The 144,179-nt window shown below is 38.6% G+C and overlaps 6 protein-coding genes across 7 annotated transcripts in view; 2 read left to right on the top strand and 4 right to left on the bottom strand.

The window, feature by feature from the left end:
• hsd17b12b (hydroxysteroid (17-beta) dehydrogenase 12b) overlaps nucleotides 1-13,130 on the bottom strand; it is a 21,581-nt gene extending 8,451 nt beyond the window's left edge. Inside the window, exons 1-6 of the mRNA XM_053342851.1 lie at nucleotides 12,862-13,130; nucleotides 2,374-2,420; nucleotides 2,113-2,188; nucleotides 1,280-1,387; nucleotides 889-953; nucleotides 253-297 (exon numbers count right to left, since the gene is read on the bottom strand). Coding sequence (XP_053198826.1) covers nucleotides 253-297; nucleotides 889-953; nucleotides 1,280-1,387; nucleotides 2,113-2,188; nucleotides 2,374-2,420; nucleotides 12,862-13,039 — 519 coding nt within the window. The 5' untranslated portion in view covers nucleotides 13,040-13,130. The remainder of the gene's footprint in view (nucleotides 1-252; nucleotides 298-888; nucleotides 954-1,279; nucleotides 1,388-2,112; nucleotides 2,189-2,373; nucleotides 2,421-12,861) is intronic.
• A 15,771-nt stretch (nucleotides 13,131-28,901) lies between these two features.
• Nucleotides 28,902-46,481, bottom strand: ttc17 (tetratricopeptide repeat domain 17). 2 transcript variants are annotated; one of them, XM_053318503.1, is made up of 25 exons: nucleotides 46,311-46,481; nucleotides 45,610-45,699; nucleotides 44,940-45,109; nucleotides 44,504-44,615; nucleotides 43,139-43,270; nucleotides 41,860-41,969; nucleotides 41,574-41,721; nucleotides 40,668-40,807; nucleotides 40,018-40,178; nucleotides 39,442-39,554; nucleotides 39,113-39,265; nucleotides 38,836-38,951; nucleotides 38,498-38,654; nucleotides 38,274-38,345; nucleotides 37,723-37,947; nucleotides 35,110-35,329; nucleotides 33,493-33,612; nucleotides 32,439-32,734; nucleotides 32,172-32,325; nucleotides 31,928-32,048; nucleotides 31,417-31,576; nucleotides 31,050-31,133; nucleotides 30,496-30,615; nucleotides 30,197-30,340; nucleotides 28,902-30,108 (listed from the first exon to the last, which is right to left on the bottom strand). In XM_053318503.1, exons 1-25 carry the CDS (start codon nucleotides 46,479-46,481, stop codon nucleotides 29,977-29,979), a joined length of 3,621 nt encoding a protein of 1,206 aa, XP_053174478.1. In that variant the 3' UTR covers nucleotides 28,902-29,976. The 2 variants fall into 2 exon arrangements, with proteins under 2 accessions (XP_053174478.1, XP_053174479.1); XM_053318504.1 differs by having other exon boundaries at nucleotides 44,940-45,103; nucleotides 45,606-45,699; nucleotides 46,311-46,343.
• Nucleotides 46,482-46,706: 225 nt separating this feature from the next.
• Nucleotides 46,707-52,199, top strand: traf6 (TNF receptor-associated factor 6). The gene is made up of 8 exons (XM_053342440.1): nucleotides 46,707-46,826; nucleotides 48,152-48,474; nucleotides 48,710-48,860; nucleotides 49,360-49,518; nucleotides 49,651-49,722; nucleotides 50,216-50,293; nucleotides 50,439-50,762; nucleotides 51,234-52,199. The coding sequence occupies exons 2-8, from the start codon at nucleotides 48,152-48,154 to the stop codon at nucleotides 51,837-51,839; spliced, it is 1,713 nt and encodes a 570-aa protein (XP_053198415.1). The 5' UTR covers nucleotides 46,707-46,826; the 3' UTR covers nucleotides 51,840-52,199.
• Nucleotides 52,200-54,098: 1,899 nt separating this feature from the next.
• On the bottom strand, nucleotides 54,099-72,044 carry trpm5 (transient receptor potential cation channel, subfamily M, member 5). The gene is made up of 26 exons (XM_053342242.1): nucleotides 72,018-72,044; nucleotides 70,241-70,308; nucleotides 68,981-69,137; nucleotides 68,712-68,892; nucleotides 68,253-68,419; nucleotides 67,930-68,107; nucleotides 66,565-66,629; nucleotides 65,957-66,142; nucleotides 65,541-65,640; nucleotides 65,252-65,370; nucleotides 64,560-64,907; nucleotides 63,103-63,246; nucleotides 60,932-61,055; nucleotides 60,562-60,707; nucleotides 59,644-59,756; nucleotides 59,448-59,549; nucleotides 58,571-58,829; nucleotides 56,501-56,619; nucleotides 56,228-56,360; nucleotides 55,930-56,104; nucleotides 55,605-55,773; nucleotides 55,327-55,505; nucleotides 55,026-55,158; nucleotides 54,616-54,688; nucleotides 54,389-54,479; nucleotides 54,099-54,261 (listed from the first exon to the last, which is right to left on the bottom strand). The coding sequence occupies exons 1-26, from the start codon at nucleotides 72,042-72,044 to the stop codon at nucleotides 54,104-54,106; spliced, it is 3,714 nt and encodes a 1,237-aa protein (XP_053198217.1). The 3' UTR covers nucleotides 54,099-54,103.
• A 2,455-nt stretch (nucleotides 72,045-74,499) lies between these two features.
• On the top strand, nucleotides 74,500-75,129 carry cdkn1ca (cyclin-dependent kinase inhibitor 1Ca). Its single transcript, XM_053322322.1, has 2 exons — nucleotides 74,500-74,914; nucleotides 75,029-75,129. Exons 1-2 carry the CDS (start codon nucleotides 74,500-74,502, stop codon nucleotides 75,127-75,129), a joined length of 516 nt encoding a protein of 171 aa, XP_053178297.1.
• A 3,978-nt stretch (nucleotides 75,130-79,107) lies between these two features.
• On the bottom strand, nucleotides 79,108-122,877 carry kcnq1.1 (potassium voltage-gated channel, KQT-like subfamily, member 1.1). Its single transcript, XM_053342345.1, has 17 exons — nucleotides 122,257-122,877; nucleotides 113,758-113,848; nucleotides 107,099-107,225; nucleotides 106,533-106,611; nucleotides 105,988-106,084; nucleotides 101,992-102,132; nucleotides 98,201-98,311; nucleotides 96,089-96,184; nucleotides 95,787-95,900; nucleotides 93,762-93,900; nucleotides 88,433-88,489; nucleotides 86,274-86,403; nucleotides 81,045-81,120; nucleotides 80,578-80,672; nucleotides 80,357-80,403; nucleotides 80,186-80,247; nucleotides 79,108-79,366 (listed from the first exon to the last, which is right to left on the bottom strand). The coding sequence occupies exons 1-17, from the start codon at nucleotides 122,616-122,618 to the stop codon at nucleotides 79,172-79,174; spliced, it is 2,019 nt and encodes a 672-aa protein (XP_053198320.1). The 5' UTR covers nucleotides 122,619-122,877; the 3' UTR covers nucleotides 79,108-79,171.
• Between the last annotated feature and the right edge of the window lie 21,302 nt (nucleotides 122,878-144,179).

The following is a 144,179-nucleotide window of genomic DNA, read 5'->3' as shown; positions in this document are numbered from 1 at the left end:
TTTTCATTCTATTGAATTCTATTCTATTTTTTTTTTTTACAGAAGAGTAAGATATAACATTGCCAGCAGGAACAAAGCAGATCTATCTATCCACATAGCAGAAGGCTGTAATCACTAACAAGAATGTCTCTACTAAATATCAACTTTGGGCAGAAATAACTGAATCTTTTAACACTTGATTTGTTTCCTGTCTTTAACATTTAAGCTTTTGCTGTTGAACAGTTATCATCACATCTTTATTGTAACACTCACCTGACACACTGATGTTATGTTAATGTTGACCATGGTGTCAATGAACTGAAACAAAAAGAACAGGAGAGTTATAATCACTTATCTTGTGTGTTTGTGCATTTACTTATAAATATAATAGTTCATATCATCCATATCTGATATTAAGAGATCTTTTCTTGTAATATTAAGGCGCAGTATTGTCTGAAATGGTCTTAAAAATGTATTTTCTGAAATGGTCTTAAAAATGTATTTTCTAGTTAAAAAGTAAAATATTTGGATATAGTCTGATTCTGTAGGCCATTTTTGTGCAGTTTCATTTTGTCTGAACTTCTGCTCCGTCTGCACATCCAACTTAATGTTTGCCTGACATTTATCATGACTTTTTGTTGTTGTTTATGTCATGCTCGAAAAGCAGAAACTGCTTTCTAGCATGAGTGCACTAAGCTAAAATGATGAAAGTTTGAACGGATAGAAAAAGTACAAACCAATTTTTTTTTTTTTTTTGTGAGAAAATGTAATGCATATTTAGTGGAATATGCCATTATTGCTACTTCCTTGTGATATAACCTTGTGAAATGCCTAAAAATATCTGAAAATATAGCTGTATGATATAATTACTCATATATTCATTAAAATACTAATAAATCTTCTACTTACAGAGTTAAGGTTGGGGACGTTGAGGAAGAATTCAGGATAAGAATAGGATATTCCAACATTGTTCACTGTTGAAAAGAGAAAAATAACAGCAACATGTATTAAACACTATTTAAAACACTACATAATGTTAAACTGCTGGATGAGAGGAAGATAACATGTCTGTAAATGTGGAATTCAGAGTGTTATTCCTCTCTTCAATCTTAGGAGGGCAGCAAAGGGCTGAAGAAGCCAGTATAAATTAACCTTAGATTACATGACAAAAGTACATTTATCATAGAGGATTACATAGCACTCCTGACGTCTGCAGACCTTGATTCAAATTGAATTGGCTATTGCATAAAATTACATTTTATGAAAAGTGAGGTGGCCTGAGTTCCTGATGCAGTCTTACCCAAAACTCCAATCTCCAGTCCTGCAAGTCCGTCTTCAATCTTGGAGTAGATATCGACAGAACTAAAGTCTGCTGAGATCGTTTTTGTCTCCACACCACATTTGCTCTCTGAAGGCACAAAAGATGCATACATATTTTAATATGATAAACAGTGCAAAAATATAAATCGTTACTCTATGAAGAACCACACTGCTAAAAAATAGCCACTTGGAAAGAGAAGAACAGAGAAAAAAAAAAGACTAAACCCTTAAATAATCTTTCATCATCAATGAGAATATGTGTCCCTTAAGAGCAAGCTTTCATTTAATGGGACAGAATCACTTTCAGCTCCAGCAGGAGGTTTTACAACCTCATAACCAAAAGCACAAGAGTCCTGCTGAATCTCCACTGAGTAAAGGATCACCTGTGAAAAAACATGCATTTCAGTGTAATATTATTTAGCCATCAGTCATTCACTTACTGGACTATCACACAGTGCAATACAAACGCAACATTTGAGATAAATGATGCAGTATTGCTCCATGGATCACAAAGACTGAACTCCAGTCCAGGCAGCTGTCATACGTAACACATGAACTATATTAGTCTTGTGCCTTTGGAGCACAGGTACTGTTGATTTCCCTTGACTATAAAATGTAGCATTAGTTAGGCTGATGGATTAAACAGAGTTATATGGAGATACATCCTGTATTTATTGGTAATTTATATGGAGCTTCACTTTCTATTCATTTTCTATTTCAGGTGACATGTATCTGCGTTTAAACTGTTATATATTTGGCTTCTAATTTTTTTTTTTTAAACCTATAAACAACTTAAACTTATGTGCCACTTACCGATCGCCTTGGATACGTCATCCAGCTTCTCCTGAGAGCGGCTGATCAGCACGATGGCAAAGCCTCTGCGGGCAAGCTACAAATACAACACATATGTCAATTAAAAAGGAGTGATATGTGTATTTCAACACAGATGCTTACAATCGGTTTACAGAGAAAGTGTAAGTAGCATTAAAGAAAGGTGTGTGTGTTTGTGAGAGAAGGAGAGAAATCACACCAAACTCTCTCTTTCACTGATTTTTAGATTTGAAGAGTCTTTACCTCCTCTGCATAGGCTTTCCCAATCCCATCTGTGGCTCCCGTCACAACTTAAGGGATAAAAAAAAAAGAGAGAGAGATCAAATGAGCAGGATAATAGTGCAAACTCTTCTGGTTCAAATTCAATAACAAATGTTAAAACTTATAAAACACACTTCTCCATGTTCACTGGAAAATGTTCACAGGATTTTGGATCTTGGTGTAAATTATTGAGAAAAACAATCACTATAATGTTTCAATGCAAGTGGATGAAATACTGAATGTAGATATAAAACTTAATAATGTGACATTATAATATTCTTAAACCCTACAACACTAAATATTAAAAAGTCTGTGGTAATCCAAACATTACACACATATGTGAAAATCTCATTCCGGGACTGAACTGTAGGTATTAATCTGCTTTAACAGCCTCCAATCTTCTAGGAAGGCTTTCTAAAAGATTTTAGGAACCTGGCTGCAGGGATTTTCTCACATTCATTCATTGATGTTTGTCGATAAGGCCTGGCTAACAGTTGGGATTTCAGTTCATTGCAAAAAAAGATGTTCTGCGGGGTTCAGGTCAACCCTCTGTGCAGGTCAGTCAAATTCCAGCAAACTGGTAAAAACACATCTGCTGTATGAACCTGGCGTTGGGCACAGAGGCATTGCAATGTTGAAACAGTAAAGGGTATTTTTGCTATAAACTTAGAGGTGCATTAATGTCTAAAATATAAATGTGTGCTGCAGCATAACGATTTCCATTAATGTGAAGCAAAGTCCAAAACCACCACTAACAGCCCCACAGATCAAAAGCAAACAAATCTATGAGGACAGGTGTGTCTGGATACAGAATCACTTGGACATGTTTGCTATGAGATAAAGAAACAGTAGCTGGACATAATATGAGACTAGTGGATGTGAACATAGCTCAACATAGCTGCTTTCTGTCAGCTTGGTAGTCTGATGTACTGATCTCAAACCAGCATTCACAACTGAGGTTTAATGCAGTCTGAACTGTGCTATTAGCATGACCTGCTAGCAATGTTTAGAAGAAATACATTTCACTGAAGAAAGGATTTGTTTCAAAGTGTAGCGTACTGTAGGATGTACATCTAAATATCCCGCTGTAGACACATGAGGAGCCTCTCAGACATTTAAATCCACTTAACCTTCCTGTCGTCCTCCCGGGACAAATTGACCCCGCCTGTTTTGACTGTTCCTTCTTTCCTCCCTTACTTCCTTCCTCTGTCCTTCCTTCCTCTTTTCCTTTCTCCCTCTCTCCTTCTTTTCTTCCTCCCTCCTACCTTCCTTATTTCCTCTGTCCTTCCTCCCTCCTTCTCTTTCTTTCCTCCCTCCATCCCCTTTTCTTCCTTCCTTCTGTCCTTATCTCCTCCCTCCCTCCTTCCTCCCTTCCTTCTTTCCTCCCCTTCCTTCTTTCCTCTGTCCTTCCTCCCTCCCTCCCTCCCTCCTTTCCTCCCTTGACTCGAGGACAGCAGGAGGGTTAAACAGCTTTGGGAGCCACAGCAGACCTCAGATCAGCAAATACTCAGCCTCTTTGACGTTTGAAAGGCAAATTGAGCATACACTGAGATACGAATGATAATATATAATATGAATGAAAAATGCAGAATCTAGATCATTAGTTCTTCTACACAAGGTCAGTTTTGGGATAGTTATTATAATTATTGTTTAAATGTTTAAATTGAATGCATTGGGCTAAAGCAGTGTGAAGTTAAGGGCCCTGCACACACACACACTGCATTATATGTGCACAGGAAGGGGCAGAACTTATCATATTATGAGGTACATAAATATTTTGGGAGTCTACCTGTAATACTTTACATCAGCTGCAATGTTTAAAGAAACATCTTAACATTGACAAAGTCCATTAAAAGGAAAACTATTCAATTCTTTTCTTTGTCTTCCTTGTGGTGAAATTAAAAAGGACAACGGTATACTAAGAGAAAGAATCTGACAGTGGAAGAACCGCAGTCGACATGAGCAGTGACAACCACCGCGTCTCAATGCTTAAACAGCGCCACCTACAGAAGCATCCATCGCCACTACAGAAAACCCAAGGACAGACTGAAAAAAACATCCCTGAAAAGTTCAGTTGAAAAAACATCAATGAGCGCCGAGTGCATTAAACTTTAGAAAAATTCACTTTCGGTGGCAGAGGGCTGAATGCCAGGCTGAGGGGACATGGGGAGCAGCTGAGGTGAAGAAGGAGGACAAAGAGAGAGAAAGAAAGAGGTGAAGCGCGGCCCTCTCTGTCATCGGTGGCAGTCAAGCGAACGGATGCCCTGGAACTGCCTGGCGCAAACAGCAGCAACGGGCTATTTTTAGCTATTCCCATCTTTCAGAACAAACTATTCATCACACCTCTGGCTAAATATAACAAAAAGTGGATGGGGAGTGAGATGAGAGTAGGAGCGTTACAATATGTCCCTGCGTAACCTGTGACTTCAGTTTAAAGAGCAACATTCATCCTTAATTCAACTTATGTGTTATTATTTCCTGTTGTGTTTTAATTGTCAAGTGTGTATTATTCATTGTGTTTCTGCCTTTTCGAAAAAATGAATGAATGACTGAGGTTTTAAGGCCACATCAGTCAGCCAGGGTGCACTGAGCAGGACTGCCTCTAGGCTGTACTAGTGGAGCTTTTAGCTTCTTAAACTCAGACTAAGAGCAAATTTGCCTGAGGATGATGAAATGACACTGCAGACAAAAAACACAAGCACAATGGTAGTTTGGTGTTTTTAAAAATGGGTGTTTATGGTTTGAGCCAAAAGTGACTTATGTTAAATATAGCAAAGACTGATCCCAAAGAAGATCCTTGCTGACAAGTGTTGAACATGTTTTTTTGAGGAATTGATAATCGGTCGTCACTGTACAGTCAAATTTAACCTTCCTGTCGTCCTCCCGGGTCAAATTGATCCCGTCTGTTTTGACTGTTCCTTCTTTCCTCCCTTCCTTCTGTCCTTCTTTCCTTCCCTCCTTCCTTCTTCTGTCCTTCTTTCCTTCCCTCCTTCCTTCCCTTCCTTCTGTCCTTCTTTCCTTCCTTCTTCTGTCCTTCTTTCCTTCCTTCTTCTGTCCTTCTTTCCTTCCCTTCCTTCTGTCCTTCTTTCCTTCCCTCCTTCCTTCCTTCCTTTTGTCCTTCTTTCCCTCCCTCCTTCCTTCCTTTTGTCCTTCTTTCCCTCCCTCCTTCCTTCCTTTCCTTCCGTCCTTCTTTCCTCCCCTCCTACCTTCTTTCCCTCCCTCCTTCCTTCCTTCTGTCCTTCTTTCTTTCCTTCCTTCCTCCCTTCCTCCCTCCCTTCCTTCCTTCCTTCCTTCCTTCCTTCCTCCCTCCCTTCCTTCCTTCCTCCCTCCTTTCCTTCCCTCCCTCCTTCCTTCCTTCCATCCTCCCTTCACTCGAGGACAACAGGAGGGTTAAAAAAGAATAATGTCTGAAGTTTTAATCAATTGATAATCTTATAACATATGGTTTTAACATTTAGGCCAAACACGGCTCTATCTTAGAAAAAAGCAAAGGGTTGATATGGATATAAGAATATGTAAGGAGAGTTTAGGTGGGGCTGCTTCACACAGACATTAGCACATAAGTAGAATTAACTTAAGAAGTAGCATTTAAGAAGAAAAGCACAGATCTCCAATGAGGGTTTCCAATGCAAAGAGTTGTGCAACCAAATACAGGTTTGCATGTCAAAACAAGTTGATCCTGGCTCAACCTTTGCTGCAGAATACATCACTGTCTCCCAGGAAAGCTCTGCATTGTGAAAGCACGTAGACTACATGCAAGTGCACATCTATGGTAGATTACTTTGAAAGATGAACAAAAGCTTTCAGGATTCTACTGTTTCTCTTTCAATTTGGCAAGTAAGAAGAAAACAATACCTTTCCACAGCTGTACAATCCTTACACAAAGTCTTTTTTTAATAGTATGATTCAAATTCAAAAATCTATTCTCAAAACTGACCTTTTACTGATCAACAGTATCAAAAACAACACATCCCCACCAATGTTATCTCTTGCATTTTTTTCTATCTGTTTTTTTTCAGCCTGAACACCTGGTGACAGACACATGAGTTTAAATGCATCAAAAGACTGCACAGTAGTCTCTAACACTGTATGCTATAATGTATAGCTATAATTTTACAACTCTGGAGTGAAGCGGCAGTGATTTAATCTCTACCTTGTGATTGCCACAATCACAAGGTAAATAAAGCAATTACAGCAGCTGCAAAGTTATCTACCACAAGTGTGATTGGACACAATTGTGTTGCAAGTACACAGCATAAAGTATGATAGATACTGTCATGATGTGGACATTTTTTACAATAGCAGCACATTCAGCCACAATGATCAGCACCACACGACTGATTCTTCAAGCTTCTCTTGGTTTTTTGTTGCAGTTTTCATATGCTGATACGCTCTTTGTGATGCTGACACACACGTATGCCTGCAGAGGTGATCAAGTTTTATTTTAAGCCAAAACATGTTGCTATTTTGACAATACTATTCGTTCCTCCTCTTACTCATCTGCCCATCTACCCTTTGTGTGATCTTTCTGAGTACAGATGATGCTGAGGTGCCAAGCATCCTCTAGGGCTGCGGCAGAGCCAAACAGAAGAGGAGTGGGAGAGGAAAAAGGAGAGAAAGTGACAAACACGAACATGGGGGATCCTGGGGGCAACTAAAAATAGCACAGAGAAGAAGAGAGGGGGGGGGGGGCGCAAGTGAGAGAGAGAGAGTCTGCAGGCGCAATGATGAGGGAAACATAGGCCGGGTTATTTTTAGTTGTTTTAAGAATGAACTGTTTTGCAGTCGGAAAAGAGGGAGAAAAAAAAAAAAGAAAAAGAAGCTTTTACAGCTGAGTGCATGTTCCCTTCACTCAAATAAAACAAGGTCTATTTTAAGAACTGCTGTCTTCTGCAAATGTAGGTTAGACTGGCTTGGCGCTCTGATGATAGTGCTACTACATGCTGCCATTTGGGTATTGAATTTGATAGCCGGCATTGTTTTTATTGTTGACCATAATTTAAAGCCTGGAAGAAAAAAAAAATCATCTACCACTAAAAGACAAGATGATGAGGATTTATCCGATATATCCCGAGTTTCAGACATAGATGGACAAGACGTACATTAGGTTGAGATTTACCATCAAACAGCTGCTGGTCTGGACAAGCAGGAATTTAATACTCCTAGTCTGCTTTAATAAACTGGTAAACAGCCTGCAATCCAGGAGAGAATTGAAGACACGACTCAGTAGACTGTCTAGACAAATATAAGCAAAGTCCTGCCCTACTTTTACACTCGCTTTCTTTCCAGTGGGAGAGTAACAGCACGTTTTTTAACAGCAACTATTTCCAAACACTGAATTTATTTTTAGAAGGATATGTTTCATGCACTCTACCAACAATTGCAATCCACGTGAAAGGATCTGAAACTTAACCACTGCATATTGAAATGACTTCACTGTGACTTTATTAGGGTCGAACAACGTGTATGAATACATGTGATAGATAGACACATATGGGCCCTGTATTTATCATATGGGTTAGTCATCACACATGGACCTGAAGAAGCTACAGGTGAAATGCATTGTTCTGTCCTAATATAGTCATAATGAAGTCTATAAGGGGGCATGTGGTCAATCTTGATCTTCACCTTAGATGTTCCTGCGATCGCCCCAACACCTGATTGAAAATGCTGGTGGCGCATGTGGAGTTTGGTTCACTATGTGTAAGCGTGTGTGGAATATACATTTGACAGTTTTGATCTATTGTAAAGTTGGGCTGGCAAGATTGGCTAATATACGTTAGCTCGACCCATGTCATCATCGAAACGGCAAACACAAACGAGAATGCCAGTTCACATTTTAGTTTCTCCCTTTTCCAATACGGGACCTTAAAATATAACCTTTGTCACAGTTAGGGTTGCAAAATTACGTGAATTTTCAAACTCGGAAACTTTCCATGGGAATTAACGGGAATGAACTAAACTGAAACTGAAGGTATGTTCTTATTAGGGAACTTATTAAATATAGTTCAGTTGTATAGGAAACTTATTAAATAAGGTTGTGTAAAATAATATTTTAGCATAATCCTGACTAAAACAACCAGATATCATGCAGTACAGTTGAATATCTATGCTATCACATGCTCACATAGCACACTGTTCACTATGCGTAAATGTGAAACCAAAGCTTAGAGACCTTCATGTTATGCAGATCCACACTATAGTTTCTCCCTTGTCTAACACAGGACCTTGAAATATAACCTTTGTCATATATTCTGCTTTTGTTTCCACTGTTCTGTGTTTCAATAACCAGATTTCAGTTTCGTCTTGAAAGTTATCTAAAGCCAAGGTCCTGATACTTTGAGGCAGGGCCAACGGTGATTGAGCAAGCAAATATCATGTATGACTGAAACGATTAATCAATGAATCAATGAGTTAATCAATAGAGAATTAACTAGCAATCAATTGTATAGAAGAAACTAACAGGTTTTTATTGATGAAACACTCTGTTTCATATGATACAATGTACTGTAAACAAGTATTTAACTGACTAATATCAATTTGCATCTACATATGGTTTCATCATACTATTTATTGAGCAACTTAAAAGTTCATTTCCTCCTCCAAATAAGGACATTTCTCAACATATATTAGATGCCATCTCAACAAGGCCACTGCTCTGTGTCATAATTATTACAGCAGCTAAATAGTATCTGCCATTCAAACTGACATTATGACCTATTGTGTAGTTTTTCTTGGGATGACAGTCTCAAATTGTAGCGAGCAATTCATAATCAGACTGCATGTGGACAGAGTGTGACATTATAAGAGCAACAAAATGATTATGAGGAATGAACAATTTGGTATAACCTTGAACTTGACTCATTATAAACCAGCTGCCTTATTATTAGTTTGAAATCAATAAAGCTGCTATATTATTAATAATGGAGGCATTGTCTCAGAAAGAAAGACGCCATTTTACTACAATGGCTTTCTGTAACGCTGTCACAGAGGCTCTTTCTCTATCTCAATAACACACACACACACACAGACACAGACACACACAGACACACACAGACACACACAGACACACACAGACACACACAGACACACACACGCATTAGACACGGGCACAAGTAAACCAGAATCCCGTGGATCCAGCGTCTCGTGTATCTCATTTATGAATGGCTCTGGTTCCCTTACATAATCAGGCCATCCTCTCAATCAAGTCCACTTCAGTTAGACAAAGTTTTGTGAATGAAAAAGAGCAGCCGAGCCTAACGGGCTCCTTTGCCTCATTGCATATTCTGAATCGTTTTGCATGCGTTAGCCAAAAATAAAAAACCGTCTGACGCGTTTCCATTTTTAGCTGCACACAAAGAGATCAAAGGCAACCTCGGCTCGTGTCCTCAAAACATCTGGGTTTCTCTCGCATGCTGATGTGATGGAGGCTGAAAAATAGCGCTCAGATTTTACAGTTAAATGAAAAATCACTTCATTTTTAGCTGGGAATCTACACTCTGATAAAAGTGATAAAAGTCCAAAAAGCCAAATGTTCATGTACAAAGATAAATAAACACATAAAAGATTCAACATTTGAGATGAATGAGAAACTAGTCCTTTTTCTTTCCAAACTATGAAAGATTTTGAGCTCTACTGTTGTGATTAAATGTATCCTTATTCAGAAAATGTTGAAATGATCGACAAAAAACTAATCAACAACTATTCTGATAATCAAATATCATTCATATATATCATTATATTAGTTATTTTTGAAGTAAAATGATACATAATTGTAAAATGAGGACTTTAATACATCATACATGACAGTGAACTAATTATATTTGGATGTTGGAGGCAAAATATTACAGCTAATTTTTTCACTATTTTCTGATATTTTATAGATAAAATGATTAATAGTGAAAATAACAGAGAAGGAAAATATGTAATATGCTATAATCTTTTAGTCTTTACTTGTGTGCATATCATCGGTTTACTTTTTGTGTTATGATGTGAACCTTGAACAGCAGACGTGCCAACGTTAAAGCAATCCCAGCAGTCTGCTCAAACTTCAAGGTTCAATCAGTGAGCAGGCTGGACAGATGGGCAGATGGGCAGTGTTCAGTCTGATGTGATAATCCCCCTCCAGCCATAATCCAATCACCAGATTTACTACAGTTTACACCCGATGACAAAAGGCTGACGGTGATCATTCTCTGCCCCGTTCTTTACTTTCTTGCTTTCTTTTTTTTTTCTCCCCACTGTGTTAAAGTGAGAACACGTGAAGCAACCGCAGTGTGTGCCACTTAAGCAAGATTAAGCAACATGAGAAGACTGGTGGCTCCATAATCACCTGTTTGAACCATGAAACAGAGCAAACTTATTATGCAAGAGAGGTGTGACACACAGTGCTTTACAGGTTGGTTCATGACATGTTCAAAAGGATGACAGCTGATACTTTTGATTACTTTCTTTATCAATCAATCGTTTTTTTTTTTTTTATTAATTGATTTTCTTGTTTATTAAATGTAAATAAAGAGTGACAAAAATGCCCATCACAACCCAAAGATATTATCTACTTTTACATAATGACAAATAAAGCAGCAAATCAAGCCATTTGAGATGAGAATGTGTCGCGAAGAATTAAGGAAATTATCAGTTATCAAAATAGTGAAGTTAGAAAGTTGCTTTCAGTTACACAGCACATTATTTGAATTCAAAAAATAAAGTTTGCTTGTTGTACAATGTGAAATAATTAGGGTTAAAATGATTTTGCATCTGCATCCAGTAGTAACATCATGTTTAGTGAATGACCTTATTTGCTGTTTTAGAATAAATACCTACATTGAGATATTGTGAAACTTTATAATTATGAACCTAACTATTTTCACAGAGGGTTGGTCCATGGCTCACCTTCATTTCTCAACAGCCTGTTATCTATTACTGATTAAACAGAAACTGATGAAATACAAAAGATCTGTTGGCAAATCAAAGGGCCATGAAAAGTAAAAAGTATAATTAAAAACATAAGTTTAAAAGTTATTTCATACAAAGATGCAAACTGCTTGCTGTTGCTACAAATAATTAAAACACTAACTTGGAGTATTATTGTTAAATGTCAAGTGGAGACCAGTGTAAAGTTGAGCTGAGCTGCTGACAACAGATTATAACTTTCAGCCAGAAGAGGTCAGTGAACAGTCCTTTTTAAAGCTCAGTAAGAGCTCAGTGTGACTATGAACAAGCAAGAGATGTGCTGAATGGTGATACATTTTTAATAATAATGAAGCTGAATGAATTCAAAGATGTGCTGGAGATTTTAAGACTTGATACTAAACATTATTCTAAACTTTAGTGCAATAGAGACAGAAACTATTGACTATTTTTTCCTCATTTTTGCCATTTCCTGTATAAAATGTAGAGGAAAAAAGGACTGACTGATAGAACTGCACAGCAACAACATGTTCCTTAATGTCACAAAGAGTAAAGAGAGTTTTCTTCAAGCTCAGGCTCAAGTGGCTGCTCATCTGCATTAATAATAACAATACTGAGGTACACTATAACATACACAAAGAAGGGTCATTAACATTTAATATTTTAATTTTATGTTTTACAACGCTGAAGATGGTTTCTGATTTGAGTTTAAAAAGGGAACAGTTAAAGAAAAAGTTATAATGATATTCAGTGGCTGAACCTGTTTTTGCACTACGTATGAAAAAGTGTTAGACATCATAGCAAGAAAGTCTTCATACCTTTTAAACATACTTTTAAATTTGATAAGCCTTTCTTTTACCTATGAAAACAGAAAAAAGGGGTTATTCCACTGATATTTCTCCACCAAGACTACATTAGATCAGGTACTGATCGAGAACTACTATACTTAGACTATTCATAACTCAGGAATATTAATCTAGTCGAGGTTTGACAAGTCTAAGTATAGTGGTTTGTTATCTGGATAAGGGAAAAAGCAGTGAAATTGCTCTTTTTTCTGTGTTAATGGGCAAAATAAGGGTTTCACAAATCTAAAAGTGTGTCTTAATGACTTTCTTGAGTCTCCTTGGTAATCTAGTCCAAATTTGACAAGTCTAAATATAATAGTTCCTGATTCGGATCTGGTGTAATGTGGTGTAGATGAGGAAAAAGCAGTGAAATCGTCCTTTTTTTCTGTGTTAATGAGCAAAATAAAGGGTTTCACAAATCTAAAAGTGTGTTTTAATGACTTTCTTGAGTCTTCTTGGTAATCTAGTCCAAATTTGATAAGTCTAAGTATAATTGTTCCTGATTTGGATCTGGAATGATGAGGAAAAAGCAGTGAAATCACCCTTTTTTCTGTGTTAATACGTAAAATACAGGTTTCACACATCTAAAAGTGGGTTTAAACATCCTGAAAGTTGTTTGCAACTATATTTAACACTCTTTCACACACTTTAAATTAAAAAAACCTAAAGCAGCATAAGGTAGGACAGTAACATCAGTGCTCCTACAGACTCTCACCTGCCCACTTCCCAAGTTTAGCGGGTGACACGAGCCGTCCATTGCCCAGCACCCACACCCTGATCCCGGACAGCAGCCTGCACACGGAGCACACGGATATCCAGGCCGCCGTCAGAGCACCGAGGCACATCAGCGGCGTCTCCACGGCCCGAAACACTGCTTCTCCACCGGACGACATACCTGCCAGAGCACACCTGCTGTGTCTGTTAATATAGATGGTGACAAAGCTAGCACACACACACACACGTTAAACTGTCACTGCACAAAGAGGATCCGGGTTGTTGCCGCTTCTTCATCTCACACTTCTTCGTTTTCCTTATTTTAAACGCACATTTTTTTCAACACTGCCCCCTAATGGTACACCACAGCTACTGCTCTTATCTGTCACGTATTTTTTTTTATAAACATTTTAAATGTGCCCTAATATTCCTGACTTGTTATGTTTTTACACATTTTCTATCCAATCTCCTTATATCATTTGTAATTTTTTTATAAGTTATATAATATTGTGATAGATACAACAAACGAGAGTCTCATTTTTCACAGTCATCCTGTTCCCACTTGGAGGTGTTTTAGCTTTAAAGATTCATTTATTTTTGTACAATACTAATAATTTAGTTATTAATTTTTTATTTATCAATTTAATTTTATCAATTTATTCTTACCTTCCCCTCCTTGCCTTTTGCCTCATACATCTTTTTCAATCTGATGTATCTCACACTCCATCCTTCAACCTTTTGAATTTAAAAATAAATTAATAAAATTGAATGTAGAAGTACAAATCTGTTTGTTTCCTTTCACCTTCATTGTTGAGATATATATATGAATATGTATTTTCACATTTTCTTATTTCTACACCTGCATGAGTCCACTCTGCATCATTCCCAAGGTATTTCATTTTACATTTGACTTTTCTCCATTTTTGTGCTGATTCCCTTTACCTTGTCCACAGGTGAGACTCTTTCTGTGTCACAACAGATATTCCTCTAAGTATTTCACTCTGATTTCAAATTGTTTTAATTTTTTAACCAGACAGGCAGAGTTTATAGTTTTCTGGGGAAAACACTCAACTCCACTGCAGTGTATATAAGGTACTCATGTATATTATTTATTTCCTCATATTTCAACAACTTGAAACTAAAATACCTTTGCCGGCTGTGGAAAATTGTGTTTCCACAAATTGCTCATTTGTGGTGTATTGACTGATAAAGACTTGATTACAGTGATCTGTGCGCTTTGCAAATGTTATGAAAAATTAACCTTTGAGTAGGTTAAACACTGTGTTTGAAACTACAACAACTGCAGAAATTCAATATGACATGACAGCTGTTCATAATAATGAACTGTGTGTTATTGAGTTCGATTTTCTAGTACTTTACATCCAAAAAGTCACTCCCCTGTTTAATTGTACATGCCTAGTGTGTTTCAGTGGATTTTGTATTTGTTTTATTGCAAACTGGTGGATTATATTATAACATAAAGCTGCTTTTGCTTCATGCTTTATTGATTTTATGGAAACAATGGATAGGACATATTTTTTAGAAATGTTAGTGGTAAAGTTTTTGGCTCAACAAGCATAAATGTGATTGTGAAATATACTGACAGTATTGTGAGGAATCTACAAACACAACCAATTGTCGATGTGTACACCATATTCAACAAGAGAAATTGTAAGATATCTTAATATATATTTTACCAAATGTGGATCTAAATTTTTAATAATTTGAGACTTTGCTTTACTTGTAAAATGTATATTTCACAGATCATTTAGTTTGAACACATCTGCTTGTTTTTTTTTAACTTTTAATTCTTTTTTACTTAGAAGTGACTTCTTACAAGACACAATGTAATTAAATGTAAGTTATTATACAGACACACACACACACACACACACTCGGAGTACACAATTCAGCCAAGTGGAGCAGACAGCAGTGGTCCATAATGTGAGAGTGAGCGTTACATAAGAGCATTGCATCTAAAAATAGAAATGCAGCAATGGTAAACAGGAGTCTAAACTGTTGGCTCTAAGCTTTCAAAGGAACCTGAATGAAATTTAGATTAAAGCGCCATCTCGGACATAAATGGAGCAGCTGCTGATCATGACCATGAGAGCCTGCAAGCGAGTACAGTACAGTAAGGCCTGATGTCCACGTGTGGTTGAGTGTGAATGAGGTGCATCAAGACTCTGAAACTGTTGTAGATCAAGAGAAAAAGTTGTCTGTTGACTTTGAGAAAATACGCAGTGCAAAAATGATGTCTATATATTTGTATCACTGGAATGACATGAATATCTGTTAGTCAAATAAAACCTTACAGAGTGTTTAATTCAACAACAAGTGTGGAGTGACAGCTACTTATTATGATTTCATTGAGGGGTGGGTTGAGAGGGGGGTTATATAGAGACGTAACATTTGAGAGAGTTACAACTTTAATGTAAAAAATATCTGGCTGCATGTGATTGAACAAAACACTCACACATGCACAGGCACACACACACACACACACACACACACAGGTAATTCAAGTTGACACCACTCTGTAGATTTTTTTATTACATTACACTTTATTTTGCATCTTCTTTACATTTGTCAAGAGAGTGTACACCCAAAAAAAAAAAAAAAGATACAGCACAACATCTCCAAAGGGTTTTTATTGATGATTTATTTTAATGTTACAGAAAAACACATTACAAATACACAAGCTGACCATAAGCTGAAACATGACATGCTTTGTTACTCTCATTTGAACCACAGTTATTTATATTATTGATGATCAGAGTTCTCACTATAGCACCTGGAGGTTGTGAACCCAATATGGACATTGTTGATGAATTCAGATAATATTCAATAAGGTAGAAAAAATAGAAAGATAAGGTGCAATAAAGTAGCAATTACAAACATAAAAAAGAATAAATGCTGTGGTCTTGTTTCTAAAACTCCACAGACAAAAATCAATTAGGGGACACACTACAGTATTTCATTTCACTTTTATTATAAATGTGAGATTTTGTGTAAGTGAATCCATTGAAAGATGCAGAATGTTATGATAGATAACAATACACAGGTTAAGTGGAGGAATGAGAATGAATGATGAATTTACCATCAGTGCAGACAAACTTGTGGATATGAGACATACATTTATTTTCTTATTCTAGTAATTAAAGGATTTTGTGCAGTCAGCTTAAGTTATGACACATGCAGTAATGAAAGGGATGTCACAGAAAAGAAGCAGTGAAATAAAGTGAAGCAGGAGAGCAAACATGAAGAGGAAACAAAGGTGTAAATTCAAAGTGTAGTTTGTAAGCTGTTGTTAAATTGAGACTGACTATCATTCAGTTATTTTGGGGGACAAATGAGAAGTTAGGGTTTAATATTGTGTTCAAGTGATGTTAAATTTGTTTGTTGAGTATAAATATGTATCTTATTTTTTCCAGTTTAAGATAGTTGTAATATTTCCTGGACCAAACGTGTGTGAGAACAAATGGTTGCAGATATCCTTTTGATTTCTAGTCTGTGCTGCTACGTATGTCTGAAAACTACAAAAAGTGGGGTTAACTAGTTCCCATATAATCCCTGACAATTCTATCTAATATGTAGTTTTAGTGAAAGAGTGAATCCATATCAAAAGTTCAGTTTGGATTGCAATTAATACAAATGCAGGAATAGAGCAAGTGTGAGTGTGTGTGGGTCTCACAAGTGTGTGTGGTGACATTTGTCACACATCATCGTCTCTCTCAAACTGAGCAGGCATGTGTACTATGGACTACTATAAATGTTTGTTTATTTATATATTTTATCAGAAAAACATTCATTGAAATTTAAAAAATATACATATATATATCTTGCAAGTGTTTCGGCTGAGACTGTCAGCAACATGAAGTTTCAGACAAGCAACATAAAAACAAGTAATACAATATGTTAGTCACTATAATATGATGTACAAATAAATGTTTTACATGTTCAGCATTTCAGACTGTTTTACAAATAATTGTAAAGATTTGGTCTCTCTATTTTCCCTTCACAACACACACACACACACACACACACACACACACACTTATCTTTGCATAATAAAGAGCAAAAAGCACTTTAACTCGATACACACAACTCACTCTCTGTGTCTTTTCAGCTATATAAAGATTAAATAACGTCCACTGTCTTAAAAAATATCAGTGATACGTTTGTCCAAGCAGAAAACAATTCAAACAAAGAAGAGGAAGGAAACTGTGTATCCTAAAACCTTTACAAACAATATTTTCACATGATATCTATTTTTTGAGTCAGTACGCATAAAACACCTACATCAGGACGCCACCCGTTGCCAAATAGTTGGGACACATACCATATGGCCACGGTTCTGGTTCTGGTTGAGGACCTTTGTTGCATGCTGTTACCCCCCCTTCTCTATATCCTCCTGTTTCCTGTCTATCTCCTTGTTGTCAACTGTCCAATAAAAGCATAAATCCTCCCTAAAAAAGGCACCTACAGCAAATAATAACATACATGCTACTTTTTTCATGCTCAAAAATTCCTAATCGATGGCAACAAAATGACACATGAGAAGTGATCCTGTGAAAACTAAAAAATACACACACACACACACACACACACAAGCTAAACTCTACTAAACTCCCTACATTTTCAAATTAACATCAGTATTTACTTTCATTTGAATAAATCAGGAATCATGTTGAGAATAATTCTTTTTTACTGAAGGCAAATGAATCATATCCTTCTTTCTGGACATCAAATGATCATTTTTACTCTTTCTCTCATGTTTTCATCCTCTCACCTCACAGGACAGGGACCTAAATGTCTTATGCCCAGTGTATGTGTATGTATGTGTGTGTGTGTGTGTATGTGTGTGTGTGTGTGTGTGTGTGTGTGTGTGTGTGTGTGTGTGTGTGTGTGTGTGTGTGTATTCTGACTTTGTGTAATTGTTATTACTTCTCCTTTAAGCAGGTAAGCTGATTAAAAAAGATGGCCTGGAGGGGAAATTGCAGGGAGAAGGAGGCTTACACACATTCTGTCTCTCCTAAATCAGGAGTTCTCTACTTTAACTGCTGTCAGCTGCTGCGATGCTTCATTGGAGATGGAGGAGGTTCACTTCTTGGGTATGGATGACGACCCTCTATACCCAAGGAGTAAAGGGGGGCTTGAATCTGTTTGTGACGTTATTAAAAAATATTTGGTGTTTCACTCAAAAGACATCACCGAGATGGACAACTGTGAAACTAAAGGAGTAGCTAAAACTAAAACTTTGAAGATATTACACATAACAAGCTGTCATTTATCACCTCAGGTTTTCTAAATAGTGTTAAGGTCAAATCTGCAATTAAATCATATAGACTCAGATCTTTAGATGACAGTGTGGCCAGGAATGTGTGCTGAGGTTGTGGTGTGTTTAAGTGTTTGCACATTTAAAAAAAGAGGCATGTTTTGTAAGACACTTGCTCATTTGTTTAGTACTGAGCTTGAACTGGAACAAATAAAACACCTTTCAACAGTTTTAACTATAATAATTTGGCCTCACTTTTTTTTTTTTAAATGAAGGGATATCCTTTTGTACTGCAAACCTAAAATCATCATTTAAAAAATCAATGCTTGTAATGTGTAATGAGGCATACTGTTTAATAATGGACACATAAAGCATGCACGTGAAATGTGATTTCAAATATAAAACTATTGGGATGGCAACACACACAATATAGAATGAATGCAGTGTAGGAGGGAGGTCACATCCATGCTTATGAACATGTCAATAGTGGCTGTTGCTGAGTTTGATGAAAAACTACTATTTACTTCCCTTTTCACAGACTTTCCCACTCACACTGTGGACTGCAGCCACTGCCCTTGCTGTGGTTTGGTCACTGTTGTCATCTCTCTTTGTGTGTGTGATGTGGAGAACCTGTAAGTGTTACAAACACAAAAGAGTAAAACCAATATGATTTAGAAGACATCATCATAGTAAAGAGAACTGTTTCACTTGTCTTGCTTTAGAGACAATCCTTAATTTGGGACTTTTAGTGACGATGATTGTAAAATGCACAAAGTATAAAACAGAAGAAAGTTAAAAAATTCTATACATACTGTATATTCATAAAACTAAAGATCTTGATTTTTCCAGCTTGTATTTTGTTTTCCATTCATAAGACATGAGCAAGAAAAAGGGATAAGTGTGTGTTGGAAGTTGGAGTGCGTACTGAAAGTGTATTGGAACAGCAAGAAAACTGACGTAAGCACACCTCAGGGGTTGAAATGATTTCCATTTGACGTCTACGCAGAAGATTCAAAACCCTTCACATCCTGATTTAAAGAAACTTCATGTTTATTGAATCTGTGACATTGCTGAGCATCTGCTTCTTAAAAAAAAAAAGCGTTCATAACTATTTCCACATACATTACTAAAACCCTGATTCACTTCCTTCTCTCTTACAGCTGTGTCCAACATTCAGTCTCCATCCCAGATGTTTAGTCAGCAAAAAGACAAGAATCAAAATGATGCTCTAATAAAATTACAACTTCTAAAAAAATATGTTTGCATTTCCACTTACTTGCTTAAACAAAAAAACAATCCTGCTTTCTGAAGATTTCCTAAAAACATATAAAACATATGACGATGCTGATGTAATTTGGATTCGGAGTAACTGATCAATTAAAAAAGACACATTTTGGAAGATAATGATTTGTATTTCTGGTGTGTTGTATCAAGAATCCTCCACATCGGTTCCTCTTTCAAACATATTTATTTATAGCATGATAGAAACAAACATTATGCATTATTAGGCACATCACAGGTGTAACACCAAACCACCCAAGGATGGCTGAATATGTGTGTGAGGTTGGGCATAGTGTGTGTGTGTGTGTGTGTGTGTGTGTGTGTGTGTGTGTGTGTGTGTGCAAAATAACATTTTATTAAAATATATAATATCCTTATTCTTGTGTTTTTTTTCTTCTTTTTGACCTGTGGCCTCTCTCTGTTGATGGTTCACCACAGTTGGAGATATAAGTGATTAACACCCATCTTCATCTATTAATGCTATTACACCTGAGCCCTTTGTCACCTGTGCGTATTGAAGGCATGGGTCACACTTGTGCACTTTGTGAGTCTATAGACCTCGGTGCTACAATAAAACCACTGAACCTATCGTGACAGCAGCAAACGACGTTCATATCCTCCACAAATGCTTTTTGGGGTAAGGGCTTCCCAGATTCACGTATGCACAGCAAGCCCAGACCGCAAAAAGATTCGTGACGGACAACTGCTACAGCTCCCAAATCCAAGATCCACTCCAGTCCACGACTCTTCGGGAGTCTTCATCATCATCAAAGTGCTTTCAGGTAAAACACTCTTGCACATGCAGGAAGGCTCGGCTTTTTTTGGGGGGGTTATCATCCGCACTGAGAAGCCAGTGGATTTGGCATTGCTTTGCAGCAACACGCAGCCTTGTTATTAAAAAGAGCGGCGATGAGGAGAGGCGGCATCTCATTGCCGTTATAGACTTTAACACGCAGCAGAGGGTTGGACGCGATTTCATTGGACAGTGGGACTCGACATCTACCAATAGAGACGCAAAGGAAAAGAGCACCTAACCAGGAGGCCAAAGCACCTGACAGTTCCATTGCCCCCCGCCCCCCACCACCCCCTTACATACACCGTGTGTGACTTAATAGCAAACAATAAGTCTTCTCAGATGAGGATATAGGAGACTACATCGTTATCTGGTGCGTGGTTTCCTATTTGTGGTGATGGTGGTGGTGTGGTGGTGTGGTGGGGGGAACACTAGTTGAAAATGAGCCTTGCCTCCAGTTGTATAGGCTATTAATAGCGTGGCCAAAGTTTTCTTTATTTGCAAAGGGTTAATTTGGCTCCGAACCTCCAGCTGCTGGAGCGAGGGCCCCACCCTCGCTCCGTTTTCATTGGGCCGGCCCGTCCAGCCTTTCATTCGTGGACGCGTCTCCCAGCCGGTCACGATTCCCCCCATCTGTCTCGAGCGCACCGGAGCCAGACGCCACTGACGCAGCACGCGCCTTACTCACTTTTAGCAGTCACGACTCGAGACTGGCCGTGCACAAAGGCGTAAAAAAAAAAAAAAATCTGCAAACAAGGATCAAATTGTAAAATGTGGCGGCTCTGCTCTGACTGCTCGCCCTTCAGCTTGCATTAGAAAGAAAGGAAATCAGAGGCGATGGCAGAGGTTGAAACAGTAGGGGGGGTGAGGAGGGGGGTGGGGGGGGAGTGGATCAGCAAGCCTCGAGGAGAAAATATCCTAAAAGCTGAAAGCCTTTGATGCAAAAAATCTGGTGCATCGAACTTATCAGAAATGCCCACAGTGGTTATTGGAAGGACGCTCCGTAAAGCCAGTCTTAAAACAGTTCAGCACCACAACAAGAGGACAGCTCCCCACTCATCACAGAATCATCCTCAACTCCGACAAAAAAAAAGATCCCAACATCTCTCTTTAAAAAAAAAAAAAATCTATCTATCAATACATGATGAACTGACAGCAAAATAAGCGCAACAGTGGTCATATTAACTACAGTAAACCGACAGCACACATCCACCCTTTTTTTTAATCAGAACTGGGGGGGTGATTCCCTTTTAGCTGCAAAGACAGACTCCTTTGAAAAACACTCATGACATCGCGTTTCTTTCCGCAGACATCTCTCGCCTTAATCAAACAGCCAACATTTAGTACCCAGTAAAAAAAAACACATAGCAAAAAGAAACAGGTGCAGCAAAGAGAGAGAGAGAGAGAGAGAGAGAGAGAGAGGTTTCCACAACTCACCCATTTGTAGCACCGGAGCCTCCTTTTTTCAAAAACACCAAAAGTACCACACACAGAGAGAGAAAAAAAAGGGACAAGAAAAAGCCTCTTTCTCCACAAAATAAGCGCTGGCTTCCCGGTTCTTCAAACTGTGCACACACTGTACTCTTGAATGGTGTGCCTTTTATAGGAGTGATGCCCCCTATCTATTTCTGGATCACGATCCAACCCCGTTTCTATTTTTAGCCCGCGCGTGATGAAAAAAGAAAAGCTCGCAGAGGTTCCTTGGAGGAATTTCGAGCGTGCAGCGTTTGAGAACTGGCGCGAGCTCCCGTTTCAAACCCCCCCCCCCCCCCTCCCCTTCCTCCTCTCTCCTCTCTCCTCCTCCTCCCCAGCTCTGTAAATGCGCGTGCACGGCAGCATCTCCCCGATAGTGATGCTGTGGCAAAACTGCACGCCCGTTTCTCCACCGATTTAAACGGAATGATGAAAGTGTGCAGAACTGGGCTTTTATTAATTCATGGTTTGCTTCTGAAAGCACGGTATAGCACACCCCCCCCCCCCCCCCCTCTCCTCCCCATTCCCAATCAAATTAGAAGATTGTGACACACGCGCACACAAAGCTTTAATTCTGAAGCTTATTTGGCACACGACATTATATATACATTTTTTTTTTTACCCCGGCCTGTTTTATATTTAACGCCAAAGCAATGGGAAAAATAAAATAGACTTCCTTCTCCTGGGGGCTGCGTCAGTCACTAGGCATTGACGTCAGGTGGAGAATCTCCCACTTTGAAGGTGGAAGCAGAAGCATCCGTTGCCTATACTGTGGCTAAAAAATCACTGTGTCCAATGAAAGATCGTCTGAAAATGTGAAAAAAGAGAGAGAAGAGGATAGGCTAAAGAAGGCGCAACCCCCTCCTCCTCTTCCTCCTCCTCCTCCAAACTGGAAAGGCCATCATTGTGTGCTGGCTCTAGTCAAACCTCTCTTTCATGTCAGTCAGTGATGCAGTGGTAAATACATTTGTTAATAAAGCTCCAGCTTGTCATCATGAGACAAACCAACACCAAATAGCAGATAAAAAAGCATTTCATTGCACATGAATCGGCTCTTCTTCTTTTTTTTTCTCTTCTTCTTCTTCTTTCTCCAAAATCCAAAATCATTGTGCTTAAAAATGACTCCAGGTTGGGTTTACCCTCCAGGAGCCTCTCGGACTCCAGAGGTGGCCCTCGGTGTGCTGATGCAGAGCCACATTAAAAAAAAAAAAAAAAGGTGGAAGGCTCATTACAGGCTGCCGCGGTCTCAGTCCTGCAGACTCCCCCCTGCACAGGGCAGAATGCTGAAACGCGTAGTAACGGAGCGGCGCTTGGCCGACCGATGATGCTATTTTTAACTCCCATACTCAACATGCCTGGCGCTGCGGGTTTCTCTGCTCAAGGTAGCCTACTACTGTACGAGGCAAAACATAAACACAGGACAGCTTCCAGGGCTGCATTTTCTTTCCCAGAAACACAAATAAGAAGAATGATCATCATCATCATCATTATCATCAGATTGTGAGATGGGGTTTTTTTTTTCTTATCAATGTATCTCTTTAAGAATGAGACACTCATTCATTAAAGCTGCAACCTGTAGGATTTTCATGTCAATGGCATTACATTGATAAAGGATTAAATCTAACCATTGCATTATTTGCTACTGTTTTTGAGCTTTTGTGATGAAAATGGATGCATGATGAGTATTATGAATGTGTAAAAATGCATGTATTATACATCTTATTTAGGAATATATCCAACACTTGTAATCTGCTTTTTCAATTTGTATTCTGTTTATTTTCTATTCAAACAAATGTGATAAGTCATTTAAATAATTGAGAACTATTTAAAATAAAGACACATCACACACATCATGCACACTGTGACACTTGGTGTGCTGTGTATGATAAGTTGGGTGATGTCTCCTGGATAAAAAGTGGTCATATAGGACAAGCTGAGGATTTTTTTTAGGTGTCTAAGTAGTGATACTAGTAGTAGTAGTAGTAGTAGTAGTAGTAGTAGGAGTAGTAGTGAGTCATCCTGTCCTGTTTTTCGGACACATGACCGACAGGGTGGATAACTGGCTGAAATTGGGATTATAAAAGAAGATGTGTAGCTCAAACACAGAGTGATTAAGATACTGACTTTAACCAACTCCTAACAACTTTGCTTTCTTGAATGTCTTCATATTATTTTTGACAGTGTTGTCATGGTTATTGGTGACAGGGCCTTATGTCCCACACATGTCTTGTGTTTATAAGTCTGGATCCACTCAGAGCTTGACAAGCTGATGTTCAGTTTGACCAGTAGTACCAGGACTTTTGCATAAGGAACAGCTAGACATGATTACAAACATTAAAATCAGCTGGTTGATGCATAGTGTCCAAAAGAAAGTGTCTATCTTTGCACTTACTGCCAAAAGTGAATGAAATTGTCCTTGGTGTAAGCTGATCGATGGTAGTGTAGGCACAAAAACTGTTGTTAAACTAAATGTATAGCCTGGAATAGGTTCTTTAAAGTAACTCTGAGACAGAACAGTGGTAGAAAAGAGAGAAGACACAGAGACTCGATATGTGGACTCCAATCTCACAACTTGAATTAAATGCAAGTCACAAATTTCATAGTTTGAGTCGTCCTCATAAAAAGAAAAAGGACTTGGAACTTGACTGCAACTTCACCAATAACTCCTCATTTCACTTTGTCTCAAGCTTTATGAATAGACAGAACTGCAGTATGATCTTACCTGTATTTGGGGCACAGGGGAAAAAAACAAAGGAAAGGGTTATAGTGGTATGAAAGCCCTGAAAATACAGTGTGTTTTATTTAATGAGAAAGAAAATATCTATTTAGTGTGTTTTATTTCAAAAAGAGATTGGATGCCACATCATGTGTAATTACACTACTCTTTTCTTGAATACAAAAGCGTCGAGTGTAAGCACAAGCTTAACAGCACATTTATGAATTAAATGAATTTAACATACTACTTTCTTATTGTATGGAACACTTTTCATAAAGACTTTCCTGGAGCTGCCTGTCTTGATTTTTGACTTGACTTTGGACATGTTATTTTTTCAGCTGTCTCGTGCAAACCTTCTGTCATACTTGTGAGCTGCAGAAATAACTTTGGAGAAGGATAGACCCATAACCAATGCATATTTAGAAAAAAGAGCTGCAGACATCCAGAATATCAACTAACATTAAGTTCACACAAGATACAATACTAACTTTACTTAGAGGAAAAGGTGCCTCAGCAATCCAGCAGCCTGTTGGAAAGAGTTTAACAGCATTACTGTGGAGCTGTCCATGGTACCAAAGCACAAATTAAGCAGTTTTAACAACTAAGAGTGAATGCTGTACAGCCAAATAGTATTGTCTGTAAATATAAACACTGAAGGCTTTTTTCAGAGTAGACTTAAGTTAAGAAGGAAATGCTGAAGATAGAGGCAACAGAAAGTTTGAGGGACCATTTGTTGAGTGATACTGCCCTGGTTTTTCCAGTACAAAATAAACAGCAATGAACATATAGGCTATGCAACACACTGAAAGAAAGAAAGACAAACAGAAAGAAAAAGAAGAAATTCAGGCTGCAGGAAAAGTGAGAGAGTAAAAGGGGTCATGAAGACAAGAAGAAGGGATTGTGGTGCTAATGGCAGTGAAAACTATTGTCCTCTCAGGACCAATACATTTTTATTACACTGAACTGGAAAGAAAAGCCTAGAAAAGCCCTCGAGGATACAGCCGAGCACAACATAACGCATGCTCTATAAATGTCTATTGAACTGGTGCAGTATTTAGATTGACTCCAGCCAAAAAGTAAAGGGGTAACAGAGAGTCGTAAGTATTTTCTACTTAAGCATGGACAACAAGATCTGCAGGTGTATGTCTTTGATCCCTAATACAAGAACCAGACTCTCCATTTAAACTGTTATATTATATACTGATAATTAATGTTTATACACTTATGTCACTCAAATGTTTACACATCATTTAAATATTATTGCACACAAAGTGTTGCAGAGCTGCGACTTTTATTGATTTATTCCACACAATATCAAATTGTGGTAATTTCTATTTCTATTTCTACTTTTATTTGTTGGTGCAATAAACTAAAAAATCACCATATTTTACAAGTACCATCTCAAATCAGGTCCAGTGTTATTTTGCTGCAGCAGCTGAAAAAGTCACCGTCTAACACTCACTTATGTAATATCTTGCAGCAGCATCCATTCAGTGTTACTATATTCAGCTGTGGTGAGCCAAATATATCTACATATTGTGAGGTGAAATAACACATTTCAACACAGACATCGGCATCACAACAAGAAGCTCAGAACATTCTCCCTTGAGCCGACTGGTCTTCAACCCAAACCGCCTTTTTTTTGCTTATATTTAAAAAGCAAGTTTGGTAGACACTTATTGAATTTGCAGTCTTGAATACATCTTTTAATACTGACAGGAAACTGCCTTACCTGTCTTGGAAAATAAGAGAGGATCATCTGCTAAATGGAGGTTTTTTACACACATGGCAACTGAGCAAAAGAAACACAAATCAGTTCAAATGACACAAAGAAAAAAACCTTAGCGTTCCCAAAATTGACTTTTTTGAAATAAATCAGCCAGTTACTAACATGAAACCGTTATTATTATGTATGTAGTATAAACAGTACGTAGCTATATCCATATAAACTGTAGTAGTGGAATACATGGATACTATAAGTTCAAATCTTTTCAAGCTGTTACTTAGTCAATATTTAAGATGATGAACACACTCTAGTGCTTTCTACATGCAGTGAATAAAGCCAACAAAGCAAATGTTTTGAGTGTATAAAAGGTGTAAGTAAGTTCATGTTTAGCCAGTACAGTGACAGAATTAGCTGCCTCAGCTGCAGCAGACTTAACAAAGGACTCCCAGTGAGTATACTATCACTCTGAAAACACTCAATGGGTACAGAGCCTCACACACACTCATTCAATGCAGTGTCTCTGTGGTGTGCCAACTCACATGCCTATTACATAACAAGGCTCCTACTCCCAGGCCTAACGCCCCTGACAAATCCATGCACGCTTTGCTGCACATGAGCTATTTATATACCGCACCCAAGACTGGGCTGGTCAAAAATACCACTCCAGTCAATTATTCATTGAGAAACATTCCAAAACAGAGCGGGGAGTGGGTTCGGCTGCACAGGAATAGACTGAGGGGCTAACGGTAAATAATGTCCATTAGCAATGCAGCAGTCCATCTGTCCTCAGTGGTACCGAACCTGAAGGGGAAGGGGCGGGAAACAAGTGGCAGCAAATTTGCCCTCTCATGTGTTGTGCTTGCATTTATAGGATTGTGTGCATACACTTCAGCTTCTCAGCAACCATCTTGTTCCTTTACAAGAGTCTAAAAATAGCAGGCTGCACTGTGCTTGTGCCATTTTTAGGACTTGTGATTTAACGGCGGGGGGGGAGAAAAAAAGACAGCAGAGAGAGAGAGAGAGAGAGAGAGAGAAAAAAAAGTGCTGTTTCACACTTATACTATGTGGACGCAATGTTTAGTGAGAATGAACACACTGTTCCATCTTTGTTCTGAGATGCTCCACGACGTTGCGTCAGCAGGCAGCATCACATTCAAAGAGCTTTGAACTGCTAGGTTTTAATTCATGTCTCCTTATTGTCTTTTTTTAGTTACTGTATTTGACTGGCTGGGAAGCATTTAGTTTTGTGCTATGAAAATATCCATTATGATCTCTTTTAAGGTTTTTGACTACCGCACCACAAAGCCAATACAGGTTTCAATTATTCATCATTTGCTACAGAATATAAATCCAAATATACAGCTGCTATTATAGAAGGTATAAAATTACAAACTTTTAAATAAACACTAAATACAGTATGTCACACTGTATATGCATGTTTATGTACACTACAGCTGACTGTTGGTAGTTAGAAATTTGAATTGGAAGTGACCAAGTTGGAAAAAGCAGATATTAATTTGTCTAATTGCCTAAAGGTCTGCATATGATATGACAAAAATGATGAAAACGTCACCCTATGACCGCAGTTTTGCCATTCAAGAAATAGTGTCGCCTACCACAGATGTGTTTATGTGGTGACTAGGTTTTGGGCTTTATCATTCAATAATTAAGATATCTGACAATATCTTTATTATCCTTTCTGGACTGTGGAGTCATTCATGAAGTGTATGACAATCCTTTTATTAATTAATTTTTTAATCCCAGGTTCACACAGTGCTGCAGACAGGTCATTGTTTTAGTGATGTGCACCAGGCTCAGCACAGTAATCGCCAAAATATTTTACGGTTTATACAAATGTAATATGGATTTTAATCTGAAATGAATGTTGTTTAAAAGTGTATTAATCTTTGTTTACTCATGGATCTAAAGATTTTAACTGATTTACAGCACTATATAGCAAATAGTTGGTGACTGGTGGAAAATGAACTCAATTGATAAGTTGTTAATTATTTTGGTTTCAGTATCTGTATAAATAGCATTAGTGATGCTGAAGATGCATATCAGTCTTGGATTTGATGCACTGAAGGCTTTACTTGATTGTAACTTGAAGAGCACTAATATTGTGTGACAGAAAGCCTTCACTAAACCTGCCTGCTAAGATTTCAAAGCATTAATCTGATCAGTTAAATTTAAGATTAAGTAAACCGAAATTCAAGACCCAGAATGTAACTGACGTGTCATTTTCATTCTTCAATTAGAAAAAAAAAACTCTCCTGTCAGATTTCAGTACCTTGACAGTATATCCAGTTTTTCAAATCATATGTTTTCAGGGTAAGTAAACCAACTATACAGGTCTATTTTGGCTTATTGTGGAATCTATCATACATATTGTTTAAATACTTCAAAAAGGTGTAAACTCTACTGTGTGTGTGTTACTGCTGATGTTTGAATCATGAGTTACTCATTACAGAAGTGGCCACACATGGCTGCTCGTTGGCCTGTTAATGAGATACTGAAACCTTTTTCTGTTTCTGGTGACAAAAAAAATCTTCTTTTAACCACATACACTCAGCGCTATTATAAGAGTTGACAAAAGGAGTTTGCCTAAAAAGGTCGGATAGTGCCACCATTAGGCTGGATTTAAAATGTTTACAAGAAGGGGTGCAGTGTCAATAGTAAAAGTTGTATGGTTAAATCTGGGATTAAAAGGAGTACAAATGCTCTGTTTTTATTTCTAAGAGAAAAAAGAACTGACACAGAACAATTGATGAAATCCACACACTGCCTTTAATACTGTACATTTAATACAGATTCCACTTTTTTTTTTTTTTAATAGATGCTCAATGACAAAACCTTTTTTCTGCCTGATGATTTCCATAAGTTAAGAAGCAAATGTAATAGCATATTTCAGTTCCTCTCTTTTTTGTAGTTAAATTAGCTTGTAGCAAAAATCAAACAGTTTGTAGGTCCCATATAAATAGGAATGATATGGAGAAAAAAAGTGCAAAAACTGAGAATTCCCATCCATTTTATGAAGCAGAAATAGTAGGGCATATATTGATCAATTCAAACTCATTTAGCCTCTGAGTTGAGAAGCACATTCCTTACCATCTCAGTAAAAGACTTAATAAAATACTGTGTTGCAACCTTTTCAATTAAAACTTCCAATTAAGATAAATTAAAACGCAGCCCCATCACCGGGTGTCACATGTCAGTACGGAGACTGTAGTAGTATCCAAGTGAACAATGGTATAATATACTGGAATTACCTTTGTATTAGATGACACCTCTTCTTACTTAAATGCTGAAATGTCTTTTTCAGAAGAGTGTGAGCTTTTTTCCAATTATAAAAATATATATTTTAAATATTGCTAATGAATGAACTATAACTTGAGAGCCTTATGCGATTTTATCCCCTTTCCATTTCTGCTAGTCAAGCAAACCTAGAAAAAACTGACTTAGACAGTTTTTACTTCTTGATAGTAAGAGAAATGAGAGATCTTTGCATTTGACAGATATGTTGTGGGGGGGCAAAATTATCTACAGTCGTACCCTGTGACGTTTCAAACATAATTCTTTGGGCAGCTAGAACTTAAAGAAAAAACAAACCCAGATCCTACTGGGTATGAATTTTGATACCTCACCTTAAACAAAAATTAAGTTTCTTATACTTTTTTTTTTTTTTGCGCAAGTTATCTGTGGTCTACAGATGAGTGTGTGTACAAGTGTATATATGTATATGTGTATGTGTGTGTGTGTATGTGTGCGTGCGTGTGTACATGTTTGTGTTCATTATTTGCTGTGTGCATGATTGCGGGCTACTTCCTGGGCTCAAAATGGTTTCGAGGTTTAGGGCTGACGGCGCTCCCTCTTGGTAAGCAGGTAACACTGAATGGTTCTTAGCCGGTCTTTGGCGGGGGCGAACTCCGGCTGCAGCTTCAGAGTAGACTCGTACCAGCGCATGGCTTTCTCAAACTCCTCCTGCCGTCAAGAAACAGAACCGCGTCAGCATGAAATCACACACGGGTAATCGAGTGATGATGATGATCAAACTGACTGTGGCCGTTACCATTGCTATATAGACGTTGGCGAGGGTGAAGTGGTTCACGACAAAGTGCGGGGCGATTTCTACCGCCATGCGAGCGACTGTGAGAGCGTCCTCCCATAGTCGAGCATTTTGGAAGATGTTGGCCAGGCTTATAAGGGGCACATCCTGGGTTACAGGCAAAGAATAAAAACAGTGATGTAATTGCTGCAAACAACCTTTAAACCTCATACAATGCTACAACTGCACAAGTGTAGCTACAGGATAAAACTCATGATGTCCTGGAGTGGTTATAAATTGAAAGAAGAGCAGGGGTAACTTGCCTTCATGTGATGGGGGGCGTAGTTGAGGGCCTGTCGCAGGCAGTCGATGGCTCTCTTGCCTTGACCTTTGACCCTCCAGTACAGTGCAGCCATACTAGACAACACCCATGAAGTTTGATTCTGCAGTTTCAGGAAAGAAAGAGAAACATACATATGACCTAAATGGGAGATGGGAGCGTTACTCTTAAGTGTTGCTAGTAATATATTATGCACAGTTATAACATCTTATTCAAATGATTTCTGTTTTTCTCAAATACAAGCAATTTAATGCATCTTAATATTTCAGAAAAACAGTTGCCAATTCATTTTTGGGATTTATGGCGACACTAATAAAAAAAAAATCTGAGATCAGGGCTGAACGCGTTACAAGTGTCTGATGCCTTACTGAGGTGTACACCTGTTATGTCACTGGTGGGCAGTTTGAATGAGAAAAAACCCCTCTTTTTCACTGTGATTATCAGCTTAGAAAATAAATATTAGAAAATACTTTGATGAAGAACTAAATGAGCTTACATACAGTGAACCAATCAAGTGTGTATATTAAGAGCTCTTACCTTCTCCAGTACTTTAGCGATGCGTGTGCCCACCTGCTCAAAGGACTGAGGGGAGAACTTATCTTTACCGAGGTTCTGCAGGACCTGAGGGTTGAGACGAGAGGAGACATGTTTGAAACAATTTACTAATAAAGTGGAGCTGTGCTGTAAGAATCCCAGGGTTTTCTCCACATGAGTATGACATACTTTATGAATGCATTATCTACACCTGCTGCGTTAATCAACCCCTGATGTCTTGGCTGTTAGACCAGGGTCATTGGTAAGTGGAGTTTCAAACTACTAGTGGCACTTTTTTTGTGTAAAAAAGCAGATTTCTGTAGAAAGCTGTGCAAATGTCTTGTAGTGTTTGACCTCTGCCTCAGCCTACCTCACGCAGCTGGCTCTCTCCTGTGTAGTGTATCGCGGCTCGATTGGCCACCCCTGCCAGGTGGTCCAGGGTGTGCATACTGGCAGCTAGGTTGGCGTTGCATAAAGGCTCAGCAGCTGGCTCCTGGAGTGGAGTGGCAAAGTCTATGTGCTCTGTGATGCTGAGGAAGATAGAAGGGGGAAACATAATAATTTTAACATAAAAAGGCTAAAAAAAAAAATGCTGTGATGCAAGAATGTCATTGAGTCACTTTGGTTTCTATGTATTAAACACTACACATGTATTTTAAAAACATGCCATACATTTCTAAGGTGTCTTAAAAGCTTTGTGGATATCATTTTTGTATATGTGACTTGTTCCAGTTGTTCCATGAGTAACAAGAGAGAACACAGTGGACCAACTAACTTAACAAAATACAAAAAAAAACATGTTTACGACTCTTTGTAACTGAATGGTTATGATCTAACATAAACTGAAAATGTGACGATGATCAGGACAGTGTGAAGCTTACTCTATGTTCTTGGCAGAAACAGCCAACCAGGTGCTAGCTACAGTGGTGAGGTCTACCCTTCGTGTCCGCTGGCACTCCTCTGGCCCTGGCCAGCCAAGACTTGTGTAGTCCTTCCAGCGACCTGCCCAAAGCAATAGGAGGAAAAAAAACACCCATCTTTCTCAGCTGAATGGAGTCCAGCGCCTCACTGCTTTTCCTTTGTTCATGCTGATGTAAGCAAATAAAATGCAGGTGTGTATGGTACCTGAAGGGCCAGGTGATGGGATAGTTGGTCCACTGATCTCCAAGACAGAGTGTCCTCCGGGCAGCGTCCCCTCGTTCTGGCCGTCATCAGAGCTGGCAATACTCTCTGTACCGTCCACCTTCGCCTTCCTGACCCGCTTCACCTGGAAGGTGATCTGAAGACCAACGACAAAAACAACTCACATTCAGTTCAGCTGTGTATGTTTCAGTCAGAGTTTTTTTTTAACCGTCTTTCTGTGTTATGAAATGAGTAAGAATGAACACTTGCCCATTCTGCTCCCTCGTCGTCCTCGCAGTTTCCAAAGCAGGGCCCTCCGCCGGCCCGAGACCCCATGACACGGTCGTTCTTTAGCACTCGGATACCACGCAGGTCCCCTCGTTTGCCTCCGACATCCAGGGCCCCTTCAAAAGCTCCCATCAGGTCTTCCTTCAGCTGCCACTCCTCCTCCCCATCCGCTGCTCCACTTCCAAACGGGGTGGCCATTTTAGCGGTTCCTGGGACGGAGGGAGAGGCCCGATGTTGTCCAGCTGCCTCACCGGAGCCGTTACTGTCCAGGACGACCTCTGTGTCAAAACAAGAATAAATAAGGAAGGGAAATTAGAAGAGTGTTAAGCTGAAGGAGCATTTCACTGATTTAGTAGGAGATAAATACTATTCAGAGAATTTTAGTACATTCAACAAGTACATTAAACTCCCAGGTGACCACATATGCAAGAGTATTCATACCTGCAGTGATTTAATAGTGCAACCACCAGGGGTCACTGTATAGCTAAAACCACCAACAGATAAAATGTACACACATTTCTAATATTTAAATACTCTTTTACTATATGAAGGCATTGTCTTCATAAAGGAATGTCTATGTATGTGTCCCTCAAACACACTTTGAGCAGACATTCAGCAGCTTGACTGTCCATTTTCCACACCTAGCTTTCCTGCACTTCAGATACTTGGCAAAGGTTTTTTTTTTTTTTTTTTTTACAGGTCATTGATCTCTGCTCTTTTATGACACGTCGTAGTTGTCAGATCCAACAATCCAACGAATGCTATTGCCTAGAAACTTAAAAAGTTGGAAATAAAAGCATTTCTTATATGGGTCAATCTTACCTGGTGGCTGTTATAGGTATAAATGCCTGTGTTGTTAATCTTTGCTATTTTTAACAGTAAGGGGCATGGCAGTTCATGTTATTATACATCAAACTGTATTCAATAGACAGTATGGCACGAATTAACTGATTTCTTTTGACTAAACACTGTTTGCTGCAGTTTAATGTTAGGACTTCACTTTGCCTCTGAAAGTGTCACTAAATCGTATTCTTACTCTCAAAGAGCAAAGAGTCTTCCATGGCAGAGATGGCTGGTGCGTCCTGCTTCTCTTCACTGCCCTCCCACTCCTCCAGCTGTATACCAAGGTCATCCTCAGCCAAGCAGGCGGCACCCTCTGAATAAACACAAGTTATGTACACTTATTACTCAAAACATTACCACACTAGTAGAGCTACAGAATCAAAATTTCAGGTGGCAGTGAGACAAATGTATTAATAATCAAATTTACAGTATTAATAAAGATATTGATTTTTTTAAAAGCACATCATGTGACAAACATAAATGTTAAACATTGTTTTTGTATTTTGATAATGTATTTGTGCCTTGGTACATTTAGAATAAAATTAATCTTCTGTGATTTAACATCAAAATAAGATTAAAATCAATTTTCTTTTTCCTGATAAGGTTATATTTTACAATTTAACTGTAATTTTATTATGAGACAATTAAGTTAGGGTCTTTACTTTGGAGATGCAGTAGTGGTTAATCCTCTACCTATTCCCTGAGAACAATTCACTTTCTACATGGCATTCTTTGTAGGTGTGACTTTTTATTTGTTTATAAAAGTTAATTCAAAAACTCCAGTTGTCTTCAAAGGGTTAAATCACAATAACTCAGTAATAGAACTCAGGCATGGTTGCTGCTCACCACAACTTTTAATCAAAATGTTTTCCAAAACCATTAAAAAAAATAGAGTGGCCAGATTATTAGCATATGTTTGAAAGGCAGCAATACGCCTAACAGGATCAAACGTGGGAGGAAATGTAGCCGTGACAACATTTTATATGAAAAACAAACTATTTTCTGTGTATATTACAACCTTTGGCCTAACATAAGGTGGGTGTGTGTTTAATAAGTTCGTGTGTGACCAAATGTACTCGGCGTGCTTCATGAGAGCAATATTTAGCTTTGGATAGTAAAATATAGACCCTTCTAAATTCGGCATCAGCTATTTTCTGCAGCTTAAATTATTGAGTGGCAAAATTTCTCCACTTCAAAGCACTTTTCTCTTCACTCCCACTGATATGAATAACGAAAAAGGTGCACAGTCGCTGTTCACATCAGAAGCACAACATACTACTTGTTTCTCACAGCCAGTCTTACAGCTTTAAGGGACAACATTGGGGTGGGTGGGGGGGTTCTCAATATAAGATTAGAAAACAAGCATAAAACCTGTCCTGGCCAATGGTGCACAAGTGCATTTAAGTCTATGCTTCATTTCCAGCTACGTTTCTTTTTTAAATTAGGACAATAATTCATCCCCATCAACCTTAAATGCTGTTAAAATTGCACAAAGAAGCACAAATATTTTACCATTAAACATTGGCAAGACTTTTAGTAATGTTTTTAATAAATAAACACTAATTTAGAGACAAAAAGTCCAGGTTCTGGGAGCAGCTGTATAGTAGTTTGGTACGTTATGACCTTTAAAATCCATAAATATTGTTTTAAGTAGAAAGCTCTACTGCTTGATTTTAAAGCAGCTACCAAACAGTTCCTCCAAATCCCAAATCTCCAGGTCACTGCTGATGTTTTGTCGATGCTCTATAGGTAGCAAACTTGAAGAAAAACATGATTTATATGTGTGTGCGTGTGTGCATTAGTTACTCACGTGAGCAGGGCTGTCGGTGTGAAAGGTTGTAAAGGAAGGGATAGAACTGCAGACAACGCAGCAAAGGTAAGCTGGAGCGACACTGTTCGCAGCCAGCAAAGGATGAGTAGGAAGTGGAGGAGGAAACGGCCGTCACCAGGATGTGGCGGAACAAGGCCAGAGCACCTGTCACGTTGCCCTGGGCCAACTGCACGCTCACCAGGCTGAGCAGGGTGTGGGGCTGATGCAGGAAAAACAAAACAGGGAGACATTAGCTTTAGAAAATATGTGTACATCCTACAGTGCAAGTATTTAATACATCTAAATAACAATGATTTTATAACTTCCCCTACACATGTTGGCTAGTTTACTTTTTCATATGTGCTGCAAGATTATTTAAAAAAATTATAAAACAACATACACAGCTTTATTCTTTAACAAACATCTTTGCTGTTTGTGGCAAAAAAGTGAGGTCACCTTGGTAACCACCTCCAGTTCTTGTATATCACCAGTGGTTTCAGGATCAGAATATCATCAATATGCATTATATACACAAATCGTGGTCATTTTATTGGGTACACCTCTACATACCCTGTTTTCTTCCAGGATTGATTTAATAAAATGGTGGAAATGTTAACCACAGATTTCTTGTCAATGCTGACTTTCTTGACCACACACTTTTGAAATGTGGCCAGTCTGCAGGATGATGAGTGCTTTCTGACATTGCAACATACTGCTGGAAGCCTCCACTGGCCAAAGGGTGTGGTGTTCAGCCATTAAAAGGTGCCCTTAGTCAGCAGTCTTTGGGCATGACGTGGTATTAATCAAAAGTTGTTTAACTGGTATAAAGGTCATGGTATCATGTGTGTCAACTGGTTGGCTGGTAATGACACTGGAAAAGATCACCTTGATCTGGGCACGTCACAGAAATGCTAGAGTATACTTCAGGTTTGGGCGGTATTACAGTATTAAAGGTGTACCAGGGTTTTTAGAAATCCCAAAGGTGTGACTTTCAATACCATAAAAAAAATGGAGGCTCCATAGAGAAACTGGATTTTACAGGGAGTACTTGAAGGCAGCATGTAATGATCAAAATGTGGGTTGCAACTGCACAGAGGTAGGCTTTACACAATCAGGATTTTTGGGGCCGATCACCGATTAGTGAGTTTAAATAAACCAATCACGTCTTCTTTGTCCACGCTCCGTTTCTTAAACTCGGCATGCTCCTCCTCGTGTTCCCTATCCAGGTACATTTGTGGTGTTGAAACATTTTGCAGATGCTTCCCCATGAGGTACTTTAGTGTTGCACAGATTGCAAATAGGTTGTGTTTTAACTGTCTGCCCACAACACCCACATGTTTGTTTGAATCCGACAGCTAATGATTCAAGATTCAAAAAAACATTATTGTCCGTCACATTGTGACAGGGCTCAAAACTAGCTGTCGGATTCAAACAAACATGTTGATGGTGTGGAACTTCTTTGGAGTAATTGAGACAGATAAAACACAAGCCATCTGCAATCTATGCAACGGGAGCATCTGCAAAAAGTTTCAACTTGACAATGACGACATTGATCAGATTGGCAAATTAAGACATTACAGCCAATCTCACAAATTGCATAAAATGCAATATATCGGCCGATCCGATATAGCTGATCAGATCGGCGTAAAGCCTACACAGAGGTGCTGACCATATTTCTGCTGGTTGACTCAGCAGGAAGTAAATGCAGAGGAAGTGACTAAAACTTCTCTGAAAACTTTAGCCAAAATCTGAGTTTTTTGTGTCTTGTTATGTTTGCGGTGAATGAAACTCACTAGGCTTTTCTTTGTTTGAGATGATATTCATTTTGTGGCCTTCAGTAACTTTATTCCTGACATTTTACCAGCTGTTTCTCCCCTGTGTTGCGAGATGAATAGGTGAAGACACAGTGTTGTTTTCACTCTGAAGTTTCACCTTGTACCTCTACCTAATCGGTCACATTTTTTTTTAGCATAGCTGGTGGTTTGTGGGTCAGGTTAGATTGGGCTCAGGCGGTTGACTGACACTCTTTTGCAGGTTGCATGACGTGGATTGGCTTTCATAAGGGGTTGAGTGGGTGTGGGTGTTTGTTTTTTTAAAATGCAAATACCACCCGGTTACCACATACCCCAGTAAAATGTCAGGAAGGTATGAAAAAAATTACTACTGCCCAAACCTAGTATACTTACATAGCCTTGTACAAAACTAAACAAATGCAGCAATTCAACAGTTTTATCAAGATCTGAACCAATTATTTCCTCATGGCCCCATACCGCACTATCAGCTTTATCCTCATATTCCTGTCTGGCTGTCTGGCAGACTGAAACCTACATATGTTAATTTCTGCTAGAATTTGAGCTTTCTTATTTTGGCTTACCTGGTAGATTAGAGTAAATTTACACTGACACAGACCATGAGCATGACAGGAACATGATGACTAAACGTGAGCTGTTAAGATTTTATCGATTATAACACCTAAAGAAGCTGCCTATTTGTGCTAACAGACAACCGTACCTAATAAAGTGGGTAGCAGTGCAACATAAATAGAATAAATTGTATAAGAGTGCAACTCTATGATGGGAAATCCCCACAGTAGATGCACCAATGTGCCTTTACCTCTGATGCATTGAGAGCCAATGCCTGTTCCAGCAGTGTTTGTGCGTGGGTGGTCAAGCCGTGGTGTAGCAGCAGGTTAGCAGCATTGGTGAGGGGCAAGTGGCGGTGAGAGGGCGGGACTGAGCTCAACACTTGGCGCAGGCACTGCAGGGCACGGCTGCCATTGCCTTTGGCCCGCCAGAATAGAGCTGCCTCATTGTAGACCTGCCAGCGGGGTATAGTGGCCTATATATACAAATAAACTTCTGTTAGCTCTGAAAATGATGTGTTCAGACAATGAAAGTTTGGAGCAATTTAGAGGGGTTAGAGTGATTGATGACAATTTGATTTTATGAGCACTGTCTCACTTAGTGGTAAATCCATATTCTATCATTTAAGACGGAAAACATGTACCACTCTCTATGGATTTAAACTCTCGAGCAGGTCACGATTCAATTGAGTGGACTGCAGAGAGGAGTGCAGCAGTAGCTTTCTGCCCTTGGTGATATGGATGGATGTACAGTATTGTAACTGTGAGGGGAATCATTTTGCAACAGACTTGTTTCACTGACTTGTTTCATAGCTTGAACTATTCTGGAGCCAATCTGCTCCAATGTCCATCCTCCACTGCGTAACTGCAGTATCTGTAATCAAATACATCATGTTAATGTTTGAATATTCTTTTCCACTTACCATAGAAACACTAACACACACAACTATGCTACAACTTGTAGCTTTTCCCATCGTTTTGTTATTCAAAACGCACACATACATAAATAAACAGGCAGACAGATACCTGGGAGGCAAAGGAATCTGGCAGCTCCTTTTCTTCCAGGGGCCAGTCTAGGGAAGCCGGCAGGAGGGCTGGATGTGGTTGGGGGACAGGACCACATTCTGGCAGAGAAACCGTTTGAGGAGGACTGCTGCTCCCGTAGAGGAGAGTTGTCACTGGGCTGAATATACACACAAGAGATATATTTCACTGATGACATTTTTATGCAGTCTGTGTTTCCTTTGCTTGGTTTCGTAAAGCGGTTTGAAGATCATTCTGAAGAACTTTAAACTCAAGCGGAAAGTAGCTATGTTGTTATTACATACGCACAAAATACGTCAAATCCATAAATAGGTCCTGACCTGAGGCCCTGTGTTTCAGGTGGAAGGTAGTATGTTGGCAGCAGGTGAGCAGGGGGAACACTTGGGTACTCATTGGCACAGTCAGTTCTCTGAGGCCACAACATCCTCTGCATGTCCTACAGCAAAATCACACTTTAGAGTTAAATCTTATTTTCAAAAACAATAAGACAGTCTAAGAGTATACTGGGAAGCCAAATGACAGCGCACCTTGCAGTCATCCAGCTGCCTGACAAATTAAATAAATAAATAAACAATATGCAATTAAATGTAGTCTTGCCTGTGTGTAATCCTGATGGCTGCCCCAAATGACAGCAACAGGATCCTGGTCTCCGGACACAGAGGGATGGAGCTGAGGGCTGGATGCTGACTGATTCGAGTTACGCTCTGACACAAGCGCTACGCTGGACGCCACAGACACCTCCTCCCCGAACTATGAACCAAATAGAAAAACAAAAAGGTGTTGCCCATTTGTGATTTTACCTTTTCAGTTTCTCCCACTGAAGCTTAAACCCAGCAAAGCAGAGAAGAGAGAAACAGAATTTGCGTATTGTGGCTGCCTCTAATAAAAACCATGATTTGTATGGACATAATATTTCATAGACTTACTTGTACGTAGTGGACATGTTCAAATAGATCGCCACGGTGATAGCGTACAGGCAGGTCAAAGGGACAGTACAGGCTGCGCTGCTGCTGGCCCAAACGACACATCTGATGATTCCCTGGAGTTCACATGACACACAATACTCAGGATCACAGATGTGCATGCAGCAATATCAAATCAATGCATCAATATCAAAGCCAGCTTGCTTTCTAATGCCATTTTCTAGTTCTAATAATAATCATATACATCTTGGCCTCAACTGCTTTGATACTTCTGCTCTTTCAAGCTGAACTCAATTTATAACACCTCCCCTGAAGCACTTTCTGAAACCCTGGATGCACAGCACTTGTCTGATTAACTCAGCTGATTTCTTTTATTTGCAATCAATATCTGGTTCTGCCTTTCTGGACCAACTAAAACAATTAGCTTTATAATTATAAGCAATAGCAAATATATACTAAAATAAAAATAAAAATGAATTGACAGAATTGTGAGATTATAAAACTTTCAAACTTCATGATTGTTTCATGTGCTCTCAATGCTATAATGTCCTGCACTAGTAACTGTGTATGGCATCGTACCAAGTTGTGCTTCCTTTGCCATCTGGGTCTCATGGATAATGTTGCGCAGGATCTGCTCTTCCTGCAGCAGCTTGTGTTTGTCCAGTGCCTCCTGCTGGCGAAGGTAGTGGTCATGCTGCTTCTGGTACTCCTTCAGCTCATTCAGGGTCCGCTGCAATGATCTACAAATGTAGAAAGGCGAAACTTAAACATACAGGACAGTTGTCAGAAATGTATAGCAGGGTAACAAAGTACATGTCACCATCATCCTACAACCACTACACTTAAGTGGTAGCCTTGCATTTTCCTTGCAGGCCACTGATGGTTTTAAGAACAGTTGAAACAGCCTGGCACTATCCAAACAGAAATATGTGACAGTCCCATGTACTGTCTTTCTTATCAGCTTATAAATGAATTTGTAAAGAATAATTATCATCAGAAATAGACAGAAAAACAGAAAGGGAAAGCAGGAAAACTATCTGAATGCGTCCTCTGACAATCAAAAACCAGGATCCAACATGCAGTGTAGCAGTAATTTGATAGTTATCTCTGATGCCTTGCCATCTTGGTGAATACCTTACCTCTGTAATTTCTGATTGTGTGTACATATATGGAAATGCTGTGAAAACAACCACAGTACTTGGAGCGTGAGTGTATGAGAGCTTGTCTACCTGTGCTGGGCTTCTAGGCGCTGCTCCAGCTTTTGCTGACATAGCACAGCATGCTTCCTCCTCAGGGCCTGCTCAAAGCCTGGCTGGGCCTGCAGTGCCTGCTCATAACACAGCACTGAGTGGTTGTATTCCCCGAGCATCTGGTCAGACAGTGAAGAAAGAGGAGACATACATATGATGGATACAGCACAGGACAAAGCACTTATTTGTTTCATGTAGAAATCAGTTCTTTTTAAACTACTGCTTCGGCTACTTAAATAAATATGAAAATGCTTATGTTTGGGTTGACATGCTATTTATATTCTGAAAAGATTATCGTCTATAAATATACTGACTAAAAAAAATATTGCTAACAGACTGATTTTGTCTCATTAGTGTTATGGGAGCCCTGAAACTCAGCTGCAGGTGGTGAGAGAGAGGAAGTCATTATCAATAAAAAAGAGCCAGCACATAGCCGGTGAGCTACTATATCAACACAAGGAAAGATAAGAACAGGAGCATGCTGTTCAGATTAATTGACATTGCAGGTGAATTATTCATGTCTAAAGTTTTGTAGTTGAATAATACATTTTCTGAGAGTAAAACTAAACATACTATTAATTAATCTGATCATTTAAAGAATAGCATTGGTAGGTTACAGCAAGTGGGAAGTAAAAAAAAAGTGAAGCTGATATCATGTATCTAACTAGCCTCAGAATGACCTTGATAAATTGTTTTCCGTGGCAACCAGTAAACCGTCCTGTTGCGTAAGCTTTTATTTAACATAAGCACACACATAATGACATAAAGTACCTTAACTGGAAAAAAAGTTTCAAGCTTACACAAATAGATTTTTACAGCATACTGTCATAGTGAAAACAACACTATTGCAACATGCTGCTGAGGACTGATTGCTTCTCAACTTACAGCATAAATGTTGCCCAATGTGTAGTGGCTGGTGAAGAGATCTGAGGTAAGGTCCAGGGCAGCGTGGGCTAGAATAGCAGCATCTGCTGAGAAATGGGCACGGTGCAGGACGTTGGCCATATTAACCAGGGCCACATCCTTGTGCTGCCTACAAATATAACACACACACACACACACACACACACACACACACATGCAAACAGAGTGTGAGGATGTGGACAAAAGAGCAGTCTGGAACAATAAACAGTATACTAGAGCAGTTGCCTTCTGACTAGCCTGACAGTACCTTGGGGAGAAATGCAGAGCGCGCACTACACAGTCCACTGCTTTCTGTGGCTCGTTCTTCATACGCCAATAAAATGACGCCATGTTGTACAGCACCCAGGATGATGAGTTCTGAAACACACAACCACACAGACAGTTTTTTGATTTATTGAAATGACTGACTGCCAGCTGTTAGGTCTCTATGGAGTCTTAGTTTTTCCCAAACATAGTTTTAATTCTTATTTCTATTATGCTGACTTTCTGATGAGTGCTAGACAGAATGACCAAAAATAAGAATCATGGTATAATTTTTTTTAAAGATTTAAGCAATTTCATGGTGTTTTTTGTGTTGTTGTTTTTTTGCATGACTGAGGCTTTATCTAGGTTTATAGTGACTTATTCTACTGTTAACCGGACATACAGTTTACATTAATCACCTGTAATCATCACATGTACCAGCATAATGGCTAACTGCAAAGAGATAACAATAATAATAATGATAATAATAATTTTATTTAAAGGCGCCTTTCTTGGCACATCAAGGACACCGTACAGAATTACTGAAATTAAAAACACATTAAAAAGAAGCAACAATACAAATAAAATATAAAAATAAAGACAATATAAAAGTGACAGAGCAATTGACAACAGATGGAATGGGCAGTTTTAAACAGATGTGTTTTGAGTTGTGATTTGAAATGAGGGAATGAATCGATGTTTCTGAGTTGGGGTGATATTGAATTCCAGAGATGGGTAGCAGAGCGGCTGAATGCTCTGCTCCCCATAGTGGTGAGACAGGCGGAGGGAGTGATATATCTGGGGCAGTTTGGCGGCTATCTGACACACTCATATATTGATCCATGCATTGACACCACACAAAGATTGTAAGGAATGTTGCTTGTCCATTTTTTACTGTCCAAGCAAGAGCCTCAGACATAAACAAACTGTTGACAATGATGTGCAAACTCCAGACGAAGTACCCTATAGTACAGTAGGTAACTATAATGGCTCCTGAAAGAGACCAGTTCCTGTGTTTACTTTCATTCAGACTCAAAAACAAACTTTTGAAGTGATCTGTGTAAAAATCCTGTTTATTTCTAAAGCAGTGGCACCGATAACCATCATTATATGTGAGGCCTCGCTCACTACTGCTTGTCATCAATACATCTACAAAACCACACCAAGTTTCTGATGCGGTTTGTTTCTGATGCCATTTTCAACACATGTCATGCTCATGTGCTAAATGTGCAAAAGGCTAAACTTGCATATTTGTGAGACAAAGTTGTGCAGGTAGAACTTACCCTCAGCAACCCTTGATGGATGCGATGGCCCACCTCATCAATACTACGGCCCAGCTTCTGAGACAATGAACTAAAAATAGGGTCCTCCTTAGAAAGCAATGGGGAGGTAAGGTTTGCCCTCTCTTGAACACCCTGGAACACACCAAAGTCAAAATGATCTTTCAAATTCAATATACAAATATTTCTGCTTGCAGCTGACGGCAGCATATGGCCGCAAAACAACTTCTGAAGCACAGATTTAAAATGTCTGTGAAATTACATAAAAACAAATCTGATGTTCTGGCCAACCTGTGATCCTCAAACTGATAACGTCAGTACAGATAATAAAAAGATGACCTACTGAAATAAAGCAGAGACAAGTGGCCTTTAATCTGTACCCAAGGGTCTTTTTTTTCTAAAATAGTTTCTGGACTTAAATGCAACCACAAGATCAAATCATGTTGTTCTCGAGATCAAGAAACACAGATTACAGTCATTTGCATATTATGTCCTCAGAGACTGTTTTTAATACTTAAAGGGTCACACACTATAAATGTCTTAGCATCTGTTCCGAATTGAAATCTACATTTAAATATCATACAGACAAACTTGTTAATAAACTGCAACACCAGCTTGTCTTTTTGTACAGACACAAAGCTAGTTTTCCTTTCAGATACAAGAAGATGACTTTTAAAGCAGATTCTTTTCTACATTTCTGGCCCACTCTGGTCCTTTAGATTGCATTTTTCATTAGACTGTCTGGGTCATTACTGAGGATAATTACAAGACTCCACTACATTACATTTGATGAGGTTCATCATTGAGCTTCCCTGACTGCAAATCTTGAGTACTGTTGGTATTCAGATATCTGCAAATGTCCAGGTTATATCTCATCTTTGGTGCTTTTGAACTCTGGTCCACGCTTAATTCACATTGATGTCTGACCGACTCCATCATTCTTACATTTTATCCTGGCCCCGTCTATGACTGCTTTAAGTGTGAACCATTATTGGAGTATTTATTATTTTCTACTGTGTCTGTTCATGTTACAATATAAATATCATTTGCCAGTGAAACTGTAAGTTATTGCAGGAAGGCATGTAAGCTCATCCAAATGAAAGGCTGTGTGTGTGTGTAATTCAACAGGATGCTAATATTTGATCAATGTAGGCTGATGAAATATTACTTAAACAATAACAGTTGTGTTAAGTAACTGTGAATATTAAATATGAACACAGGTAAAGAGTGGAGAGTAGCATCTCAAAAACAGATGAGTAAGTTTGTATTTTATTCCTAACAAAATGTTTATTCAGTGATGAAGAATAAAGCAATTTAGATGATACTCATTAACATCCTTTTCAGCTCTAAACTTTGGTTTCTACTCACCCTGAGATGTTGAAAAGCATGGATACTATAAGGTAGTTCAAAAATTTTGGTGCAGTCAGGCTTTTCTAGATCTGGAGGCAGAGCTGACCGAGAATCCACATAGTCTTCAGGGCTACAGGAACGAGGGAAGTAGATAATTACAACATACTCAAAAAAGCTGAAACAAAGCATTATTTGATAAACTGATCTGGCACTAAAAGAAAATATACTATGATAAATTACCTTAATGACAAGAAATAACAGTGACAGTAACAATGACAAAGGTTAGGCATTTAATTTGAGGCAATGACAATAAAATTACTTGAAAATACTACGTGCAGAATTGTGTGCAACCTCACCTCTATCATTAGGCTATACAAAAAACATCATGGAGAAAATATAAATAGCATAGCATAAACATGATTTCTTCATATCATTTATCTTTTCTGGAACTTACCTGATGTCTTTGCTTTCCAAGGAGATATAAGTGCCATCATATAGGTCCAGGTCTCCCAGGGGTACCTTAGCCATGACGCAGTCTGCATCCTCTTTGTAATGTCGCTGCTCAAGCCCTGTGTCCCTGTCCTCGTTCTCCTCAATGTGTATCTTCTGTGCCACGAGCTGCTTCTGCTCGACAACAACCAAGGACAATGAAATCAGTGAAGAAATTGGACAAATTAAGAAACCCAAACTAAAGAAGAAGCTAGTGATTAGAAGGTATTTTAATGATATGCAGTATAATGATTGCAGAGGTTGAAAGTATTTGTTGATTGCTTGTCACTGTGCCCCTTTCTCACTCTTCTCTCTCTCAATTTCCCTTTCTCTCTCTCTCAACCCCAACCTATCAAGACAGATGGCCGCCCACCTCAAACCCGGTTTTTCCTTTCCTTTTCGCTAGGTGCTTGCTCATGTACGAATGTTGGGTCTCTTTAAATTTGGCACTATATTATTAAAGATTGATTGACTAATTATGTTAAAGCAAAAGAGCATATCTGTTCCAATAAATCTAAATGACAGTCGTCTTAGAGAGATTAGCACTTTTACAACCAGGATGAAAACCAGAAGTGAAACCTGCTTGGACAAACACACCATGACATGACATCAGTCCAAATTAAACACTCACACACCTCTAATTTCTTGAGGTAGTTAACCCGTGTCTCTTGTCTCATGAAGATCACTACATCATGTGGATGCTTCAGATTCAAAGGGGAGTCAACCTGAAACGAAAAAGCAATGCGATGAGGACTCAGTAACAGTCAGCAAGTTTGAAGGGGAGAAACACACTCAGCCTAAAAGATAAATCTGATAACATGACAGCATACATACATTTTATAATCATGTAAGAAATGCTCTATAATTAGCCACACAGCTTGTGACGTAAACATAAACACTATTTGTCCTCTTTCAATGAAGGTATAGCAGCTGGCTGGCAAATAAGCACCGACTTACAACACAGTCATCTCGAGCATGTATTAATTATTGATTATAACATATTGATTAGCAGATTTCCAACGAGGACGCTGGACATGGGCCTGAAATATTTTGGTCATCTTGACCTCAAACACCTTACTAGTTTTAAGGTAGGTGGTGGAAGCTAATAGACATAGCCTCACTAAACCACTAAACATATTGTGGGGGGGAAAATGTTAGTGTTTTTGTTATTTGTTATTTTAACATTACCGACATGGTTAAATGAGTAAAACAAGCTACTAACATTACATTATAACAGAACAATATAAACCAAAATGTTCACTGTTGATTGATGCTAGCAGAGGTAGCCTTTTTACGAGCTAGCCAAGCCTAAACGTAAGCGTTAGCAGGGTCATACTTGTTGTTGAATCTTTCCATCCTCCGTGACAACCCAGTGGGTCGTAGCTCCACCAGAGTCCACCACCAGTATGCAGAGGAGGATAAAAAGCTTCCCCTGAAATGAAGGTTTTCGCGAATAGTTAACACGACAGGGCAAAGACTCAGGATAGATTTTCCTGAGGTCCGCCATTTTTCTGTCTCTTTTTTTTTTTTTTTTTTTTTTGGCTCTGTGGCAACAAGGCAAAGGAAAGGAGGCGCAATAGCAGCCTCCGACCACCAGGGGAGCGCTCAAGGGGATGCGCAGTAGCAGCCTCCGACCACCGGTGGCGCTCAAGGTGAAACACTATTAAAAAAAAACCCAACAGGTTTTCAGCGATGACGTTTGGGAAGAAAAAAACAGGAAACACAGTAGAAACGAAAACTTCTAGACGTTTTTCAAGGCAAAGGGTGAGCCCCCATGTAACGTTATATAAATGCCCTTACACACACCAGGGAGTATTTTAAGCCTGTTGTCGCCGTTGAGAAAGACGTGCTGGTCAGTATGTTCCCTTTTATTTTTCGCTTTTTTTAATTAAAGAAATCGTGTTCAGGTTTGAAAGTTGTAGTTCCGCATCCACGGACACGAGTGGCAACGTTGTCAACACGGTTTTCATTGTAATGCAATATATGTTTTTTTTGTTTCATTATTTTATATGTACCGACAGAATTTAGGGACTTTCTGCGGTAGTTACACCGTAATAGCTGTTTAACCAGAGTAGTTAGGGCCTTGTTGAGTTGTGCTAATTATGAAAACTAATGACTGTATAACGCTGTTTCCCACTCAGGTGTAGCTTTACCTTATTTTTGGGAGATTATAGTGCCAGTGAGCATTGATATAACTAACTGTAAGCTATAGTTTCGACACGTGTTCAATCTATTCTTCTCTAACAGTATTATTAACAGGTGTGGTGCTTACACATCTGCAGCTGTGCATTTACTAAATAAACTGTAATTGTGTTGATATTATTTATTTTTCTCCACAATACAGAGAAGTACCCTGACCCAAAAAATAGTAATCTACTTCAGGGTTTAAATACTTTTTTATATTACCTTTAAAAAATATTAAAATATAAAATAAGAAAAATTCAGTACTTTACTTTAAAGATTCATTAGTACTACTGTGGGTATTGTAGACAAACGATTTGTTTTGGTGAGCTCACTCAAAACAAAAACAAAACTGGAACCTCAAGGCATGACATAAGCAGATTGAGACATTTAAGAAGTGTTAAAATCATAATTGAGCTTCAGCAATCTATAAAACCTTTATGTAAAGACAAATTATAAATAAACTAAATAATTAGTCAGGTTAGTTGATTTACAGAAAGCCAACATCGTTTTTATGTCATTTTTCAAGTAAAAAGCATGAATTACCTTGTGCCTCCTTTGTAATATTTATTTGTATTTCTGAATATATTTGGATTTTGGACCGTTGGTCAGACAAACATTAGGTGTCAGCAGCCGGTTCCTGGTTTAATAGGGAACACATGTATTTTATTTCCAACTGCACATCATTAAAAAAGAGATGTGCACTAATCTGTGGGTGCTGATAACGTGTTGCAGTACTTCAGGTACTGTGAAGGTTAGGATACTAAATTGCATCATAACATCCTGCGATAGGGGGAAATGTTCTAGCTGCCCTAAAAGGACAAGTCTTTCCTGAGCTTTCTTCAGTACAGTTGCAGTGGTGACCGACCTCTCACTTTAAAGAAAAATGGAATAGTTGCTGATGCCAGCTTAAAAAATAACGGATATATACTCGTCATGCTTTATTTCCTCACACGTTCACCCTTTGATTTCTCCTTTTTGTCCTGTTGTCCACAGATGGCTTGCTTTGATAGTAGTAAGGGGAGTTTGGAGGAGGACAGTTATGAAGGTGGAGAGCTGTCCAACTGTGCCATGGCAATGATGAATGCTGAAAAGGAACAAGAATCAATGCTCAGCCCCTCAGAGAGCCCTGGCACCTTCATCAGCAGCAACTCCAGCAGTCTTCAGGCTGCCGTCCCCCTTCAGGGCTACGATGTGGAGTTCGACCCACCTCTAGAGAGTAAATATGAGTGCCCTATCTGCCTCATGGCTTTGAGGAATGCCATCCAAACACCCTGTGGTCACCGTTTCTGCAAGAACTGCATTGAGAAGTCCATTCGGTATGCTACTGTGTAACTGTCTTGAGAATATTGAGCACTAATTTAGGTTTGTAATGCATTTATTAACAACTGTGTCACAGCTCATTCTTGAAGATGTATGAATTATTGGTTAGCAATAGCAGCAGAACTGTTTGACTTATGTGCTTTCTACTGTAAGTGATGCAACATAAAGGGCACCTACTGATAATCTTAAGGCTAAATCTAAAGGATTCCTTTTCTTCCTCCTGCCATACAGTGACACAGGACAGAAGTGCCCTGTGGACAATGAAATGCTGTCAGAAGACCAGCTGTTTCCTGATAACTTTGCCAAACGGGAGATTCTTTCATTAACTGTTCGCTGTCCAAATGCTGGCTGTGCTGATAGAATGGAACTCCGACATTTAGAGGTGAGAATTTTAAAGGATACGATTACAAGTATACAAGTTTTCAAGTTTGTCTTAAAACAATAGTCACATTTGCATGACGTTGCAAATTATTGCACAGGTCAGATGTTGCAACAGGTTGTATGTGCTTCAGCAGTCTGGGTAGTTTACCAAAGTCCTTAGCTTACCATCTCAGCCACACAAAGTTGTTATTTTAATACATATGAAGCACTGTGCAGCAACTGTAGAGTGATGCAGGTTTCCACATTTTAAGAGTCAGTTAGTACAGAGGATTTCAAATTGTGCTAAATTCATAATATACACTTTCACAACATTTCGTATCTTTCCCTGATGTATGACCACAATAATGGAGTAAAGGGGGACTTCAGGGGCTATGATACTATTTCTTGTTATGGAATGTAATTCTCTGATTTAGACAATTCATATATATTAGAACCAGTGCCATAATACTGTTGCTGAATAAAATTAACTGCATTTTTTCAATATTTTGTGTTCCTTTCAGAAACATGTGGTGCAGTGTCAGTTTGCAACTGTGCCTTGCCCACTGTGCCAAAAGTCTGTGAGAAAAATCTACCTAGAGGAGCACACAACGGATGAGTGCCTAAGGAGACCTGTGTCGTGTTCAGACTGTGTGGCATGCTTTGTATTTGAGGAGAGAGAGGTACCGTTGACTCACTCACGGCATTGTTCCTCTTGCCTTTTTCTAAAATAGTTCTTCTAGCAAAATCACTTACCTTCACCATGTATCAGTCAAAATTAGTCTCCTTACAGTCTGGTTTCGGTTTTCTTTCAGCTTCATGAGCTGCAGTGTCCCTTTGCCAATGTCAAGTGCCAGTACTGTGAGATGGACCTCATCAGAGACCAGGTGAGTCAGTGCTGCATGACCAGTGGTTCTGTTCCATTTATGTGTGCTTGTTCCCCTGGTGTTGTGAATGTAAATTCACTGGCATGGCTTACTGGAACATTACATTTATCAAAATGTCTGTTGTCAAAAAATGCAAAATCAAAAATCTTTTTTACACTTCTGAATTGTTAATCATTTAGCCAACTTCTGCCAAAAAAAAAGACACTTCTCTTTTGTTTGAACAATGGGGAACCTTTCCACACCCACTCACTGCGCATGTCACAGCTGATGTGGATACACCCTGTTTCCACAATAGTAACTGTGAGTGATGGTGATTGAATGATTTTCTGTAGGAGACAGGAATAAGGAGTTTTTCCTAAAATGTTTCTCCCATTGAATTTGTTCACGATTATGCAGTAAAAGCTTGCTGAAATGCTTTTTGAAACCTGATTTGAATAAGTATAAGTGAAGCTGAGCTGATTATTGTTTTGTGTTTTTTGTTTGTTTTTTTCAGATTGGGCCTCATTGTGATACAGATTGCCCAAAAGCACCAATTGCCTGTAACTTTAGCACCTTTGGATGTAAGGAAAGGGTAGGTTATCAAATTTAAAGCTTCTTGTTTTATAAAGTATATCATTGACACACTGATGACACACTGATGCTTATTACAAAACTATTAGTCATTTTAGTTGACCAGACCAAATTTTAAAAAAAGGAAAAAATGTGTTCCTCTGTAGATGCAGCGCCACAACTTGGCTCAGCACATGCAGGAGTTCACACAGATGCATATGCGCTACATGGCGGAGTTCCTGCGTGGCCTTAGCCTTAATGGCACCACCCCAAAATCACTCTGGGCACTTGCACCATCTGTTTCCTCTGAGGATCCAGGAGCTGCAGCATCAGTATCCGCCTCTGGTGGTTCCAGAGGAACTGTAAGCTGCAACAGCAACTTTGCCCCTTCTCAGCCTAGTGAAGAGATGCAAAGGCTCCGGGAGATGGATGGACGACTGGTGAAACAGGATCACCAGCTACGTGAGCTCATCATCTTAAAAGATACACGGGTATGAGAAGTCCTTCAGCATATGTGGGTGCTGTTTGTCTATGTGATCACAGAATCTATCTTCATATCTGACACATCCCCGTAATGTCTTGATGTCACATCTCTGCTGTATGTATCAAACAATGCAGAAATGGAATTGGAAGTTAGGCAGATCAGTCAGTTGATTGAATGCAGGGCCAGATGTTTTTTAAAGGACATGAAAGAAAGAATGAAAGAATCAAGTTTCATACCTATGTGGTACTTTGAGTTAATAATAATAGTTATATTTTGGAGGAAAGTAAATAAGCTGGAATGTAAAACATGCTTTTATAGAAAATATTTTTATTATTCTTCAAGGCAAGAGTTGTCTTCTTTTCTTTTCTCAATGTTAAAATTGTTTTGCCAGCACATTTTCTCTACCTGTTAAAGATATTTTATCATCATTTTAATCCACTGTTTGTAATTTAAAACTATTGTCCCATCTCTTCCTTAGTCGGGCCAGCTTGCAGAGCTCCAGCGTAGGGTGTCTATGCTGGAGGACACGGTGAAGGAGCTGGAGGCTCAGCAGTGCCACGGTATCTTCATCTGGCGCCTCAAAAATTTCTCTTCCCACCTGCGGAACCAAGAAGCAGGACAGCCAGTAGTTGAGCACAGCCCAGGCTTCTACACTGGTCGCCCAGGCTATAAACTGTGCCTGCGCTTACACCTGCAGACCCCCAACGCCCCACGCTGCTCCAACTTCATCTCCTTATTTGTCCACACCATGCAAGGATCTTATGATGGGCTGCTAACCTGGCCGTTCCAGGGCACCATCCGACTCGCCATCCTAGACCAGGGCCCTGATGGTCAGCACCACATGGAGCTGATGGAGACTAAGCCAGACCTGCAAGCCTTCCAGAAGCCCACCATCCAGCGCAACCCTAAAGGATTTGGCTACGTGACCTTTCTGCACCTGACACAGCTGAATCAGAGATCCTTTGTTAAAGACGACACTCTTCTTATCCGCTGTGAAGTCTCGCCACGCTTCGACAATGTGTTTCATCGTGAGGGACCAACAGTGCAGCCTAGAGGGCCCGAGGCCTCAGTTTCAAGGGACTAAAATCAAAATGATATCTATGGGATCATTTACTGTGTCTATGCCAGTCATGCTGTGATTTCAGTACAGTGTTTCAATACTGCTAGATTGATTTAAATTGTTAGGCATCGGGAGGAAAAAGTTGGTGCTCACACTCATTTAACATTTTGACAGTGCAAGCATTGTTGTATGCTAGTATTTATTTGTTCATCAACTTTTGTCAATGTGATTTTTGTTTTTATAGATAAATGCAAACATTTCTGATTTTGAAATGAAATGTGTCTTCACACCTGCATGGTACAAACTTTCAGCAAGCCCCATACGTTCAAATGATTTAAATAGTCAATAATGTATAATCAGCTGAAAATACCAGTTTAAGATGTCCATTTGCAGTCTTCAGACTGAAAATGTTTTTGTTTATTGTTGATTTCCTGATTTTTGGAGAAAGCACTGAATGTTACAGATACCCTATAGAATCTTTGGCCACTAGTGGTACTGTAGAGCAATACATGAATGAGCTACTAACTGTGCATGCAGATCCACATGTGCACACACAAGCAAGTACACATTCATGCTGACTGCATAGGTCAGCAATGCAAAAATAAGTAGTTGTGTGTGTATATATAAGAAAACCAAGCTCTCACAAATTGCACTGGGCTGTGGAACAGTTTCTGTGTCGTGATTTGAATCACAGGTCAATTGAGTGGCTTGTTCTCAAAAACATCTTTGCACTCCTCCACAAGTTTTACAAAATAAATGTTATACAAGGAATTTTTGACTGTGTGTGGAAGGAACCTTCAAGGACTCTAATGTGCATACACTGTGGACCTGAAAACATGGATGCCTGGACAACCTTTGCTTTGTCAGCGCCAGGTGAAAAACTAATTTGGAATTAACGCCTCGGGGTCCCCCTGGAAGAGCTGCACGAAGTGGCTGGGGAGAGGGAAGTCTGGGCTTCCCTGCTTAGGCTGCTGCCCCCGCGACCCGACCCCGGATAAGCGGAAGAAGATGGATGGATGGATGGAATTAATGAGTGAACTCTTGGAACACAGTCTCCATTTCTCTGATTGAACCATGACGCATAGGACGCATGTGAACTGGAGAGGTTGAAGCTGCATTTAAAGCATGTATGTGTGTGTTTGTGTGTGTATATGTTATGTATACATATATGTGTGTGTGTATGTATATATGTATATGTACATGTGTATATATACATATATATACACATGTTCCTTCACTTTTATCATATCCCACTGGTTGACATTTGGTGCTGGTGGTAAAATGGCAAGCAATGTATAGAAGTTGATGCTGGAATTCATGAAGATAGAAATTCAATCAACTGAGGTTACACGCAATACATTTGAATGAGAAACACTGTCTGTAAACATGACTGCTTGATTACAAGAAACTCCAGAGGGTACCTTTTATTTTAAGTTAATTTATTGTAAGAAAAATGAACTCAGACACATATTCATGTACTTTTGAAGTTCAGCTTGCCATGCTTCATCAGTTCCGACTGTACCTGTGACTGACTTGTGTCGTTATCTGCAAATTAATGACAGCATTCTCGCTGTGTTTTCTGTTTACCAACTTTCATCATTGCTGTATATTTTTGATGAATATGTCACAGCTTTGCATATCAGTAAGTAGGTTGCTATCAGTAAATATTAACATAATTCATGGTGCCTTCATCACACATTCCTGCCTAATGTGATCTCTGCTGAAAAATGCATGGAGTTGACATAGCACTGTATCTAACAGTAGTCATCCAACTTCATTGATTAATACTTTAAAACAATATGCTGCCTGTTTAGCATAGGCTGAATTGTATTTTTGTCTTAATGTTGTTTTTCTGCCTTTAGTATTGCATTGCTATGGCATTCAATGCGATTTCACTGTGTAAACATTGATCACTGTTTTACCTTGACCTTATGTACCTTGACAACTAAATAGTTGTTTGCTCTTCATGAATTAAATATATACTCGAAAACTAATACATTATTTACTAATTGCAGCCAAGCCTTCTTCAATACACACCCACTGTAGTACTTATCATTTAATGTCTTCTATTGAATTGGGCTATATATTAATGAAAATGATGATGAATCATTATTAAAAACCAGAGAGACATCAATCATTACTACATTATTTTATTAAACCAAATGCAAAACCAAATAAGTGCCAATTTCCTCCAATTACATCATAATCCTCATACCTCAAAATATTAAAGATAATTATAGTAGTATTATAACTGTCTGTCTGTATGCTACCAGCAACCTTTATTGCTTTTATTCATCAATGTAAGGGAATTTTTTGTTAGCACCGTATCCTGGGTGACCTGGTCTGGCTTCTGCTCCTTCTTGTTTGGCTTCTCTCTCTGGTTGACTTGGAGGTGAGTCATTGCTGGGGCTGCTGGGGCTGCTTGGGTTGTAGCCTGTCAAAGACACTGTACATTTTGTGCACATGAAATAATATTGAACTATACAAAAATACAAAGGACATAATCACACAAGAGTACAATCACATTATGTTTCTTGTCTTGCAGTTGTCTTTCTGATTGACACTTGACTCACTTGGTGCTCTTGGAGCCTCTTTCCCACACTTCAGTGTGCTCTGAGCAAAGCACTCCGCCATCCAGGACAACACCTCTCCACAGTATCTGATCTAAAGACAAATACACAGATGACTGAGAGTTATGTTAACTGTCATTGTCTGTCACATTACTTACAGGCTACATTTTTATGTGAAATAGGAAGTTAGCCCGGTGTTGAGATGGTGTTAAGCACTTCATAAGTCTTACCTGAGCTTCCATGACTGCCAGTCGTTTCTCTTGGTCCCTGAACCCACCAACAATCCTCAGCAAGCTCTGGACCCTTGGTAACAAGCAAGCCGTGATTAAAACCATACCATAATACAAATGTTCCACACAAGTATTGAAGTAGACTGACTGGCTTTACTTATCCCTATTTAAGACTGCATTAATCATTTTGGCCACCAGGGGTCAGAAAAGCTTAAAATCAATCTATAGTTTGATGCCAGACAGGCAGTGTACAGCTCATTTATCAGAGCTTGTTTTATTTACTAATTAATGCAGTTTTAAAGAAACAAAAATATCCATAATCATCTAGTCAGCCACAAGGTTATATCTTCAGCTCTATGATTATACTCTGACTGTGCCACAGCTAACCCATAGCAAAACAATAGAGTTACTTTGAGGAGGTACTCTTGAGTCTCTCCTCACTGCTCTCCCAGTGCTGCCGCTCCAGTTTGGCCAGGTAGTTCTCCTTCTGTACTGTCTCCCATGTTATCAGCCTCTGGTCTAGTCCTGCTGGCAGCTCTCTCTCTGGTAAAAAAAAAAAACCCACACATACATGGAAGCAATCCAACAACCAGTTAACCGTTAATCAGGCAATTTCCATGGCTAGAGCAGGGAAAGGACAGAGATAAGCGCACTGTGTCTTTGCCAATGTCCCTTTATAGAAATATGCTGAACTTTATGGAACTATCATACCAAGATGCTCCTGTTTGGGCTCAGGCCGTTTGATAAGGCTGAGGAGGAGCTGAGAGAGGTGGCTGATGATAATGAAGGGTGGAGCCAGTGCTGGGCGACTGTGGTACTCTACGATCAAGTTGTATCTCTGGAACTTCCAGAAAATGTCTGTGTTGCCCTGCACTACCTGGAAGGTGTAGCTAAATATGGGACAAGAGGAACAAAAAGCAGATCATTAGCTCTAATAAAATCAGAATGTGTGATTCTATTGATATACAGTATTTTTCTCAATGCCTGACCTGAACATGGCAATGAGCAGGTTGAGCAGAAGGACATTGGTGACAAGAAGGAAGATCACAAGAAGCAGGATGACAAGCCAGTTGGCATAGACGTTGGGACATGGCGGCCGTAGGCCCATGATAATCTCATCTGAGTCATTGGTGCAGTTAATTTCGGGCATACGAGCAGCTGTACATTTAATAGAAGGACAAGGAAATTTGATCAAAAGACATTAAATTCTGGCCAACAGAACAATCAAAACATAACATTACACATGACAATACACTAATGGTTTCTTCATATCTACAGATATATTTACAGAATTTGAAATCTACTGTAATTTACCATCTATTTCCTCCAGTGGGATCTGGCCAAAAATGTGCAGGTAGGGACGATACAAGGCTCTGCGAAACACCCAGTCAATCCTTGGGTCGTTAGGGTGAAGAAGAGCCTGGGTAGCTACGCCGTATGCAATGAGCCATACACTCAGGAAGAAGAGGAAGAAGAAGACATCCTTCATCTAAAAGGGAAAAAGTCATTTTTATGTGCGCAACAGAAGCTCTTCACTGTCTCAATCTATGAACATCACTGTTTATTGTATGTGTAGTTAAATGCTTTGATAGTAGCACTTTGTTTTACTCACCATTCTCTCCACGATGATGATCTTGGGGCCCAGCTGCTTATGAATGGCAAAGATGTGGATCAAACGTAGAGTGAATACCATGAAGTCAATTGCTAGAACTGTCCTTCCTGCCTCATAGGTGTTGTCAACCATCCTGCAAAACCAAAGAAAACAGACATTTCTCACTCACTTCTCTTTTTCCTGTACCCAAAGTATTTTGTTGACTTGTTTATTTTTCTAGTAATTTACTATTGACTTGATAAAGTGTCACTCATGTCACTTAATGTTATATACCTGCACGATACTCCAACAACAAAGAGTGAGATGGCAACCATGTCGCACTTGTTCCAGTTGTCTTCCACATAAAGTTTGAACTTCTTCAAGATGTTCATCTCTTCATCCGTGAAGAAGCTCTGTCATGAGAGATAGTTTATGGGTTACTATAAAATCAATCATTTGTACATTTTTGAAAAATCAAAAAAAAAAAGTAGTGTAGTGTATTTCTGTTAAACAAATCTTGTATCTCTTTCTGCCCACAAATGTACACTTGTGAAAAACTGATTTGTTTTGTTATGACAGAAGCAAAAACATACTGGATACAAGGTATAAGCATCAAAATGAATGGACATTATTATTATCATATTGTTTCTTTTATGCTGTTGGTTCAATAAAATTGGCCTAAAACATACATTTTATTTGGTGCATAATAAATTCATTTACACCTTAAAGAGTTCTGGCAATGGAAAAATGTTGCTTTGGTTTCCAACATTTTTTAACCACCATTTGTTTCTGAACTGGGTTTTTTATTCTATTTTAGAGCTGGACAAGACATTTTTTTTATGTTTGCATGCCCTCTGCCAGGTCATACCTGCAGGGCCAAAAGGGAGTTAGTGGATACACATCCATACTGCTTTAGAAGCACGTTCAGTGTCCCAAATTCTCATTCCACTTAAATGCCCTTTTACACCTGGAGTGTAAGGTTTAATGTCTCCTGTAGGTTTGAACAAGGCACGTGTAAGTGCACTGAGAACCAGTGCTCAGTCTCTAGATGGCAGAATTGGTCCGAAAACAAGCTGAAAGCAGTATGATGCTTTTAAACAGTGACTCACTGGTGTGATTGTCATACCACAAAGGCCAACATGATCTCAAAATAACTATCCATGTAATGCCAGTTACAGCATCACAAGAATGAACAGGATGCATTGATAAACAACAAAATCACATCTCTGGCACGACTGCTTATAGTTGCCATTTGAGATCACAGGGTGTTGTCAAGGTACAACTTGATTTGTCTTGAGTAAAAAATGATATTATAAAGTAGGATGGGTCTGTGTTTTTTCATGGCTGTTTATGCACCACACTGCTGTCTGATCTCTTCAGTAAATTCAGATCGAAGATTCTGTGAAAAAATCATATAATGTAGAACTAGAAAGAAGGGTTCAACAACTATGAGTGAAATGATAATTAACACAAATGTATAACTTTTTACTAAATTTTAGCCAATAAAGGAAAAATAAATTCTGTATAAATAACAATGAAAACAATGTCTAGAATAATGCACTGTTGACACTATATTGTACAGATTTGAAAACCTTCATTAGAACCAGTGAGGTCTGCCGATGTAATGAGCAACCCCATTGGTACCAACACTAACCAATTCATGCAACAACATATTGTTTGTAACTACTATGAGAGAGTAAGCAGCCTTGCACCAGCCCATCTATCAGATTCAACCCTAACCTTGTTCTAACAGGGGCCCCTGTGGCGTTTTCTTCTTTAGGGAGAGGCATGCACCCCAGAGCCATCTCTTTGAAGGCACAGGGGCCCCGCTGGGCTTGGTAAAATGCCATGCCAGCCGCCTGCAGCAATGTGGTTCTTTTTTTGGAAACCTGTGCCATAGTTCTGTTCAGCTCAGGGACATTCTGGGGTGCATGGTGAAAAAAACCAGCTGAGGGAACAGCGGTGAAGGCCTGTCTCATCTGGGGCTTTTGTGCCCAAGGGAAGAAGGCTCAATGGGATCTGAGCAATAAGGGATCATGCTTGTCTGACCTGGCTCACTGGGAGGGAGTCAGGCAGAGAGGTGAAAGGCTCATGAATCCTTAAAGCCCCAGAGAGAATGAGCTCGTTGTAGCAATTCACATCACCTCCTACTCAGATGTGTCTGACTTGTCAGGCCTGAACACTATCATGCAAACGAAGCTAAAAGAAATGACAATTCCTAAAGAATGAGTGTCACAGTGCATTGGTAGATAGATAGATAGATACAGCTCCCTAACAAAAAAATACAAAATAATGATCTAGAGACTTAGAATATGTGTACAAATACAAAATAGAACCAGTGGGATTGAATGCTTTGGCAATCACCTGTCGAATTTCCTCCAGCACCAAGGTGAAGACCCAGAAGTAGAGCATTATCTCTGGAGCTCCAGGGCCAAGGGGTGGTGGTGGGCGGAAGTCCAGCAGGAGCACGTAGGTGAAGAGGCAGAGGAAGGCAAAGTACATGATGACATTACCAAGGAAGACGGTGACAGCAGCGCTCCAGAAGCGACGCCAGCGGCGAAGCAAGAAACGCCACCACACAGAGGCACAGCTCTGAGCTGCTGGGCCTCCAGCTGGAGAGTCCCTGGAAAACAAAGAGTGGGAAAAACTATTAATTATTTATTCAACTCCTTTTACACACAAAACAAAACCAGCAAGAAATAATTATCTTTGCATAGGGTTTATCCTGGCTTCTTAAATTGGAGTGTGGTAAGATTACTGATGCTGTTTAAACCATTGGCTTAGCTGGCTTAGCCTTTCTAGTCTTTACGACCACTCAAAGCGCTTTACATTAGATCTCATTCACCCATTCACACACACTCATAAACTGATGGCAGGGGCTACCACACAGAGTGCCAACCTGCACATGAGGAGGAAGTTAACCATTCATTCTCATTCATACACAACGGGAGCAATTTGGGGTTAAGTGTCTTGACCAAGGACACATCGACATATGGACTGGAGGAACGCGGGAACCACCAATCTTCCAATTGGAGGACGACCGCTCTACCTCCTGAGTCACATCAATGTTATTGTCATTGATGTATTTTACGTATGCCTCTGGGATGGGTCTTCAGTATATTTACGATATGTAGTTTATTATTTACAATATATTAAGTATGTAATATATTTAAAAGTCAAACAAAGATAAATATTACTATTATTTAATTACAACATCATCATCATTTGTCTACAAACTCACAAAGGATCATCATCATCTCTTAGCAGTAGAGCATTTTCTGTATCCATACTGTCGAGCTCCACAAACTGCTCTCGACCGTTACGATTATCCAGCTCCTCATCGCTGAGAAACACACGTGATAATGTCAGTGCACATAACAAAGAGACACTTGAGCACACATTGTACATCCACAGGGCTAAGAAAGAGGGTGAATCACCTGAACTTTATGAGGTTGGTCCAGATGAGAGGCGGACAGAAGAAAGACACCACAAGTTTGGAGATGGCTGTGTCTGTTGTCATCGCCCCCCACCAAATTTTTGTGAGGAGAGCCTGCAATAACAGCTTAGTTTTTAATCATAATTTAGCATCAAATCACATAGGGTTATGTATCAGTGAAAAACTAACCTGTGTGTACCACAAGAGGGCACCATAAGCCTTAGAATATTTCTGCCTTTCAGACTTGTGGCTAAATCCTTGAAAGTATCTTATGGTGAGTTACCCAAGCTGTTAAAAAATTATTAATTCTCCTTGTTGATCAAGCCATGTCACATGATGTGTGAGCCATTTCCTTCTCCACAGCTGTACAGTTTCAGTAAGGTCACTTAAATGACATCTGATGCTGAGTCATTAGTCTTTTATAACAGTAAGACCCAGTAAAATATACATTATCTTGACAGATTAAACATCCACTGAATTATAATTAACAACTACCTATTTGAAAGGCTACATTATTCCAACAGTGTGCTTTAAATAAAATATTACCTGTCTGTCAAGGGTTTGCTGCATACTAACTTTAACTGCTGACACTGAATACCAATTAACTATCAACAATGACTTTGTAATGCCAAGGACATCTGTTGGAGGGGTGTTTAAGCAGAACTGTGTACTGAATGGTGTCCAGTTAAGTACGTATCTAATGACATGCAATGCTCTAGAAACGTTTTTTTACAACTTCAGGGCAGCTTATTGCACTGATTAACAAAAGTATTCCTTTACAAAAAGCAACAAAATAAACTACACTTGTCATCAGAGGCTCAACAAGTTAAAACTGTTGAATGCAAGTTAAATACTTTATAATGGCTGAATCAGTTAGAGCCAAGAGCCAAATGAGCATATGGATGTGTCTCCTTGTTACCTGAACTCCATCGTGGGCAAAGAAGGATTTTGCATCTGCCTCAGTTGCCAGGTTAAGAACTGTTGATTTGCTCCAGCAGTGTGTTCTCCTCACTAACAAAGCATAAGCTCGGTCTTCACTGTTGGAGTAACACTCTCCAAAGACATCTGCCATGATACATGAACAGCAGGTACACAGTGTCAACCACTCAGCTACATTCAAATTCATATTTTATTGCCCCCCGGTGGGATCTGTTTGTGCTTGTAAAAGAAAACCCGTGATTTGAGGTCAGTGAAAAATAAAAAAAACATGAACACCTTTTGCTTTGTTTGACCTTTATGTCTTCTGTTCACACTGTCAGCTATCATAATCAAACAATTTTAACACTCACCAAGGGCAAACTGCTCATATTTGGCTTCCTTCATGCTACGTGCAGACTCAGCCTCAGATTCCAGTCGTGCCATCTCTTTCAGTATCTTACAACCCGCCAGCGCTGCCGCAACAGCCTCGGGGCCCTGCAGGATTAAAAGAAAGCCGGATCCAAGATATGGGTCTAAGAGTGGGATCTGAGAAATCTAGTTGAGAATGTTAGAGAACTTCATCTTTTGTTCTCTAAATGGAGTGTGCCATGTGCATCTGGCTGCAAATTATACATTTTCAAGTTCACCTGCTGTTTCTAAGGGCCCATGTAAATTACACTACGCTCACAAATAGTATATAATTACTCTTTGCCTTATATTTAGCAACAGCACTGATGTGAAAAAAAACTTTAACAGTGTCAGAAAACTTTAATATCCTAGATTTAGTCCATCGCTTAATGACTTTAGTGTAGGTGGCATAGCAGGTCACAAACCCATGTTCTAAAATTTGGTGTTGCAATTTGCTATGACCCTAGACACAACCAATTACAATCTAACCTTGGAAAGGATTAAAGTGGTGCTTTATACAGAAATAGAGAAAAACTACTATACCAGTGTTTTTGAAAATGGGTTAGGGTTAGCTAAACCAAGCTAATATATCCACTGCAGTGTTTGTAAATGTTCGGTAGTTAGACAAAGGAGACGTGATTTTTTACTATATCAGCTAAGACAGGCTAAACTGATATGTTCCTTCAAGTGTAAGGTATATTCATTAGGAAAATGTATCATTTGAATTTTTTGGGTAAGTTTACTTTCACAATTTGTAATTTTAAGACTTTGTTGTTGTTTGTTTGTTTGTGTTTTACAGATTAAATAAATGGAGTATATTGTGTTCATATGACAGATTTGGAGGTGCTAGTAGGCAAAATATCTTAAACTATGGACAAGGCCATGCTAGCTGTTTCCAGTCTTTATGCTAAGCTAAGCTAATCATCTCCGACCTTCAGCTTTATGTTGAACAGACAAATCTAAGAGAGGTATCAATCTTCTTGTCTCACTCTCGGCAAGAAAGTAAATAAATGTATATTTTCAAAGTTTTTACTATTTTTTTTAAAACTCAAACTTAAATATTTTGTATTTGTCACTTATAAAGACCAAATGAGGAGGGTGTTTATTGGAACCAGAGCGCTAAAAGACTCCCAATGAACTCTTCAGCTAGTCCTTTCCTGTAACATGGCATCGTACTACATTTTGTTCAATGTATTATTGTCATTTTTTCAGACAAGGGCCCATTTTGTTGCACAATCATTTGTATGAATAATATGAAAAATGTGTACATGAGGAGCAACATGCAGAAATGTTGTGGACCTCGTACGTCATCCTTCATCAAACACTTTTTAAACATCACACTGTGTAATGTTACTCCTGGGTTCAAATTAAAATTGAGATATTTTGCTAGCATAAGGCAGGGTGCTAGGATAATTGTGATGAGGCCTTCAACATGAGAGATATCAAATTATGAATGCAGATATCCCGGCCAGCCTCTGAGTATTAAAACGATTTGCAGTAGGGGGATGTACACACACTGAATGCAATTACCATATTTTCAGACAATGTTTGAAATAAGACGTAAGAAAGGATCACATCAGGGTGACCGCTTGTGAAATAACAGTAGGCTAATTGGTTCCCTTAGTTCGGGGGAAAGGCAATAAATGAATGAAAGGTACCTTGAAATGTTGAAAACAAAGAGTATTTATCATTGATTTGTGTCATTTAAACAATTCATAAATCCCATGTCATGGTATATTTCTCATTAACTTAAGGAGGATTTAGATATACTTGCACTACCTCAACTCTCGTTGAATATACTGCCCTAGCAAGCAGCATGACCTTCATTTGAATAATGTGCTTGGAGATAAGATAGCTTTTTAGTTCACCTCAGTTCTTGATAAATATGCCGTTTGCTAGGCCCTTTTATCTAGAGTGACATTTTAATATGGCAGGACTGACCTACACCTGCACTGTGCTGGCCCACATCACTCTTTTTCACACTGAACACAGAATACAAACTAGAACTGTATAATTCAGCTCACTTCAGTTTGGTTTGAGTAGTTTTTGCCAGTGCCAGGAAAATTGAGACTTTAATTGAACCACATAGTGTTAAGCTGGAGCTGAACTGACTAAAGATGATGACAAGACTGACCATGGCCCAGAAGTAGTTAGCCATCTGCTGCCGGTTCTGAAGGACGGCCCAGAGGAAAAGATCCCTCCAAGGATGTTCGCAGCGTTCCTCTAATTCAGCCAGGTTCTTCTGGCTGTGGAACAGTCGACCCTTCGCAGGCTTCTCCTGGAGTACACAGAAAATGCGCTACATGTGATTGTATTGTAGTAGGAGCAGTTACACACAGTTTACACTATGTGAAATTATTAACTACATGAATCATAAAAATCTGTGCCAGGTGGTATGATTTCAAAATCAATTACCTCCTGTGCCAGAGAGGTCATATTTGTCTGGTAGTCAGTCTGTCTGTCAACAGGATATGTAGATACATGCTGTGTCTTTCCTGCTGCTCTGTTGTTGTTTGTGGTTGTAACTTATTTTAGCCAATTTGTTTATCTAGTTTATCTAAGTTTCTTTGACTTTTACTATTATTATCTCAAAAATACATGAATTGATTTTGATGAAAGATATTAAACAGGTAGATGACTAGAAAAAATATTTTGAGTTTGATCATGATCTGGAGCTTCTAAAGATCTTTCTGAATTACCTTTTTTTTTAGCCATACAGCATGATACACACGTCATGCAATACACTACATAGAGAAATAAGAAATGACTAATCCCAACACCATATTTACCGAATCATTTCTTTTAACGTAGCAGCTGGTTTACTTTGCAATGATGAATGCATTTTTGTTGTGTGTGTCTAATTTCAAGCAGTACTTTGGAGATCAGGACTGTTTAGTGGGTCACAAGCAAAATGTAAAGAGTCATTAACTGACAGGATAGAAAACAGGACAATTACATAGTTCTGCTACACAAATTATCCTCAATTTTCTCATCATTGCTTCTTTTAAAAAATAAAAGAGAGAGATATTTTTACCTCTACCAAGCCCCATGTAATGGTCTCTTGAATCTCTTAATGTAATTCCTGTTAAATAACATCGTATTTTATGGGTAAAACAATACATAACACAAGAGAGAGAGATCATTCCAAAATGATGATTTCTCTGGAGATTAGTCTCAGTTTAGTAGAGAAAGACTGATTTTATAGGAGGGGCAGAAATGATTACTTAAAAACTTATGAGGTCTTATTGGTAGGATTTTATGTTAAATGCAGAATCAAAGATTCACTATTTTCCAAGAAGTTAGTTTACAATTAAGTCAGTCTATTGTCTATTTCATTACATGTTGCAGGCCTCTAACATTTACTCAAATTAAATAATATGAGAGAGAGAGTTAGAAGGGAAAATCATTTTCTGCTCAAAACTCAAAGACATATTCTAGCCGTGACAAGAGGTCACAAATTGACTTTGCTTCATTATAAAGTGTCACAAACTAAAAAGGATGAGTCCCACTGCCAGGAGCAATTCAAGATTTGACTTAATTCATCAGTTCAAAGTATTACATATTCAGTGCAGCATTCAATATATTACTCACTGTGGGAACCTTTTGGTAAAAGCCTTTGCAGGAGTCATGGAGAAAGTCTTTCAGCACTTTGGCAACCTCATACAGGGTGAAGCGGGGTTTCCGGTCCCCCTGTTCAGGTGGATGGTGCCCAGGAGGGCCAGGTGTCCTGGCAGCACCGAGCAGAAGTTGCTTCTCCTCATACTTTTTTAGGAGTAGGTTATGGAGAAGGCTCTTCTCAGACACAGACCAATAGAGCTCCTGTAGACGACCGTAGGTAAGGAACTCACCCAGGTTCACACCATTGTCCACAAAGAGGCGCACAAAGTCGGGCTTGTCATTGATCAATGCATCCATCATCACCTCTTCTAGGTCACATGCCTGCAGAGATCATGTTTCCATGTTAGAGTGACATAAAGAAACTGCTTTCTCTTCTTCTCAGTCAAAAGCTTTATTGCCAGATTATTTTCTTATTTACAACAGTTTAAACTTGTTTGACACTCTTATATTTGTGATATCTGTCATAATCCTGTTCATACTGATTGAATACAAATTCTGACAGATAAGTGTAAAACTGACCCGCACTGCCATTAATTTCACTAAAAGCACCACCACATATGATATGCTAAACACTGACTTGATTGCAGAATGTTTGTTTTAACCTCACTGAATTTTGCACTAAAATGAACCTTTTAGTTAGATTACCATGCAGGTGTTTGCCTCACCTTCCACTCCACATCACCATTAAAGATGTCACTCTTGGCAATGTCCACTCTGTTCCAGGCCACAGCCAGCTTTAGTTCATCAAGGAAGTCTTGGGCTTCCTGACTCTGGCTCTTACAAGCTGACACATGCACAGACACACACACACACACCACACAAAATGTCAATAGACTCACAAGTGTTCAAATGTCAGGGTTCTATATCCGAATGTGTCAAGTCCCACACCTGTAATAGTACAGCCTTAGAAAATTGCAAGTTTCTTGATAACACTTCTCACACGAAGTACCTTACCCTTCACTAGAGCTTTGAGGATGACCGTGTCCAGCTCGGAGCTCTCCTGCTCAGGGTCATGGACGGTAAGGAGGTGCCTGTGATCCAGTATCTTCTGGATCTGATTGACAGGTTGACAGTCAGTCATTATATATCATATTTCATTTGAGTGAAGTAATTGCTAATGAATTGTTTTCCTGAATTACAATCCCTTCGGCGCCTGTTTCAGTTAAAAAAAAAAAAAAAATTGCATTTTTTCCCTCCTCATTTATATTCTTAATTAGGGCATCACATATACATTTTAAAGATAAGGATACAAATCCCACTTTAGTTGCCCTCTCAATCCCAGTGTGCCCCATTTTTCTGGCAATTTTCAAGTCTTGTGATGTGCATATCTGTGTATGTGCCTGCCTCCATGCTGCGCACATCGCTCTCACCAGCTTGACCCAGTTACTGATGTCTGTGCTGTGGTGGGCATTTGGAAAGGTGTCCAGCAGCAGCTCATGAACACTGTCCATATCCCAGCAGCCCCTATTCATCAGCGTGACGAGGATGTCAGCCACGCCTCCTGAGCCTGCCAGAATCAGCCATGGTGTTGAATTGCCAATGCCTTTATACATCCGCTGCAGAAAGGGACACAATGTTCAGACTCGTAGACAAACTCACAAACTTCTTCAATTTCACTCAAAAGGACACAAGAAGAGAATTATATTGATCAGTGTTAGCTGTAGTCCTTAATCTCTTCGGTTATGGCTCTATTTATGCACATAAATTGGTGGCTTTGACATGCTTTCAAGCCAAAGAGATTACTTTTGTGAGAACAGAGGAACAGAAAGAAATCATTTGATTCTCAGTCTGGCTTTGGCCTGCTCCTTCATGACATGGCACAACCAACATTTGATTCACAGCCTAATTCTCAAGTCTCAGTCACTGTTCAAATCCAGATTGTGCACAATTATATAGCCAACAGATGTATGACTTTGAAGGTGTATCTTGTTTTTAAAGTTTTGGTGTAACTAAAACAGCATAGTGAAATCCGACCAACCTTAAGGATCCTGGGTTCCCCGTGGACCAGCAGACATAGGACAGGGATCTCAAAACTTCCTGCACCTGCAAGTAACAATAAACACTCTATTATTACCTCTCACTATTATGTGAATGGTGCATTAGGCCTCTCCAGTATACTGCAAAACAACTGTTGCCTGACAAATGACCTTATCTTGTTAATCATTTCACAAATCCTAAGATTGGGTACGACCATGTTAATTAAAAAGGGGGAAAAAAAGTTGGTATACAGTTCAGGATATTGCTCGATGTAAAATATTAGACTGGTGAAGTGTGTGCATCCACTAGACTAGCCTTAACATACGTCTCGACTACTCCCACTGCTTCTAACCACTGTCAGTGATGGAGTCTTTCAGAGGGTGCATTATATGTGTAAGGGTTTCCCTGGAAAAACAAAACTACAATTTTGGACTCTAAGGTACCCTGTGGAGTTTTACACTACTAGTAGTGCTATGAAGCAATGTGTATGAGAGTTGATCCCAATTTTGTTTGTTTTCAGGCTGATTGACAGCTGGTAGCAGTCATGTGCAAAGAAGACTAACACTCTTAGAGGCAGTGAAGAGGACTGCAAGATATAAAACATGGATGTAAAAGTTGCATGTGTTCAATTATTTGAGATGATATGAGAAAGATAAAAAAATTTGGATGAAAAACAGTGAATGCAAACATTTATAAGAAAACTCTGCACTGTAGAGTACCTTTGTGAGGAAGCACTAGTTATCTGCCTTTAACTCTTTTTTTTTTTTTTTTTAATCAAAGGATGCAAAAAGTGTGACAGAGAAGAAACATCTAATACTGGTCAGAAGCCCATAGTTTATATTTCAATCTTTAACATTTTAAGATTTTTTACTTCATAGGAGCAGTGAAGAGTCCATAAAAAAACAGAACTGCAATAACCGAAATACTACAGGAACTGAGCAGATGTGCATTTACTGGCCCACTGCAATTAGGTACAATATTGAGGCAATGAGACTCTATTTCACAATTCATTGGAAAACATTCGATGGTGAACAGTTTATGTTCCAAATTAAGAATTTACCATATGAACCATATGAAGAGGACATAAAATATGAAGCAGGGCTTTTTTACTAAAAACTACCAGTGTATGAAGCAGCTACCTGAGCCATGTACCACACACCACAGTGAAAGAATGCTATATGCATCTATAATTTAACATCCTGAAAAGGACCATTTGTCAGAATGAGTACTCTTCCTTTGGATATTTAAGTACATTTGACTGCTTATATTTATTTAAAGTGTGTAAGTAAACGTAAAGGATTTTAACATTTAATAGAGTTATTCTTTTTCCATTACTGGTTCCAAGCAGTGACCTAAAGGGCTTTACCTCCATAACCAGTGCGTTGAAGAGAGATGTGATTTAGTAGCTTCACCCTCATTTCACTGGTGGCTCCTGGTCTTTTTGGATCCTCTTCCACCAGAACAAAATGAGAGTGGTGACTATCCAGGGAATACACTGACCCATGGGGCAAGTCCTGTGGCTTGTATACTGCTGGCTCATCCACCTGAAGATCATGAATGCAGGTATGTAGAAAAACACAGATAAGCACAAACAACAATCAAATATTAAAGATATGATAGTTGATCATACAGTCGACATTGCTGCTATAGCTTTTATTAGCTTTATACTAGTTGTGTATGTACAGGAACCTTGGCGGAAAGTAGTGCCTCTCGGTTGTGGATCATGTTCCAGGGTGCGATGCCAATGGCCACTACACGAACTTTAGAGGAAGTGCTGGCCAAGGAGTGATCTCGCACCGCCTGGCCCAAGTGTTTGGTGATGCCAAAGCGAAGGCCATTAGTTAAAATCCATGCCCCTGGAGAACAGAAAAGCACTTGCATGTGTGTGTTTATGTGGAATAGATTTGGTAGTAAGAATGTATTGCTACAATATGTATGCATCAAACTAGAAAACCTTTACCAGGGTTAATCAACAGTTATGTTATATGATCATAAACCATAATGGTCTAGTCATCCAAACATACATTACAATTAATGGAAATATGTTACTAATGATGCAAGATTTTCTGGCTTACAGAAAAGTACTTGTACACAGTATTGATGGTGTGTATATTTGCTACCAGCAAGTTAAAGCTCCTTTGTTTTTACCTGTGCTCTGTGCAGCCTTCACCAGTCCTTTTCTGAGCGTATCCCTGAGCCAGGGCTTCATCTGAGATAGCTCATCTCCTCCCACCAGTGCCACCACCAGGTGTGGAGGAGAAAGGCCCCACTCTTCTGTCAGCATCTGGTAGATCATCACCGGGTCCGTGTTCCCTTGCACCCTCACAAACTGCATAGAAGGAGATGGGTTGATTTGAGAGTTATTTTAACATCTATTGCCAGGGTGTAACCTGCAGTACTGTGTCATCCAGTCTAACCTTTCCCCTTGTCTTAGTTGAGCCAACAAAGTCAATGTCGCCCACTCTTCCAGCTGCCCAGTGACTCTTCTCCTTTTTGATTCTGCTGGCCAGACCCCTGGCTGCATTCTCTATTGTCTCGTCCACTGTGGAGCAGCACGAACAGCCCAGGAGGACACTGAAAGTGAAACATATTTAATTGATGTTTATATAATATCTCATAAATCGTCCCTAACCATCAGCCCATGATTATAAAAACAGTTGCTGTGGTTCAATCTCTGATGTATATGGAAACACCTGTAACCTCTCTGTTCCTGGACTCTCATAAAGAGGTCTTGCCATCTTCAAACACAAACTAAAGCCCTGCATCTTAAAAAGCATCTTCACTTATATATTTTTTATTGTCCACTCTTTTTACATACTAGATAACTCAATTATTCATTTAGCCTGTAGTTACCTCCACCAAAGTGGTTATAATTGTCCCATTTCCTTCCCAAAACTATACAACTCATTTCAGTGAGATTGTTGGATAGTAAGCTATGGGAAAAGGATGTAAAGGATACTGTGAAAAAACTTAACTTTTTGGATTATATTCCTGAATTGTAAGACGTAGAGGGACGTCATGGTTCCAGAGGAATCTTTCATTTCAAGCTAAATTTTCCACCATTATATACTGTTGCCAAAAATAAAAATGCTATCTTCTTGGTTTCCTCCTACTAGTGTTATCCAGTTTCCACCAATATTTGGATGATCCTGAACTAATACTATAATAAAATGATTTTAACTCTAACACTAACTTTTATCCTTAAATGAACATCTAATATTCCAAGACAGGGTTAAGAAGTTATCACTGAATGCATTGATGTAGATTCAGATTCAAAATATTTAAAGTAATTCAGAGTTTTGCCTTGATGGAGGTATTTCTGAGAGCTTCACAGTTTTGCCGCTCTGTCCTTAATATACTGTATCAAGAATGTAGTACTTAACTCTGCTTTTTTCTCTGTATTTAACATTTAATTAAGTATTCTATTCAAGGACGACCAGTTCTCATGAATAATTTAAATGGAAAACTGCACTTGAAATTAGTTAAGGCTTATTAGTCCAGTACAAATATTTGCTTCCGATTGTACCTCTTCCTCCAGTTAATCACTGGGCTGATCTCGTTGCTTGCAAATGTTTAATTTTAGTTGATCTGGTGGTGCATTGTGCTCAAGCATTTTGTCTCAGAGAAGAGCTTATATTGTCTGTGGTGCCTACACACACATATGCACACACACACACCTGTGCTCCTCTGACCACTCCAGTACATCCCCGCATCGTAGGCATCGTGTCTGCTGCCGCAGTGTCCCCTGTAAACAAATATGGATACACAGATATTATACACATTTTCCTCTAAACCCATTATGACTCACTCACCACTCTTTTCACAGACGGGAACGTTCTTAGGAGTACTTGTGGTCAATGCAAAGTTGGCAGAATTATCATCCTCGCTTCATATGCAAAGTGCTTCCTGCCTGATGTTTGAACTAGAAATGCACAAAACGATGCCACTCATATACATGAAACCAGGCAAACTGGGCCACAATAATGCAGGCTCCCACCAGAACCCCTGAGTATTAAATCTCTCTAATACCATATCATCTGAAAAAAGGATATAAAGATTGTTATTAAACAGTCTCTATCATTAAGAAAATGTGTGTATAACATTATGACTTGGTATGTATGTAGCAATTGTTTTACAATAAAAAAGAAGCCACATACTGTTTATCTCTGAACGGCTCCAAATAAGACAGATTTCATAAAGGAAACTCATTCATTATTGATAAGATTATCCCTTTGCCTGAGTAAACACAGGCTTTTATCAGCCAGTCTTATTTGCATGGACACTTGAGCTGCATGAGAAAGACGATTAAGGCAAAAATGCAACACAAATGCACATTTCTTTGACAAAAAAGCAGCAGCCTCAACAGTTGCCTGGAATTAAGGAATGCATTTTAATAGTTGTGGTGCAATGGTTACCACATACTGAATGAAAGTCAATTTGTGTTAAGCCGTCAGTTTTAATGTAAAGGGAGCAGCCTGTTGTGGAAGATTTTATTTGACTACAGGTCTGAGTTTGAGAGGCAGAAGTCTAATGGACATGCAAAGCTCAATTTGCATGCACAGGTAGAGGAAAGGACGCCCAGCTGTGTGTGTGTGAGTGTGACTCTCACTTAAACACACATACTTTACATCTTGCTTGAAGTCTGGTGTGATAAACTTCACTTTTATCAAGAAGAAGAGAGGATTATCTGGGATGTCTGAGTATAATAGTGTGCATTAGGACTGCCAGTGTAGTATATAAGTAAGTATATAGCTGGAGGATCCCACAGTGTCTCTTAGACATGTGTAGGAAAACATTCCTTTACATTTTAAAATGTATTCTTGATGGGGAAAAAGACAGAATATCATTTTTCAACATTACATTTACATAAATACTAATACATAGTGTGCTATGAAAACACATAATGATGAACAAATAAAACAAAACCATCTTTTAGGTTAACTTTTGCTCAAGGTAAAAATTCAATATTCAACTTACTAACCATTAGAAAAGAGAAGTAAGATGTTGCAAATAAAAGAGAACAGGTCTTTAATGTGAAATGTGCAAACAAGTAATGCTGGAATGTTTTAATTATGTTTAAGAGCATGAAATATGTGTTTACATTTGTAAAGCTTGTAAAGATTATAAATAAATAAGTACATCCCTTTGTTACAGTTTTTTCTGCTTGTTTATATCCTAAATCAAAATATCCAAATTGAATCCACCCGACACAAAAATGTACAAGTATTCTATCATGCAGCATAATCATATGATCATTTAGTTCATTTTCATTAATACTTGTACTGACCATTCTCATATGGTATTATTTGCTTTGACAATATAGAAGTGAATCTGTGTGTGTTAACGGATGCAGCTGTGAGCACATTTGTCACTATGAACAATACACATTTTAATTTACCAGAGAGCATCTTTCCACATAGCTCTGTTTAAAAAAGTTGCATTGTACATACTCACCAGAGGTGTGCCCTGTCTGTCCTGCATGTCTGTAGTAAGCGCTCCTCTCCTCCTCCTCTCCTGCTAACCCACACACAGACTTTTTTCTTAACAGCCCTCAGGTAAACCACCTGGGCCATCAGGAAGTGGTACAGAGGTGGGACTTTACCTCCGGCCAATCCCAAATGCCGCTGTGCACCATTGCTTTGCATGTTAATCAGCCACTGCGCATTGCTCTCATCAGGACCACATACTCCTCCTGCTCCCCTAATGAAACACTGCTACTGTTCAAGAAAAAAGCTGCATATTTATAATAGCTTTTACATATTTCTTTGGCAAGTTCATATGCAGCTAAAGAATCACACAAAGTCAAAATTTCAAAAAGCTAAATGGTTGAATGTTTCCTGCTTGTTTCAGCATTGTTTAATATAACGTTGCAGTACTTTACAGGTACTAACAGGTGATATATTATATGACAATTGCTTCATTATAACATGTTGGTTGTAATGGTAGAGACATTCTTTACTTTCTTTTTCTGCTCATTCATTATGATAGGACAAAGAATTAGAGGTCCACAAGTGTTTCTGGGTATCTCAGTGTTAATGTTGCTCAATAAGTAAACCTTTGCTGTTTTAATTTTAACATGTTTTTTATAAACTGTGACTTGTGCATTGGGAGGGGAGCACACTTTGAATAAAAATGAATGAATAAACACTGTCTCTCTTACTGCAGGAATATTTAATAGTTTATGATGTTTCAGTCCGTTTGAGCTTAATCAGGTATATAAAGAAGCATCATAACAGTTTCATATGAACCAATCAGAGGACCACAAAAATTAGTTCAACTACTGAATCAAATACCTTGAGTCAACACATTGATATTCAGGTTAGTTAGTGAGGGAATGAGAAATGACAAAATGCAAATTATTCAATGTTATCATACATGAAACATCACAGAAACATCCATATCATCCACACAGTGAAGCTGTGTGTCCAGTCTGTGGACAGAAGAGGCCCAAAGCTTAGAGAAGCAGGCTTTAGGCTGGAAGGTCGCCAGTCACAGCAGGATCACTGTGGGTGGGAGAGTGAAAAGCCCCTTCCCTCATTACCTCCACTGAGTTTCTCCAGCTGCTTCAGTGGAGCTGTTCACTGGCTGTTGGAGCAGACTGCATTTTTACTGGGCAGCTACCTGCTATGAATGTCAGTAGAAACAGGATGAACTCAGCAAAACTCTGAATAAATAAACAGTAAAAAAGAGAAAACAACCAAAAAAAAAGTTAAATCAAGTAGAAATGGTAATACAATGTACACAGTAATCAAACAGAGCTGGGTTTCTAAGGAATAAGTAAAACAATAGAGCTCTAATCTGTGAAGAATCCTCTTATTTTCAATACATATGGCCTTTTTATTTGCTGTACTGGTCTTAAAATAATATCTCATCATCTCCTGATTTCATTTTGGACCAAATACTATTTAAAATAATTTTGGCCACAAGACTTCCCCTCTAGCAGACAAGCAGCAATGCCAGTAATGACTAATCACTTTTCCCTGGTGACTAAACTTCACTGCTTCATTCAAAAAAATGGCAACACTTTATAAGAAGGGTACACATGATGTTTAATGCTTACTTCCTATTGCTCACCATTAACAAATATCAAGTCACTGCATATTTATGTGATTCGTTTACACTTAATAGATAGTAAATTAATTAATATTTGATTCACAGTTACTTTGTCGGTTACTAAGGGAATAAATTCAAAGCATGATATAACATGATCATGTATAATACATCTGAGAAGTGTTGCTAGCTTGTAAATGTGAAATAAAGACCAGCTGGTCATGCAGCAACATTTAGATGTTAGACCAGTGTACCCTTAACTATAACACTGCTAAGCTCATTTGGTGGCATATCTGTGAATGTGTGAGGTAATACACCCTGCATTTATTCATGCATTAAATAATCATGACTCATACATTAGTTGAGCATTACTTTAGTATATGAGCAATTAGAGCAGACATGTAACAGCTGCAAGTTTGAGCTTTTTAGGATGCAGTGCACATTAAAAGAAAGATAAACTGTCACAATGACCCGATTTCTAGAAATTCATAGGACATCAACACATCACAGCAGATAGAAGAGTGGAGGTTTTATCTAAATTAAATATTGATTGTTCAGTTCAGTTGTTTGGGATAGACTATTATGCGCTGGCTAATACAATGGCACAGGAGTCTTCTATTGATGGTCTCAGTGGTCTCCACACAATCAATGAACTTCTCCCCCTCCCCTCATGCGCCAATTCAGAGTGTCTTAACCAATCAGCAGCCTCTACTCATTGTGTACAAACAGAGCATCGTGCGCCCTGCAGCCTTTAAATCTCCCTGCTGCTCTGTGGTGACCAGAGGAGACCAGAGGAGACCAGAGAGAGAGAGCCAACAGCAGCTCCCTCTTTAAACTACACGAAACACACTTTTCCATCCAGAAGTCCACCAGGACCATTTGAAGGATGAATCCTATCCATCGCAGAGAGTCAGTGTGCAGGAGTTTGTTCGGCCCGGTGGACCACGACCAGCTGCGCCGAGATTTGAAGATGAAGCTGAAGGAAATCACAGAGCAGGATAGCCGCCGCTGGAACTTTAACTTCCAGACTGACACACCTCTGCCCGGCAGGTTTCAGTGGGAGGAAGTCCCAGCACACTGCGCTGCTGCTCTCTACCAGGAGTCTGAACATCTGGAGGAATCTGCAATCTGTTATCCAAACACTGAGAGTGATGACAGACTCCTCGCAGCCACCAACCAGGAGAACTGCTCCAACATCTCCAACACACCCAAGTTTCCCGGTGAAGTGACGCCACTCCGGAGAAAGAGGAAGACTCCCACAAAGCCAGCAGTGAAGCCCAGAAGCAATGCACGAATTACAGGTAAGGGAACAAGAAGTCACACACAGATTCATTCATAGTGAGTTATTTAATCCAGTGAAGATTCATTAATGATTTAGTGACTTAACATCTTTCTTTCTTTCTTTTTCTTGGCAGATTTTTTCGTAAAGAGGAGGAGGACGTCAGAAACAAAGAGCACCCTGAATTCCTTTGTCACAAGTTCCAGTGAAGCAGCTCTCTGCAAAACAATAAGATGACCATGTTGAAAACGGACTATAAACATTTCTATATATACATGCATCTCGAAAGACTGCACTAATTGATCTAATTTGCTGCACCAATGAACCATTGAACTTTATTTAATTTTATTTCACTTATTTTATTTTATTTAATTATTTTATGTTATTATTAGTTTCTGGTATTTGTGTAGATGTTTTGTGGAAGTTTGTGTTATTTATTTTATTTTATTTTATTTATGGATACTTTTATTTAACCTTATTGCATTTGTTTTTGTTTTTCATCAGTATTGTTTTGTATTTTGAGACTGAATATATGTTTTTGTGTCTGTATGTGTCATCTCTTCATCAGCTGTTTAACTTGTTGGTGAATTCTTGTAATATACTGAGCTGCTACTGTTAACTGCATAGAAAACCACTATTTTGTTTTTGTCATGTTTGCCTAAAATGAACAGAGATGCAGATCAGATGTTGCAATTTTAATAAACTGTTATATAGTAACTCTACTTCTGACTGAGTGATTATAACATTTTCTGCTGTCTGCTTAGGGAAAAAACACTTTCACACACAATGACATTTTTTATATAGAGACAAAAAAACACAACAATCCACAGTCCAAATAAATGTGTTGACAGATATTAATTCAGTGTGTTGCACCCATCACATCAACCCTCTTTATTCAGTTAATGTGTAGAGCACTCAGGTTGTTTCCATGGACTTTATCTTGATTTAAATGTGACACAATTGTTCAGAAAACAACATCAATCTACAACCAGTGCCTCCCAAATGTAAAGCTGAGCCCTGCAGCACATAGGTAGTATGCAAACATGCTGTTTTTTAATTTACTGAGATAATGTATAGGTGACAACATGTCTCCAATTCCTGAGTGTTTGCCTGAAGCAAATTTATTTTGGGAAGAAATCCTTGCAGCAAAACAGGGTTCACGTTCTCTAATCCCATGCTGTCAAATCACACGTCAGCTTTGCCTGTGTATCTTCAACACTGCGACAGGTTTTTCTTAGAATGCTCATCTGCTGTTTTAGGTGTTTAAAGTCCAAATACACTCAATCTAGAAACTGCAGTGATAACTTCATGGCATAAAAAAACTGACCCTGGAGTTCTATAATTCCAGGCACTTGGGTTTCAGATGATTAGTTTTTCAATATGAATGCAGTCTTATGAAAAGGTACATCTTTAGTTTTATGCTGACTTTATGGCACCTACAGATGAGTTAGTTAATAATAACTGTCTGTGTTAAGTTGTGGAAAAATCAATTCAAGTTGTGGCTTGGCAATAAAATATAAAAAACGTTTAAAAGTAATTGCATTTTCTAGCTTGTATTATGAGATGTTTCATAATCACAATTATAAGGACTGTGCTGTCAGGCTTAAAATTATATCCATTAATAAGAACTGTAACTGCCAAATTAGCCCATTAGATAGGTCAATCCAACAGAAAGTGTATTCACTCCCACAATGTTGGAGTTTCAACTCGAAGGAATTGCAAGCGGGCCATCTGGCCAGAGAGCAGGACAATGGCCACAAAGGAGAGTGTGCCATCTATTTCACCTGCAAATCAGCCTATAGAGCTCCTCAACCCCCCAGGTCTTTCCACAGCTTCTCTCTTGTCACTTGGGTCCTTTGTCATTGTCAAAGCAGCTATTATCATTGACATGTGCCCAAACCCATTCCTACTAATGTTTATTCTCATGTTGGCTCATGTTTACTTGTGTGCCACAGCCACATGAGGACTGACTTCCTATTTACACATATACACAAAAGAAAGAGCACACATCACATTTACATTTTTTAATCTAAATACCAACAGAGTGCTAACTGTTATTACTTCTGCATTGATTATACTATAAACTGACCCAAAGGATTTAGATCAACAATCAAACTGTCCCATGGGTCCAAATGGTCCCATGGGTTCCCAGTTTCACACCCACTACCTTAATTAATTTCTTTAACCATGCATACTACAAGATGCTCAGTACATCACCAGTAAATAAATCCTACATTAACTATACTGCAGTGACTGTGTCAGCTGATATTTCACTAATATTGCAGAATGTAACTCTTAGCTGAGAAACTGGTGTTAAACTACAATATTATGACTTATCAGGCTTTGATCCAATTGTCAAAAATAACCAAATTTACAATATGGAAATTGCAGCAGAGGCAGTCATCTAAGTGGAGTATTGCTGTTCTTTGATAGCAAAGTACCAGTCAATGGAATACATTATGTATAAGGCAGTCAGAAATCAGGGATCCAAAAGTTCCCAACCCACCAAAAATCATTAAAATTGGTCTGTTGCATCTTTGTACATTTACAGCTTAATAGCATCTTATTCTCTATCTGAAGTTACCCTACCAAGTTTGTACCTTCAGATGAAGTGATGAAGAAATGTACTTATTTATATCACAGTATGCTGAACTACTCAACTGTATATGTTTAACTTTGTACATCTATTTGTTTTTCTCCTTGTTTTACTTCTGTAACTCATTTTATGTGTACTAAATGTGAAAATTGATACATATATAAGTTATATAAAAGCTAAAAATCTTAAATTGTAGCCTTAGATGCAGATTTTTTTTTAACGTAACCATTTAACAACTAAGGAAGTTTAGATTTACTGTTGTTTAAATGGATGGATACTCCACATGGTTTATTGTTTATGACTGTTGTACTGACTACTGATTTCCTGTCCTGATAGCGCAGATAGCACTAATGACTAAAAAGAAAAAACTTTGCAAGCCTCCACGCCCCCATTGTAATGAAAATCTCCCCTCACCCACCTCCTGGTCAACACAAAGGCCAACCACACTCAGCACACTTTAGGAGGGTGGAGCTCATTGTTGTGGACACTAGAGGCAGATGGTCATTTGGGTCTTTTCTCCACATGGCCACTTGTGTGAAGGAATGCCTGGACACCCCATGGATGGCCAGCGGGGAAAAGGTCACCATCTGCCGTCCAAAGGTCACCTGTCTAAATAGCGTGGTATTAGCCATGCTTTTTGCTATTTCCATAAGTCAGCGAGGACACGACGTAGCAACAAACCCCCACCTCACAGTGATAAAGGAAATTTCTACTGCCAACATGAGTGATAACTGAATCTTAAGGAAACAGCCACTTGAGAGATTCCTCTTAAACTGAAAAGTGAAACATCGACTTGATTGATGACTAAGGAGGAAAAATTGTAGCTTTACGTTTTCTATCAAACAGCAATAGAAAAAAGAATATAATTGAAACTGACATATTTTTCCCATCTGCTATAGAATCTCCTCAAGGCTCCAGACACATCACACAAAGGCATCATAATAATTACTACAACCTTTATTGCTATAGAATATTTCTATACATTTACAAAAACAAGTGAAAAACAGCAAAAACAGTGAAAACAGCATTTGATGGAACTAAACGTTTTCACATGAAATGCTGAAATTTAAGGCCTCTCCATAAAGATAAATGCACTTAAACATTTGATGCTACCTCCAGATAATATAGCATATTGAATCACAGTACACAATGCCATGGCAGTGGCAATATCTTTGGCATCACCCTGAATACATTTCAAGTAGGTATAATACTCGTATAAGGCAACTAACAAATCCTATCAAGTCTAAGAGATTTTGCACTTCAAGATGATCAAACTAATGCTGATGCAATGTGCTGAGAAATGAGTGTTGAAATGTTATGATGTTTCTCTCACATATATGTCCCTTATGTTCCACATGCTCAGATGGATAGATAGATGGATAGGTAGATAGATAGATAGATAGATAGGTAGATAGGTAGGTAGGTAGATAGATAGATAGATAGATAGATAGATAGATAGATAGATAGATAGATAGATAGATAGATAGATAGATAGATAGATAGATAGATAGATAGATAGATAGATAGATAGATAGATAGATAGATAGATAGATAGATAGATAGATAGATAGATAGATAGATAGATAGACAGATAGATAGACAGACAGACAGACAGACAGACAGACAGACAGACAGACAGACAGACAGACAGACAGACAGACAGACAGACAGACAGACATAGTTTCAGGTCAAAGGTGATGAAGACAGTTGGTCGTAGCTTGGCAGGTTGTCCTGGCTGGGGAGGACATTGACGGTCCGTCCAAACCGTGGCCTCGCCCTACCTCCACCTTCGCCCCCGCCCCCGCCATCGTCCCTCTGGTCGATCAGAAAGCTAAGGGAGTCTGCAAAGCGGCTCAGCGTCTCGTCCATGTGTGTTATCTACAAGAGTTGCATGAAATATTGATGAAAGAAACCTTTTAAAATTACATACTGGCCCAGATTTGAATTCAAGGCTAATTATGCTTTTTACTCATTCACACAAAATTAAGTACATTTGAGAGTCATTTGTGAGTTCAAACACAGGAGAATATACCAATTATGTCCTTCCATGTAATTGAACTATCTTGTGTGCGACAAAATGCATTATACTATGCATGGCCTATTATGGTGTGATCAAACAAAAATGTAATTTCAAGAATAATTTGTAATTAATGGGGTACAATTCATTACAGGTTTAAAAGACAAAACAGAGCTTTAGGATTATAATTTTATACATGCTGGCGAAGCAGAAAATGTATTGCACTCTTGGGGTGAGTGTTGCAGCGGCGGTTGTGATGCAACATTTTTGTTTGGCTTTGTTGTGACACAAAGAAATGAAAGAAAAACAATTTTAACATTTCTCTTTTCTCACGACAGAACTGGCACACACTGTTAAAGTTTTATATTTGAATCAACAAGGACGGAGGAGCCACAGCTATATGCACAGATATTTCATATTGTGTAACAGTAAAGAAAAGCCTGCTAAATTTTTGTTGCCTTATCCAAAACTGTTAAGATTTTGACAAGTGAAACTGCAAGTGTCCTGTTGTAATCCTCTTGAGAGAAAGCGTATTTGTTAGTTTGACGAAAAGTAAAAATTGAAAATGAAAAACAAACCCAGCCAGACTGACTTTGTACTTATACCAACAAACAACATGAAACAGTTAAAATATCATTGAATATTGTTCTAATTTTCTGCTGAGGATGCACATATCCCACCTTTTCCTCCATCCTGTTGAGTCTGGATCCAATAGAATTGGTGCCTTTGTCTTTGGCTCTGTCTTCAGAGGGAGAGCCAACAGTCAAGTCAATAATAATACATGAGGATTAGGACTGTGGTTTGCCCCACAGCCAAATATACTTTAAAAGAGCAGTGAAGTGATTCATTACCTGTACCCGACTGGAACAAAGTTATCTTCCCTAAAGAGTGGTCCAGTCTGAGAGGAACAATGACAGGCTCAAGTCAGTGAAATATGTACTTACACTCTTCCCTCTCTGCATCTAAAACTTTCATACTCTCCTCCCTTAATGAGGTTTTGCATGCAAAATGTGTTCATGCATTACTCAGTTGATCTAATTCTTATGAAGCTCATCTAAGTTAAACAATGTACCTTCTCTGCAGCTCCTTGATTCGCACCATGAGGTTAAGGTGACCCTGGGAGTATTGCTCAATCACGTCTCGAACATCATACGGCTTACGAGCTTGCTATTAAGAAAAAAAAAAGACTCAGAATTGTTAAATCAAAAACCAAAAAATACAGCAGTAGGGTTTATGCAATTTTCCTCAGGCACTAGTCAATATGCTTTGTGAACCTCTTCAAAGTTGCAGCTTACTTTTAGCACACATGATAAATTAATATAAATGATAAATTAATTCAGTGTTACTGAGCATAAAGAAATAATGACATTGAAAAACTTCCAGTTAGTAAAACCTAATTGCACACAATTTGGTTTCACAACAACAGATATGGGTTTTTCAATTTCAGCTTAATCTTTTTTTTTTTTCAAATAAAAAATGCCTGAAAGGCAACAATTTTCCAAAGCTCATAAATTAAAAAGTAAATACTGTCATACTGACCTGAAAATTTCTCTTAGCCACAAAATAGCGCATTCTCTGGACCACCCGGATGGCTCTCCGGTGAGACTCAGTCAGCCTGTGAAAGAGTTTCATATTACCATTCAGTGCACAGTATCCCTGCACTAAACTTGATTTGAATCTTTGAATTATTTATGTCAAGGCTAAAAAAATGTTGTCAAAGGATTCCTAATAATTAAAGGGGTAAATCAACACAAGGTTGTAGCTCTCACCTGTAGCCCCCAAGCTGTGGGCAGACAGTGTGTTATGTCAGTGGTATTGAAAGGTAAGGATCACGCCTGTATCTAAATGAACCGGAGTGGAATTTGCAGACATGTTTACATGCTGTTTAATGTGCTGCAGCTGAGCAGATTATTTGCTATCTAGACTACAAACTAACGTCAGAGGTGCACTTTTCCCCCCGGTGAATGTTTGTTTGGTTGTTTGCTCAACAAGCTAAGGTGCAGGACAAGTTGTGTTCCTGTTTGCAAGTTAGATTATGAGGGAAGTATAGCAGGAGAGCTAATGTGGGTTGTTATTCAGAGTCTGTGGCTCTGTGTTGTGTAGCAGGATGCTTGTCTGGCTGCTGTCAGTGTGGCCGTCTGCTCTATCAATGATAGAACCCTGATGCACATATGGTTTAAAGGATATGTTCACAATTTTTCAAGTGTGTCTTAAAACAACAGCCAGCTGCTCATATAAACATTGAAACAGGTTTTGCTTGCTATAATCATTCCTTCTGTTCATACTGACCATTAAAAGAGTTCAAAACTTCCTCTTTTTACTACTATCTTTCCAAAAAGACTAACTTTGGAAGATTGTGATTAACTCATATTGCTGAAGCTTCATATTAACTTAAGATTAACTTTTGAATACATTTTTGCTCAAATGAGGACTGTAGAAATTGTCTCTCATCACTTACATTGCAAGCACATATTGAGAGATCTTCTAATGGTCAGTATGAACACGAGAAATGATTGCAACTAGCAAAAACCTATTACAGTGTTATTCCTAAATGAAGTTCTTCATCTATTATTTGGTGTCAGATATCAATGCAAACACAGGATAATGAAAATGAGTTTTTTCTTAAAGAAGAACAGTTGTATTCAGAGGTGAGGTGATATGTGTGTGGCAGAGAAACAAATGTTATTTAATATATATTTGGACTTTTAATAATGTAGTGAAATGAGACTACAAATTCCCTTCAGAAAATGAGCAAAAATCCAATATAGACTGAAGTAGACACTCAGATGTTAATGTCAAAATAAATGTTTCAAAGGAATGTACTTTTACATTAATGGTAGTGTCAGATAAAGAGTATGAAAACATAGAATAACCCTGTTAAAAAAGGGTGAGTCTTATAAAAACACTGCTTAGACCTCTGTTCTGTTTTTTCTTGTTTAAAACAAGTCTCTGTGGATCAATGAATAAATGGTTGACGTGGCCTTCATATCCAAACTGTTACTGTTTCATCTACATAATTGATTTCAAAATACTGCTGTTGGCTTACAAAGCACTGAAGGGTTTAGAGCCAAAATACATTTCTGATCGTCTGCTACATTTTTGAACTACCCAGCCCTCTGAGATCATGTGGGACAGGTCTGCTTTCTGCTCTGTTTCTGTCAGCATTCACATTTTTATGCAGCACATATCTGAACGAACTCCCAGAGAACTGCAGGTCTGCCACAACTCTCACTTCTTTTAAATCAAGGCTGAAGACTTTTTCTGATTGCTGGCTATATTTTATTGAATCACGTAATTATTCATTTCTTCCACTGGACTGTAACTTTTATTTGTGTGTTTCATACCTCAGCTTGTTTTGGTTTTCTATTTTTAATGACTATTTTTAAATGTATTTAAATGCCCTTTTATTATGTGTTTACTTTACACTTTGTCTCAATGTTTTGAATGTTTTATGTAAAGTAATATGAATTGCCTTGTTGCTGAAATATGCAATATAAATAAACTTGCCTTGCCTTGCCTTGCTTTGCTTTACATCAAAAGCTTCTCACTTTTGGTTTGCTTGCCTTTGAATGTGATCCAAGGTGAGTAACACTGAGAACAAAGGATATGTGTTTTGGGGGGTCTGTGTGTATCTCTGAACATCATTAGCAAAAAGCCCAGAGTGATAGTGGCACATTTAGCCTCCATTATTATGTTGTGGGAATTACTAGGGTGCTATAACTCATCAGGGTTTATTACCCTGGAAAGCAGTGAATGAATATGTGAGGGGGAGAGCAGTGTCAAGACTGCAGAGGAACAAAGTCTGTGTGTCTCATAATGGCTCTGTCTATTTGTTTCCAGGGGTGATGCTATCAGCTCATTTCCTAATGCAGCTTTCATAATATTTTGTCAAATTACCACTGTTTCGTGAAATGTAAATACTGTGCTCTCTGAGCTGCTGTACAGTAGAAATCCATTTTCTACTACAAAAGGATTATTAGGAGGTGATATAACCAGAAATAGACAGACAATTTCTTTCCACTCTTATGACAGATGACGACTATTACGAAAAAGACAGAATAGTGTAAGTGTATCTTATCTTTACTCTAATATTGATGAAGATGTGTAAATCTGAACCTAACTCGGAGGTTATTAGATTTAAAGGAATAGTTACACATTTTGGGAAACACTTGGAGTTAGATGATGAGATATATACCACAATACAAATATCTATTTAATATCAAGCTGGAACTAGGAGTCAGTTAGCTTAGCTTACCACCAGTGGTGGACTGTAACTAAGTATATGAACTCAAATACAGGTTTGGAGTACTTTTACTTGAATTTACTTTAAACACCCACTCCACTGCATATCACAGGGAAATATTCTACCTTTTACTCCTCTACTTTTTGTTTCACAGCAATAGCTAATAGATACTAGAGTTTCAGATCAATATTTTACATGTAAGGCACATTATGTATATTTATATATATATAAATAAGTTTTCTGTTGATAAGTGTCAACAAATCCACATTGAATCCTCTTTGATTCAATGTTTAAGACAATGTTAAAAATGACAAATTCAAAGAATGATGAATACTTTTTACAGGCACTGTATAACTATATACAATGCATTTAATGCATATAACACCTTGTGGGTACATTCTATTATCATCAATACTCTAAGTGCATTTTATATCTTGCTACTTTGATACGTTTACTTCCAAGAGTAAAAACGTCACCTTGAGGTTTTATGTGGGGCTGTATGTCGAATGATTTCTTTGCCAAGATCAATAACTTTCTGGAGTCTTGCAACCTCACAGTAATGATAAACTCCTGCCTCCAGGTTCATATTAAACAGACAAATATTTGAGTGGTATTAATCTTGGCAAGAAAGCAAGTGACCCAAAACATTGGGTGAACTTCATATCATCAGACCCTTCTTTTTTTCCCCAAAAAAGCTATTTAATGTATTTGCATTCTGTAGTTGACTCTTTAGTTGTCATTGTTAGTGATGAAGTGGCCTCCCATACACAAGTGATTCATAGAAAATGATGTGATGTGAAAGCTGGTGCAATGTTGGATTTCATGGAATGTGGAAGACAACATTTGATTGTAAATTCAATGTTACAGCATCAGTGTTTACTATTTTCTTAACTCTCACTCTTCAACTTGTTTATTAAAACTATCTGATGTGATGAATCTCTCAGTCAAATGTATTTTTATATGCTGAAAGTTGTTCTTCTCCTGTTCTCTATCTGACAGAGTAGCCTCTCAGTGTGTTTTTGCTGCCCGCACTGATCGATACATGGGTAATTTAAAACAGATCTCTGGGACTTCTTGACAAATTAGCCAAGACAGAAATCTGAAGTGTTATAACTTCAAAGAGATCACAAACCATGTTTTTAGAAGTGTTGACTTTTGACTTTAATTCAATCACACTAGGCGTTAAAAATGCATGTACTATATACATACAGTGTTTTTCAGTACTTCCTAAAGTAGACATGCATTTCTGAGAAGGATCTCTTCTTTTTCTCTCTCTTATCATTTCCCTTTTTGTAGAGCAGTGAGATTTTTTTTTTTACCATTTGTGTTAAATATTAACTAAACGGAGGCTGCCATTCTTTAAAAGTTCAGAAAATTAAGGTTATGATCAGAGGATAGAGGATAACACTTTACTTTAATCACATCACTTTTCTCAGTAAAGCGCTAACACTTTTAGTAATTACCTCACAGTTACTGGCCCAGTAGGAATTGCTCCGATATTGTTTCAGCAAAACTGTGTTTAAATGTATTTATCCAAAGCTTGTTGTGCCTTTAGTTTCACTTTGTTGTTGTTGTTGTTGTTTTCCTCTTGCTTATAGTCCAAGTGCTTCGTTAATAGCAATGAATAGAAACAAACACAAGAAACAGGAAATGTGTTTCAAGGAAGCTTTAACTTTTAACTCCCACCTACCTAACTGCTACAATCCCAACATTTCTGTTCCCTTTGAAGGCCATGCCCGCTGTGCTATTACAGGTGTCATTTCTGTTTACTTTTTTGCGAGCAAAGTGTGGCAGTTTTGTCAAAACCCTCAAGACCCCAATCTTCTTCAATTTAGCAAAACATATTGCACTGTGCTGCCATACAAGGTAGATAGAGAAATATGACTTCTGCAAGCAATTCCAGGTAAATAACCTGTGTTGCAGCTTAGATTTTACACCAAATGTGAGCTTTCTCCACAGTTTTAGACAATTTGGAATTCAATCTACAACTCATCTCGAGATCGAAGAGTTTTCACAGGAATTTGGCCAACTTGCTGAAAAGAAACCCATTTTTCAAGCTTGTGTTAACCCCCTGTCTTGTCATAGATGAAACAAGCAATAGTATTTTATAATGGATCAATTTAGCATGAGATTTGATGTGGCATTGCTCTATGAGAACAGCTGGTTGCGTATTTATTCAGCAGAACACACAGTGATTCTTGCCAGCAACACTGCTGCTTGCAATTCCCACTCTGCATCACCCTACCATTTAGACAGGAAGTCCCACGGGTCAAAACTGTCACTCCATTTGTTTTACTTACTGCGCACTTACATTACAGTGCAGTTACTTAACACTCATTTCCTCATATCAGCCTCAGTGTCTCGCTGTGCAAGTGCCTCAGCAAGCACAAACGCTGCTTTATCCTAATAGAGAATCATTACACAGCAGAGACAAGAGCGCTTAGAGGTTTGGCAGATTACAAAGGTTAACACTTGCACATCAGTACAGCATCAGTGTAATGGTGAGTGTTGGTGCTTGAACTCACTGTGACACTGAGGTGACAGGAGCCAGTTCATGTTCTCGCTCTGATTCCATCTCCAGATCGTCTGCAAAACTGCAATTTCTCCGAAGGGGACCAGGAGTGTGGACGTCCAAGAGGCCAGGACTTCTTTTCACTGTAGATTCACACACAGAGAGATACACACATACTCACACAGAGGCTGCATTTTTACAGTCAATATATCTGTGCAGCAAAAACAGTGCAGTGATGCTGCAGATAGAGCCCTGTCTACCATCCTGAGCCAGTTTTTTTGCTCATGATTGCTTTTTGAGGTTTGGTGATTTTAAAATTGAATTAATTTTATTGCTCTTTCTAGTTAAAAAAAATCTCTATATATATATATGCTGCATGTTCAGTATGAAATAATGACAAAAAATATGCCATAGCAGCAACTTTGCAAAATCCCCAATGATGTGGAGGAAGTTTCCTCATTGTGGGAATGTTATGACCTCGTGTGACCTGCGACCCTTTCTGTACTGTTTGAATTATGACAGAACGATCATTTTCAGATGGGAAAGCAGTTTTAGAGTTTACAGTCCCATTTGTCAAACCAATACTGAATAAAAGGTGACGTCATCAGGTAAGACAATTTATATTATTATACATTGTAGATACTATAGTGCCAAAACAGGTAATTATTCTGTGGAGGCATGATATATAATACGGTTAATTACTCTGTAGTTTTGAATGTATGCTGATAACACACAGAAAGAAAATACACACACACAAACAATAAACACATAACACATAAACACAAAGCATAACAGAGATTTCACCTATCTATTAATCTCTCACCCACCAACCAAAAAACAAACACAGGCTCAAAAACAAACACAGGAAATACGCACAACAGAGCTGTGGTACACTGTGTCTCATCATTATGGTTTCCAAATCAGTTTATATCAGCAAGAAGACATGTCTGTGTTGCCAAAGCAAGCATATAATCTTCTCTTTGGAGAAAGAATAACTCAAATATAATGGCAGTCAAATGTCAAATTTGGCAATACATGTCAGGGCCAGTTGGGGTCTACACTGTAGGTTTTAATTGCTGGATCATTTTTAACTGGGATAAATCACCATGACAACTTATGCTGAACAGCTAACCTGCCCTGGAGCAGGTTAACTTCAGAGGATCAGATCACAACCTGTCAGCACCCTAAAAAAAAAGTCATTATTCCTACATGACCCCAATATGCACACAAATCCTGAATCTATGATAAAATGAAAAGTAAAAAGATCAACATATATATATTTTTAGAAGTCTGTAGAAATATTTTATTGTTCCAGGCTTTCTATTTCCACTGGTTTTAAAACAGAGCTTCTGACAAAGAGAGAGATTATTTATGACACTTGACACATTAATTATGATTTTAGCTGCATTTTTAATTGTGTTTATTCTATCTCCGGATTGACAGCTGACAGTGTGGATGATTTTACACTTTGATCTCATCACCGCAGGAGATCTCACTGACATCCATAACTTTCTGAATGTTGTTGCCCTCTGCAGAGGCGAGATGATGGAAGAGTTGTTGTGGACTCCTGCTGTGTGTTTGAATCTGTCACTGCAGTGTTTTGAAACTGCATCAGCTATCCAAATGTGATACAACTCAGCTTATGCTTGATTTTGATTTTTGATTTCAGTGTGTGAATATGTTAACATGGTGTGCGAGGCGTCTACCGTAAATGGACTTATAATGGACTTAATATGGACTTAATTAGTGCTGTGAACCAGGACAGATGTGACACAGCAAGCCACAACAAGCCAGTTTTTCGTCAGTGGAATAGCAGAATACACAGAGATCCTTTAACCATGGACTGGGTTTGTGATACTGTGATACTACACTAAACATATGGGTGTACTAATTACTTCTTTTTTTAAAAACCGATTTGAATTTGGGTATATTTTTGACTGTGAATGTTATAAATTGCATCCTAAAATAACTAACCACGTTTACACTCTGAAGAATTTGTGAGTTTGGATAAAGTCTTTCCAACCATTTATCAAATGCCAACTTAAACTGACATTAAATACCACCTGAGGTATCACCTTCAAACTTTTAGCCCTACCCAGCACTCTTTAAACTGCAGACGGCCTGACATCGGTCCCATGTGATGCAATTATTCACTTCTGGAGAAACAGTTACCTGGAGGCGGTGAGCTGAACTGAAGGGAGGACAAAGACGTCCAGGACTGCTGACAATCTGAAAACGCACAGTAAGAGAAACACAAAGACAATCTATGATTTCTACGGCAACAAAAAGGACAATAACAGTGATAATTAAAATGATGGTGCACATATCGTGACATATCGTGCGCATTTCCAGGTCTACACTTTTATTCTGGGGCTCCACTGGAATATCTTTGCATGTTTTAACATTTATGCAGCCCCTCAGTTCAGCCTCTGTCTGAAACAGGCTGTTTTATCTTTAACGCCCCCCCTCCCCTGTCCTGATGAGCCCATTCTGTGCTGATTGGTGTTGTGCAGTCGGGAAGCTGTCTCTTCTCTTGGCCAACTTCCAGCAACTTCAAAAGACTACATAAACAAACAATAGGAGGTGGACTTCACTTGTTTTTCTTCTCAGATGCATTCGTACAAGTTCGAACCCGAATCTGATCCTCATAGATGAAGCTTAGCAACAGATGGCTGTCTGTGGGCATGCAAGAACAATCCTATGTTAGTTTGATCGGGAAGTAGTAGGCTTGCAGGGAACATTTCTACATATGTTCATTTCAAGTTGTACAACTTTGACCATGATATTTTTACACAGACATCTGACATTGACAGTATGCAAATTAAAGAAAATCATAAAAAAGCATATGTCCGCTTTAAAATAACAACATAACACATCACAACACAATCATGCACTGATAAGTAACATGCTACTTGAGTAACCGAGGTGATAAGGTGACTGTATACTGTAGGAGGCTGTTATAATGGACAGTAAGAGCGGGAAGTGATTATACTGGAGGGAATGTGCAAGACGTGGACACTAACAGCAGCTCACCGCATCCTCCCAGAGTGAGCGATCCCGCTAAACCGGGGGAGACACACAGAACATCGAGAGAGGGAAAAAAATAACAGAGAGGAAATAAGCAGTGAAGTTGGATAAAAGAATCCCAGGAGACATATGTATCACCAGCTTCAGAAAGATATGAAATGGTAAAAGAGTTTGTCACATCACTAAAATCTGTGAACGATACTATACAGACACATATAGATATACTTCTGCTGAGAAAGTGCTGAATAGAAACAGCAGGGTAAGGAAGTATTCAGATCTTTTATTTAAAGGTGTCTTGTGAGGTTTTGCTGTAAACAAATGAAACATATGTTGACACTAAGTCCCCTTCCACTCAAAGATTAGCTTTTCTTCTTGTTCCTTCAGTTGGATTTCTGAGCATCACCGTGCAGATTGTATACGGGTACGTGCAGAGTTTGACATTGTTTTCACATTCATCTGCTGAAGGAGGAAAGTTTCTCTGTGTACAAAAGGCAAGCACCACTTGGACTATTCCTCCCTCCCCCCCTCTTTAAGTGGTATGCTCATAAAGTGTAACTCATGATGACTGCTGTTCAGTGAGTGTTTTTCTTTTAATGTTCAAGGATTAAAGCTAATGAAGTTCATAGAAATGTGTTGTTGACTTTGGTTTTGGTTGTTGTGTGTGTCCAGTGAATTGTAAGCAAACTTAATAGAGTTATATGTATACAGCTAGAATAACTATAACTGTTTGTGTTGGCTGTTACTACTGGTCCTGCTAATCAGGCCGGTTTCAATAAAAACCTGCTCAGATGCTTAAGCAGGGCAATTTTTCGTGACTTCAGTGGGCAGAGCTGCACACTCACTACGTCTCCAAAATCATAAAACCTTTTGATTTATATGACGTTTTGCCTCTTTCTGTTTGCTGCACTGTACTGCAGATTGACATGAGAATCAAAACACAATTTTTAAGAAAGATTGTTGCCAATAATATCCACATGAGCGTAATCTGATGACCCAGAGTTCAGAAATACGCCTACGTTTCTGTTGAGTGAGTGAGTTTCCCACAACAACTTGTAGAATGTCGGTTCTTTTCGATGTTTAATAAACAGCTGTAGTCGTCACACAGCAGCTTGGAATGATAGGTGTGTTTCATCTGCAGTCTGAGATTTGAGAGAGGGGCTGTGCATCATTATACATAGGGATGGCACGGCAGAGGAAACTTCATTAATTATTGAGATCTTCTGACACAGTGATAGCATCGGGCAGGATCTAAGGTAATTACGTTTCTGTATTTTCTAAACATCAAACTGGAAAGCTGTTACTCATAGATAAAATAATTTGAGGTAACACGGCTATCCTTAGGATGCATCCTGAGCTCCATCAAATCTATCCAGACATTTTTATCAAACAAAAGTTCAAACTGAGGTCAGTGAATTAAATTATTTTCACATCACAAGGATTATTAGTGAGTTTTCAGTTTTGCAACTTGTGGTCATGTCTCAAAAGATTTGCAACAGTTAATTCTGCCCACGGACATGTACCCATATAGGCCGAATCAGTATGTAAAATAGCCTCTAACAACCGGAGGTACTGTGCTGTGCATTTCTTCCTAAACAGACTATCAAACTTCCTATCAGCTGTGAAAAAAATAGCATATCATTACAAAATAACACATTTTAAAACAGGTTTAAACTAAATCCTGTCATCACTTTCCACACAGCTGGCACAGCATGAATACCATCACTCATCATTTACATATTTCAATGAAACTGTGTTAGAACTTCAACCGACAAATTTCCAAACCTAAATTTGTTCATTTAAGGGTATTGCATACATTTAAAAGCTATACTTTATAAAAGAGGCAGTAGAACTACACAGTTTAAATGTATTAATTATCCTACATTCATTGTTTGCATAAAATAAGTGGCAGCGCACATGATAACACACCAGCGTTATTTCCTTTCCACGATTGTCATCATATTTAGACTGATGTATAACAATCCTGGTGAACTCCTTTCTCTTACTCAGCCTCTCTCCCCCAGCTCACCTGTTACAGCTTTTAAAAAGGGATCAGATGAGCTCATGTGATTGATCTTACATGATACTAAAGCTTGCCCCAAATCCACCTGCTGTTTTTGAATTCCTCCCCCAAATAATGTATTCAGCCTCTCCTTCACATTGGGCCTGGTTGTACCTGACTGAGTCCAGAGTGCACCGGTGCTGATGGTCAGGAAAATTGTAAAAATGTGCTGGTCACGCCCACACGCGCCACGCGCTCTATTTCTTGAAAATAGGGCCCCTCTTCTTAAAACATGTCTGGAGGAGAACTTTTAATAACTCCCAGTAAAAATGAAACTCACTCAGCAATATGAAATCACACTAGATTACACCAACAATATTTAATCAGTACTGAACTTAATTCAATTAAATTTGAAAGACACAGGTTGCGTTTTCGAAAAAATCCATCCACAACAATAATGTTAGCCTGACAACACTGTAAACAGCTGAGAATTTGAGCTGTGCATCCAGTCAATACAACCACACGCCAGATGGCAACTGGAAATTTAGTTAAATTATTCATAGTTAAAAGCAGCATGCTGTAGATGTAAGATGTGCAGTAAGACCTGTAGAATCAATTTAGCTTTAAATCAAAGACACTGATTTTCATTGAACATGAAGCAAACAGATATGCATACATCTGTACAACCTGGCAAATTAAATCCTGCTGTTCTACTGAGAACTGGGCGCAAAGCAAAGCCATTTGCACAGTAACATGTCGGTGGCAGCACAGCAGTCACGCATTTAGGCAGCTTTTCATGTTGGTGGCTGGTGTAAAAGAAAAAGATTATGTAACTGAGGATAACAAAGAGTATGATCCAATTAGATGTTTACATGTTACAGGCATTCATAAGTAAATGGATAAAAGTGTCCATATTTATCTCCCTTTGAAAAGTACGGTCCTCTCCAATATCTCATTTTGTTTGTCTAGTCTTACATTAAACAGAATATCCATTAGTGGCTTTTATGCAGTATTGATGGATATAATGATGATGATGATGATGATGATGATGATGATGATGATGATGATTAATATAATGTATATAAAACTTTTCAAATGCTAGGCTATTTAGTTAAATTAGACATTGTTTATATTTGATACCACTATATCATTAACTTTGAGACATGTCAGACTTTTCTAAATTCCATTGGAAAAGTCCAAAAAATGAATAACTTGTTTTTTATACTTTCATTTTTTGTTCAAATCAAAAATAAGTAATGAAAACATGGGCCATAGATCAAATTTGATCTTGATATTTAAAGGACCAGTGTGTAAGATTTAGTGGCATCTCGTGGTGAAGGATAACTCAGTCTCTCATGCACGAAAAATCAATTCAACCTCTCTTGATCAGGAACTCTTCTTCCTCGTGTGTGTGTGTTATCGTTTCCTCTCACAATTTTTGCCGGATTTCTCCAGTTTGGCGCCTCACACTATAGGATTGTTTTCTGTCCCAGCAGGCAAATGTTTGGAGAGAAAAAGCTCTAAAAGCCCACTGTACACTACCTGTTCAACTCTAAGCAGTAAACAAACACAGTAAGCAACTAGCTGGTGAAAACAGAGAAGCATTTAGCCGCTAAAGATATTTCCTTCAGGAATTGACAAAGACCAACAGAGATGAAATAGAGTGAATAATAGACTTACACTCACCAGATAAACAGAAACATGATTCCAAATGAATGATGATGTACTGGACGTGTAAATAAGTTATTACATGTGTTATATTAACTTGAAATTTGATGATGATGTATTTACAACTTGATCTGCTATCCCAGTGTTTAAGGCATATAAAAATAATATCTGCTTTGAATAATAATCTGTGTCTAATATGGTTTTGAATTTCACTTAGATGTCAAATCAAATCAAAATAAAATAAGCAAAACACATTCTTGAGAAGTAAATCTTCTCCTCTAGGGAGGTCATGCAGAATGCACAACACACACGCTACCTTCACTGACACTGAGAAGATACAGAGTATGATTTGGTTTGCTTCTTCCCATCACTTCCCAGCTCTTCATTATTGATCCTGCAGTACTGTACATTGTGTGGAGTTTTGTAAGTTCAGCAGTGCACTGTTGGAGTTCATACTTATCAGTGCAACCTCAATGCAATCTGCTCATCTATTTTTAATGTATGGACGTTACTCCATCCCCATCCTGTATCTACAACCCCACAAATAAATGTGGGGTCTTCTCTAAATGTATGGTTGGCAACTAATACAACATCAGTCATTTCTCTTCTATGGTTACTGGCATCCTTTGCGTTATCATTGACGTTCATTCAGATCAGCTGTTACAGTAATAAAGCTGTGCAAACAAATTCAGAAACACACACTTATTTAACAGATCCACATGAAAAGGCTCCTTACAATCTTACAACATATGTGTTTGTCCATAAGTGGATATTTAAAAGTGTTGTAGTTTGTCTCTTTTTCAGTACCTGTGCCCACAGTGCTGTAAACGTCTGCGCTCAGCTCCCTCCCATTGTCAAACACAGAATCATAGGTGATGCTGGGAATTGTAGGAGAAGTTGGACCGTTGTCCTTGTCATTGCTCTTCAACTTCTTCCTTATCTTTACCTGTGCAAGAAATGCAAACATCTCAGCTTAACAAAATGTTCCTGAGGAAAAGAGTGGTTCACACTTAAGTGACACACCAGTGAGACCATGTTCAACCTAATGTTGGTTTGTGGTAAAACCATAATGTGCTCTTCAACTTTTGTGGTCAGATGAATGCATGAACACATAATAATGATTTGATTAAGAGCCTTAGCAAAATAATAAAAATAACTATTTTATATTGGTATATTTCACACGTTCTATTTTGCTGTTTTTGTGATTTTTCACAACTAATCCTAACCCTAACCCTAACCCCAACCCCAACCCTAACCCTAACCCTAATCCTGCAAAGTTTGTGTACAAGCCTGACACAAAGTTTGTTTTAGTGTGGGCATGGACCAATATCCAGCTAGCAGTGATATTGATTTATCAAAAAGCTGCTGCTGACTGTTGCCTTGGTTGCACTTTTTTGTTTTTTGTGCTTTACTGTCTTCATTTCTTTTCTTACACTAACGTGGACCTTAATTCCACTAATACTGATGACTGAAGACAAAGCAATCATACCACTGTGGTTCTCATATTTCAGATCAGTAATCAAAGAAGAGAGGTCCTTTAATTGCTCAGGGGAAAACTAACCCTCTAAAATGTAATGACAACTGGGTAACTCCCATCAGCTGAAGAGGACTACACTCGATAGCCCCAGACCAGCCACTGACTCGACCTTCTGGGGAGATATTTTGTCAATGATTATCAAAACCTGGCTTTCAATCCTTCCAAACATAAGTCAATTATGATATGTTGACAATAATTTGAAATAATTAGCAACACCTGATACATATGAATACCTCTGATTTTTTTACTGAGAAAAATTTAAACTGGACATTCCCAGATCCCACCCTTCCTCCTCCAAACTCCCACGTAGCGTTATCTTTGACTATGGTTTAAACTTTGATGAACAAATAAACTTCGCTCTCAGCATCAGTTTCTTCCATCTCAGATCAACTAAAATCATTTTTGTCTGTTAAGGATTTGGAGATCATAGTACATCCTTTCATTTCTTTTTGCACTGACTATTTCAATAGTTTATACTGTACATAGGAATTAGTCAGTCAGCTTTATCTTGCCTGCAGCTAGTTCAAAACGCAACAGCGAGACTCTTCAGTGATACCAAGCAGAGAGACTACATCTCCCTCTGGCCTCTCTTTACTGGTTACCAGTGAAATAAATAATTGATTAAGACTCTTTTATTTGTTTTTAAAGCTTTGCATCAACTGGCACTAGCTTATCTTTCTGACCTCCTCGTTCCCGACTCTACTGCCAGAGCTCTCAGATCTGCTGAGCAATCACTGCTGTTCATTCCACGTTCCCACTTAAAATCCAGAGGTCATCAGGTATTTTACATTGTTGACCCTAAACTGTGGAATAGTTTCCCACTCATGATTAGATATTCCCCCCCACAACTGATGTTTTTAAAACCCATATTTCTCTTATTTGGCCTTTTAATAGTCGACATGAAGATATGACTCTGCTTTTAGTTTTGATTTGTTCTCCGTGCAGTGCTGCTGTGTTTTAATGATTTCATCTTAATTTTGTTCATCCCATTGTACATTTGATTAATTTCCTTTTGATACTCATAATTATGTCTGTGATTTTATTTGATTGTAATTATCATCTCTCTGTGAAGCACTTCTGCTTTGTGGTTGTTTTTTAGCGAAATAAAAGTGACTTGAATAATTTAAAGTTGATTAGGTACTGTCATCTTGTCAGACACCACACAGTTGGTAAGTTTTATAGTTCTAACCCCACAGACACTTAACTTTAGCAACAATTTCAACACCCTATAAATGCTATCAGCGTGAACTGGTAGTTTAGTGGTTACAGTAAAATCCATAAAAATCATTACCAACCGATTTCTTGGGCTTTGGCGTGGACAGAGAGGAGGCATGAAGGGATCTCTTTCTCAAAAACATTTTGAATGTGGCAGATTCAAAGTTTTCCACTGCAAAACTTCTCCATGCTGTCTGCAGGGGCAAGAAAGTAGCAATATATCAGTTGGGCAAGACAGATTTCATGCCAGCAAGTCTGAAGTGCAAGAAGAAGAAGCAAGGGTTACATGAAAGGCCAGTCTCTATAACAAGACCAGGGCCCTGAGACAGTTGTGTCTCTCGGCTGTGTTGTGGTTTGGTTTCAGTATTCCTTGGTCAAATACCTGGATGAGACAGGCAGCCGCAGGGATCTGTCTGTTAAAGTGTTTTTGCCTTTGCTTCTGCTGTACCTTCAGGGCGAAGCCTGAGCCCAGGATTCCCTGTGAAAAACAACACAGCAGAGTAACCGATCATTAATTCAGTCCTAACAACACACTTAGAGGCAGCCGCATGATCCAAAAGACAGAAATCAACAAGATTGTCAGGAAATAAAGACAGAAGGAAGAAAGGAAGGAAGAAAGTGTGCTATTTAGTGTTGAAACAATTAAGTTACTGATCAACAGAAGACTAATAAATGAAGGTTTGGCTGAGGGACTGAAGTCATTTTCCAACTAAAGACATCTATTTTTTTGCTGATAAAAATGCTGGTTGGTTGCATTTCTCCATTTCATACCACAGTAAATTGAAAACTTTTCTTAATTGACCGCTTTCCCAACAAAGTAAGCAGGACGAGGACCTAGACTAGTAACAATTTGTGACATTTCAAACGCTAATCTATTACCAAATCAAATTAAAAATAGTCTATGAAAATGTTAATTGCCTTTTCTTTTATATGTATCTGTCATTGTTGATCTTTATCTTTGGATTTTGACATCTTTTGGTTTTGCACCACTCTATGACCATAGATGTTGCAAGGAGATGGATCTTGCTCAGCATCAGAACGGTTTTAGAATCAGATCTTACAGTGATATCTAAATGAAAGAAAAAGATACACAAGCTGTAATGTAACACTATGAGCTGCAGTTCATCAATTACCTTCATCTTGAAGTGCATTATAGAGCTATTATATGGCTTCTCAAGGTCCTTACAGCACTCAAGGCAGAATATTATGAAGGCATGTCAAAGCTAAACATTATTTAACAGTAATCCTTTCGATTCCTTGCAGAGGGTGGTAAAACATGACAGAAACAGCTTTGTTATATGATTACACACAAATCCTAAATATAGTCAAGTCTAAGCAATATCCTCCAATAAAAGGTGTCACTCATGTCTACCTTAAAGCATATTTAGGCAGGTTGAGCAATGTTTGGTTTTGACATATCTGGAGTATTGCTCAGCAATATGGTTTAGTGCAGTTAAAAAGGACCTACAGAAGATAATTCTGAATCGTACAGAACATCTGGTCCTGAACTGTTATTTCAGACAGGAGGTTGAGGGAATGCATGCCGTTCTCTGGCTGTAAGTGGATGAGAGGCTGATATATAGTCTTTCACCTTCTTCTGGGGAATATGTGTTCTAAAACTGCCAGATTTCCTTTTCTCAAGAATAATCTATACAGGGAATAAGCACTATTACAAAGCTAGACAAGTGATAATGAATACAATCAGTCCTTCCAAAACCCAGAATTAATGTTTTGAAACGTTTGTACCGGGCAGCAATTTATCATCAGCTATCAGAAAATCCCTAAATAATACCATTAAAAAAAGTTCCTGACTCCTGATGAGTCAAAATCCTGACTGATGCAAGGTTCATTTACTTTGTGGGGAAGCTTATTATGCTGTGTTGTTGTTGTTGTTGGAGACAGGGCTGTTATGGCCTTTTGAGGGCAGTGTGTTTGCTGCATTGCAACTGACATTATTAAAACTTTGCCTGATATCAGACAATCAGCTGGACTTGGTGGAGTGGACAGATTCAAAGGACTGGACCCAGAAACTATAAACTAGTACTGTACCAGTTTTTTATTGTATGTCTTATTTGTTCTTATTCATCTTATTATAATCATTACTATTATTATCATTATTATTATTATTATCATTATCATTATTATTATTATTAGGACTCCAGGAAGCATAGCTGTTGCGCTATTAACAGCTAATGGGGATCCAAATAAATAAATACAAAAATAAAAATGTGGTACTTAATGTATGATAATACTATATATAGTTGAAGGACAAAAGTAATTATGGTTTTAGTGCAGCTGGAATTAATTTGTAATAAAAAGCGCCCTATTTAAAGCTACCATTCTATGAGGGATTGCTCAACTTTGCCTTTTAATAGGAAACATTAGAGAGGGATTAATAATATTCAGAAACTGAATACACAATATAGTGAGCACATGGCAGATACTTCAGCCTAAAAAAAGACTCCTCACATCAGCAATGTCTCTTTCCACTTACTGCAGGCAGTGCAAAGAAGGAAATGGCAAAGACAGAGAAACAGGATGCTATGGTCTTTCCAATCCAGGTCTGAGGAACTTTGTCTCCATAGCCGATGGTGGTCACTGTTACCTAGGGAAAAAAAGAAGAAAAAAAAAACACACATGCAAGATATTTTATTCGTCAACCATTCTGTTGATTGTTGCATAGTTCCATTAATAAAAAGTGGCAAAAGTGACTTTATTAGGACAGGACAACATTTTTGTAACTCTAGGGAAGTATAAACCACATTTGAAGAGACCATTTTAACCCAAAGATCTTTTTCTCACCCTTACCAAATGTTTTTTGTACTTAAATTTGACCAGGCCTTAACCTCAGCATCATCATTATCATTTTAAGTATGTAAACTTTTTTGCTACTGTAGTCCATGCATCTCTTGACCTCGAACCAGAACTCTAACCTTTTCACCTACCTGTCACTCCAACATACATTTTTATGCACTGAAAGTACCTGATACAGACTGTGTGTGTGTGAGAGAGAGAGAGAGTGGATACAGACCTTATATAGTGTGTGTAGTGTGTAAATAAAGTAAATAAGCCTCCATTTATACAAGAGAAATTGTTTTGACTATTCTCTGTGTTTGTTTTTTAATATCAGTCCCTGAAGTTCCCAAGAAGCAGAGTGGGTGGTGACTTATTGTCTGAAAATAAAATTTCATCCCATATTCTCTACACTGCTTGTTTTGCTTCTTGTATTAACGGCCCACTAGATGTGCCCAAGGGTTGTAACAAAACTCCTACTGTAACAACAGAAGTAAAGATATGTTCTGCAATATGGGAAAGCTACGAAAACAATATTTAGAAGATGAGACCTTGAAACTTTTGGTGGAGTAAAATACAATTAGTATAGATATTAATGTCATTAGTATAATTCAAATGAAAAAAAATCAATTCAGATTCAGACACCTGAGGCAAATATGAGATTTGTAATATTGGGCTACAAATAAAAATTGACTTTACTTAACAAGTTAGGATAAACAACTAATTAACACAATGGAGTCTGAGTCTCCTGCTCGTGAGGCTGTACTTAAAATGGTTGGGTTAGGTAAATGTTAGCATCAACATGCTAAAATGCTTACAATGACAGTAGCCTACTAACACACTGATGTTTAGCAGGTAATAACTACAATGTTCCCTTTGTGTAAGCGCAAAATATAGCTGATGTCATAATGTTTGCAGATATTTGGTCAGATAGTGGAGCCCAGAGTTCAAACTAAATATGGTGAAGCAGCTTTTAGCTGTTATGCTGCACACAACTGGAACAAACTACCAGCAGAACTGAAATCAGCCCCAACTGTGAACACTTTTAAATCCAGGTTAAAAACACTTCTCTTCTCCTGTGCTTACGATTGAGCTCTTTTAAAGCACTTTACATTTTAATCTTTCATTTGCACTCTATGTCCTTTTAATGATTTTAAAGCTAATGTATCATTTTATGCTGCAATCTTATATTTAATGCTCAATTCTAGCATTTTATTTATGTCTTTCTATTTTTCTGTACTTTGTTTTTATTATGGGGGTGGGGGTTAATTGTATGTTTTAATGTTTCTGTTTTATGTAAAGCACATTGAGTTGCCATTGTGTATGAAATGTGCTATATAAATAAAACTGCCTTGCCTTGCCTAGAATATTTCGCCACAGAGGGGAAAAGAGGAAGGCCCACAACTAGTGTATTTGTTTATTATTATGGATTTCCCTTTAGGTAATTGGGCAATTATAATGTTTTATTTTATGACTATTTAGGCCTATTTTTGGTTTAATAAATATTTTAATTTCATGATTTTAACATGTTTAATGTGGTGCATTTTTTACTAATGGGTTTAGTGGTGCATCATAAGTGAGACCATGCACATAGTTTAAGAGTCTTTATTAGTATATAAAGTACATAGACACCCACACAATACACATAAATATGCAGTTCAGGTAGTATTACTATTGAGTGTAGGAAAATAAATCTAGGGCAGTGTTCATAAGGCCTGTAGAGCAGAGCAGTGTTACCTTAAAATGGAGACACCACTGGGATCTACTGTGTGACTGATCTACAATAAAGAAAAGACGACTCTACAGAATAATCACTCACTTATCCAACCCCCAGTTACTAGCTGAGCTTGAGAAGTGGTGCAGCGAGGTGGGAGTATACACCCAGTTAATGCTTTAGCCTTGAGTGGCGTGGCGTACCTGCAGATACCAGCATAAAGGATATTAAGAAGAGACTGAAACTATCAAAGTTTTTGGTTGAGAGAGTTCATCACTCAATTGAACTTTGAAATTATGTTGTACGACTGCTACAACCAGGTTGATAATCTAGGACTCCCCCTGAAATCTGAAAACAGACATACACAGAAGCTGCCTGCCAAATTCAGACTGAAGTTTTCTCCATTTCAGAATTTGATGTTGGTCTGACAAAAGGGGGTTGAGCACCACATCAGGCTTAAAGACCCCAGCCCTTCTAGAAAGAGAGTTTAGCATCTTGCTCCAGTAGATATTAATGATGTCTGCTGACAACTGCAGGAGCTTCTTCCAGCAGTAATGATCAAGGAATCTCACAGCCCCTACATCTTCCGCATTGTGATAGCCAGGAACTACACCAGAGCTATACACCCCTTCCCCCATCTGTCCACTGGGTTTCCACCATTTTGCCCAAAAGCATCACAGGAGCCAATGCCACATTCCAGAGATGAATGGAAAGGTCAGTTGGAGAGGCCCAGTGTCAAATGGTTTACAAGTTTCTTAGAAGAGGAAACAACTTTTCTCAAGAATGTTAATTTCTGTTGACTTCAAGCTTGACCATTTGGAAGTCTGTGGAGGACATTATGGAAACCATATGTGTCTTTGATGTATGGCAATCACTTTTAGTTGTTCCAGATGTTTTGGGGTGAAGCTATGTAAGGTATCTGACATTACTTTGTTGAACGAGTATCTCAGTGGCATCAGCTGGAAGGAACGGCAGGAAAATGAATTCGCTTGACATTATTATGTATGAAACTGCAAATCAGAATGATTTACTTATTAACCAAAGGTGCCAGAATGCCATCCTGGATCATTTTGACCCACTTAAACCCCTGGCAACGAGAGAGGAGAGACTTTCCTCATCAGTTGTCAAGGAACTGCTGTCAGGAGCCACCCTTTCAGTTGATAAAGGACTGTGGTAAAACAGACTCCTGGGGAAGGAGTAACCCTGTTCTCATGAAAGGTCACATTCAGCTGTTGTCATCTTTTGTGTGGTTCAACAAACACCAGCTACAATCAGGCCTTGGGTGTTACATCTCAGGAATTTGGCAGCATTTTTGTTTATTTTGCTTAGAGTGTGAACCCAACAGTATTTTATGTGCATTTTTATATGGCTGAATATATTTTAGTAGGTTAATTGAAGGTGCAGGTATTTAACATGTATTTAATGCACATTTGATGTATCTCTAGTGTTTAAGTGAGCTAAATAGAATACAACCCCAAAGAGGTAAGGAGGAAAGACACCCTCAACTGGTGTATTTATGTGCTTGTTTATGTGAGATTTACCTATATCAGGTAATTGGGCAGTTATCCGAGCCAATAATAAGTGCTCCAGAGGTGCCTTAAGTGAGCAAATAGTGAATGTAACATCATCAAAAAAATTATAATATATAAATATATGAAAGAAATAACAGAAATGTTATTGAAATTAAAGGCACTTTTGACCGACTGACCCCCTAAGCCACTCACACATAAAGTAAAACGAACACACATACACACACATGCATAGACACAGATTCTTACCACTCCCCACCACAGAGCATCAGCGTAGTTTTCAAACTCAGTGTAGCCACTCTCATCGACTGCACTTCTCTCTGCCAGGTAGACGAAGTACGAGGAGAAGATCAGGCTCAGAAAGCCAATGTACAAGGTAGTGATCAGCTCCTGAAACACACATGCACAAACGCATGACATATTTCAAACACAATAAACAACACATCATCATAAAATGATATAACTGCTGCTTAGATATATCTAAATATTTATACTGACTGCTTACTCATGGACTGAATGCCTGCTGATTTCCACAAAATATCAATTATACCAGTTCACCAGTTAGCTGTCCAGGGTCTAGTGTGGCTGTGTTTTGCTAATAATATGACATATGGATGTGAATATTCATATACATGTGTTGTGAATATGATGATTAAAATCTTTTTTGAGACCTTTGCTATCTGGTCTGGCTTGTCTCATTTATGATCTAATGTGTGGCTGCACATTCATTTTACAAAGACAAAGACACACACACACACACATGCACACACACATCTATTTGTTAGTTTGGTAGGATGATGTTCTTTAAGGACAATTCATCTATAGCACTTTTCACTATCAACAAATCCCACAAACCAAAACTACTTCCAATACTTTCCGACCTTCTGAGCAAACTTTATACAAACAAGAGCAATTAGCTCTTTGTTGGGGACTATTTTCAGCCATAGATTACATGTAATACACTTTTAGTATAGTACTTCTGGCAGCAGGATGGTGTATGTGAGATTGACTCATTGATTGATGATCATTATAACGAAGGCACCAAGTGCAACAGTGCAGCTCACTGATGTGATTTTAATAGCTTTTGGACAACAAAGGAGCTCTATGGCAGAAAGGAATAATATATATCAGGGTTTGGATACACAGACAGTTGTTAGGACTGTAGAATTAATTCATGGCCTGTTTTGGTCTTTTCATCGGATTTCTTGACAACAACGCAAAGCAGCCTCATTCTTTAACTTTAGGGGGATAAACAAGGTCTGCAGTCATAGGGTAAGTATGTTTCATTACGGTTCTTCACCAATGTAACAACCTAAATTAAGAAAGTGAGTAACACTTTATTCTAATTCATATAAACAGTCAATACATAATTTATGACACACTATATTATAATAGTAAGATAGTATTTAACAACCGTATCTCCTGTGGGCACCCATAATTGGAGAATTGAATGATAACATAGTAAAATACAGATGTAATAGTATATAATATACATCTTCACAGGAGATGTTATGCTTCTTGATAAATACTGTACAGTCATAAACATTTAAATATGATCTACATTATAGTGTGTTATAAACCAATTATTTAATGCTTATATACTGATTATAAATGCAAACTTTAAAGTAAAGTGTTGCCAAAAAGAATACAAAATGAAGACATATCTAGTTCTCTGTTCTCATTATTTATATATAATTTCTTATCTGACAATAAATGTGAAAGTATAATGGAAGAAGCAGACACATCTTTATCATTATGCTTTTTGCAGCTATAAATGCAGCATAGTTTAAGTTAAATGTGTTTAATAATAATCACTAGTCACTGGTGGGGTATTAAATGACTGAATTCAGATGGCCAGTAAATCACCATAAATCAGTCCCACTGTATTTGAAATAACTGTGAAGCGTCTTGTTGCAGATTCAAGAGGGAGCTGTCTGCTATTTGCTCAGGAGGACTAATTGGGCTTTGCTCTTATCCTGTCTGACTGTAATTGGACTACTGCTTTGTAAAAGAGCTCTTTAAGTGAATGTTCTCTTTACACATACCTACTACGTGATTTAAACTGTATTTAAAAACTCAGAGTGCCAGAGCACTCACTGCACTAAATTGGACTGAATTCCTAATGAGTGAAATTCTTATTCTTGTCTCGGCTCAAAATGGTTAATCCCAGATTTCTCTAAGCAACAAATTATTGCAAGAACGATCCAGGAAATGGCTGTTTGCCTCTCTTGAAACAGCATAAACCTGTCCTTATATTACCCTCCTCAATACTGATGGTCCATTGATACTCATTTTTCTGCATTTCTTTATATGGCTAAACACATTATTCCTAATGTTTCTTGCCATCAAACTTGTGTTGGTGAATGTGAAAGCCTGTAAAACCTTCAACTAACATTAGTGTTTACAACTTATAAGTTCAAGATTCTTGGAAATAACAGCTTTCAATGCATTCAGGTACAGCTTCTTCATGTCACTACCAGACGTTTAGTAGATCTGGTGCTGCTGCTGTGATGTGGCAATCACATTCAAGAGTTAATACTTTCCATCTGCCACTGAGCCAGTGAGGAGCAACTGTGCAAATTTTGTTTACAAGCCACAAGCATTAGAATGCTACTCAGAGTGTATTTAAATGCTGTTATAACACAAAGACCGGATAGTGATTGGAGTAAATGAAACTCACTTTAAAAACTCCAGCTGTTAAAACAGAAGGGCTCCAGTTGCACGTGTTTATGTTATAGTCTTGTGTTGACTTCACCATCATAGCTAGAAAATCGCCAAGTAACAAATATTGGAGACACAACAAACCGGTATCCAGATGGCTTAAAGCAATGTGGCCTCTGCTGTACAGGTTGTTTTATGAGTCCACACACTATTTACCACTGTATTTACCAGTAACAGACCTCTGATGCCTTCAAAATCCAATCACAATTTAGTATTGTCAGGCCTAATCTCATTCTACTTCCTATACACTCACTCCATTCCCACACCTCCAATTGAACATCTGCATCTTTGTCTATCCCAAACCAGCTGAAGCGGAGAGGAAGTTGACAACAAAACCCTCAAACATGCCATGTGTTACATGCTACCTGTGGCTACACTGTCCTAACACTGCCTTCTGATTTTTCATATCAGATCTGGATCACTTGCATATGTGGTGCTAAATCAGATTTATATTCAATAGTCAGTTAGGAATGAATGGGTTTTTTTAACATCTCACTTCTCTGAGCGTGCACATACTGTACTGCATGCAGTGTATGATGATGATGATTTTTTACCACACCACATAGTCCGGTAAAATAAATGTGGCTTTTTTTGTTCTCATTCTCATCATCTGATTTGCCTGCCAACCTGCACAACAGTCCATGTTTATGAAATGACTGGTGCATGGCTTATATTTCAGTTCAAGCTGCTCATGAGCAACACTGACTTCAACAGTGTTCACATCAGTATCAGATACATGTCACTTACAAACATGTGAACCATCATCACCCAAAGATCACACCTGACAAAAAATTCAGAATGGACCATTAAGACCTGTAATGTGAACGTAGCCATAATTATGGTTGAGAGTGGCAGGTGCACCTCACTGTTTATTGGATATTCTATACTCTTTCCTTTAATGCAGAGTGCCCTCCACAGCTGTGAGGCTTGTTTTTTAAACTCCTGAGAGAAGATCTAGCTGGCAGGGATCGGTTTGGCAAAGGGTCCCCAATATCTCACTGCCCAACACTCTCTTTTCTTACAGCTGAGGTCAATGGCTGTTCATGACCAGCCTCAGCCAGGAGCAATGTGGTCATCAGCCAAGGCCAATACAAGAAAGCACAGCAGGCGGTACAACCTGAGCAACATCCCTGATGCACTGCTCACCTTCATCAACTCTCTCTTTTTACACAGACATTGAAGCCAACTAACGTGCCCACCGGGGATAATCACGGCCACCTCTGTCTCTTAGCTGAATGATACCCTGGAGGAAACTGCAGCCCTCTCAAGCAAAAGAGCCTATTACCCTAACCTACTGCACAGCAGCTCTTTTCTTCTGACTCTGCTGAATATTCTTTTTTTCTGTAATGTGCATTCCCTCGACGAGACTCTCTCTACATGCATAGTAATGAAAAAAAATGATACATGATGAGGAGCAGCTATAAATCCCCCGACAGAAAGCAACCAGCTTACTAATAATAATCAGGAGCCCTCATGGTTTTGTAGTTGAAATGGGATGTGCTCTTAAAAGTTTTAATTGTGTACCTGCCGATGGATGAAGACTACTGATCCCAGGAGACGCCAAGTTCCTCCCTGCCGGTCCACATGCAGCATACGCAGGATCTGCAAGAAGCGAATCCCTCTGGAAAATAATACAAACTGTTTTAATGCCGACATTACATTTACACCAAATGTATGTGTTTATGTATACAGACCACAAGGCCAAACATATTTGGACATCCAAATTTTGCACTCATACTGCATGTGACGGTTGAAAATCCCATTAATCTGATGCTATAACAGGCTCTTCTTGTTTCAGGCTTACCACAAGATTTCGGAGCTTGGCTACAAAACTTTGCTCTAATTCAGCCACAAGAGCATTAGCCGGGTTGGCCACTGATGTTGGGTGATAACGCCTGGCTTTCAATCAACATTGTAGTTTATTCCAAAAATTAGGGATCTGTGCAGGCCAGTCAAGTTCTTCCTCATCAAATTTCTTTATGGACATGGCTTTGCTTTGGCATGCTTTATCTATTTACCCAATGTGTAGTTCGACCATATAGTGTACACATTGACATACACTATCTTACCTTACAGCAGAGGTGGCAAACACTTGGCCTTTGGAGCCCACTGACAGCACCACTATTGAGGCAACGACTACAATCAGGTCTGTATTGACAAAGAATGAGAGTCATCAGTCATAAGCAATGGTTTAATATGCAGATGATTTACAACAAGAGCAAATGTTGTCCTCCATATCTGATTTGAAAAGTCAAGGAGGAAAGATATACAGTTATGAAAAAGTGGAGGGGGGAAGCTCCATTAGCAAATGAACATTGCTTTTCATTCATTGCACAAAATGATTCAATAAATCAATTTCGGGTAGAGAGGTTATAAATAATATTATCGTTAATATTCATTGCAGAATATTGAAAAAAAAAAAACACCTGAAGGTTCCAATTTTAGGAATGAAAAGCTAAAGACAGAGGGAAAAAATTGCAGTGACAGTTATAATTTCATGCAGGATTTTATCATATCTAATGTTGGGAAGAAGCTCAGGATATTATAGACATTGTTTAAATATTGTGTGTGTGGGAGGAGAGCAATGCGTCTTTTTGTGTGCATGTGTGTGTGTGTGTGTGTGTGGTTTTCCTACCTATAATGGATATTGGCTTCCTGGCAAAGCGTAGTCGGCCCAAGATGCCAACATATTTACTGCGGCAACCTGCTGCCCAGAGGCGCACAAAATATTCCACACCAAAGAACACCACAAGGACGATCTCCTGTTATAAAAAATGCAGGGAAGAGAACAGACAAATGTCGGAGAAGGCCAGGTGGAGAAGAACAGGTGGAGGGGAAAAAAACAAACATCAGATGTTGTTGCAGATTATTCAGTGCAACAACACCTGAACAGCTGGTCTGACTTGGGCAAAGTAGGCTTTAAGACAGATATAGTTGAATTATAAAGGCAACTGTTGCGCAACTGTTGTCTATTTTATTTTAAGTGCGCTTGCTGTACAAATCTGATTGTGTCACAGAAATTCATTAAGGATTATTGACTCTCAGATACACCATTTGTCATTGTTTAATTTTCACCACATCATCGATTCATTCTCTAATTCACAACCTGACCTGATAGATATAAAAAGTGATTATGTATCCTGACAGTTTGAGGATATGTATCTGTATTTTGTTAATGTAAATGTGTTTACTTAAAATAATAGTTTAGACACTTTTGGGGGCAAAAAGTTAGATATGAGGACCATTCTCATGTTGAATATTAAGCTACAGCTAGCAGCCAGTTAGCATAGCTTAGCTTAAAGACTGAAAATGGGAAAACACCTTGACTGGTGCTGTCCAAAGATAACAAAATCCACCTGGCAGCATCTTGTTTGAGTAATCCTCAGAAAATAACATATTGCGGTTTTATGATTAAAACTTATTTCTTGGCTGGGCTCAGTGAATTCCTGGAGTTAGTGACAAGACTCTTGGAAGTACTCTGGCTATTTTAAAGCAAAAATACACGTGTTAATTTTTTTTAGCTTTAGAGGAGCTGAAAGACAGATTTTGTTACCTTTGGACAGAGCCAAGGTAAGTGTTTTCACCTGTATCCAGTCTTTTTCCTAAGCTAAGCTAGCTAAGCTAACCAACTACTGGTGATAGTTTTATATTTACTGTACCATATCTTGATTACTTCCTCATTTTTGTCTTGTTCCTATTCTCCTAATTATTTTTCTAATTTACAAGACAATAACTAAAATGAAGCACCACAGCATGTCTCCAATGCTAAACATGAAGCTCATACAATCAAAGCTTCTCAATTAAGGCTGCTCTATGTCGATTCCGCACAAGTTTCCTCCAGTGCTCCTTGAGGACAAATGGATAAAAAAAATCAATTACAGCACACAATTACACCAACATGTGGAAATTAATGAACTGGTGTGAATGAGAATGCAATTACCTCCACACGACTCTTAATCATTGACAAGCATTGGGAAATGAAGCTGTCTGAAAATGAATCAATAGCCTTTCATAGATTTTGAATGGTGACATGATCCTTTTGCAATGAATGATGGGAAGAACCATCTGAGTGATTCAGACAGAAGACATTTGCCATGTTGTTCTGTGGGAGACGCTTTCAATTTGGAATTATAGGAGGTGTTTTTCTTCATCAGAGCCAAAGATTAAAAAGTGATTATAAACTAGCACATCTTATAAAATGAAAATTGGATTAATAGTATGTTAAATTGTGCTCCTGGAAGCTAATATGTAAAATGTTGTATTAATTTATTCACTGAGGATTTATACTTCAAGGCTGGAAACAAATGGTCTATTAAAATAAGCAATCCATTAACAAGCAGAATGGGGGGTGGGGGGCAGGCATATAGTGGAATTAAAAAAGTAGTTTTTTTTAATAAGTTTGATGGTTCCCTCTGATTTTTAACATGATCTTCTTTCTTAGTTTTGTTAGTCATGATTATCAAACTGGTGATGTTGAACTGTAGAAAGGGTGAGTTCGATAGTTCATTATGACCTTGGAAACAAAGAGCCATGTGATATGGTCTAGAGCTCTTCAAATAGACAGTAAGTGGACCTTGAGGTAAGAGTTGTTGTTAAACTGCTGTTTCAATGATCAAGAATAAACTGCATACGACATGTATTGAAGAAAGAATTAAAAGATCTCTAATGGATAGTTTGTACATTTTGAATTACAATACCATGACAACCAAAACAATGGAACACAATAAAATCTCCACAACGAGCCAGTGAAGTGGACCCTGTGTTAAAACTACCTAGGAAAACATTTCTGATGCCAGTCGGCCTGGTGAAGGCAGCTCCAGGAGCTACAGTACATGCTGCTGATAGGACAGCTGGTCCTGTGGACAGTGACAGCCGAATGGAGATCGGAGTCGGTGTGGATGAAACGGATGGAATGCTTCAATAGTGCTTACATGCTGCTCACGTCTCGCTTTTGATGTCGATTCTCAGTAAGCCTAAAACTAGCTTGACCAGGACCAGGGTAGTCTGGAGGGAGAGGTTTCCATGGTAACTTACGTCAGGCTTAATTATGTAAACCACCTTTAAAAAAGCTTCAAATATTCCCTGAAAATAAGCCTGATTTATTGAAGTAAGCCTATCTTACTGTGACTTGTAATCTCGCTGCATGAAACATCACTCAGGTCATAGTTTATAAATGAATGAATTGGGATCAGGAGCACAGACCACACATAATTCTCATCCAACTTTCTGCATCTAACTATGTAGGTGGACACCCCCCCATCCTCCTTTATGCTTTCTCACCTCCTTACAGGAACCACAAGAGGGACAATAAAACTAGGGTAATTCATTTAGTCATTTGACACACTGAGTCACACTACTTGGATTCTTCCCCACAACACTTTCTGTCCTACACCCCATCATCAATCCTGTGTGTTCATCTCCTAATGCTCAACCCTAATTTCATTCCTCCCTTCAATCTTAACCCCTCTCATGTTTTATTTTCACTAAACCTCATTCATCCTCCTTCCTTCCAAGAAAGATTTGATGGTCTTTGACTCCAAGGAAAAACCTGCTATGTTGCCAGGGTTTGTTTTCAGAGACCAAAAATGTAATGAGATGTAGTAAAACCTTGGAATCCAAAAAACAACCAAATTCTTTTGAGAATGTGAATCCTTTGGGCAAACTGCCAAGCATCTGACCAAAAACACTGTCAGCCTGTGCTGCATCTCCAAGTAAAGAACAGAGTGGTCTCTGTTAACCTTGAGTGTGCAGGAAGAAAGAAACAAGACAACGAAGATGCTTCTGTGGTGGGGGAGGAGAGAAAGAAAGAGTGGCAGGGTCAGAGCAAATCTCAAAACTGGAAAGCACAAAGTACAAAATAGTCCCTTTGGGATGGAGGACGGAAAAGATTAATGTTTGAGATTTTGGAAGGTTTAGTAGCAGAGCAAATATTAATTATTCATTATCTGTGTAGAAGCGAATAATAAGAAGATTAAGTATCTCCAGAGGGTGAACTTAAGGCAGAAAAATATTTTGCCATGAAATGTATATTTTATGATTTTGTGGTATTTCTCAACACAATTCATGCTTTTCTTTTTAATTGTTTTGAGTCATATGCTGAAGCCCCTAGCACCAACAGAATCTCTGTGGATGCAACAATGAACCTGGAGGATTTGAGATTCTGATGTGCCAGCTCATGAGGCACCATGACCATTTCATCCCATTATCGTCAGGCCAAGGTGAACTTGTCACATGTGGCATGCTTCAGTCCTCCTCCTAGAAAATCCTCAAGTACTTATTTATCCTTTTCTTTTGTCTGAGCTTGAGTGATTCACACATCACCCAAACAGTGCCTTTGCTCAACAGCGGGTATCTCAGGGTTAAGTTTATCCCATTTCCTATTGATTGTTAGAGGTGGCGCCTTCGCCCTCTTGGGCCAGCGGGACACCCTGAAATTGTTTATAGAAAAAAAGGCTGTGTAGTTCTAAAGTAAGTGTTCCTAAATTGTTTTTTGTGAGGCAGCAGTTAGGTCAATCTACTCATGAAATTGCTTTTCAACACAACATAAACTGAGGGTTGATGATTGTTGTTTAAGCACAACATCTTCACATTCATGCTGCTTATCATTGCAGCACCAGCAACATATTTAAAATTAAACAAACACTGTAAAAACTGTGATATAAACTAATTAAGCTTATTTGTTTATTGTCAAATTTATTCCATGATTTAATAAACGATATCCAGTGTATGAGTCACCTCAAATAACTTTGTAATTGCTCAATGTCGAGTTATTATCCTGTTTATATTTCATGAGCATTGTTATCATTTTTTTAATCTATTTAAATTAGTTCTTTGACATGAAATTGGACCAAACCCCCCTCTTAACTCCTTCATATATCAGAATCAAGCCTGCATCCAAATGCCAGCCAACAAAAACAGACAAGACAAATGTGCTAAACAGATACAGCAGAGGGAGAAAAGGCTACAGACTGAATCTACAATGTAAATGTGCTGCCATAGAGAAAAAAAATTGCACATCTTTCTGAGATTCTTCAAAAGTTTAATCAATCTACTTGCATCTTTCAGACACATGTGCTTCATGGACCAGTGATCAGGATCATTAAAGATACACTGTGGTGTTTTCTGATACACACATTTAATATTTCTCCCCCAACAACATTCAGTGAATCTTTTAGGCATAACCAACATGTGGAAAGCATCCTACCTCATAGAATAGCTAGGAAGCGTACTGTTTCAACCGTAGATACAGATGATGTGTGTGTGAAATTGCATTATTTTTATTTGGTAGAGGAGCAAATTTGTCTTGTTATGCATTACACATGAGGTAGTTTCACATGAAAGCCTGCCTAGAAACTGAATAGATGTTTGCAACATGAGTAAAGCATTTAATGTTGGAGATGAATTTGTCTTATTGGCACAAATGTAGTGTTACTTAATTATATGTTCAAATTGTATCTTATGTTAATGTTTATAACAGAATGCAGATGAGTTATTTTGTAAATGTATTCTCTCTAAAACACCACACACTCACACTATTGCACTGCAGGCAGCAGAAAATGAATTGCATCACTTTCGTGTTTACGCATGTTTGTCCTATCTCATGTGTGTGTGTGCTGGTACAACATGAGACACAGCATCTCTGGTGGTCAAAAACTCCACACTGTGCCTTTAATCCATCTGTATCAGTAACAGGTTTAGAGCACAGAAACTGTAATCCATATAATCTTTATGGGAATATACCACAGGTCTTGCAGAAATTCAGATATTTGATATGCTAATTGAGGTGGAAGATGGTATTCACTACTGTCATCTGTTGAGCTGTTCCCAGGTAAAATGTCAAATAGGGACTGGCTGGAATGTAAGCCTATTTTAGACTGTTGTAGTGCTTCACAGAGACACACTCTGGACACATTAATATATTCTAAAGTGACATTTCAAGACTACATAGGAGTTGGCAATATATATACTGTTGGAAAGGTTAAAAGCAATTTTCTATTTATTGAGATAAACTTCACTTAGCTGTTGCCTGGATAACTCTCACAGCACAGTCACACTGGGCCTGACCAAATCCAACACACTGGAAGAAATCATTTAGCCTTCTTCAACTCTAACATCCCTGAATTTAAAACAGGAACATTTCTGAGCAAAATCCATTCATATTCATTCAATAGACTCACCACTCGCAAATGAAGCAAATATATGTGCATTTTGATTGTTGACCGATTCAAACCCTCTTGGCAGTGTTGACCTTTGAGAGAATCGACACCCAGAGTCCAAAAAGGAGAAATCTATCATACTTCTTGTGTCATGCCATCAATTTAAAAAAAATATATTGTCAGAATAAAAATTGTCCCACAAACAATATGTGGCATGGATTGCAGTCATCCATGAGAGAGCAGTTAATACAAATGCATCTCTTGAATGAATTGTGTTAACTTATTGAGTAGTTTGCTACTACTACAATTAGCTAGCCCAACAAGTTGTCACTACTTTTTATGAGGATGCTCAAATTATTCTTGCAGTGGTGCTTTTTGGTTGGACTGGGGCTTCGAAGTGTCTTGTTTTGAGCTTGCAAAATCACCTCCACTCATCAGACCCAAAGCCCAACTCTTCACAATTACCCCTTTTACACCGAGCTGGAGCCAGTGCTGGTTCGGAGCTAGTGCTAGAGCCAGTGCTCAGTTGGTGCTAATCCAAGCACCTCTTATGAACCTGTTGCTTTTCCACCGGCAAGGAGCCACGTGATTACCACTGAGAGGCAGTAACATGGCGCAAGGCATCTAGCTTGCCGGAAAACGAAGAAGAAGAAGAAGAAGACGACGACAGCACTGGCAAAAAGAATGATAAAAATAGTACTTTTAATCAACAAATCTTTAACCCTCTATAAATACCACGCTAGTTAGCTAATGAACGTTAACCCCACTAGTCTGCTAATAAACGTTAGCCCCGGTAGCCGGCTAATAAACGTTAGCCCCGCCCCCAGTCCGCTGATGTAATCGGTCCTTGCTTTAGACCAGCAAATAGTTGGTGTTTGCTCTGGCACCCTGAGGCTCCGGGCTGGAGCTTTGGCGGTGGAAAAGCAAAGAACCAGTGCTTAGTCAGGATCTGGCTCCGAACCAGCACCAGCTGCAGCTCGGTGGAAAAGGGGTATCTGAAGTTTGGGATGGTTCAGTCAGTGCTAAAATAATGTAAAGTAATTATGTAACCTCCCTTAGAGGTAGACCAAATCTGACAGACAATGTAAAGACAACAGTGTTTTATGGTTAATCTGTTGTATATAAATTTCACACTCACCACCCAGAAGAGAGTTTCGTGAGCCAGGGCCTGATACTCGTCGATGGTAGAGAGGACGCTGAGGATCAGACAGGCAAGTACTATGAGGAACCTGTAGGAAACAAAGCAGATTATACTGTTGTCTTAATTAAAGTTTTATGGTTGTGCTCATTCTTATTGTCTAGTATCTATTCATTTTATTTTGTTTAATAATTGACTTAATTTTCCTCAAATCAAAACTTTACATAAGTTCGTCATCAGTCAAGACACACAAGTCAACACTTTTCATCACTCCATGTCATATTTATGTCAACATACTGTAAATACTTTGGTTTACACAGCAAAACATCATTCAAAGTTTGGTGCCTGATTCAAATGTGAGCTTCGGATAAACTTTCCAAATAAAGTTTTTTAAACAGCATAACATTACTTGATATTTTTGTCATGAAAAGTATCTGACTCAATCTGAGCAAACATTCAAGGACAGCCCTCCAGAGGAAGTACTGTGAAACCTTTTGAACTCTACCATACGCATGCAAGGCAAATGATAAACTTGTCAAATAATGAGCGCACAGGTTCGTACAAATGTCTGAGGACCACACACACACACACATGCACACACACGCACACAGTATCAACAAACACTGAATTGCTTTCTAACATTCTCCTTATTCCCCCTCAAGGTCACAAGTGTTTCAGCTGCAGCAACAATAATGCGTCTGTAACTCCTCAGCTAGCTTAAGATAAAGATATTTTATTTCTTTGAGATAAGACTTCAAGCTGCTATGACACTATATCAGAAATAATAACTTTGACTTACATGACCTTTTCTTACTCCTGAGGTTTTGACTTAAACTATCAAGCAAATTATAATTTTGAAGAACACCAGGAATCTTTACACAACTGTGCTTTTTGTTATTTGAAAAGAGAACAGTTCATACTCAAAACAAAGTTTTAAATAACTAACAATTTTAGTGATTATTGTTCACTGCTGTTTATACTGTAAAAAACAAGTGGGGAAATTTGATGGTAGTGGAGCTCTGATGGCAAAACACGTAGGTGATGAGCCATTCTCAAACTCTTGACCTTGCTAACATGTGCGTCAGTCCGCCCAGTTCCTGTTTTTTTTTCTTTTTCTTTCATTGCATCATTGCCTTCACCACCAGAGATGAAGATGAGGTTATCCTTTCACCCCATTCAATCTGATCGTGTTTGTCTGTTAGCAGGCTAGGCCAGGGAAGTAAGAAAAAAATTGATTGAAACTCTGAGGAAAGGCTGGCGCTGAGGCAAGGACGAACTGATCAACTTTTCATTCAGTTGGCAGGGGATTATAGTAGTGAAAGGCATGCTTTCTGAATTAACTATCTGAGTTTATTAGTTTTATCAGAAAATAATGACATATTCCAGTGATTGCTACCACCAAACAAGGAAGCACAGAAAGCTAACTCTTTAAAAGCTAATTGCATTGCCGATATTTAAAAACTTGGGACAGTGACAGAAGTCCTAACGCAAACAAGAATGTAGTTAACTGAATCAAATATGATTATTTTTCTGTGTTTTGTAGGCATCCACATATGTTTGTATGTGTTGATATGTGTAGCTATGAAGGGTTAGAATTATGCAAATTTAAAACTTTTTGTTTTAGAGTTCTTAATATAAGGTAAAAATGTATATTATTAAATTGAATATTAACCAAACAAAATACTGTATGGACATAACTGGCATTGCTAAAAAAAAAAAAAGTAAGAATCTTTCAGTATTTTTAGGGACCTTTTTGGCTTATTTTATTGCAAACTGTGTTGACTCGACAGGAAACGAGGCCAGCCAAAGATGGGGAATGACACGCAACTCAACTCAAACCACCAGCAACACTTAAACCGAGGACATTGCGATTACATGGTCAGCGCCTTAAAACCTGAGGCCATCAGGGCGCTTCATGAGCCAGGACAACTCATGTTAAAACCTCACCCTTTTATTGCAACATTAAGCATTTTAGCTTGGTGGTTAGGCTAGTTATGGTTCTGCTTATGTGAAGCTCTGGAGCAAATCTGAGCAAGCTTGACACAGACTGACCCTGAACTCACAAACACCCCCTATAGCAGGACCTGAGATGCACAACATTTGATGGACATGGGCATTTTAGAAGGATTGTGCATGTTGAGTGCCAAATTTTTATTTGGACCACAGATTGTTAAAGACGGGTCATGGACATACATGACTGCAGGATGCATGAAACAAAAACATGTGCCTGCCTGGACTGCACGACTCCATGTCGTGTTAAAACAAGTGGAAGCATTTTCTCTTCCATCATCTAGTTGTTTTAGTAGCACTAGTAGTTTTAAAGTACTGTTCAGAAAACCATTAAGCTCTTAAGAATGGCTTTCTTGTTCCTATATGAGCAGACTTGATGGAAACTATGTGTAGGGAGTTATAGTTTCCAGTCTGTGTTTGCACCATGAAGACTCTTATCACCTCATACTACAGCTTGAGTTTATTGAAGACTGGCCAGGAATCCAAATACACAGGCCTGTGCGTGCACACCACACGTCAACACAGATAAAAGACAGAGGGGAGACCTTCTCAGGGAAGATGGGCTGGTGTGTAGCACAGCTAACAAAGCAGCTGGTCCTATCTAAAAGAACAAAACAAGTCGACAGTACCTGTCTCTTTTGCAAAATTACATCTACAGCCTGGAAATAGGAGCAAATTTATTTATTAAATAAAGCAGGGCATATTGGGCAAGAGATTGAAAAAAAAAAGCTCACGGTTTAGGGAGGCAGCAAGTCATTTAAAATATCTTATGTTCAAATGTGACAGACACAGATAAAAAGAGGATCAAAAGAAAAAAAATATTAAACTTTCCCAACCAAACACTCCGGTATGCTAATAGTTGTAATTTGTTAGTGAAGTTCATCTTAAATTAATTCAGAGCACTGGAAATGCCAGTAAATATACACACTCAGTATGCTGACCATACACTTCAGCTTTATTTTTAATCCATCTGAGACTATCTGACTCGTCAGTCTCTCTCTACTAACTGCACTATCATATTTCACTTCCCTTACCTTGAGGCCTATAGATAATATGGGCTCTGAGTCACTGTGGTACCCATGGGCTTGGTGTAGGAACAGACAAAATAATACATTGGCTCAGCTACATAGACACAACTGAACTCTAAACAAAAGCTCAAAGCATTCCTCCTATCTATTATTGATGGACAGATTCACTTGCAGTGTGTTGTGCAGCCAGTGTAGAGACAAAGCAGGGGACAGGATAAGAGTTAGTAATGATGCTGCTGACCATGTCATTGGCGGTTACCATCAAATATTCTGTTTGGAACAGCAACAGCAACTATCATACTTTATTTTTATCACTGTTATGGAGTGTGCGTTAGAGTGATAGAAGGACAGAAAAATCAACACTGCAAAGTAAATCAACCAAAAGAAATGCAATACGAGCAATGTTTACATTAATATACTGTGATACAAGAGGAAATAAAATGTGGATATAAGGTCTGATCATCCCTTGTCTGTAATCTGGACAGCCAATGAGAACTTTCCTCACTTTAATAGGTCTTGTCAGTGTCCTGCATTGACAATCAGTTTTGTAGAACAAGGTTGAAAGAAAGCTGTGTGACTGAGGCAGGAGCAGTGAATTGATTGTCTAAGACTGTTTTTTTCATAAAAGCACAGATTCCTTTTCCCCCACTTACTTAAATATAGGACAGGGTACAAACAGCTATAGTCGAAGATGTTGCTCAAACTGAAAAAAAAACAAAAAAAAAAACAATACACGGTTGCTTAGCTTGTATGTTAAATCATTCAAAATTGTGTCTGAATTTATTTCCTCCAGCTTGATACTGTTAGACAGACTGTCTCGTTCAGTTTAATGGAGCTCAGTCTGAAACAACACTTTCTGATTTATCTGAACTCTCCTGGCAGACTCATCTACAACCAGCATGTGGGGTGGATCCATGCTGCTCCAGACCCAAATACTGCATTTACTGTTTGACTGTAGCAGACAAACATCAAGGAAATGTGTTTGGGGGTGGGTGTGTGTGTGTGTGTGTGTGTGTGTATGTGGGGGGGGGGGGGGCATTGACATGAAACATTGATAAATGCTCTGTCTTTCTAAAATGATTATCTAAAAAGCAAGGGATACACTTTATTAATAGTGTAAAGCTAAAGATGTATCATTTTCCTTTTTAGAGAAGTGCAGCGTGTCTTTCTTCTACCATAATAGACCTGACTCGCCTGTAAGCACACATACACACGAATGGACATACATATGCATGTGCAAACACACTCACACGCACACACACACACACACACACACACACACACACACACAAGGGTATTTCTGATAAGGACTTTGGTCACGCTGACGTTCTAGTTCTGGGTCAGTGATAAGGCCATGCTTGTTCTTAACTGCTTTTCTCCCTCTCAAACACTTGCAAAACAAGGTACCACACTGACCCCGAAAAGCGGCTGGATAGTTAAATATCCCAACGACATGCTCTTGCAACAAGCGCCTGACTGTATTGTTGAATAGAGACAAATTTGGAGAGTATTGTCTTTCTTCAGATTTGGAAAGACCAGTGATACAATTAATGAACACTGTATATTCTATGCTTAAAACTAAACATACACAGACTGTGAATACAGTGCAGGTCAGTGTCCTGAGATGCTTTTTTTTCATTTACATCCGGTGCCAACATCCAGTGCCAATGCAGGGGATAGTGGGCCCTATATATAGAAAGTGTTTTTGATTGGAGTCGTAGATGGGCCTTTTAAAACATCAGATTTCCATGCAGGAGACCTGGCCATCATCATTTGTTTTGTGTATTTATTTGTCCAACCTTGACTTGATGTCTTAACCATTCAAAATAATCTATCTATCTATCTATTTCTCTATCTCTCTATCTATTTATCTATCTATCTTGAAAATTCAACCGGAAAAAAAAAATCCATTACATGAAATGGGGGGTTAGGTGATGGCTAGATAGATGATGGCCAAAATTGAATGTGTCATGATGTTTACAGTTGACATGATGATGAAAGTTGCATAATTTTAAAATAGTGCATGGTAACTTCAATCCACACTATGTTTCATGTGATCACTTGAACCCAAACCATAATCTTCCTCTAACCCTAAGCAAGTGGTTTTGGTGCCTAAGCCTAACCAGACCGTAACAACAGTGTTGTCACATCATAAAATATAATTGTTTTTTAACAGTGATTTCTAATTGGATTTGGTTTTGGAAAACATTGATAGAGGTAGCAGATTAGAAAACGCTCCTATTAGTCATTCTGAAGTGCATGGAATAATTGCCCCATGTGGTCATTTAATTATGAGGATGTGTTGTTATCTAATTATGGCAGCCACAAGGGAGCTAATTTCATTGTACAGTAGAGTACATAATGTTCTGATTGATTGACTGATTTTCCCCTAAATTTACAATAACCACACCATTGTTACCATGTGCAGATATTTTAGTAAACAGGAAATTAATAAATATTGGTATTCCACATAAGAATTGACAAAAACACCCATTCTTAATAAAGGTAATTATTATTATTTTTTTTTTAGCAGAATCTAATTCTACTAATTCTTGTTAATAGCATGCAGGGGGCACCAAAGAGGTTCATCTTTTTTATTAACCATTACCGTCATTATTCATCATTAATATACATTAAAATTATACTTTATTTACATTGTACTGATTTAAAGTTTATTTTTCTTGTTTTGGTCAAACAAACAAGCCTCTGTAGTCAACACACATCCCCCTCTGTTTACATGAAATGGTATAGTGGTCCTGCCTCCAAACTAGGTGCAGCATTTGCTAGCCCTGAATTGCGAATGAGGAGGAATGCTATACAACCGTAATGTCTCAACAGCTTCATAAATTATGATCAGGGTCCTAAAAACGGAAAACAAAGAAAAGAAAGACAAGGGAGAGAACTGAAAAGGTGATGATATGTCACCTAATTTTTCATACAAAGGTGGGTTTAGTCCATTAGTTGTGGAAATGAACCTGTTAGTTAAGCTTAGTTCATAGTGAAACAGGTGAATGTTACTTTTACTCCACAAACATTACTGCTCATGTCTTCACAGAAAATTCTGAGTGCTTGCATTTCACTCCTCTTTCAGCTGACATTTAATCAATGCAAGATAACTTTTAGCAAGCTATTCATACTAAATCAGTTGTCTCTGCTCCTTGTGCCAGGACCAGCAGATGCATCTCCAAGCCCAGCAGCTCTGTTCCCCCGTGATAAACCAGCTCTACCGCAAACTGGAGAAAGATATGAGCAGCATTGTGTTGAATGACATACCACTTAACATAACTGAAAGGGGTCTGTGTGAATTTATAATTAGTCTTTCATTATATTAATACAATTTTGAATCCTTTTCAGTAATAAGAATTGGTCGTATACTTAGTTCATTTCATTCAATTTTGTTTGTTAAATCATTTTATAGATGATAATTAATTTATTTTAATTGAGGAGGTTAATTTATATTTAAGTTTATTTTATGTTATTCATTCATATTAACAGGGTTTTCAAATTAAGAATTTTACAATTAAGATTACATTTAGAGTGTAAAAGACATTAAATCACATTACTTATTAAGGTTATCAGCTTGCATCAAATAGTGAATTAAGCAGAATATTGCATTCATGTCTACAGTGTTATATTTTCACAGCTGAGTGTCAGTAAATATTGTACTGACAGTTAGTATTGGACTACAAAAGAGTTGCAAACATGCACAGGTAGAGTAATTTAAAGTTTTGAATGGGACTCTTGGGTTCTGGAGGTGTGGCTACAGCAGTTGCGCATCATTGGTGTAGCCTGTGCCTGGTGGTGAGGCCCAGTGTGTGTGTGTGGGGGGGGGTTTCATGGGGCCTAAAATCCCTGCCGGCGCCCCTGACACTATCATCACCATCAACATCTGTTTGGTTTAGATATACTGTGGGTTTGTAAAGGCGTGTATTTTTTTGGTTTAGCTAGCAAGCAACCATCATGCTAGTGAAAGTATGAAAAAAAGTTTTAAAATCAAAGAAAATACAACCTCAAAACACACTTCTATCATCTTCTTTAATCGTATTTTCCAAATTATCAAGCACAACCACACCAGAGGAGGTTTCATTTGCTATTGATACCACGAGTTGTGCAAAATAATGCAGGTTTTGTATGTTAAGAAACACTGTGGTCATTTTAGTCATTTCTTTTGGAATCTGAGTTTTCTTGGAACCAGCATGAAGTGGTCATTAGAGGAAGGTTACAGCAGTTCTTCATGCATGCTTACACTTCCATGATATTCGAATTGTTGATGTTAAATCTAAGATGTTCCTGTAATCATAGCAGCCACTGGCTTTCCTATGATTGTGTATTGTGCAGTTATTCAGGCTGACATTCTGTTGTGTTTCAGTTGCACTGTGTAATGCTCCCTCTGAGTCACTGAGAGTCTAACCTGCTCCGACAGGCTGCGTTCCCCTGCGTCCCCTCCGACACTGGAGGGTCACAGGGTGGCAGCGCCAGACAGGGCTGCTGCCTTCTCCACAGCACACACGCTGCCAAGTTTAGCTGCCTGCTATCAGTGCCAGCAAGTGGGGACAGGCAGCACACATGGGGGTGAGCTGGAAGATCATATACTACATTCCTTAACCACTCCCTGTAAACTGCTGTCTGGTTCCACAGGTTTGTCAGATTCATAAATGTGGGTGGAAAAAAACAGCAAAATGTTTCTTTTGGCAGGGGGTAGGGCAACATCTATCACCGTTAACCACATTTCATCTGTCAAAAACGACAGATCTTCAAGCTAGCTGACAGATCTGTCACATTGATTTTTATTTTTTATTTTTTTTGGTGGTGAAACAATCTGACATCTTCATGGTATTGGAGCTTTAGTAGATAAAATCCACCTCATAATAGACTCCAAGTCCTTTCAAGTAGTATGCTCATTACTCACTGCATTATCTACATTATACTTGTATAACACCAGGTAGTCTTCACTTACCTGTCAGACTGTCAGAAAAAGACAAAGAATACTAAAACGTTCATTGTAAGGCTGACTAGGCTTTAAATGTTCTGTTGTTATAAACTCACTGAATGCAAACTCCAAACACCTCTGTGTGACTGCACACAGAATTAAATGCTCAGCGATGCTGAGGAAAATACTTTCCCAAATGAAAAGTATGTATAATATTTCTTTAGTGCTCCTAAGAGAACAGATTTTGTCTCCATTCTATTTTCTGTAGTGAGTTATGGGCTATGGTATTTTTTTAATCTACTATAGTTCGTCTAAAATATCCTTATAATGTTCCTAGAGGGACCCCCAGTTGTGCTGTGATATCTGAGCAGCATCTCTCTAAAATTCACAGGATTAACAGTTCTTTGTAGTGTGGGCTTCCAAGGCTCTGCATGCGCAATTAACTCCCTGTTTAATTAGGATCTTAGAGTTGCAATTATACCCTTGAATACCCCATGGATCTGGATGATTATGAAAATAAAAAACACTCACACTGTGAAGTGATACACGAAGCATTTCCAGCCAGACGGCCTTTCCAAAAAGTTATACACGCGTCCTTGGATGTAGGCGCGGGTGACGACTGGACGGACCCCCGTGCTGTATACCGACATCCGCACAGACATCCGGGGATGAGATAAGTATGGGTGAAGGTGAACTTGGGGGTTCTCGGTGGTTGTTCCAGGATCCTCATGCATTTTGTCTCGTTGTTGATAAAACGTGTCGTTGCCCACAGGTGTTTCTGGATCAGGCTCGCTAAACCTGGTTTCTGACAGCTCCAAATCCGGTGGTCTTCTTTCACGTGCCACACCAGAAGACCTCCGTATGTTCCCCTGACTGGGGGCGGAATAAGACATTGTGGCTCCCCGGCTTGTTCTTCTGTCGCTGGCTAACTTTTTTCACAGTTAGGCTATTTTTCGGTCACTGACTCAAACGGACAAATGTTCGCCCATGTGTGCCCACCTTCTGTTGCGCGCCTGATCGCACCAGGACTCATAAAAACTGCAACATAAACAGGGTTATTAATGCTCCAGATCACCAGGGTGGTGTTTCTTTAATTCAACTTTACTGCTCTCTGGGTTGTTGTGAAGATGGCGAGTCTCAGCCCTGAATGAATTCCCCCTACCTCTTGCAGCGCACTTATCAGCCTGGAGAGCTGTGGGCGCCAGGCGGTGCACTGTGGGTCGCCAGCTGTTCAGACATTGTACTGTTCTGCAAAACCGCTTAAAAAGCAATGTGAAACAGATGAAGTCAAGCCTCAGCTCTGTGTGAAAAAAACACAACTCTGTCAACACTATCTTCACACAAAATGCAAAAACTGAACAACTCAGATGTCAGTTGATATATACAGTATATTGCAAAAGAGATCTTGGTCTCTGTTAGATTATCTGAGTAATTTAAATATTATATGAGATATTAAGATGCACAAATAAGTAGCAACCAAAGCTCCTACTACTATGTGGTGTTGCAACACTGTAAAAAAAAAAAAAAAGCTCTTGCAGCATTTGGGTAATCATACACTAAAAGTAACTAACCAAAATGTTATCAAAAAGGTGACCCCCACCACCAAACTTCAAAACACAAGATAGAGGTCTGCTCTTATTCTTGCACTTATTTACAAGTGTGTCAATAAAAAACTGAAATTTTAGTTATTGCTGTTTTCTGATGCTTGTTGTTTGTTGTTTGCATTAGTAATAGATCTGTAATTTCAGTTATGACAAATGTGCTTTTGATTTGTAGCCACGCTATGCAACAATATATATGAGTGTGAGTGTATGAGTGTTTTTGTGTGTGTTAGAGAGAGTGAATACGTTTGGGGTCAAAAGGCATATTTGTCATAGTTGTATGTAATGTGAAAGAGTCATTTTCATTTGTTGATGTGGCTGTTTGCAGTGACAGATTCAGACAGGCTTTGTGGTCAGAAAGGACATTTTGTATACTAGTGTTGGAGATATGCACATGTATCAAACTTTTTATTCTTCTATTATATATTTTGACATATATCATTTTCAATTTTTTTTTTTAATTATTTTTTTATTTAAAAATGATAAATCTCTGGGGGGAAAGAGTTTAATGGCAGGATTCATTAGTGCAGATGTCTGAATAGCCTCCCATTGTTTGAGATGACACACAGACTGAGTCATTTTCTGAGTCAAACTGTCAGCTGGAAGTAAGTTGGAAGTTAAGTCACTTCACAGAGTGAACTTCTCTGGCATGTTCGGGAACCATCTCCAATTTCCTTTTACATATCTGTCACAAACAATACTAAGAGGTGCAACTGCTAAGACTGTAAATATGATTTCAGATGTTGCAACATGGTTAACTAACCTTGACAATGTGTGCACAGGTTTGATCTTTCTAAGCTGTTTTTTCACCTAAAATGTTTCCTATCTCTTACTTCCATGTCTTATGTACTGCTCAAAATAAAAAACAATAGAAACTCACCTATGCATGATAAAATATACATCTAGTATATTTGCATTTTTGCATACCTGGAACAATAGAACATGTTTCAGCTTGATATTTCAGGCTTGTTTTGCATGTTCCTTGACTCATGTGTGAGTTAGTACATATTGAAAGTAACCCTGGTGTCAGTGTAATCCAAAGAAACTCTGGGGACACATGCAGCTTAGTTTGACAAGGTTACCCTTTGGATTTTTTTTTTCTTTGCAGTGACCTTGGCCAAGCTAGTCCAAGGAGGTGGAAACAAGTCAGCCGCAGTAGATTTCAATAAGAGTCAAGTGGCATCCACGTGATGACAGCTTCTGTTGCCAGGTTGGTATTAAACGCAACTCCGACTGGTTGTTGCTGTTAGAGGCCAGTCACTACATTACCATTTTGGTTATTAGTAAAGAAAGGGCAGTTATTGCTGCATGTTGAAGGTCAACCACGTTCCCTCATCTGATTGTGTGAGGGAAATTCAATATTTTTTGAAAACAAGATTTTTTTTAAAATTATGATTAGTGAACTGCAATGTAGAATAATTAGTGACCATTTTTTCAAAACTTGGGGGGACAGAGCCTTCTCCGCTGCCGCCCCCACCCTCTGGAATTCACTCCCCAAACCCATCAGAGACTGTACAGACCCCCATACCTTCAAATCACTCCTAAAAACACACCTTTTTAAACTGGCTTTTAACCTGTAAACTGTTCTTTTATCCTCTTTCCATTTTATGTCTTTTTTTAACCTTCTACATTGTTTACTCCACTTCGTTCTATATTTTTTGTGTCCTCTGTAAAGCGTCTTTGAGCACTTGTAAAAACGCGTTATAAGTAAAATGTATTATTATTTAGTATAAAAAAGCAAAAAAAACATTTATTGCATTAAATGTTTTAAAATGTGAAGATGTGTTGGTGTTCTTCTATGATGGAAGTTAGAACTGTTGGTTAAACAGGACAAGTCCTCCAAATCCAAATCAAATGACCAAAACAGGTTCTTTAATACTGTATATCAACTTCTGGCATCTGGCATTTTTACTATTTTCTAACATGTTATAGACCAAACAAATAAAAAATGAAATAAAGAAAATAATGAGTACATTTATAGATAATGAACATAATCATTAATTGCATCCCTTTGCCAGCAAAATAGATGAAAGGAAAGTAGAAAAAGTTTGAAAATTACAATTACCTATAACAAGAAGAAAACTGCACTGGTAAGACTTCTCAAATCAAACCAAAGCTGTGCTGTCGTTCACCTTTTTTCACCCAGGACACGTTTTAACAATATCTCTGTTTGACAGCTCTACTCTCCTCTCCACACATCACCTATAACATTCACGTTGCATCATCCTTAACTCATTCCCCCATGAGGCGAATAATATTATGCATATTAACCCATATCCAACAAGCAATTTGCAAAACTGACTTTCACTTGTAGAGGAGAACTTCCTCTATTGAAGTTGACACCAGAGGGCAGTCAGAAAGCCATTGGAGTCTGGTGTCATTCATTGCAATAAAGTGGAGAAAAGTTGGGAGCTCCTGTGCTTCTCATCGCCCCTCCACAAGGGCATAATGTTTTGGAGCAGGAAGTTTTTTTTTATGAACTGTTATTTACCCAGGCTGATCCAGATGAGATTAAGGGATTCTTTTTTTGCAAGGCCTAGCTGACACAGCAGCAACTTATAATTTAGTTCCAGGGAGAAACAAACTACCATTCCATAATAATTAATTTATGCCCACAAATCAAAGAAAATGGAAGCCAATGAGAAAGAGAAACAATGAGAAGGAGAGGAGAAACATAGACAGAATGCTAAATTTTACAATAGAAATACCAACAGCTTTCAGTAGATTCATCTTCCTTGTCATAAATGCTTTGAATTCATAGGAAGTTACATATGGTTGAAATGTTTCTGCAGGGTACTCCACAGACAGCCTCTCCATGCACGCTCTGTCCAAGTGTTCAGGCCAGTCAGTAGAAATTAGTCATGGGATCTCAGACTGTATTGTCCTCCATATTTATGAGTATCTTATGAGTATATAAACGCATAAAGGGAACGCGACCCATCGCTCGATGGCCTTATAAACAAATTATCAGTGACTAAGCCTATTCATGTTAAGACATGGCTAATCAAGCCACGGCACATAATGTGTAAAGATGGGTGAGGGTTTTGCATTGCGTGATATAACCCAATTAATAGTGATGAAGAGTCTCCAGCATGTGCGTCACTGAGTCGATGCTGTTGTACACATATTCACTGTGGCCCAATTCAGGGGCTGCATCCTTTGAAGTCTGTGTTTCTAGACCAAATATGACAAGGCTGTCCCCTTCCAAAGGCTTCTTTTGAATGCAGCCTGAGAAATGGGTCCCGCTTTTGCCTGAATACGAGCAACACAATCGGTGTATTCTTTGCAACCTTTATTCGGCATGCAGATAATTGAGGCTGAAATACACTGCAGCCTGTATAACAAAGAGTCAACTATCATTGACTTATGTTGAAAGTATAAAAAAGCTATTCATGCTCCCATATTGCATAGCCATTGTGACTTGCATTGGTTGTAGAATAAAGAGCGGTATCACCCTTCTTTGTTGTAAGTTGACTTACAGAAATATTGTAAATTCAATTTTTGGACTTTGTGAAAAATGTTAAGTGCAACTACTGCAACTTTGTCATAAATGGAAATGAAGTCAACGGGACAAATAAATAAGTCACTTTAAATGGTGATGGTGAAACCAAAAATAGTAAACCTCTCTACCAACCATAAACTGCATATAAAGATGAATGTAGCGAGGTGTGACATTACACATTAGTTTGCAGCCTAGAGTTTGAAGCCTAGAGTTGCAGCAGCTTATGGTTGGCACCATCTTTTCTATTTGGAGCCAGGACCTTCCAAAATCTAAGTGTGGGGTGTTGCCTTTCACTCTGGTTTAAAATAAAGAGCTTTAGTTTGGGTAAATAACTCAACACTAAAATAAGAAATAGGACTAAATCTGGGTCAAAACAACCTTGCCTTTAGTGGCTTCCAAAAATGAATTTCTCCTACTCTTAAATATTTTCCAAAAATGGCTAAAAGCACCTCTAAAGTTTCTTCTGATGGAGCAAAGCTGAATTAAAACGCCAGTATTTTTTTCTGTGAAAACATTGCACATCATGAGTGAAAAATCTATAAAACCAATGAGTAATATTTTACACATGTTAAAAAAACATAAAAAGGATGTTTAAAACAATAAAAAAAATGTCAAGCTAAAGAGATAACAATATTCCTACAATGAGACCATGTATACTGGCGCTCATTCACATGAAACCTCCTCCACACATCTACTAATCCGTGTGTGTGTACAAGCTGTTGTAGAGCACTGGGAAGCTGGATGGGGTTCATTACGATTCCTGTCTAAACTGCTATTCTCTGTGGAATTTAAATCACCACAAACAAATAAAAAATCTTCTGGTTTAAAGTCTGTCAACTGGGTCCACATTATATACAGTAAAACCCTTTGTTTCAGCCCCTTTAGACGGAACATAAATGTTCAACAAAAGCATATTACATTTTTCAAATTGTGCTCTCACTACAATAAATCTACCCTCTACAACGTGTATATATACACGTAAGAAGCAGGAACAAAATGTTAGGAAAATAAAAAAACACTCCACTGCTATAGTTGTATTATTGTGATTTAAAACTACATTTCCCTCCCATTATGTCCTCCATTCTGTTTCATTTTCCTTTTCACAGTGTGTCTTGTACATTTTCTCATATCTCTCCCCTTGTTTAAATTTAAAGTTCAAACTCTAAAATTTTCCATAGGGAGAAAAGGAGTAACTAGAACAAACAATAACAACAATTTAAAAAAATGAAGAGTTCTCATCTGTTTACTTGTTTTTCAATCACCATGGTTATGTTCTGTTTTGACCTTAAGCACAATTTTCAGGGTTGAGCATAGCTCAGTGCAGAAGCCCCATGTCTTGAGGCTACATTCCTCGCTACAGGCAACCCCGGTACGAATCCTGCACCGAGTGGTCCTATCCTGCATGTCATTCCCCCCTCTCTTCCTCCAGTTTCCTGTCTTTCTCCACTTGCCTGTACATTAAAGGCAAAAAGCCCCAAAAAATATACTTGAAAAAAAGCACTGTTTTTCGTACCCTGTACATCCCCTTATTGGTAAAATCAGAGTCATCTTTGTTTCTTGTATAAAACCTGACTGATGTGTAGAAAGCACCTATAACAGAAAAACAACCCCCCCCCCCCCCCCCCCGAGAATGTCCTTCTGTTTTTGTTTTTTTTAATATCAAGGACATCACTGTTAACATATACTGCTCTCTATCAACAGCATCTTACAGAGGTGTCACTGTTTCTGTCTAGCTATCATTGGTGTTGCCAAGTTGTCACTCTTTGTTTTACATTCATGAGTTACAGGTTTTGGAATTACATTCTCATCTACCATGATCTGTTTGCGTCTCATCTACAGATCACGGCAGCTGAGATGTAGACAGATAACTCATGTATATCTCATCTAACTTCTATCTGTTCAACAACTACTGTAATGTTGTCCATGTCCTGATTATCACAGACATCACTGTTACTTGCCTCCTGTGTGTTATCCTCACACACAGCGCTGCCTGCTTCTGTTTGTTTCTCATACACAGCACTGTTCACTTCTGTCTGATCTTAACACACAGCGCTGCCTGCTTCTGTTTGTTTCTCATACACAGCACTGTCCACTTCTGTCTGTTCTTCACACTCACCGCTGTTATTAGATTCCTCTTTCTCAGTATGAAATTCTTCCTATAGGTCTTTCTTTCCTTCCTTTCCTTCATCTATCCATCCATTAGTTTTCGTTGTATAGTTGGTAGCAACTTTACCAGCCTCTCCTGGGTCATCATCAATCTCTTGACTCCAATCACATGCCCCTTTTCTTCTCATTCCTATTTATAATCATATATAATTGCAATCTATAAGAAATAAAATGTTTCAGCAAGGGCGATTTGCATGCTATTGATGGGGGAGACTATCTCTCTGTGTCTGGACAGTTCTTTTTTGGAAATAAATGGAGGGACATTAGACAGTGTGATTTTAGTTGACCGCTGTGAAAGTGGCAAAACGGGAACATGCAGATCCTTAACAGTTATACCATGTTCAGTTACATCATTAACTTTCTCGACACAATCCAAAAAGATAACCACAGCACAATTCATCTTTGCAGCAGATTTAACGCTGCTGTGTCAACTGATTTTTCCCACCGCTAAACTAACATCCTCCACTAAGCAGGCAAACACGAAGCTGACCTTAATACCGCGTCTCCTACTCAACATGCTCAGTTCATCAGCCATGCTGCCAAAACTGTGCTGGCCTGAGGAAAACTACAAAGAGAACTCGGACTCTGTTTAGCACAACACTACATTAAACTAACAAAGACTATGTTTGAAAAAATGAAAAAAAACCTCTCACTCAGTCGCTCCCACATTCACTCCACACACTCACCATCCACTCAAAGAGAGACAGAAAGAGCAGTGGTCAAGCAAGCTAGAGAGTGAAAGAAGAGAGGGCATCATCGCTAGCAAGATAAAAGCAGTGAATCAGATAAATAAATGTTATTTTATACAGTAATTATTCACAGTGGATACATTCTAAAGCACACCCAGACCTCTGCGCAACCCTACAGGAAGGTGCTGCATTGTCGGATTTTGTGTGAATGCACCCAAAGTGTATGCTACATCCTTTCCAGTGTGGCTCTGTGTGCGTCTGAGTGTTTGTGTGTGTGTAGCTTAGGCTTGCCCTCAAACACACAGACAGAGAGCAGAGGAAAAAGATGGAGACAGCGATGTAACCGAGCTGTTACGCTACGATTCCTGACCTCATACCTTGTGTTGTTATTGGTTCTCTGTTGGATTTAAGTCAAACTACTGTGGAGGCCATTGGACAACACTTATGTCAATGTCATTGTAGTATAGGCCGACCAAAGTGGTTTGGTGTGTAGTAGGAGGCAGAGACAGAAGGCTTGATCAGATATCCAAAGGTGGTTTATTTAGAAGAAAAAGTGTCACCATGTTACTATTTACTAAAGTCAAGATACATTTGTAAATCAAAAAGTAATTTCATGTAATCCCCTTTTCATTGTAGCTTAACACTGTTCTTCCCCACCAAAGATCAAATTGAGGATTAGAAAACATGACAGAAGTCTAGTTCCATGTCATGTAACAGAAAGACACTACAGAATAAACCCATTAAAAACCAGTGGCATCCAAACATGGTTTCACAAGCCAAAATCTGGGGCTAATTCATTGTATTTTATGAGGAATGCTGTCAAGGTCTAGAGTAAGGACTTCTGTCATGTCAGGGTTAAGCTGGAGGAAGTTATATGATATCCACTCCTTGGTAGCTGTTAAGCAGTCTTAACTAAATTCTTTTGGTTTGAATTAGAGGTAGAGTTTTATATCGTCTGCATAATAATGATAATACATACAATTAAAACAATTAAGGGAAAGCGTGTATGTAGAAAAATGAGGAGACATACTCAATAGCCACAGAAAAGCTCCTCTCTGACAAATATGGAGACAAACCAGTCAACGGCAGCCCCAGTTATACCCACCCATTTACTACTACTATGGACAATAGAGTGGTCAACAGTGTCAAAGGCTGCACTTAGGTCAAGCAGCAACAGAACTGAAAAGCTCTTTCAGTACTGAGCTTTAGACAAAAAACAGACAAGGGACTTCATGGATCAAATATGTCACAGGATGTAGGACAGACACCAAGAGCCCAAGGCTCTCAGAGGGGGGGAGTAGAGCAGACTTGGTCCTTGGATCTTGCCTGAGGGTTGAACCAATCTTCCACCCCCAAAGCCAGAAAGCTAGATTAGTTCCTCTCCCAACCATGGGATGGTATCCCAGACCACTGCTGGCAGGTCAGAGCAGCAAGCAAGTAATGTCTCCCTTCATTTGTGAAAAGTTAAGATGGCAGTTTGCATACACAGCCATAGTTGCAAAGTTAATTTAGCTGCCGATCCCCGCAATAACCATTCTGACCCTTTGTGGCAATTAATTTGACTGTTTTGGAGTAGTAGCCTAATGATAAGCAAAACATCAAACGTAAATTACACTGGTGTTTTTTATTATGACAACGCTGTCTGCTCAGCTCTGATTATTGTTGGACTTTACCCACTTCAGATTTAGCATTGTGGTTAGGCTTGTGTGTGTGAATCTACTGTAGGTCTATGATTTGTGGATATGAGAAAGAAACAATGTAGTAATACATGGCAGCGCCATCTGCTGTGATTATTTTGGATTTGTCCCACGAACTTAACTTCAAATTTAACATTGTGTAATCGAAATAAACTAATATGTTGTAAGTGATTTTGACTAAATGATATATGACGTTCAGTTAACTTCTGTTTATGTAGACAATGCATTTGGTGATGGTGGTGACTTGCGTGTCTGTGAAATGTGTGTGTGTGTGTGGTTATGAGAAAGAAGCAATACAGTACACATTAGAATTGTCATTGGTGATGTTGATTTTTGAAACTGATTAGCTATAGTTTCTGTATCTGGCAAACTTTAATTGTGCGTGCGTGCAGTAGTTTTTTTTGATGATGTCACAAAAACTGCATCCCCCCACTCAAAAAATCCCCACTACACCACCAGCTACAAGGCCAGGGCAAGCTGTACAGCTACAGGCAGGGGTTGGGTCTTGATTTATTTATGCATGGTGATAAGCTTTTGTGACAGAGTTTCCACCTTTTATACAACTTGCAGTGCAAGAACAGTAAATATCAATTTATTGGCATTCTAGTCCATTGTATTGATATTCTCAGTCCCCAGATAGCCATTTTAGGAATTATTGGGGAATTAACCACTCTTTCCTTTTACTATACCTCGAACATGTCAATAATACACAAACATATCTATGTAGTGTAGGAGCATGCCCCTACCCAAAGCAATCCATGTACCTGATTAAGCCATACAATGCGAATCAATTTTAAAAAGGGATGAGTTTAAACATCCTGCCCTTGAAATCAAACCTGAATAACTGCCTGCATCTATTCCACAGCTGGAGACTTAACAGTGGTAAACCCATAGTCCACACTGATATGTTGTCTCATCTAGTTAGTATGCTGTGTCTCACAAAGCAGATTACTAAATGTGTTTAGCCCTCTGAAATGCACACAGTTTTTTGTTCAAAATACTAACTCAACTTGCTTGTTGTACTGGCCCAGCTCCCCTGATATCCCCCTCAGGCAAAGATTTTGGCACTTGACACTGCTTTGTGCAACAGGTTATTTCTGAATCAGTTTTCTTGTCACTCAAATGCCAAGAGTTAAGTGTAATTGCTGCTACTGTGTCCTCAGGGTGGTAGTGCTCACCGTGCCGCCCGCGCTGCAAGGCCTACAGAGAGAAAGAAAGGGCAGCCTGGGTTTATGACTGATGTCAGGAGAGAGAAAGCAGCTGTTGCTCTAGCATGTTGCTAAAACTACTTTTCAGATGTAGCTTCAAACACCTGTAATTTCTGTCCAGGCAGTGACAATTTATTTTGTGCATGTCTTTCCTCACCCTATCCATAAACCTCCTCTTTAGCCTTTTCCTATTAACTCCATAACACTCTCTTCAGCATCCTTCTTCCAATATAACCAACATCTCTCCTCTGCACATGTTCAATCCATCTCAATCTTGCCTCTCTTGCTTTGTCAGCCCCAACCATCCAACCTGAGCTGTAATATACTCATTCCTAATAATGTCCATCCTCGTCATACCCAAAGAAAATCTTAACTCTGCCACCTCCAGCTCCTCCTCCTGTCTTTTTGCATGTGCCACTGCATCCAAACCATACAACGTGGCAGGTCTTGCTACCATCTTGGTAAATGTTCCTTTCACTTTTGCTCTTACCTTTCATACATTCCTGACACTTCTCTCCACCCACTCCACTTTGCCTTCATTCTCTTCACTCTTCTCTCCAATGCATACTTCCTCTTCTCTCGGCTGTCCTTAAACTGCTCCCTACTCTCACTACAGATCACAATGTCATTCACGAAATATCATAGTCTACAGAGGCTCCTGCCTGATCTCATCTGTCAACCTGTCCATCACCATTGCAAACAAGAAAGGGCTAAGAGCCGCTCCTTTATGTAATCCCACCTCCAACTTGAACCCATCCATCACTCCAACAGAACTCTTCACCGCTGTCAAACTGCCCTCATACATATCCTGCACCACTCTTACATACGTCTCTGTCCTTCCCAACTTACTCATACAGTACTAGAGGTAAGATCGGGCCTAAAAAATCCAGCCCGACCCGACCCAGGCCCGAGGGTATTAAAGCCCGACCCGGCCCGAGCCCGATCAATTAACTTGATTTGCAGGCCCGAGCCCGAAAAAACCCGAAATGTTATATTTTGCGTCAGTCAGAGCCGGACAGAGCACTGCTCCGGGAAAAGGGACTGGTTGATTTGTGTGATCCCATTTGTGACGATGCCTGTGCATAATGATAACAAATTAAAGCCTTTAAAGTCTTGTAACGAATTCTCCCAGTTTAACAAGACTGTAAGATGCATATTCTCTGACAAGGAGAGGAGCAGCAGCAGCAGCAGGTCTCTGGGGTAAAGCCTCCAGAGCGCAGCAGGTTCACTATAGTCTTCGTTACTAAAGGTGGAAACAAACAGACTTTAAAGTTTCCGCTGGAGACTGCGCGCACGGATGAATCCATTCATACATGTTTCTGGACCAGCTGCTGTTTGAGAAGTCAGACCTGCTGAGGTAGGTGGTCCAGGGCGGTCATCTCGGTGTAAAGTGCGTATTGTGCGGGAGACCGGGAGTTCAGTCTCGGGTCTTGTCCTCTTGAACATCTGGCAATTACCATACAGCGCCTTCTCTGTTTTATCCAAATTATTTATTTTATTATATTTTATAAGTATTCCTTAGTTTAATATCCATACATCGTTTTAATATACATAATACATAAATATATATTTATTTTAAAAAAAAGTTGGCGAGAGAGAAGCCCGACCCGACCCGACCCGAACGTAATCATTGATATTTTGGGCCCGACCCGGCCCGAAAGTCGGGCCGGGTCGGGCTCGGACTCGGGCTGAAGATCTTACCTCTATACAGTACCATACCTTCTCTCTCAGCAACCTGTCATATGCTTTCTCTAGATCCACAAAGAAGCGATGCAACTCCGTCTGACCTTCTCTATACTTCTCCATTAACATTCACAACACATTCAAAGAGACCATTGCATCTGTAGTGCTCTTTCCTGGCATGAAACCATACTGCTACTCACAAATCATCACCTCCCCTCTTAACCTAGATTCAACTACTCTTTCCCATAACCTCGTGCTGTGTCTAACCAACTTTATATCTATATAGTTATATTTGTTCTCCACTCCATCTCTCCACTGCCATCTCTAAACATTTCCATGCCTCCACAGGTATAGAAATCACTTGTGCAGCAGTACCTAGCCATCCTTTTCACAACAACTCAGCACCTTATTAACTACTCCCTAAACAGTCTTCCTTTCTTCAGTTTCAACCATTTGATCCTTGGTCTCAAGTTTCTTTCAGATTGCACCTCCTGCATAAAACATAGTCCACATGATTGCACCTTCCTCCACTCTTACGCATCACCCTGTGCTCCTCCCTCTTCTTGAATTAAATATTCACTATAGTCAATTTCAACCCTTTTTGCAAAATACACCACTGTCTTACTTTCCACTTGCCCATCACCTACTCATCACATCTCTTCCCATCACCAACATCACATCTCTTCCCATCACCAACATGCCCATTGAAGTCCACTCGAATCACCCCTCTCCCCATCCTGCACTTTCTACCAATTCATCCAACTCACTCCAGCATCAGTCTTTTCTTTCATCTCACACCCAACTTGCATGGTATATGCGCGGAAAACATTCATTAACACATCCTCAATTTCTTCAGTCATCACCCTGTCCAACACTATCTTCACCTCCAACACACTCTTGACTCACTCTTCCTTCAGGATTAATCCTACCCCATTTCTCCTCCCACCCACAGCATGGTATAACAGTTTGAAAACACCTCTGATAATCCTGGCTTTACCCCCTTTCCACTTATTATGATGTTCTACTAGCAAAGACCAACCCAGTTTATCAATAATAAATGTGAGTTTGGAATGGTAGACAAAGTCAGGGGGTTTAATAATAAGAACAGCATCTCCATAAAGTACATCACCATAATGCCAGACTGACAAGAAAACTGTCTCAACAATCTTCTTTCTACTGATAATTGGGAGACTGGTTCTGTTTCTGTAAAATAAGCCAAGTTTTTGATGGTTTACATAAGATTGTCAATATGAAGTTTGAATGTACACATTTCTCATCAAGCCAGAGGCCAAGGCATTTACATTTAACAACTCTATCAATGTTTATAGATTTGTAGTGGATATATGTAAATTATTTCCACCAATATCTCTGGCTCTGATAAACAGCATGAACTTTGTTTTATCTGCATATAGTACTCGTTTAAGATTTCTTAGAGATTCTTGTAGAGCATTTAAGGGGAGTTGCAGCCCCTCAGTGGCTTATTGTACAGAATCAATGATACAATACACTCATCAGCAAAAATATGATATTGACAGCTGTTCAATAAAGAGACAATGTCATTTATGTAAATGGTGAAGGGGATAGGACCCAGAACTGAAACTTGCTGAACACCTTTTGTTACCAGCAAGTAATCAGACTGGACACCCCCTGACTTCACACATTGAAATATGTCAGACAAATAACTATGAAACTAATTACAAACCTTTCCATCAAAGTTGATACTACAGCACCTTTGTTAAAGTAATGAATAATCAACTGTGTCAAATGATTTGGACAGATCTACAAAAAGGACCACACAGTGTTTTTTATTGTTTAAAATGCATATTATATTATTTGTAACTAAGGTAAATCTGGATTGGTGTTGACTTAAAACGTATCTTGAGAGAAGTTGTTTTTTTAACCATGTGTACCTTCTTTCTCTCCATCATATCAGACAGCTTGTCATAGTGCTGACATTCAGGGCTCTGACTCTCACCTCCACACTCCTACCCTTCCCCCTCTCTTCCCTCGTCTGGACCTGCCTTCTTCCATCGTTCTCCTTCTGCCAATAGTTGCATAGTTTCCATGGCACCCTGCTGGTCAGCAGTACCAGTGGCAACCATTGGTAATCCAGGCCTCAACCAATGGAAATGTGATTTACGATCTGCATATTTGATTTGGCATCAAAGTTTTATGCTGGATTCCCCTCCTCATATATCTGGGCTTGAGACTGGCAATGAGAATGCATTGGCTTGTGCATCACAAGTGGCTGGATTCCTCCCTAAAAATATATAGTTGATTTAAAAAAAAAAGATCAATCGACACGTTCAAAATCATAAACGCCAACTAGTCATCAGGCTTGAGTCTCCTCTGCCATCATTGATTGACTGTATTGTAAAACTGGCACCCTGCAGTTATGATGATAGTATACAGCTACCATCATAACAACATAACTGGTGGAGAATACTGCCATTACCCTTTTTTTCCAAACCAGTTCTATATTTAGCTTGTGTCTTGTGTTGAGCAATACAGTTTTATGCAATAGGAATCCCATAGAAATGTGGCATGAGAAAAGACAGAAGGAGAAATATAAAAGGATAGCATGTTTTTACACTGTACTATATTATTTTTAAACTTTCAAAGGGAACTAAATAATCCTGCTTATCAAGAAGTGGGAACCTGTCCTCCTCATTATCCAAAAATCTAATACTATGTTTGATATTAAAAATAACTTGTGTCAAAACAATTATGCTTTACTTGCAATACCAGTGTCTGATCACCATGCTTTGCAATGACTCATAGCCAATTAAAAGAGCACTGTCTAGGGATTTCAGGCTGTATACAACCTTATGTTCAGCACTAGACAGAGAACTGTATGTAAGATACCAGTGGGAACCACATCGATTCAAGCATTAACAGTGATCAGTCAAATATTAAAATCAAATCTAAACCTAACAAGCAGTTATTATCAGTAATATCACCAGTGTCGCATTACCTACTTACTGCAGAGTAGTCAAGATTAATCAGATCAAGATGACATTAAAGCATTAGTCTGTGTCTTTAAAAGACACGACTAATCTAATCATTACCAGGTTTCCAGGATGATAGAATGTTCTGTATCTGAATTAGCCTTTTAGTGTATTGGTCAAAGATTAAACATAACCATGAGCAGCATTGGGATATGGATGTGGAGAGGGGTTGAGGTTTACAAGACTGTGAATCACAGTACAGTTTTTGCATGTAGGGCACTCAAATTGCACAGTTATATGAATGGCTATATAGTAGATTTTTATGACATCTCACTGATTCAGCTTGTCAGGCTCTGGCACATTAACAACTCACGTGTGAGTCATACTGCTCACAATATAAGCAGGAATTATGCTTTTCCAAAGATACATGTTAACACCTTTATGCAGAAAAGGATCTATAACCCTTATTTAATCAGGTAATCTCATTGAGATCAACATCTCTTCTGCAAGAAAGACCTGAGAGAAAACAAGCATGGCCAGGCATAACAAAAAGGACTAAGACACACTGCACCACACAGATAGCCAGACAAACAAAAGCACATAGAGCATCACCAAGTGTCCTCAAGATTAAAATTCAAAATTAGCCAGTTGGATGAGACATTCAAGTTTTAAAATCCATTGTAATTCCTTCCATTTCTTAAGGTGCTAAGAAGTTGAATGCCTCTTCCACAAGTTCAGTATTAATCTGAAGGCTAACAAGGGTCTCTCCTAGAAGAGCCAGTGCTTACTCATAAATCTCTACAATGTGTTGTTTGGACGTTGAATGGTTGATTCAATTCCTGTCTGGAGGTAAACATTTCCCTATGTGCAGCCCGATGAAGCATAATACCAACTTCATGCGTCATTATACACATAACTGCTACCCAAAGCATCTTCCAAGTACATGATTGTGTGCTGGACCGTGAGCTTAGTCGAAAGCTCCCAGTGTACGAAAACTGCACTGTGCACATGGACTGAGGACTATTACACTTGGTTATCTGACTTCAATAAAAGAGACATTCTTATGATGAGCTTGGTTCTAGAAATATTATCGGCTAAGTTGTCAGCCCTTATCAGCTCTTATCAGCAGATAGAATGATTAAAAAACATTTGACTTGTACTATTGTTCCACTTTAAATCATGCTTGACATTGATTTTGTTTGTCCAGATTACCATGGTCAATAACTAAATATCAAATTCATATTCGATAACACTAAGAGATGTAAGATATTATCATAACAATTAAGATGTTTGTCTTAAAATATGTTTACAGGCATAATCTCCATTCCCAGTATGTCACAGATTTCGTTTCATTGTCCTGTTTGCAAGACAGAAAATAAAGGAAACAATGTCTCAGCTGCTTGGCAGAGCAATTTGTAAGACTCTGGTCCTTAGCCCAGTGTAAGCCCAGTCAACATGCTCAGCACTCTGAGATGTGCATTGTGTGGGGGTTTTGTCTTGTGCTATGGAGCAGAAGTGGTCCCTTCGTATCCCGACATCACACAGCACTGTCCCGTCTGGGGTGGAAGATGAGCAACTGTGGGAAGGAAAGTGAGAGCCAGAGAGAAAAGGAGCAAGATGACAACAAAGAAATGGAGAGAGTTATGTATAATAAATGGAACAAAAAAAAAGGAACTGAGAATTTTTTAAAGAGAGAAGACAGGAAAAAGGCAAGAGCAGCAGATTGTTTGTATGAGATAGCTACAGGGAGAAACTGCAGTAAGAGAACAAGGGACTGACTGAAGTGACTGTGACTCACTCTGTTTTTATTGCAATGCCTTTATTCCAAACTGCTAAACTAATTGGATCAAGTCTATAAGTGGATCACAGATCAAACCTTGACAAAATCTCTGATAATCTGAGGTGCTGCTGTAACTGAATATGTTCAAGCCTGGAGGAATCCAAATGTTCAGTGCCTCTATCATTAATCCCTAATGACAGTGTTTGGTTTGGATGCTATCTATAAATGTGACCAACAATCTGAAAACAAAATCAGTCCAACTCGTAAGTGTAAAGGCACCAGCGCCCCTAGAGGATTTTGAACTAGCTGGAGGATGTAATGCATTTAAATAAAGAGCAGCTGAGAATCCAGGGGGGGTTGATACTGACTCATTTGCTTTGGTTTCAATGGATGTTGGAAAAGTGAGAGGTCTATATTTATATTTTGAAAGTAGTGCTGTATATTTTTTACTTACTGAAATAAAACACATGGCAAGTGGGGATAAAGATCTGGAAAACATGGTATAACTATGGCTCAGACAATTATCCAAGACTCTAGAGGTGAGCAACTTTACTGTATGGACACAGTGAGGGGTGCACAGAATAACATGTTCCACAGACAAGAAAAGAAACCTAAATAACTAACATAAAATGACACTATAGTACATGGTCAACAGCTTGTTTTAATTAAGCTGCAACTCCCAATACTTGGGGCTCAAGCCAGTATGAAAGTGCCATATACAGTCTATAGTTTCAATCCAATTTGCACTTCTTCGCATCTTAAATCCTACCATTTACTTCCTAAAATTATGTTTGCCTGCATACCAGACTGCCTTACAGCACTGGCACTTGTCATAAGTCATTACATATACAGTATGTACCTGTATTCTGTCATCAAAAGAAATAATAATATCATATATAAACACTTATAATTCAGTTTTCAATACATACAAAAGACTACTGTGTGAACATCAGTGATATTTGAATACACAGTGTAAATAACTAGTGATGACATAATGAATTTACTAAATCCAAGTATGTGCTTAACTGGAGCAAAATCCTCTTTGGCAAATCTTTACTGGGAACTCATTTTCACTGCTGACTACATAAGATGTCCTCAATTTGCAGACTTGAGTTCCTTTAAAAATATCCTATTGTATCCACATAATGAAGGGTCGCAGGTTAATATTTAAATAACCCTTGCAGGATTTTGTGAGGATTAAAGGTGGTTCTGTCCTTTTGTCAGCTGTCACTGGCTGTTTAAGAAACTATTCACTGTTTCTTTTGGAAGTTACTTGACTCAGAGTTGAAAAGGTCAGTCAATAGAAATAAAAAAAAATATGCATAAATTTGTCTGGATAAAAGCTCTGAATGGTTGTTCATTCTGTCCTCTCTGAGTGTCTTACCAAGAAGCAATTTTCTGTGGTGTTAATATATGCTGATTGTGTGCATGCATTTTAGGCATGTATTCAATTTAAAAGATTTGAAATGAATGTTGAAAGTAACAAAGATTTGTGTAATGAAGAATAATGGTATAGCCTTTTAACGTTAAAGTCATGTTCATGTTCATTCAAGCTATTTCCACATTTCTATTAAGCAGTTCTTAATCTGGGGTCTGGGGACCCCCAGGGGTCCTTAAGTGGGTTCCAGGGGGTCCTCAGAAAAGTGGGGAACGTTTTTTTTATTTTGCTATTATTATATTGAGTAGAATAAACCCACTGGGAGGAGAATGACTACGTTGTTCATAGGTTTCACACTCTTCACTGTTAAGCTTTTTTACAATAATTAAATCTTATCAGATGGGGATCCCTGAGCTGACATCTTATCAAATACAGGTTGGCAGCCTGAAGTATTTGAATTTGGGGGTCCTTGACATCAAAAAGGTTGAAAAGCACTGTTCTAGAGGAGCTGATCTTAGCTGACATTGAGCGAGAGGCGGAGTACACTCTGGACAGGTTGCCAGTCAATCACAGGGCTGACATATAGAGACAGACAACCATTCACACTCACATTTAATTTGATTATTCACCAATTCACTTAACATGCATGTTTTTGGTCTGTTGGAGGCAGCTGAAGTACCAGGAGAGAACATATGTGGGCACAGGGAGAACATGCAGACTCTACACAGACGGGGTGGGTGGGTCCAAAATATCAAAATAAATTGAATATTAGTTAAGTTAAGACTACTCAAGTGGCAGTTTACATTCATATCTGTCCAGACTCATATGATATTTATAGTGAAGACTTTGAAGGAATTTAATAAAAAGGTATTAAGTGTATTTTCCTTGTATATGTTCACAAGCTTGGCCAATAATGCTAAATTCTCATAGAATAAAAACTTGTACCCATGACAGTAGACAATGCTTCAAAGATAGATGTTGCTGCAAAGAAGCTACAAATTCTTAAACATGGATGCTTCACAGATATCTTCAATCCAGCAGCAGAGAATATCTATACAATCACCACAGATTCAAGGTGAACAGCCAAGATAAGTGTCACCAATTCAGTATCTGGCTAAATGTGAAATATGGTCACAATCTCCCCTTCTGTTCCTGACTTATGATGTTGAATAATAGCCAGAAAAGTGTTATAGGAGAACATTATGATGTCTCAGTGAAGTTGACCTTTTGGAAGAATAATGTCATCACTTCATCATTATATCCTATTACACACTATGTGAAACTTTGTCATAACAGGCATGTGAATTTTTAAGTTATTTTTAAGATTTGAGCAAAATATATATCATATTGACGTTGACCTTTGACCACCATATTTGAATCAGTTCATCCTGGAGCCCAAGCGGACGTTTTTGGCAGATATAATGAAATTCCCTCCAGGCGTACCTGACATATCGCTTTCATAATAATGGTATGGGCATGAGGTCACAGTGATCATGACCTTTGACCACCAAAATCTAATCAATTCATCCTTGAGTGCCATCCATTTGTGCCAAACATGAAGAAATTTCCTCTGAGCGTTTCTGAGATATTACTGTATGTTCACAAGGGACAGACAAACAGACAACCTGCAAACAGTGCCTTTGGCAGAGGTATAAAAACGTGTCCCAGAAGAAGACCAAAAAACAACAGAATGTAAAACAATTTCGCAGATGCAGTGTGATATAGAGGTGCAGAAGAATGTGGGGGAGTTGAGGAGCCTTCCAGCCTAAAGAAAGAAGATGCTCTCTAGTCTGGTGGAACGGCAGCAGATACTTTTTGTATTCCTCGCCAGACGGCAGCAGGGTGAACAGGCTGTGGCTAGGCTGGCTCTTGTTATTGAGGATCATTTGGGTTCTGCTTAGGCACCTCATCTCACTGATATCACTTATGCTCAGTAGATGGGTACCAATGATGTACTGAGCAGTTTTAATCACTCGCTGCAGAGCCTTCACAGCCGTGCACATCCCATGCCAGTTTGTTATTTTTTCCAGTCAAGATGCTTTCTAATGCTCCTCTATAAAAGTGAACAAGAACTTCGGAGTTTTGCCTTTTTAAGTTTCTTTAAAAAGTACAGCCATCGCTGAACTTTCTTTTTATATATGATGTCCATGACAGTTCCTCTGTGACGCTGATCCCCAGGAATCTAAAACTGTTAACCTGCTTCATCTCAGCTCCACTGATGTACAGGTAGACAGAGGTGAGTCTCTTTATCTCCTTTTTCTTAGAATCAAAATCAGCTCCTTGGTGTTGCTGATATTGAGCAGCAGTTTGTTCTGTTAGTAATTCTTCCTGATATGAAGTCTCATCATTGAAGGGACAGGATAAATGATGATAAGATCACCAAACAAATGATTAACATCACATCTAATCTGTATATATTGATAGGAATGAAGAATGGAATTATTCATTTGAGTCTTTCCCTTTCTTCAAAACATGCATTATGAGCACACTGTCTTGCTAAAAGGCACTTATTGAAAAGTGATAGTCAAATAATATTTCAACTAATCAATAGACAGCATTAGGCCAGTTTAATTTATGATCTCTGTCCACTCCCTCAGCTGCCATCACCCACTCTTGTCTACTTGTCCACTTGCATGCTGCTTGGCGAAGAAGTAAATGAGTGCTTAACTTTTAGAGGAGGATTGTATTTGACAACCAGTTGTTGACTTGATATGATCTATGAAAAAATACCACTCAAAGAGTTAATTTTCAGCATAAAAGCTACCAAACTCATTACAGAGAGCACTGAAGAAACATTTCCCAAGATCTCCAGGAAATAGGACTCAAAATTGTTTATTTTGTTATTTATTTCATTATTGAAATGTGGCTCTGTGTGATACATGCACACTCTGAACACTTATTTCATCCGGTTGGGCTGAAATTACATTCAGGGTAATGGGTAGGGTCTCACTATATTGCCATGGGTCAATATTTATAACATCCTACCCTGGTGGAGAAAAGTGTGTTTTTTGTGGCAGGCAGAGTATGTGAACTGTGATGTGCAGGGAGAGTGATATGCTTTACTACTTTTTTTTTGGTTGTGTCTGGTATATTGTGCTGCTGCCAGTAATGGTGCTCTCTCTCTATTAGTTTGAACACATTTTGGGTTTCATCTGATTAGCCCTGTTCCAGCCTGTCTGGTTCACTGTGTGGGAGACAGCTCTTTATGGCTCCTATTAGAAAAGTTTAGGGAAGTAGAGCTGTGCACTGCTCCTTAACAACAGCAGGGTGGTTAACCAGACATACATTCAAGACACTTGCAATAAAGCATAAATCTCAGCTCTGTGTTGCTTTTTCTGAGTCTGTTTTGGAGTGTGGATCCTTCTTTACCTCATTTGAAAACCAATGCAGCAAATAGCTAGGCTCTACTTAACGCACGCTGTTCCGTCTAGGGGACGGGACGGATGTTAGGAGGTAGCCACAAGTTCTTCTGGATGTTTTAAACACCAACCCTTAAACATATATATTCATGCCGTACATCGTTGGAAAGCTTAGATTGTCCTGATTAATTCAGTACCACTCACGACTTATATGGTTGCTCACAGCCGTAATAGTATTAGCGATTAGCTCGGTTAGCCCCTGAGCTAAGTAAGAAAAGCTATAATGCCTACATACCTTCAAAGTCTTCCCTTTATCCACAACGATCATCTTATGACTCAGGACTTTCTGTAAAGCTCGCCAAATATCCATTCTTGTGAAATATGAAATCCGTTTCCATAAAACCGGAATACTTTCCTCAATATGTTCATGTATTTAGTCCAAC

Source organism: Scomber japonicus, chromosome 1, assembly GCF_027409825.1.
Source record: "Scomber japonicus isolate fScoJap1 chromosome 1, fScoJap1.pri, whole genome shotgun sequence".
NCBI classification, from domain to species: Eukaryota; Metazoa; Chordata; class Actinopteri; order Scombriformes; family Scombridae; genus Scomber; species Scomber japonicus.
The sequence above is the reverse complement of the archived record's forward strand: the minus strand, read 5'-3'. Positions and strand labels throughout refer to the sequence as shown.

Coding starts and splice junctions, on each gene's coding strand:
- ttc17 (XM_053318503.1), bottom strand. CDS start 46,481: ATGGCGGACCTCAGGAAAATCTATCCTGAGTCTTTGCCCTGTCGTGTT. Junction 43,271..44,503: donor ATGCTTTTCAACATCTCAGG/GTGAGTAGAAAC, acceptor GGTGTGTTCCAG/GGTGTTCAAGAGAGGGCAAA. Junction 39,266..39,441: donor AACATGTCCACTACGTACAA/GTAAGTCTATGA, acceptor TTTGGTTCATAG/TTCGGGGAGGAGGTGTCTGT.
- traf6 (XM_053342440.1), top strand. CDS start 48,152: ATGGCTTGCTTTGATAGTAGTAAGGGGAGTTTGGAGGAGGACAGTTAT. Junction 49,519..49,650: donor TTGTATTTGAGGAGAGAGAG/GTACCGTTGACT, acceptor GTTTTCTTTCAG/CTTCATGAGCTGCAGTGTCC. Junction 50,294..50,438: donor CCTTTGGATGTAAGGAAAGG/GTAGGTTATCAA, acceptor GTTCCTCTGTAG/ATGCAGCGCCACAACTTGGC.
- cdkn1ca (XM_053322322.1), top strand. CDS start 74,500: ATGAATCCTATCCATCGCAGAGAGTCAGTGTGCAGGAGTTTGTTCGGC. Junction 74,915..75,028: donor AAGCAATGCACGAATTACAG/GTAAGGGAACAA, acceptor TTTTCTTGGCAG/ATTTTTTCGTAAAGAGGAGG.
- kcnq1.1 (XM_053342345.1), bottom strand. CDS start 122,618: ATGTCTTATTCCGCCCCCAGTCAGGGGAACATACGGAGGTCTTCTGGT. Junction 106,612..107,098: donor GAAGCCAATATCCATTATAG/GTAGGAAAACCA, acceptor TTGTCAATACAG/ACCTGATTGTAGTCGTTGCC. Junction 106,085..106,532: donor TTTGCCACCTCTGCTGTAAG/GTAAGATAGTGT, acceptor ATTATTTTCCAG/AGGGATTCGCTTCTTGCAGA.
- trpm5 (XM_053342242.1), bottom strand. CDS start 72,044: ATGCAGGACAGACAGGGCACACCTCTG. Junction 64,908..65,251: donor ATGGTGATGTGGAGTGGAAG/GTGAGGCAAACA, acceptor TGATCTCTGCAG/GCATGTGACCTAGAAGAGGT. Junction 56,105..56,227: donor TCATCATCGTGGAGAGAATG/GTGAGTAAAACA, acceptor TTTCCCTTTTAG/ATGAAGGATGTCTTCTTCTT.